This window comes from Suricata suricatta, chromosome 9 (genome assembly GCF_006229205.1).
Source record: "Suricata suricatta isolate VVHF042 chromosome 9, meerkat_22Aug2017_6uvM2_HiC, whole genome shotgun sequence".
NCBI lineage: Eukaryota > Metazoa > Chordata > Mammalia > Carnivora > Herpestidae > Suricata > Suricata suricatta.
In genome coordinates this window covers 58,409,725-58,545,931 of record NC_043708.1, presented here as the reverse complement: position 1 = coordinate 58,545,931, position 136,207 = coordinate 58,409,725, and the positions used below count along the sequence as shown (strand labels likewise).

Here is a 136,207-nt window from a genome sequence, read left to right as displayed (position 1 = left end):
TAGATGCTGGCGAGGCTTTGGAGAGACGGGCACCCTCCTACACTGTTGGTGGGAATGTAAACTGGTACAGCTGCTCTGGAAAACAGTGTGGAGGCTCCTCAAAAAACTATCAATGGAACTCCCCTATGACCCAGCAATAGCACTGCTGGGGATCTACCCAAGGGATACAGAAGTGCTGATGCATAGGAGCACATGTACCCCAATGTTCATAGCAGCACTGTCAACAATAGCCAAAACATGGAAAAAGCCTAAATGCCCATCACCTGATGAGTGGATCAAGAAGATGTGGTATATATACACAATGGAGTACTACATGGCAATGAGAAAGAATGAAATATGGCTATTTGTAGGAAAGTGGATGGACCTTGAGGGTGTCATGCTAAGCGAAATAAGTCAGACAGAGGACAGATACCCTATGTTTGCACTCATAGGTCTAGCAATTCTATTTCTAAGCCTCTACTTTAGGAAATAATTAGAGATTTGGACAAAGATTAATTTATAAGGATGTTGATTGTAGTGTTTTTTGTACTAATGAACTTAAGGAATATGAGAAGCAATCTAAACTATAGGAGAGAAGTTCATGACATAGTTAAGTGAAAAATAAAGGCTATGGGGTATATAGGAACATTGTGCTTTCCACTTATTTTGCCATAGATCTAAAGCTGCTCTAAAAAATAAGGTCTATTTTTGGGGTGCCTGGGTGGCCCAGCCGGTTAAGCATACAACTTTGGCTCAGGTCATGATCTCCCGGTTCATGGGTTCAAGCCCCACAGTGGGCTCTGTGCTAACATCTCAGAGCCTAGAGCCTGCTTCAGATTCTGTGTCTCCCTCTCTCTCTGCCCCTTCCTCCCCCATACTCACAAAACAAACATCAAATAAAATTTTTAAAAATAAAAATAAAGTCTATTTTTTAAAAACTGTATGACCTCTAAATAAACATTACAAAGCAGCCATAATAGAAAGTTTTGTCTAATCCCTATTTATAAAACCAAAAAGCTATATACCAAAATATTAATAGTAGTTTTCTCTTCCAGTATTATAAGTGATGCTAATTTTCTTCTTTTTGCATTTCTATGTTCTCCAAATTTCCAAGTGATAAACATTTAGTAATTATTAAAGTAAAAGAGGGGCACCTGGGTGGCTCAGTCGGTTAAGCCTCCGACTTCGGCTCAGGTCAGATCTCACGTTCGTGGGTTCGAGCCCCGCGTCAGGCTCTGTGCTGACAGCTAGCTCAGAGCCTGGAGCCTGCTTCCAGTTCTGTGTCTCCTTCTCTCTCTGACCCTCCCCCTCTCATGCTCTGTCTCTCCTGTATCAAAAATTAATAAAACATTAAAAAAATAAAGTAAAAGAAGGAAATTAAATAAGCAGTATTGTTTAAAAAATAATTAGAGTGGGGTAAGTTTGGAGAAACTAAAGTCCTGAGTAGCTCAGAATAGTCCAAGACTGTAGGAACCAGACAGAGAAAACTCAAGACTGGGTGAGCCCAGCCCCTGAACATAGTGAAGTTTTTTGAGGAAAAAACGACCTTCAGAACAGGTTATCATGGCCAGAGGAAATCCTCAGAATGTCAGACTACTTTAAAGACCTGGACTCCTCTCATGCCTTTTGTGGTACCATGACCCCATACAACCCTGTCTGGTCCTGACCTTTCAGAAGGTCCTGTAGTCTCTTGAAAGAGAGAAGGCAGATGAGGGCTAGGGGCCCAGAAACAGGAGAGGCTTCTCAAGGGCTTAAGAAGAGCTTAAGCGCTTGTACTGGGCTTAAAGGAGAGACTCCAGTTTCCCTTTACTATGCTCCACACAGTTCCCCTTGAGAAAGAAAGGCAGGCATCCCTGAGAGAAGCCCTATTGAGGAATAAAGATTTTATCTTTGATGCTGAAGTCTCACTACCAATATGGAAATGTCTCAAGTTATGTTGTTAAGGAAGAAAAGCAAGGGTCAGAACAACATACAGTATGCTCCATTTTGGTTAAGAAATGGAGGGAAAAATAAAAATAAAAATACATTTGCTTGCATTTCCATAACATAACTTTGAAAGGATATACATGAAACTCAGAAAATAATTTACTAAGAGGGAGATGGGAAACAGGGCTGACAGAGATGGAGCTATGTGCAGACCTTCTCAGTGAATATATTTTTATATCATTTTGATTTTTTGAACAGTATGACTATATTGGCTATTCAAAATAGGTAAAATCTGGCCAGAGAGAAAAGGAGAAATAAGACGACTGTCTCTTTGAGGAGATGGGGGACAGGAGACAGGAGGACTTATGGGTAGGTCAGGGTCAGTCTTTTTCATTACAAGGTAGAGGAATTATCAGACAGCTTTTTTTGATGATGGGATGTGTCCACTTAGAATCTGGAGATCAACCTCAAGTTTGGATGAGAACCTGTTTGGTACCTTACCAGGTTCTGACCCTTGCTTCCATCCAGGTTTTTGGGCCCAAGGCTACTCCTTCACTAGTGGGACACAAAAGGCATATAGTACTTGGAATCAGGCTACTGACCTGCAGCTCTGAGGTGCTTAGAACCTGGGGTCTATCAAGAGGCCTGGGTGGCTCAGTTAGTTAGGCGTTGACGTCGGCTCAGGTCATGATCTTGCAGTTCATGAGTTTGAGCCCTGCATTGAGCTCTCTGCTGTCAGCACAGAGCCTGCTTCAGATCCTTTATCCCCCATTCTCTCTCTGCCCCTCTTCCACTTGCTCAAGCATGTTCTCGCTCTCTCTCTCTCTGAAGTAAATAAACATTGAAGGAAGGAAGGAGGGAAGGAAAGAAGGAGGGAGAAAAGGAAGAAAGGAAGGAAAGAGGGAGGGAGGGAAGGAAGGAAGGAAAGAAGGAAGGAAGGAAGGAAGGAAGGAAGGAAGGAAGGAAGGAAGGAAGGAAGGAAGGAAGGAATCTGGGGTCTATACAGCAGAGTATGTATTGCTGGGCCCAGAATACAGGCCAGTTCTAGATTAAGTGGCCATGACCTGTAACTTCCTCTGCTAGTTCAGCAGCCCATGGAGGAACCACTACTGCAAATGTGCCTTATGTGGTAATGTGTCTATAGGCACGAAGGATTAGAAAATGTGACGCTATGGCTATAACTATATGTGTTATGTTAATATACACGCAATTCTTGGCTATCCACATATAGAATTGTCAAGCTGGCAAGGACAGGGTCAGTCATAGAGGGTTGGGACTGGGTACAGAAAATTTGAATACCTATATATAAAGAATAAAAAAGTGAGTGTTTAGAGAAAGAAGGAGAGAATGAGAAGGATTAGCTTCATGCCAAAAACCATAGAAAAGGTTCTGCCTCTTTCACTAACCTGAATATGGAAAGGTCAGATCAGAGACCGTGAGATTTTAGGGATCAGAAGGACATTAGAAATATGTGAGTGGAACTGCTTCAGTTTATAAACCAGGAAACTGTATATAAAACATCTGTGTGGTAGGTGGAGGAAGGTGCATATATGCACACAGACATAACACATATGTGTTACCTGCTCACACAAAGGTACACCTTGGAATGTTTCCTACTTCTCAGGCAACTTAATTTACAATCAGTTTCCTTTAAATTGCTATCACTATCTCATTCTCATTGCTAAAATGAGTCATGAACATCAGGCTTCTCTGTCCATTTATTATTTTGAAGCAACCGCCAAAAACTGTTGAAATGGTTTCATTTACCTACAAAATTTGCCAAAAAAAATCCAATGATGACTGAAACCAGTAATGACTATTTTCTATGTTCTTTTCCCTGAGTAATTGACCATTAATTATAATATCAATAGGCAGTGGGTAAGGAAAGCAGACCCATGTTAGGGCTACATTTCATTTGTAACTGTTTTGTATATATCATAAATCTCCAATATTGGGCTATTGTCACCCATGATGAATTATTGTAAGCATGTCAGCACATGGTGGAAGTCAAGTACATTCAAATACTACTCAGTCAGAATTGAATTTGGCATGATAGTCTCATAAAAGGGGGCTCAATTGAGAGTTTCCACTTGCCTGCTCTAAACTTGTCACTTGTAGGTGCTAAAGAGCTTGTTGTGTTGGTTTAATTAGTCAACAAATCGGTCCTTACTTGATTGCGTGGTCGTATCACATATGTTAACACTTCAGTGTTTGATGGAGATATTAACAAGTGACAAGAGTCTCTTGGTCTGTGGACTTTAAAGAAGAGAAGCTCTTCTATATTATTTCATTTGGCCCTGCCAATATTTATTAGATCATGCAGCCTGCAGGCTGCCAGTTAAAGAAAGACAACACAAACATTTTTCAGGGTTATGCTCATCTGTATCCCAAAGAAGGGTCACTGAACAATCGATGGGAGAAGAGCATAAGTAAGATAAGTGTTTTCTTCTACTGCTTACAAATTCATTATTTGATACAGTTTGCTGCAGACCTCCTTTGAGCTTTTTTCACTTAAAGGTAATTTATGACAAGAACAGAGAGGTTCTTGAAAATGCTATAGCAACTGAAGCTGAATGATACCACACTGGTGCAAGACGCCGAGTCACCAGAGGCTGGCAAAGAGGAAGTTTGCATTTGTATGAAGAACTGTATTAGTTAACATTCATCTGTAGTGGATAAAATTCTCATATTAATAGTTGATAGGAGATTCAAGGGGAAAAAACTCAATAACCAAAATGATTATTCCCAGGAGCAGGGGTAGGGAAACAAAAGTTGGTACCCTGAAAGTTGCAAAAGATCCGTCTATTCATTTTTTCTATAGCAGAACAAACAAAGGGCTGTGCTTACTTTGAAGGACGGGCTTCATTTGTTCTGTCACCATTTCGTTATGGCCTTTATCTGTGCATTAGCAAGAATCCGGTCTCCATGCCATGGTCGGGAATGATGCAAAGCACATGAACCAGAACCATAAGATAGTTCATTTTGGTCAGATGTTACTTTGCAAAAAAACATTTAAATGACCAGTACCAATTCAAAAATTGCCAGCAGTGACTTAACCAGTGAATACAGCAGGATAAAATTATGAGTAAAGGGTTTTCTATTAAGACTCTCCAGTGGGAACTTTTAAAATCCAATTTATTTCCATCTTAGGAAACAGCCTGAAAACTCAAACGTTTCTTGTCTCTTTGCCTCACAAAGGATAAAATTTGCCATTCTTCTTCTCAGAAGAGCTCCCATTGATTTATTCAGTATTTAATTATGTCGCAGCCGCCATGTTGTTGTCCAGAGACCAACCCTTCACTCCTCCTTAACTACCACCAGATGAACCCCCAGGCCTGTTGGCTGATAATTGTCTTGGAGCTATGGCAGAGCACCAGGAGGTAGTGCATATCAATAGTTGAGACTATAGTGTCTCTATGTTCTTTGCACACATTTGGAGAGCATAAATATCCATGGGTTAAGGAAGGCTTTATTTAAGTAATAATAAATAAAACTCTTCAAGTAGTTAGAAAGCATCTTCCTTCCCAAGGCCACTCCATTTTTAGCCCAGCCCTGGGACTATAGCAGCTGCAGTGCCCAAGGTAAAGCCTTTGCACATTAGGGTGAGCATAGAGAGGGCTGGTAGGAGGAATGTGCTCTTTCTTGCCTACTTTCACCTCAGCTTTTGCTTAGTCTATGCACCAAACTAAGCACCTTTGGAAGGTGATGAAACTTCTTAACTACCGCATCCCGTCTCCCACCATCATGCACGCTTTTCATTGGAGTTACAAATCAACTCCCAGAACCAGCCAATCAGGTTTTGCTGAAGCAGGCTTTCAGTGAATGCTCCTTGAGCAATTGATTGATTGGCTATGGTAAATTATGAGTGTTAGTCTAGCCAACAGAAACAAAACATAATTTGAGTGAGTTACTATTGAAAAGTCAAAGGGAGCAAGATGGGGTGTCCTGTGTGGTAGCACAGATTTATGTTAAGAATGTGACAGCTGGCAGGGTGATTTTCTTTGGAGGAGAAGGAGATGGGAAATGGGTTGGTTGGTCTGCAAAAGATACCAGTATCCTCCCTGCAAGAATTTTCCTGCACTGAGCTCTAAAGAAAAAAGAAGAAAGGCAAGGGATGCAGAGAATGAAAAGCCATTTGATGTGAGGTGAAGAGGGAGGATTAGGGGGAGGGGAGGAGGAGTAAAAGCTGTTAAAAGGGAAGCCAAGTAAGGAAGAAGGGAAGCAGGAACATGTGTGACTTAATTTAAGGCTCAATCTCCCAGAGCTTCCAAGTTTTTGCTATTACCACAATGCTATTAAAGAGCATCCTTATGCATGGGGCTTTGTGTACTTTTGAAAAATATTGGGAGAAAGGGAAATATAAGGACCTTCCTTGCTACTTTTTGTAATTCTGTAATGTTGGAATTTCATACAATTAAAATGGATTGATTTTATAGTAAGGAAAAAATAATTAAGCAACATTAAATTAAGAAACAGCTGTGGGAGCTGTGACTGTTTACAAGTAGAAATATTGGCCTCTGAGGTTTAGCAATTTAATACAGAATTGTGACTGTTAACATTTTTTCAGTTCATTTAGGAATATTTACTTCAGCTTCCAGAAATGCTTTGATCTCTTTAAACATATCTACTTTCAAAAACGTTTGCAATCTTCTCCACCAGTTCTAAGAGATTGTTGCTTGCGGCCTCAAACAAGGACAAAACATTTCCCCCAAACTGGCTAGAAAAACCTTATTTCAGTAGTTTTTCCAGTCTGTCCACAGGATGGGACACTGTTCTTCAAAGTGAAATGGGCTCACAGTGGATCTGTGTAGCCTGGGGCCAGGGAGGGGAGAGGGCACCGCACCAACTGCAAAGGGTACATGGGAACTTGTTGGGGTGATAGAAATGTATCTTGATTGAGGTAGTGGTTACATGACTATATACATTTGTCAAAATTCATCAATATACACTTAAAATGGGTGAATTTTATTGTATGTAAGTCTTACCTCAATAAAGCTATTTTTTCAATAGCTTTACAAATAAACTAGTACTTTTGGGGAGATCATTTACATCACCATTCTAAATTTTATAACAATCAGGAGGATTCTCTTTACAAAAGTCCTAAAAATACTACTACTAAGTGATGTGTCAGATTGAAAAGCTACAAAGACTTCATATACTTAAATGCCATTTCTATCTATTTGAAGCTAGCATAAAAAGAAGAAAACAAATACATTTTTAATTGCAAATTTTTATTCTATAATTCCTATAGTTCTTTTCTGTTTTAATTTCCCTTGGAAGAGTGGTGTCTTCATTCTGGTATGGATATTTTGATTAAGACAAATATCCACATATTCATTAAAAGTTTCTCTCATATAAAGGAATTCAATTTTTTTTTGTTGTTGATTGGTGCTAGACTCACAGACAGACAGAAATAAGCTGCCATTCTTCCATTTGATAGCCAGACGCTGCCAGTTGTAGCCAGGGCAGTCATGCTGTTAAATTAGGTCTAATGAAGGAGTAATTGCTTTAGATATAGTGAACCATTTCAAAGAAAACAAGGATTCTAATTGATTTGCAATTTGTTTGGCACATTGCATTGTCTGCAGCTATTGATTAGTCTTCTGGATTTCACACTGCATGTGTTTCCCTTTATTAAGGGAATAACAGGTTACTGATTACTTTCTTTCTGGGTTTAATGTAGCGGTTAATGTCTACTTTGTTCTTGTGTCATGTCACAGGCGAGGAAGGAATAATAGGCAAGTGGGTGGCCCTTTGCTAAGCAACTTCCCTGCTGTTCTGAGCTGTGTGCTCTGAGACAGGCTGAAAAGCAGATCAAGAGAAAGGGTTAGAATAGCAGGACTCACAAGTTATGGCCTGAGTCAGGCTAGACCCAGCTCGAAACTTGGCTTTCCCTCCCAGTCAAAGCATAGCATGGGACAAAGCAGCTGGTGGTAGATTTGTTCTTGTATCATTCGATTATTTGTAGACAGGATATGAATCTATGCCCATTGTTTTGTTTAATAGGTATGCATACTTAATGAGTGCAGAAAAAGAATATTTGAGGTTGAGGCCTTTTGGTTCATTTAACCTTTGGGAAGTGACATTTTGTTGGCACCTGGCAAGCACTTGTTGCTGAGGTGTCGATATGATCATCAAAATGGCTCTTATGTTTATACCAACTGCAGGGGAGGGAGAAAAAGTTCTCAGGGTTGTAGTCATTTCATTGCCCTCAAAGCACAGCAGGAATTATTAGCTTACCCTGGTGTGCCCCTTTGTTTTCCTAGGGCTTTGCTCCTCCAGCAGATACTCATTTAAGGCGAATCCACTGCTTTCTGAAATGTGTTTTGCAATGGTGCACAGAACAGGCACTCACTTAGCGGATCTAATCCTTTCACGGCTCAGCTTGTTAATGTAGCCAACTGCTGAAAATGGGAAATGGATTCTTTAATGAGACAGGTCTCTCCGTGGCTTTATTCTCCCAGTCCACCCCCCAGGCATTCATCCAGGCCCCCCTTCCCTTCAAGCCAGGATCAGGCACCCCCACTTCCCACCCAGCAAGCGACCCATTTTCCAGCACACAGTCCCCCCATCTCTAGGCCCCTGGCCTCCCCACCACCTTCCCAAAGCCCTTGGAAGCTCACAAATAACAAAGGGGTGTGGGGAGTAAAAGGTTCCCCTTTCTCTGCATCTGTTTCCTCCTTCCTAAGCCAGAGCTCATCTTTTCCTGAGCTCCCAATATCACCAATGAGGTTATAAAGAGGAGTTAACATTCAGAATTGCAGTTGCCCAGGGATTGCATCTAAACTTCTCAAATAAACACAATTCTGCTATCCTGCCCAGGACATTTTGTGTAATTAATATTTTTCCTTAATACAGGTTTTGTGCTTACTGGACTTTACAAGGACCCTGACTGCAACGGTTTGAAATAGAGCCAAGCAGTTAGAGTAAACCTGAGCCCTGGTTTTAATTTGTCGTTTTACCATTTTCGCTCCTGTGAGTCTTCCTGAAGCCTACATATTCCTCCTCCAGAAATTTCACCGCTCCCCTTTCCCTCCCTCACCAAATTTTAAGCAGGTAAAATTCAGGCTAAAAGGAATATAAAAGGCAACTTTGATGTCATAATGGAGTAGTCTGCGTTTGAAGTATGTATTTACCAGAGTAAAATGGGGATAGTTCTGCCTGTTTTGCTTCAGACTCAGATGATTTGGAGAAGTAAGTTATATATACATGAGTTCAGGTCTTCTTTTAATCTGAGTTTTTAACTTTTTCTCGTGCATGCCATGGAATCCTTTGGCAATCTGATGAAGGTGTGGACCTCTTCTGAAAATGATTTTTTAAATTTACAAAATAAGATACCCAGAATTACAAAGAAAGCCAATTACGCTGAAATAAAGTTATCAAAATAGTAAAAAAAATTATATATAGCATTCCTTTATTATTATATATTGTTAACAATTAATTACTTTAAATAATAAGATATACAGCTAGGTCTAGCAACTCCTGTAATTTTGAAATAATAGTGAGAATTAAATTTTGCATTTCAATAATAACTTTAATATGTTACTTTTTAAAATCTGTCATTTCTCTTGATGACACAATCACAAGTACTGATAGTTACTGTTTTTTGTTGCTTGAACCTATAATTAAAAGAGATTATAAAGACAAAGATATATGTTTTTTCCATCCAAATTCATGGGCTTCCTAAATTTTATCCACAAATCCATAGGACCCCTGCCATCAACAGTAATCACCTCTCCCAGTGTTCAGTCAGGTGCCAGCAGCCTATCGTTACAGTTCTAGAAAAGGGAAAGAGAGAAGAAATGAGCACTGGCAATGCCCAATGATTGGTGCCTCGATCTGAATCTGCTACCATATGAGTATACTGAATTTCATGGGGCGCAAGTGTCCTCCATGCCTTCCTAGGCTTTTGCTCCTCCCAGTGTCCTGCATCTATGAAATTTAGGTGTTTTGAGGTCAAGGCCATACACCATGGACACACAGAGAGAGGAGAATGTGGCAAAAGCAAAGTAGAACAAGCACATGAATTGTGCACTTTTTCATTATAGGAGTCTAATTACAAGATCTACAAATTCACAAGACATACAATTAATAAATGAAGTCTTTCAGGGAATTGGTAAGACGTGAAAATCACAAAGATATTATCATGGAGAACTCAGCTCACATTTAGTTAACTAAGGTTGCCAGAGTTAGCAAATAAATATATAAATATTTCATGGGACATACTTAGACTAAAAATTATTTCGTGTTTATCTGAAATTCAGGTTTATCTGGCTATTCTGTATTGTATCTGAAAATCCTAAATTAACATTGTATAAAGGCAAGTAAATCTAAGTGTAGGTTATTTATTAAGTGATATGTGAGAACTTTTGTTTTACTGGTCAATTTGAACTAAACTAATCTCCGAAGTGGCAAGTTTTCGGTGATTTGTTTTAAAATCAAAAAGAGGTGGCCCAACCAGGCTCTCCGTAGCTCAGGGGTTAGAGCACTGGTCTCATAAAATCAAAAAGGATTTTCAGGATCAAGGCGGAGTGAGTAAAGAGATGAGAAGGAGTTAGGAGGTGAGAAGGAAGGAGATGTGTCAGAAAGCAGGAGGGGGAGGGGTGCCTGGGTGGCTCAATCAGTTCAGAGTCTGATTCTTGATTTTGGCTTAGGTCATGAGCTCTGTGCTGACAGTGCACAGCCTGCTTGGGATTCTCTGTCTGCCTCTCTCTGCCCCTCCCCTGCTCTCACGCTCTCTCTCTCTCTCTTTCTCTCTCTCAAAAGAAAAAAAAAAAGACGGCCGGAGGGAGGGCAGCTAAAGACAAGCTAGAGAATCCAGGGCAGGTCAGCATCTGGTGGGACCTCCTAAGTGATGTCTTTCTCTCTCTGGACCGGCACGCTGCCTTGGCTCTTTTGAAATGGAAAAATCCAGTATTGCTTAGGTTTCTGCTAAATCCTCACAAGACATAAAGGAACCAAGGGTCAGGGAAGTTAAGCAACTTCATATAAACACCAAAGACCATGCTTGCCACCATACCTCCCTACCTCTCTAGGAATTAACACCCCAGGATTTTATTCTCCCTGCTCCTTCCATTGTCCCCTCTCCTGTTTACTGAAGGGGATGGAAGCTGTCGGGGCTGGTGGGTTTGTGTTCTGTGTCAAAAAAATGAAAGCTCCACTCTCCAGAGGCCTTTCCATTGTCCAAGGGAGAGCAATTAAATTAATCAGCTGGAAAGCTCACTTCCTAAGAAGGAAAAGGCAAACTCAGTCTAGTTCCTTTTTTCTTTTTAATTTTTTTTAATGTTTATTTTTGAGAGAGAGAGACAGAGCATGAGCAGGGGAGGGGGAGAGAGAGAGGGAGACATAGAATCCGAAGCAGGCTCCAGGCTCTGAGCTGTCAGCACAGAGCCTGATGCGGGGCTCAAACTCATGAACCGTGAGATCATGATCTGAGCTGAAGTCGGACGCTTAACCGACTAAGCCACCCAGGTGCCCCAGTCTAGTTCCTTATTAACAGCCACAACAACAGCAACGGCAGCAACATCAACAATAACAAAGCAAAGCCCCAACATGATAGCAGAGCCCAGCCTCTCCTTTATTCCTGGGTCCTGGAAATTTAGATCTGGAGTACCAAAATTGAGGAGGGCAGGTTCAGATCTCAAGAGCTGCCTGTGGATTTGTGTGCTCTGAAATGGCTCGTCCCTCCCATGGTGATGCTACATCCCAGAACTGCCTAGGGTGCCACGTTCTAGAGGTGGGCTCCAAGACAAAGAACCCTTGGGGTGCCTGGGCGGCTCAGTTGGTTGAGCGACCAACTTTGGCTCAGGTCATGATCTCATGGTTTGCAGGTTCGGGCCCTGCGTCAGGCTCTGTGCTGACAGTGCAGAGCCTGGAGCTTGCTTCAGATTCTATGTCTCCCTCTCTCTCTGCCCCTCCCCCGTTCATGCTCTGTCTCTTTCTGTCTCTCAATAATAAATAAATGTAAAAAAAAAAAAAAAGACGAAGAGCCCTTATAGCAAGGGCAAGTGTTAGTCTATTAATTCTTTTTATGCATCAGGGAACAAGTGCAAAAGGAACCACAAGCAAACTTTAGACCTTCTCTTTGGAAGTCTAAACTTGCTGTAAATCACCTCAAGATGGCGATGCTTAGGTCAGCTCCACCAGGGCCCTGCCGTCCTCTCCACGAGGCATACCTGTGTTTAAAGCTGCTCTGAGGAAAAGCTTCCCTGAATGAAGTCTCAACCAGCAGACCCCCCGCTTAACCCAGGATCCCACCATCCCACGTCCCGTGTGGATATTCAGATATTTCCTCACTTCCTAGAGGCATTTTCTCTTGCTTTACCACAAGTGGTATCAATAGGTTATTTATATTTTGAACTCTTATTGAAAAGAGGATTATACCAGGACATTTAATTTTAGTTAAGAAAATATAGAAATTACTCCTGTGTATGAAAAGCAGTGCTTTAAAATGAAAGAAAATAGTTCACTTCTCACTGTCACAGCAGTAGCACTGCTAAGTACTTCTAAATTGCCCCACTTTGCTATTGTCTGAGGTCCTTCATAAGCATTCTGCATTTTAAGCTTTATCTATTTCTCATCATTAAAAAGCTCATTAGTTAGTCAGCGTACTGGTACTTTCTTTACAGTTCATAAATTCAGATTATAACCTTGTGTCCTATAAATGGTGCCACTCATTAAATCATCCAAAACACTAGTGTGCAGACATTTAATGGTTAGATTTAAAATTAGATTTCTACATTTAGAAGTGTCATTAAAATACCCTGACAGCCTAAAGTTTTTAAAGGGAGACAGGAAACTAGTAGGATTTTATGTGTGAGCTACTGCAAAGCCAAGGTTAGGTAGCCTGGAATCAGCACTGCTTACATAGTACCTGAAAGAGGACATACAGAATTAGTGCATCCAAGCTTAAATTCTTGCTGCCAAGTTCTTTTTTTCCTGATCTAATAGAAGGAGTATTTCCTATATCCACAGTAGTCAAATTCTGTAGTGATCTTCCTTCTTAAATGGCTTTATTGTGAAGCTAGTGTCTTTTCATTTGAACCCAGGATTCTTGAGCATGATTCGGACAATCCGTATACTAGGAAAAGCCCATCAGTCACAGACTGACAACCCATGGGTCAGATAGAAACCCAGTGAACTTACTGACCTTGATCCTACACCCAGGTTAACCTAAAGATGCAAGAAATCTTCCTAAGAATATGGCACATTGTTGGATGTCTCATTCTTATAGTAGTTTATTGGGAGGAAGAAAAGAAGGAAGCAAAGAGCACATTGGAAAAGTGGAATCCAGACAGGACATTGTTCTGTCATCCTGGCTTAAACCAAGGAGCAAATGCAACTTTACCAATCTAACTTCTAAATGGAAGCAGAGTAAACTAAGCTCCAATAAAAAGTGAGATTGACACTAGATGAAAAAGAATCAAGAAAGCAAGCATTTTCTGAGGGTCCCTGGAATACACACACACACACACACACACACACACACACACACACCCCTCTTCCTCTTCTTTTATTTGATATTTTGCCCTCCACTGGATACCATTGATTTCAATGGACTCAAGTACATTTATACTGTCATCCTTACCTAAAATGACCTACATGACTTCCAGTGCCACTCTGTGTCTTCTAATATGAGCTATCTCCTGGCATTCCCCAACAAAATGCTCTAGACTGGGTATAAAGTTTCTTAGGCTGGAGAACTTCAGGAATTATGCTTTCTGCCCTGTGCTGCATTTGACAAGTAGGCAGATTAAGTAATTTGGGTATGATTAAACTTGACTGTTTATTGCCCTTCTTACAAAAACTATCTAGAATGAGGAGAGTCATCCCTTCCCTGGCTACTTAGCTGCCTTTCCTTCCATTTCCTTTATAATGACTTTTGACAGTCTGCCTTTCCTCAGCCACCCCTCAGCACAAAGTAGCATTCAGTTTAATAATTTTTATTCGTTGAAGCCTGTCTTTTGGAATCATCCATGATGCTTAAGACCTGGGTTTGCATGGTCCCTTGCGCCATAAGGAGCATATATGATTTACTGTTTACTAACAGTTGGCCTCTTTCTCTTCCCTATGATCCCCTCCCACTGCTCACTTTACCACCTTCCATGACCATACCGCCTCCAACTTCCTTACTTAACTCCTATCCCATATTGTGAACGTGTTGCCCAAAGAGACCAACTTCAGGATACAGTCAGGCATTCTAGGTTTTTTTCTCCACTCCACCAGGCCTGCCTCTGAGAAACCAAACTATTTTCTAACACACTGTGTCTTGGCTTCTGTAAATGAAAAAAAATAATGACTCGAATACTGAATACTGGTGAGAAGCCAGCAGTAAAGAAATAGTGCCAGGCCATGGATAATGACAGCTATATGCATGCTCTAAGCCAATTAGTTGTTTTATGTAAGCCACGGTGACTCGTACGGGAAATAAGGGAAGTCCTCTGGTGAAATGTCTCCTTTTTGGATCACATTTTTCCTTAAATGTACTTCCCATAGTTATTGCCTGCATTCTGATGGTCTTGCCTTGCCACCAGAGAGGTTTAGTGTTTCCCAAACTTCATCACCACATATTGGCCAGCCTTTTGAATTGAGGCCAACACCTTGAGATCTTAGCAAAGCATTAAGTTTCTGCTCCATGTTTCCCAAAAGTTTTCTTGGTCTACTGTTTTTCAAGAGCCTTAGGTTGAGTAGATGACTCACTTTATGCAACAGATATGCTGTGGGGGGTGGACAGTACATTTTTGGTGGATAGAATTCTGTTTTAAATACATAAAGGAGCTCACTACATCAACAACCTATTTGATGAATTATTTTTGTAAAGCAGAAAATCTAACACATTTCTTTTTTGTTCTAATGTTTATTTATTTTTGAGAGAGAGAACATGAGCAGGGGAGGGTTAGAGAGAAAGGGAGACACAGGATCCAAAGCAGGCTCCAGGCTCTGAGCTGTCAGCACAGAGCCCAATGCGGGGCTCTAACCCACAAGCTGTGACATCATGACCTGAGCCGAAGTCAGACACTTAACTGAGCCACCCAGGCACCCAAAAATCCAACACATTTCTATTTAGGAGAGTAGATTTTCTTATGACTAGTGACAAAGACCTCAATACCCAGTCTCTTCTTACTGCTTGGCAAGGGGCCTCTGAGACTCTGTGAGATCCACCTCAATTAAACTCAGTGTGATTGGTTCTCTGAATGTTTGATTTCTGACTGCCTAAATATTCTGTGCAGACTTTGTTCATCAATTTTCCTTCCACTTAAACAAACAGACTGTATTGGTGTACACGCTGCCACCAGCCTGGCCCCAAGCTCTGCCATAGCTTGCTTCCCCGACTTTTCCTGCTAAGTTAGCCAGGCCCTCCTCAGCCTGTCACAGCCTGTCCCACAGCCTGATTCCCTGGGGGTATCAAAGTGTCTGCTGAAGTCCTTCTGAGCCCTGAAATTGAGCTCACACCGATGTGCATAGAAGATGTCAGTACTTCTCCGGAATCCAGCACTTTGCCTTCCCTATCCCTTCATTTTAGAAGTTGGAACTGGGCTGCAGCTGGCGTATTTCTTCCTGTGATTCAGAGTTTCTGTGGCTGGCAGTCCTTGTCACTTGTTCACACAGTCAGCAGCATATAGTATCCCAGCACTGTAAAAAAGCACATGGCGATAGTGGTTAGCCCAGCTAAGCCTGCAACACTCTCATTAAGAGGCTCTCCAGACAGAAACCTGGGAGGAACAGGACAACGAATGGCCTGCATTGGCACTGCATTGAGGAGGAGTTAAGAACTTTGGCAAAGGAGGGCCATAAGGAGTTCCTGTCTGTGGAAGCCATGGAAGTCTGTTAACCCCTGACCCCACCCTGCCACTCCTAAATAATGCAATTCCTTGACTTTAAATATGCAATGATTCATTCACAACTGTAGAAAAAGACAAATTTACCATATGTATATTTTTCATTGGTTTGTCTGATAGGCAAAATAATGGTCCTCCAAAGACATCCACATCCTAATTCCTGGAACCTATAAATACATGAGCTTACAGAGATGGTGCCGATGTCATTAAATTAGGACCTTAAGATAGAGAACTTAGTCTGGATTATCCAGGCGAGGCCCAGTGTATCACACCAGTCCTTACAAATGGAGCATCGTTCCCAGCTATGATCCGAGAGAGATGTGAACTACAGGTGACTGCGGGCAGAGATGCGGTCTTGTTGGTTTTGAAGGGGCCACAAGCACAGGGGTGTGGGCCACCTGGAGAAGCTGGAAAAGGCAAGGACACAGAGCCTCCAGAAAAGAATGCGGCTCTGATGTGTCCTGGATTTGAGCCCAATGAGACCCATTTTGGATTTCTGACCCCCAGAACCGTAAGATAACAAATGGGTGTTGTTTATGCCGCCATGTTTCTGGTGACTTGTTGGCCACCATAGGAAACTAATACAGTTTGGAATCACAGTTTACTGATATTTTGCTAAAACTTATCTTAATGAATGCTTCAAGAGCCTTCATCACATCTCCCTCTCCCAGAGATTTTCTGGAAACAAGTTATTCCTTTACCTTTTAATTTGTTTTTTTCTTTCACATGTAGGCTGAGGTTTATTCAGGCTTATGCCACTGAAAGGCTCTAGCAATATTATCTCAGCATATAGCCCCAGACAAGAACACTCCTCACAGGATGCTACATTTTCTCCCGCGGTAAGGCAGGCAGGGTGGAGGGCGGTGTGCGGGGGCGGCGAATGCATTAACCAAAGACACGCACCAGGGAAGAAGGATGAAAAGAAGATGTTTTGACCAGCTTGACTGTGGCACTTCATCCCTGGAGTTGTTCCCTTGAGTCTAAATTGCCGCTGACTGGGCAGTTTTCCTTCTAAAAGCTTGAGGATGACCGAGTGGGCTGCCCTGGGGAAGAAGACAATAGCTGTGCAAGATTCTGAGATTTCACCCCCACCACTGCACTCCCCAAGAACGAAAAGTTGAGAAAACAACCAAATGTGTGCCTCAGAAAAATGCCTAGTCAGGCTGTTGTTTCACCCCTGCCTGTTGAACATTTGGGTCGCCCGATGCAAGTGTTAAAGCTGTGTTCAAACCAGAAAAAATAAAAATAATAAGCTGTCAGAATAATTACTAAGAACATGCAAGGATTATACAAAGTAAACTGCAGCCTGCAAAAAAGAGAATTGCATGTTAGCTAATTGTTAATTTTAGCAATCGCAGCGGCTAATTACCACGGCACACATTGACTATTAGCTTGATGCCCCGGCACCTGCTTTCTCCAATGAACAGATTTCTTCATCGCTAGCACAGGAGCAAAATGTGTAATTATTGGCCATCATTGGGGCGATTTTTCAGTGATTCTTTTGTGCGATGTGAATAAAGCATAATGACATATTTTATTAGAGGGCAAATAGCTGTTTGTTAATGGAAATGATTTGAAATCCAAAAAACTAGAAGCTAGGAGCATGTTTTCGGTATCAGCGTGAATTCAAATGTATTTTCTTTTAACTCTTTATAAAAGGAGCATAGAAATCAAATCTAAACTGAGTATAATATATTTAATGATATGTACAAACACAGCATTGATTAATTACCTCAAATGCTTTCAGTGATACACCATTTATTTTGTTTCAGTCATGTATTAAATTTTAGTATTTCATATTTAAATTCTTATTTCTTGGTCCGAGAGTCTTGGTGAAGCTGGCCTGCGTCACACCTCATTTCCTGGAGAACTCTCTTTTTATTGGTATACGTGGCACTCGCAAAGAGTGCTCTGAAAATCTAGGCTTCGGTGCTGTGAGAGCTGGTCACACCAGTGTCTCCCTGATGAGCGTGAAGTAGGTTATCAACACCCAACTGTCAGCCACCGGGTGGATTGTACGTTGTAAATGAGTTGCTCTGAAGACAAGCCTGGAACTCTTTTAGACTTGGAAATGACATTCTTTTTCCTTTCATGACACAATTAATAGATCTACTACAGGAGCCTATCAGAGAATAAAAGCAATGTCTGTCTTCATCTAAGACATATGAATGATCATATATGGATAGAGGTGTGTGTGTGTGTGTGTGTGTGTGTGTGTGTGTGTGAGTGTGTGTATCTACTGGAAAACAGTACTTCCATTGGTAATGATGCAACACAGGAATTAGAATCTTTTCTTTCAACTTTGACTTTGAAACAATTCTCAAACTGTCTCTGCCTCCATTTTCTCCCCCTCCCCCACCACTATCTTTGTATTTTTATAATGGGATAATAGTTCTAAATGTGGTGCTGTGGAGCCTGAGTCTAAAGTTCCCTGGAACTCTCAAATGAAAGAAAACACTTTGAGAACGGATCAGTGAAGAACTCATATTAATATGATCAACATATCTCTGTTGTTTTGATTAAGCTCAGAGGAAAAAAAAGCTGGTTTGAAGAGAGTGTTTAATTGTGTTTAATTCCACCATGTCTTTACACCTTATTTGTATTTCTAACTCCAAACACTCTGTGCTAAATTCTTCCTAAACCATAACATGAGAAAATGTGCCTCTTGTTCTCAACAGGCAAGATTAAAGGGCTGCGCTTGAGCTGTGTGTTTGCTGAGCTTTCGTCACTCCATTCCACTCGTAGCTTCAGTTATGAAAGTCGTGTATTTTCAAAGGTCATTGGAAGGCAACACACCTCTGTTTTCTGAGTGTGGAGAGCTTGCTCCTAATCACCGAGCTTATTGTTTTATTACCACTGTTTACAAACAGAGAGAAACTCCCTTGAATGGGCACTTCCTTTCTTACCACAGGCTTCCCCACTATTTTAAGATGTAGATAAGTTCAGTATTCAGGTTCACTGTTTGACCCATTAAACTGGTATTGAGGTATAATTTGTGTGTTTTCCCAGTACCGTGGCACATAGAATGGGGTTCATTTCCACACGTTTGAATAAATTTATCCAGTTCAGTGAACCTGTTGTGAAGCTCAGCAAAACTCAGTAGGTGGCTCTAAAGTCCTGTAATTAGCCCATTACAGAAAATCTGTACTTTGGATTTTTGCACATTGGTTAATAAGCATAACATGCTTCATATATAAATAACATTACATTAAATGATGCAATATAAAGGAATTAAAGGCCAATGGAGTTAAACAAAATACTTGAAAGAGACCTCAAATTAGCATGTTTAATTCCAACTCACTGCACAGGAAAAGCCTCTTGCTCTTACTGTACCAATCCCACACAAGCCTAGGATAACTTGCACCGTGCACAAGGTGCTGGGCCCACTATTGCCATATCCTACCTGTCTTACGTCAACCCTGTGAAGCTGGGGGTAGATTTACCTTTACCTCATTGCCTTTCATATCTGATCATAGACAAGGAGATGAGTTGAAGGGGTAGAAGAAGAAAAAAACTTCCCAGCTGTGACTTCCTGGGATGGTATTTGCATGAGCACTTCCTCCTTGATTCACAGGGGGAGAGTGGGTCTGGCTCTTCCTTCCTCTGCTTTTCTCAATCATGTCTGACAATCACTTCAGAATTAAATACTGTGTGAATGTCACATATACAAGAACTTACTTTTAGAGTTTTAATCCCTTTATAGGAACATTTACCAAGAAACAACTCTATAATACTGCCTCACTCTGGCCTACTTGAAAAAGTTTTTTCACCTTTCTATGGAATAAAGTTATATTTCCATTTAAATGGCCCCCAAATATAGGGTAACAGTAAAGTAAACCTGTCCCTGTGAATTTAAGAACAAGTACCACACATAGATGAAGTCCCATTAGAGTTGTATAACCAATAATAGAAAATTGGTGAACTACAGCTCATCTAGCATGTAAGCTTCATGAAGCCAGGAGCCCTGATGGCCTTGTTTCCCTTTGAATTCCCCTCACCCAGCGCAGTTCATTCATTCATCAACTGCTTATTGATTACTTTCCGCAAGCCAGGCACTGCAACAGGTTTTGAAGATACAGGAGTAAATAAAAGAAACCCAAAAGAAACTGGCCAATTGGGCAAAAATCAACCATCATCCCCCTTCTCCTCTCCCCCTCCCCCTTCAGCCCTCAGTTTGTTTTCAGTATTCAAGAGTCTCTCATGATTTGCCTACCTCTCTCTCCCTTACTCTTTTTCCCCCCTTCTCCTCCCCATGGTCCTCTGTTAAGTTTCTTCTGTTAGACCTAAGCGTGAAAACATATGGTATCTGTCCTTCTCTGCGTGACTTATCTCGCTTAGCATGACACCCTCAAGTTCCATCCACATTGCTACAAATGGCCATATTTCATTCTTTCTCATTGACAAGTAGTATTCCATTGTATATATAAACCACATCTTCTTGATCCATTCATCCATTGATGGATATTTAGGCTCTGTCCATGATTGGGCTATTATTGAAAAGTGCTGCTATGAACATTGGGGTACATGTGCCCCTATGCATTAGCACTTCTGTATCCCTTGGGTAGATCCCCAGCAGTGCTATTGCTGGGCCATAGGGGAGTTCTATTGTTAATTTTTTGGGGAACCTCCACACTGTTTTCCAGAGTGGCTATATCAGTTTACGTTCCCACCAACAGTGTAGGAGGGTACCCATTTCTCCACATCCTCACTAGCGTCTATAGTCTCTTTATTTGTTCATTTTCACCACTCTGACCAGCATGAAGTGGTATCTCAGTGTGGCTTTGATTTGTGTTTCCCTGATGATGAGTGATGCTGAGCATCATTTCATGTGTCTGTTGGCCATCTGGATGTCCTCTTTGGAGAAGTGTCTATTCAGGTCTTCTGCCCATTTCTTCACTGGATTATTCGTTTTTCGGGTATGGGGTTATGACCTGAGCCAAAATCAAGAGTCAGATGCTCATCCAACTCAGCCACCCAGATGCCCCAAATTATTAATTTGTAAGATTTACCAAATGCATGTTTCTTTTAACTATATAATTTACAGCAATTTGTTCATATGGTCTTAGTTGATCAGTTTTTTTTGCTTGTTATAGCAGCATATTGAGGCATTTTATTTTAGGGTGTTTTTTTTGTTTTTGTTTTTGTTTTTACGTTTGAGAGAGAGTATGTGCTCACATGCAAACAGGGGAGGGGGCAGAGAGAGGGAGAGAAAGAATCCTAGGCAGGCTCCACTGGCAGCAAGAAGCCCATCACAGGGCTTGTCACAGGGCTTGAATTCATGAACCATGAGATCATGATCTGAGCTAATATCAAGAATTGGATGCTTAACCACCTGAGCCACCCAGGCTCCCCTTGAGGCATTTTAATTTGCCAAAAACCAAAGGTGGTTTACTCTTCTTATAGACACATTTTATATCCATAAAATATTCCATATTCTACCCCCAATTTTAGAAATATTCAGTCTTTTATAGATTTCTTTTTTCAAGTCATTTACAGTTCTGCCAACTATTGAGCATTCATAGGATTGTTTTTGCCTGTTTTCTAAAAGAAATATTGGCCTTGATATTCGATTCTGTTGCTTCATTATTTCTTAGTTCATTTCTTATTTTAGCTATCTTTTAGCATCTCTAGCATATTTAGTCAATCTTTTAAATCTTTTTTTGCAAATTTTAGTTTTGTGGTCATATATAAATCAAATTTGAAATTTTATCATTTATTTAATTATGCCAGTCCCTTCTGAGTCTTCTCACTTCCTTTATGCATCTTTGAACATGTTTGCCCTTTCATTTCAAATTTCTTGCCTGCATACAACCTGGCAAAAAAGATCTCAGTTCCTCCTTGCTTGAAAATAAAAATTGAGCATTTCACCTTCACTTCAGTAATTTCTGAAATTTTATAATTTTTTCAAGTTATAAACATAAAATTCTTATTATAGTTTCTTGGTGGCATGGTAGACTTAAATCTTTTTTTTAATGTTGTATTTATTTTTGAGACAGAGCATGAGTGGGGGAGGGGCAGAGAGACAGAGAGATAACAGAATCTGAAGCAAGCTTGAGGCTCTGAGCTGTCAGCACAGAGCCTGATGCAGGGCTTGAACCCACGAATGTGAGAGCATGACCTGAGCTGAAGTTGGAGGCTTAACCACCCAGGTGCCCCATAGTGGACTTAATTCTTGTTTCTAGCAATTAAATTTTAAATTTTCAGCATTACACATGGGATGAGATTGTTTGGATTGATGTAGAGGTTTTCCTCATCTTTCTTAATGTCAGTAGGATTTCTCTGTAACCATTATTCCATTATTTTATCAACGCCTCCAATAGCTTATCAGCCTTGATTTTATATGACTAGTAATTAATGTCTAAAATCTCGACATGTCATGTTGATTTAGTTCCTCTGAATCCTTCTTTAGCAATTTAATATTTAAAGGAATGAATATTAGAATCTAATAAATAAGAACAAATTTACTAATCTTAAGTAAAGTTTTGGTTACTGATTATTAAATACTCTTTCTGAATATTAAATATATACTCTAAAAGGCTAAGTTGTACTATGACCTTAACTGTTAACAATCAAACATTCCTTAAAATACTATTTTGAGGACAAAATTAAAGCTTCACAGAAATCATTAAACATTCTATCTAAATCAATTTGCTGCATAATTTATAAACAGAAAAATAATCCATTCTGCTAACTGGTACATTGCTAAATGTGGCGAAGTGTCATTCAGAAAACTAGATTTCAGGAAAATATTTTTATGAGTGACTCCGTGCTAAAACAAAAACAAAAAAACATCAAGCACGGTCCCTGCTTTCATGGAGCTCATAAGGGAGGGAAGCAAGCATTAATCCAGGAACTCCATTTTGTAGGTTAATGGTGCTGTGAGGGCATATCTGGGGGAACTGACCTCTTTAGGGAGGCTAGGTGTTGAAGAATAAAGTTAACTAAGCAAAGTCAGGGGTAGTGGCCTTCCAGAAAGCGAGAAAAGCAGGTGCATGACCCAGGGCCTAGTGCACACACATGAAGCATCTACAACTGTTGAATGAGTGATATTCTGTTGTAAGAGACTTCAGATTCTCTGTCAAGCTCTCCCTCAAAAGATGGCCCTCCTTAAGGGTGCCTGGGTGGCTCAGTCAGTTAAGCGTCCAGCTTCGGGTCAGGTCATGATCTCACGGTTCGTGGGTTTGAGCCCCGTGTCAGTCTCTGTGCCTACAGCTCAGAGCCTGGAGCCTGTTTCGGAATCTATGTCTCCCTCTCTTTCTGACCCTCCCCTGCTCACACTGTCTCTCTTTGTCTCTCAAAAATAAATAAAAAACATTAAAAAAAAAAGATAGCCCTCCTTTAAGCTAAGGGGTCCTTCTGCCTGCCTCCTTCAGAGTGTGACTGGAAGGCCTGCTCAGCTAAGACCCACAGGGAGCACATTGGTGCCTCCTCCCCCCACACAGAGAAGTCTTCTCAGCCCCTCATCCCACCCTCAGTCCTGTTTCAAACTTTTCCTAGAAGCAGGTGTCATGGGAGTACAGGAACCTTTTTGGCAGCAGCTGCAGACATTGTCGACCACCACCAGCTCTCCAAAGACGAGCATTCCCAGATGAGCTTCATCCTAGATAACCCTGTAGAACATCAGCTCTACGATCACTTGCCTCACACCAGACTTGTTTTCTCAAAATTTACTTCACTCATCAGGAACTTGAGAATCTCTCTTGGTGTCATCCAAAGTGTGGAGTCCAGGAGCTCACCCCAAACCTACATGATCAGACTTTTAGGAGAAGGAATCTGGGTATATCTGGGCATATGCATTTTATTTATTTGTTTGTTTAAAAACAATTTATTTATTTACTTACTTATACTTATAAGTAGTCTCTATATCCAATGTAGGGCTTGAACTCATGACCTCAGATCAAGAGTCGCATGCTCTTCCAACTGAGCCCACCAGGTGCCCCTGGGTGTATGCATTTTAAGAACTCTCCCTACCCCCCATTATTTTACACTCTAAAACTTGAGATCTGCTAGTACAAATATTGAGTAAATAAAGTTGAAGAGAATATTGTGACGGAGTTATCAGATGGGTTTTGCCTGTTTCTTTGAGTAAATTGTTTAATCTTACTCTCTCCCTTACTTTGGAAAATTTATGTCAGGGTGAGGGGCATCACTGTTCTGTCTGTCCTAACACCAGGCAGAAGACTTCTCCAGACGCTGGGTTGTGGAATCCACTTATCAGCATGGATTCACCTTGCACACAATGAAGTTGGGTATTCTGGGCTTCAGGTCCAGAGCCACAACTCCCAGGCGGGCTATGGGACCCTGTCTTTCATCCCTCAGTCCACCTCCAGGATAGAAGCCCATTTGGTTGCTTAGTTGTGTGATAGCGCCCTCCCTCAGAAGTGAAGAGAAATGTTTGTAATTTCACTCAGCCTCTTTTGCTTCCCATAACACAACCCACGTTACATAAGATTAGGGAGAAATATGATCTAAGGCAATTATTTTTGGTTAAAAATTGTGTTTTTTGTGAACACCCTGGACATCATTACCCATAGTTCCTGGAGTTTGGTTTACTCTTGGTAAGCAGTTCCCATAAAGGTGGATGAACACCATTTTCAGTTAAATAATTCCATGAGAAGTTCAGTAAAGAGGGAGATGAAGGAAACTGTGAGGCTGGATTCGTGTAGGAATAGGAATAAGAGCTCAGGTTATGGGGACCCCTGGGTAGCTCAGTCAGTTAAGCTTCTGACTTTGGCTCAGGTCATGATCTCACAGCTTGTCACTTCAAGCCCTGCTGGTGTCAAGCTCTGTGCTGACACTCAGAGCCTGGAGCCTGCTTGAATTCTGTGTCTCCTTCTCTCTGCCCCTTGCTCGCTCTCTCTCTCTCTCTCTCTCCCTCTCTCTCTCTCAAAAGTAAATAAATATTTAAAAATTAAAAAAAAAAGAGCTCAGGCTACGGATCTAAACAGATCTGGGTCCTGATTTTGCTCTTTCTCAGAATGGTAATGTCATATGGGAAAGCCGTCTGACCACCCAGCTCAGTTCCCTCCCAGGGATATGGCAGCAATAATAGTTTTTTCCTCATGTTATATTTGAGAATCAAATAAGACAATATTTGCAAAAGTGTCAGTATAGCTCCTGGCAGAGAACCCTCAAAAAATGTTAGTGACTTTTTACTGTGTTGGATTTTTAAAAATTATTTTTAATATACTGACTTTTTCTGCCAGATAACCAGAATGGCAAATAAACATGCCTGAAAGGAGCTATGGTCCATTAGAATTTATTTGCCTTTAACTAGACATGGGACAAAGTAAGAAATCCCATGGGGCACCCCATATTGTACATCAACATTTTTGCCATGGGCAGAAAGGTGCTCTAAGAACCTGAGCATTTCACTAGGCACAACAATGAAGAACAAGAAATATACAATGTATATGCCTTGAAGTTTTTAGACCCCGAACAATGTGAAAAATCAGGCTCAATAGAGCATAAGCATCAGAAAAGAACTGGGGGAAAACAGTTTAAATTTATATTGTAGTTACTCAATATAAAGGAATTTTTTTTTATGTTTAAAATGTTGAAGGAAGGAAAAGCCAATTATAGGAAATTGCTCTGAAATAAGTTCAAAGCCTTAGGACCCAAATCTCCTCTGATATGTCCACAGCCTTCATTCTTAATCTGTAACAAAAGCTTATTCTGGTACCTTTCCAGGAGTCTGAGCCCATGGAAGTACCCAGAATGCCACAAATAAGATGATCATCACTGTGCCCTCAGGATAAGGAGGCAGCAAGCCCCATCCAATGAGGGCATTATGCAGATTTTCTTTTTACATCTCAAAGATTCAGAGCCCTTGGTCCATTTAAAAAGTACTTTGGTCACACTAAAGTACTCAATACAGGAGAAATTGATTTCCATCAATGACACCATCTCTCAATAATCCAAGGTTAAAACAGAGTAAGCTGTATTTTCTAAGTATGTGAATGAGCTCTCACTTTGGTGTATATGCATGTGGATGTGATATTTCTTTTGATACCACATCTCAATCTGTCACCTCTTAGGTATGTTGAGAAGAAACAAATAGCTAAAGTGTAGTGGAGATACATACTCAACTATTCATTCATTTAACGGGCTTTTCCTGAACACTTACTATGTGCCAGACTCTAGTTAGGCCCTGGGGATACACAGATAAATAGGATCTTGGCCCCTGCTCTTATGTTGTACACAGTCTAGTAATGGAGGCAGAAGTGTTTTCTGATCATGACAGCATAGTGAGATATGTATTAACAAAAGTAGCCTGATTCCTCAGAACATTCTCAGTTATAGGCACAGTGCCAGAACTTTCTCAGACAGCTAAAAATAAGAAGGATCCATCATCATCATCATGATCAGCAAGGTCCCGGGCCATTATGCAGTTGAGTATAAAAGAGCATCGAATTCTAAGGGGCACAAGTCACTTTATAGACATTATTGGTGTTTATTAGATAATTTTAAATAGAAAGGAAATGGATGATTTTTTCCAAAAACTACAAAGGGCATTTATTTGCCTCTTGGCAGTTCTGCCCAAATGTCCTATCCATTAGGCACTTAATCATTTTTCCTTAAAACAATTGTGTGAGGAAGGCATTATTGTTTCCTATTTACAGATGGGAAAACTGAGGTTTAGAAAGATTACACAGCTTGTTTAAATTCACAAAGTCCCATACAAGTAATATTCCTGATTGAGAACTGTTTAAATACTAATTCATATTCTAAATTGCTTTGCCCAGCAGCCCTGGGGGTAGCAAAAGATCCCAGCCAAGATGTGAACTAGTTTGTCTTTGATTCAGACAAAGCAAAGGCACTGGAAATTGTCTATCTAGAAACTTATAAGAAAAACAAAAAGCTCAACGCTGTGTTCTAGAAAAGAGGTCATTCCTGGAATGTTTACATTTCCTTGGTTATTTGTTTAACTCTTTGCCATCTATAATCATGGATCACTAACCAGAATCTTGCTCATAAAATCTATTCACTCAAGAGGTATTTATTGAATGTATACAACATGTATGACATTAGAATTGGTTCAGACATTGATCCTAATTCCGGGAAGCCTACAGTCAAGCAGAGATGATGAAATGTATTTAAATAACCGCAAGGTAGAAAGGTGAATTGCTCTCATTGTTCAGAAGCAGGAGGGATTCCTTCGAAATAGGACAGCAGAGAAAACTTCATGGAGGTGAGAACATTTGACCTAGACCTTGAAAGGTCTAGGAGGAGAAGGAATTGGACAACCAGAAGTGGGAGTGAGGAGAAGATCCCAAAAGAAGTGGCTCATCCCAGGTGAAGGCAGAATATAGGAGAGCAAGAACAGATATGAGAAATGGGCAGTCATCCAGTGTGAGCCCTCTGCATGGGCATTTCCCAAGGCAACTCTAGGAGGTTTCTTGGGACTTGCCTGGCGGAACAGGAAAAGAAAGTTTCTTTCTTGGTGTAGACACTCAAAACAGGAAGGAGCCCCTCCATAGGTACTCTATTCTATGTTTGGAAGAGAAAGGTTGTACCTTGTTAAATGTTCAAGGTGAAAATATTGTTATTAGATGTTATGACAGTGATATAATAAAACTTGCAATGATGCTGAGACTAACAGTTCAATGCACAAAAGATTTTCACTATTTGTGTCATCTTTTTTTTGCTTTTTTTCAATGAAGACTCCTATTTACCTCTCAGAATGTGGTGAAGACTCATTAGATGACCATAATGACATGAAATATCTTATGAAAAGAATTATCCAGCATCTGACTCTTGATTTCGGCTCAGGTCATGATCTCACAGTTTGTGAGTTTGAGCCCCAGATCAGACTCTGTGCTGACAGTGTGGAACCTGCTTGGGATTCTCTCTCTCTCTCTCTTTCTCTCTCCATCTTTCTGTCTCTGTCTCTGTCTCTGTCTCTGTCTCTGTCTCTCTCTTTCTCTCAAACTAAATAAACTTTTAAAAAAAGAAAAGAATTATTCAGGTGATCACCGTGACCAGGACAATATTATTTAATAACAGCGATATAAAAGCACAGTTGACATTGCTCTGTTTTAACATACCAATGTCTTTACTCATACAGTTATATATGGCATTTGCATATGTCCCACAAAGATATGGATTAAATATTACCCCCAGTCCACCACATTCTTCTTCTTTGGAAGTTTTCAGGAGGAACATTTCAAGAAAGGAATAATTAGAAAAATGTTATAACACATTCTTTCATTTCATATATATGTATAATTTTTTTTTAATTTTTTAATGTTTTTATTTATTTTTGAGAGAGAAAGAGAGATAGCGTGAGCAGGGGAGGGGCAGAGAGAGGGGGAGACACAGAATCCAAAGACAGGCTTCATGCTCTGAACTGTCAGCACCGACAGAGCCTGATGTGCTGCTCAAACCCACAAACCAGGAAATCATGACCTGAGTCGAAGCCAGATGCTCAGCTAACTGAGCCACCCAGGCGCCCCAGTGCTTTTAAAAATTAAATTTATCCTTGTTCATCAGCTACCTGGGTTTACTATAAATCATTTTCAAATGTGAGAACTATGATTATGGCTTACTCCTTGTCCCACTGGAAAAAAATCATGAGGAGTTAAAATGGGACAGAAATCATGTCTAGTTCTCTTTGATCAGTGGCTGTGTATTGTTTACAGATCTTGAACATAACCATCAGATAAAGACAGTAATATAATGACCCAGCCCCCTCCCTGGGCCTCATTGTGAGGAGTATAACTTGTCTGTAGAGTAATGGACTGGTAGCTACTTGCTATGTGAGATCATTTTACCCAGATTAGAGTAACTAACTAATTGGGGCTACTTCCAATTTTGTAGTATCATTGGCTGGATTTAATACATAAGATATGTCATTTGATGATGGGTTGCCTTCATTGTAGCATTGGCAAAAGAATTTTTGGCATCACTCAATAGTAGAATATTAGTTTGAGTAAAAACTTGTATGTGCTTAGGCCTTAGGTGACATAAAAATTAGGGTAGACTGTCCTTTCATTTACCTAAGAAATAATTCAAAACCATAATTTTAAAGACAAAAACTTCTTGAATTAGAAAAATTGCAAACAAAAGAATACAACAAAATTCTCGAAATTTAACATATATAGAATATGTGTGATTGAAATAGGTAAGCAAAGTGTGTGGAGAACTGAAATAAGAAGAAAAGACTTCAAAATGTGGAAGGAGAACGTGTAAGAAACTGGCTAAAGTAATTGCATGTGGATGATAGTCATGACTTACACTTTACATGACTGTATGTTTGATTTTTAAAACTAAAAATAACTTTCAAGACATTAGTTAGGTGTTCTTGGTATTTTGCAGCATTTACATACATATATACATCATTCACTCTGTGCTTGCCTCAAAACAGTTTTTGGAAACTGTTGGATTACAAATGATTAGTGAATAAATCAATACACAAAACTCTATGAGAAAGCAGTTGGGGTGCAGTTGGCTGAGGGGGACTGAAACAAAGAATTTCATTGCTCTTTTACTCATCCCTCTTTTATATTCTGCATTCTAAACCTCATAGACTCTCTGTGCAGATTTCATAATTTCAGTTTTACCCAACTCATCCACCTTATAATTATGAATATATGGACATAATTAACTGAATCACTTTGAGAGAGGAAAAAAATACCCTACTTAAGGCTAATTAGATGAATCATGAATGCCTGGAAGAATGCATTTCAATAAGGTGGAAAACTTTGGATAAAAATTTAATGAAGTTTCCAATTGCATTTGACTACAGAGAATATTGATAAATGTTCACTCCATGCAGATTATTAAATTGTATTGATTTGGAATTCCGAAGTGTAAATACCGCCATTGCCTCCAGGGGAGACCCGATTGCACTTACATGTCACATTCATAAAAAACATAGTGCACTAATTGGGAGTCTCCCGCCATCTGCACACTTGCTTCCAGGCGCACAGAAAATGATCAATGGGAAAGCAGGGTCAATCCAGGCAGACTGCGAGTGAAATTAAAATAATAAAATGTCTAAACATTTAACTGCAAATAGGAAATCTTTATACCCACCCACACCCTATTCTGTAGCATAAAGCTAAGGCACAATTATTCATATACCTCAAGTAATTTGCAGGCTCCATACAAAATCTCATTTAAAATAAGAAATTGCTATTTCTGCACATTTATTCTACCAAATGCCAGCTAATTGCTGCAATGGCCATTATAAAGAATAATTTTCGCTTAGTGAAAAAAAAGGAATGAAGAGAACATTTTCTGGTTTTGTTCCACTGCGAAGGCTCTATTCAGTGAATACTGAATGCACAGCGTTTCACTGCTACATTTATTATGCTGAGAGGTCAAGTATTACACAGCATCTTGTATTACGCTTTGCATGCTAAGTATTTCACTTCACAAATTGACCCTCCGGTGTACTTGCTACATAATGCTTTAAAAACCCAGCTAAAACGCAGGACAATTAGCAATACTTTTACTCCCAGTTAACAATGGGAACACCAATGTAGGTGATTGCATTTACAGTGTAGCTTTCTTCACAAAACATTTTTGACACATTAAGGTACTTCGGAATTGTGCAGTACCAGTCCTCTCTTGTGAATGGCTTTCCAGCATTTGCAGAGAGAAACAGTTACTGTATGTTAGAGCTTAATTGAAAAGAATTCAACCACGGCCTATGAAGCACCAATTAGGGTGATATTATATCATAAAAAGCTGTAATATCCATTTTCAGACTTGCGCATCAGCCAATACAAAGTAGGACACAATTAAAAAGATATACAGTTTAAACTCTTGAAACTGTTAAATTTAATTAGGAGTTCAGTATGAGGGGGAACAAAAGTGTGTTTGTGTGGGATGGGGCCGGGGGTGGCAGAGAGAAGGAAGTTCGCTGCGGGACCAGAGACCCGCAGGCACTAGCAGCCCAGGAGGACCACGTATATAGTATATCGGTCCTTTCCATTCAAACCATCTTTAGTTGATGTAAGTGTGCCGTGTGCGCCTTGCCCCAGTGACTAGTTTGTGAGGTAGGATGAATATTCTTGCCAGTCAGGAAATGCTGCTTTCCAGTAATTCTGGCGTCCGCTGATGTCTGCGAGGGAGGGAGGGGGGCAGAACCGGCTTGCTTGGACCAGGGAAGCGGGAGGGTGGTATTGATGTTCTCTTGCTCACACAGATCAAACGCAATTAAAAGAGCGTTAACTGCATTGCTTTTCACGAGGAAAGACACAGATAATTGTGAAATAAAATGGACATGGCCAGATCAGCGTAAGTGTCTTTGCAGGCTTGGCTCTGAATGTAATATTTAAATACTGGAACCTGCATGAAATCCCACTTTGAGGTGCCAGCCGGCAGGTAATTATCAGTAAAACAACATTATCAAAGTTCTCGTGTGTAGCATGTTTGACTGACTGGAGTGCTTCTCCTTACAAATCCCGCTAATATCCATTTCAATCTGCTTTAATATGTTCACGAGTTGGGGCTTATTTTGAATTCCACTGGGTAAATGAGGACAGCACACTTTGAATTTGCATACTATACACATTCCTTTCATTTGTGGAGGGTTTCCAGAGTATTTTTTTTAAAGGAAACTGCTAATATCCAAAAATCCAGAAAAACCTTTTTGCTGTAACTAGAATGGCAGGGTGGGGAGAGGGGTGAGGGGAAATGGGTGATGGGCACTGAGGAGGGCACTTGTTGGGAAGAGCACTGGGTGTCCTGTGTAAGCGACGAACCATAGGAATCTACCCCAAAAGCCAAGAGCACACTTTACACACTGTATGTTAGCCAATTTCACAATAAATTATATTTAAAAAAAATTTTTTTTAAGTCTGTGTTTGAGGGGAGTCTGGGTGTCTCCATCAGTTGAGCATGTGACTTTAGCTCAGGTCATGATCTTGCAGTTCCTGAGTTCCAGTCCTTTGTTGGGCTCTGTGCTGACATCTCAGAGCCTGGAGCCTGCTTCGGATTCTGTGTCTCGCTGTGTCTCTACCCCTCCCCTGCTCATGCTCTGTCTCTCTCTCTCTCTCAAAAATAAATAAGCATTAAATAAATATATCTATAAAATAAGAAGTCCATGTTTGCAAAAGTCCTCGTCGCTGCTTTGAGAACTCTCTTCTCAGTCCACAAGATTTCTTCAGGCTCTTAAAATTTCCACCTCTTTCATGTCCAACGAAAAAGCATAACTGAAGTGACATTTTATTGATGAGATAAATTTGAGTTTGAGATGGTCTAAAATTGGATATTCCATGTTCCCTTCTTTCTCAACCAACCTTTAAAAAGTGACCTTTAAAAAAATGAGCAAACAAGGGCGCCTGTGTCTCAGTTGGTTAAGCCTCAGACTTTGGCTTAGGTCAGATCTCACATTTGTGGGTTCGAGCCCCGCATCAGGCTGTGTGCTGACAGCTAGCTCAGAGCCTGGAGCCTGTTTTCGGTTCTGTATCTCCTTCTCTCTCTGCCCGCGCCCCCCCCTCCCCATGCTCTGTCTCTCTCTGTATCAAAAATAAATTTTTTTTAAAAAGTGAGCAAACAGAGGTATCTCATTAAAGATCCAAGGATGGCTCACTCTCAACCCCACTGTCCATTCCAGGTAATTCAGAAGACACAGCCATGATTTTGGAGCATTTCAATATCTTGAATTAAATTAGTACATCAATAAAATAGTTATTGATACCATGGAAATCTGTAGTAGATACATTAAATTGTACAGACTGTTTTTGTTTTATTGGTTGCTCATGTAACAAGAGGCATATTTTTACTGGGAGATTCTGTCTTTGAAAACTAGGCCAGTTAGCAGACTTCACGGTGGTAGTGATATCAAGATGCTTTCTCTTTTAATGAAAATGGAGCCCACATGATGAACATGATTAACATAAGAGGGATTTTAAAGGACATGAATGGGTAAGAGTTTAGATAATGCTGAAGCAGTTGCATAGGAATCACTGAACAATCTGGATTCTAGATTTTTCTGTGTTAGATACTCTTTCCTAAATGAATAAGATGAGGGAGGCTCAGTTAGAAGGTTTTATTGACAGTTCAGTACCTTGTATTAAGATTCTTTCTAGGTAACAAGATTTTGCAAATGTTTTCCCAAATTCTTTTTCTGACTAAAGGTATTTCTGCAATTCTCACCCTATGAAGGAACTGAGAGAATTGATTATCCCATGTGGTCTGGAACTGAGTTGCTGCAGAGGTATCAAAGATCTATTTTTATTCTTTTCTGCAGGAAAAGAAATGTCTCTTCTTCCACTAACCAGTTTTATCAAAAAGATACCAAAGGGCTTAGGCATCAGTACCTCATTTTTCCTTCCTTCCATAGTGAGTTATCTTCTTGGGACCTAGATCTCACTGTACCCTACTACTCAAGAAATAATCAAATTTTCATTCACTACAGCCATGGGGTCACACATTCATATACAACCCTGGACCTGTAGGAAATGTAAATAAGCAAAATGGACTGAATATAAGAAAACAAGTGGAGAGCATTGAGGAACTAGAAAATAGTTACTCAGCTCTAGAGATTTGGGTCATGGAGAAATATAATTCATAGTTGCAGGGTCTTCCAGTTTTTCCAAGAGAAGCCAGAAGTGTGTGTGTGTGTGTGTGTGTGTGTGTGTGTGTGTGTGTGTGTGCATTGATTTTAAAACATTGTGATCAAAGTAAAACACATCTGTGGCCCAGGTTTTTTGGTGCAGTGGGCCATCAGTTTACAATTGCTGATATAAATCATCATCTTCAAATGTGTTCTAAGTTTTCTTCCTTATGTTAACAGACTATCATTTTATCAGTGTGAGATGGTTTGCATTTTTATAGGCATTAAACTTTTAACTACAATATTTAGCAGGCAAGTCAGATATTTCTTCTTGTACATATATGTTCTTAATCACCCGAAATTAAACCATATGGCCAGAGGGGCGCCTGGGTGGCTCAGTCAGTTAAGCATTCAACTTCAGTTCAGGTTATGATCTCTCAGTTCATAGGTTCAAGCCCCACGTTGAGCTCTGTGCTGACAGTGCAGATCCTGGAGCCTGCTTTAGATTCTGTCTCTCTGGCTCTCTCTGTCCCTCCCCCACTCTCTCTCGAGAGCATGTGCTCTCTCTCGCTCGCTCGCTCTCTCTCTCCCAATTAAACATTAAAAAAAAATTTTTTTTAACATGTGGCCAGAAAGCCCTGTCTCTAGACTTGAGAGTTAACTTCATTATCTTTGCTATTTGCTAGTAATTTTAGTTATGTTGCCTAACATTTAATGATTTGTAACCTGGTTCCAGGTTGCTTTAGAAAATGTGTTTTTTTGTGTGTATTATCTGACCCAAGCTTCACAACAATCCCATCAGTTAGAATGAGCTAAGTGATAGGCGTAACAACCCCATAGCTCTGTGATTTAACATAACCAAAGTGTACTTCTCACTGATTCTACATGTCCAACATGGATCATGAGGCTGGCTCTGCTCACCGTTGTCACTTAGACTAAAAGAAGTTTCCATCTCATCAGTGCTTCTGCCATCACCAAGATAGGAAAGAAGATGAGGCACACAATTTCTGGCTCCTAAAGCTTCTGTCCAGGAGACACAGCTTTTGTTTACACTCACTGGCCTTAAGGTTTACTTAAAGGGACAAATGCCTGAAAATGTAACCCAATGGTATTTTCTTCTTTTTAAAATTTTAATACCAATACAGTTAATATACAGTGTTATATTAGTTTCGGGTGTAAAATACAGTGACTCAACAATTCCACACCTTCTTATTCCCCTTCACCTATTTCACCCATGCCCCTGCCCACCTCCCCTCTGGTAACCATCTGTTTGTTCTCTGTAGCAAAGAATCTGGTTCTTGGTTTTCCTTTCTCTCACTCTTTTTTATTTCCTTTGCTCATTTGTTTTGTTTCTTAAATTCCATATATGAGTGAAATCATATGATATTTGTCTTTCTCTGATTTATTTCACTTAGCATTATACTCTCTAGCTCCATCCATGTTGTTGCAAATGACAAGATGTAATTCTTTTTTATGACTAAGTAATATTCCATTATATATATCACATCTTCTTTATCCATTCATCTATCAGTGGACACTTGGGCTGCTTTCATAATTTGGCTATTGTAAATAATGCTGCAGTAAACATAAGGATGCATATATCTTTTTGAATTAGTGTTTTTATATTCTTTGGGTAAATCTCCAGTAGTGGAATTACTGGATCATATGGTAGTTCTGTTTTTAACTTTTTGAGGAACCTCAATAATGTTTTCTAGTGTGGCTGCACCAATTTGCTTATCCGCCAAGAGTGCAAAAGATAACCCAATTGTATATACTTTTTATTTTGGAGAGTGAGAATGTGCAGGGAGAGGTGCACAAGGGGAGAGAGAGAATCTTAATGCTGGGCTCCAATCCACAACCCTGGGATCACAACCAGAGCTGAAATCAAGAGTCAGACACTCAACCAACTAAGCCACCTAGGCACCCCAAGCCACTCATATTTTAAATAGAAGGAAAAGAAGAATAGTTAAGCATAACATGCATAATCAAATATCAGCTGATCTCATAAAGGCACTAAAACCAAATCTGATATTTGCATAAGAATAGATAAATCAGTAGAACAGGACACAGAATCCAGAAATAGATCCTGAAATATATGAGAATTTAATATATGATGAAGGTGATAGACCAATTCAGTGCAAAAGGGTGGATTATTTTTAAATGGCATAGAAAAATTAAGTTGAACCCCCTTAAAGAAATAATTTTAGATGGGTTAAAATCTTAAACATAAAAATAGAGATATCCGGGTGGCTCAGTCGGTTGAGCATTGGACTTCAGTTCAGGTCATGATCTCGCAGTTCATGGGTTTGGGCCCTGCGTCTGGCTGTACTGACAGCTCAGAGCCTGGAACTTGCTTTGGATTCTTTGTCTCCCTCTCTCTCTGCCCCTCCCCTACTCACTGTTTCTCCCTCTCAAAAATAAATAAACATTAAAAAATTTTAAAAAGAACATAAAAATAAACATGAAAATGTAAGAATATACATGCTTGGGGACATTTTTCATAGCTAAGACAGTAAACCTAGAAACTGTAAGAGAGAAGATACACACTTTTAGGTATATCAAACTATGTATTTCAAGTGATAACAAAAATAGGTAAATGAGAAATTTAGAAAAATTTTGACACAAATGAAAAATATAAGAAAATTCTTCCAACATACAACCCAAAATAAAAAGAAAATCACCAACTTGCACAGGGACAAAACCAGATGACCTACAAATTTATTAAAATATTTAAATCACTAGTAGTTAGGGAAATGGAAAACAAAGTAACAGGTTTAAGCCCATTAGTTCGGCAAAAATAAAGGAGAGTAATTACAGCCATTTTGATATGGATGCAAGGACAAATGACGCTGTCACTCCTAGTGGAAAGGAGAATCGTTAGAATGTTTTTTGGTGCCTGGGTGCCTGGGTAGCTCAGTCAGTTAAGGGTCCAACTTCGGCTCAGGTCATGATCTCCGTGGTCTGTGAGTTCAAGCGCCGCATAGGGCTCTGTGCTGACAGCTCAGAGCCTGGAGCCTGCTTCAGATTCTGTGTCTCCTCTCTCTCTCTCTCTCTGCCCCTCACCCCCTCCCGCTCTCTCTATAGCTCTCAAACATGAATAAATGTTAAAAAAATATTTTTTGCAAAACAACTTGGCAGCATTTATTAAAATAAATAGTCACACCCTTTGGCTTAAAGTTCTCACTTCTAGAAAGCTATCCTATCCAAGTAAGAGCCGCAGATACAAGGACAAATGACCCAGGGAGTTAATCCCAGCATTGCTCAGTACAGCAGAAAACTGAAAACAAAAGAACCCGTGGTATATCTACCCCACAGAAGTAGTAGAAAATAAAGTGGAACTATGTCAGTTGACTTGGAGACATTCTCCTGAGACATTTCCTACCAAGAAAGACAAATGTAGGCAAAGGGTATATAATATGATCCCAAAAGGGTATTTAATATGATTTCTAAAAAATGACCCCCAAAACCCATGTCTGGGAATACATATACCTTTTACGTACATGCATACATATGCTTACATAGGATTATATAAGTATGGATAAAACATGTGCAAAGATACAAACTAGTTTGATAACATGGATTGTGGGTGACAGGAAAACAGAAGAGGAGGGAGGAGGTTTACAAAAGGAAAAAGAAAAAATTAGTTTGTACCCCAAAACCCCAACATGTGTGCTATAATCCCATTTATTTATTAATGCAAAGATTTATATATAGTGTATATGTGCATATAGTTGCTGAATATAATAAAATATATAAAAACAAACAAAACATTTCAAACTAATTGCACCTGACTATGATTTAGGCTTTAGATTGAGGAAAGTCAATCACTTGTCCCATCGAACATTAGAAAGGATTTCAGGGGCTCCTGGGTGGCTCAGTTAGTTAAGCATCCAGCTTTGGCTCAGGTCATGATCTTGCAGTTCGTGGGTTCGAGCCCCGCATCCGGCTCTGTGCTGACAGGTAGCTCAGAGCCTGGAGCCTGTCTTTGGATTCTGTGTCTACCTCTCTTTCTGACCCTCCCCTGCTCACACTGTCTCTCTCTCTCTCTCAAAAATAAATTTAAAAAGACATTAAAAATTAAAAAAAAGAAAGAAGGAAAGAAAGAAAAAGAAAGAAAGAAAGAAAGAAAAGGACTTCAGCTGTTACCACCTGGTGGCGGGTGCTTCCCAGACTAGGCAGGCAAAGCTTCTCAGTGTTCCTGAAAGGACGTCTTTTGGCTGTGTATTTGTTGCATCTCCATCATATATGGATTTTCCACCAGCCATCCTATCCTTACTCTTCAGGTTCTTTCAAAAATAAATAACTTTACACTCTTGGCTGTCTGTATGGGCTGCTATCCATATCCCAATTGCCTCAGCTTCCAAAGAGGAGAATAGATTCATTATGGTGGCTGTTAGCTAATAATTTTAATAATGGTGGTTTAACTTGGATTTCTTCCTAATTGATAGGTCTGATAAACCTATTAGGCAAAAGTTTGTAATGGAGGGGTGCCTAACTGGCTCAGTGGAGCATCCGACTCTTGATCTTGGGGTTATGGGTTTGAGTCCCACATTGGGTATGGAGATTACTTAAAACCTTTAGGGGTGCCTGGCTGGCTCAGTCTGTTAAGCGTCCAACTTTGGCTCAGATCATGATCTCGTAGTCTGTGGGGGTCAAGCCCCGCATAGGCGGGGTCTATGGTGACATCTTAGAGCCAGTCTGCTTCGGGTTCTGTCTCTCTCCCTCTCCGCCCCTCCCCTGCCCATGCTCTGTCTCTGTCTTTCAAAAATAAATGTTAAAAAAAATTTTAATACAAAAATAATAAAATCTTTAACTGATATTACACTGAAATTAACTGTTGTTAACTAACTAAAATTTAAATTAAAACTTGAAGCAAAACTAAACAAAAACTTTTTTTTTTAAGTTTGTAATGGAAATTGGTGTCGACTTTGATGGACTGTTGAACTTGGTTGAACTTGTTTGCAGACTGTTGAACTTGGTTGCAGCCTGGACGTTTTAATAATTAGTAGTCTTCTGGGGTGCCTGGGTGGCTCAGTCGGTTAAGCATCCGGCTTCAGCTCAGGTCATGATCTCGTGGTTCGTGGGTTCGAGCCTCGCATTGGGCTCTGTGCTAACAGCTAGCTCAGAGCCTGGAGCCTACTTCAGATTCTGTGTCTCCCTCTCTCTCTGACCCTCCCCTGCTCACACTGTCTCTGTCTCTCAAAAATAAATAAAAAACATAAAAAAAATAATTAGTAGTCTTTCTATAGCTACTAAGTATTTCTTTTCTTTAATCATGGACTTTGTTACCTCTGCAAATCATTGTCAAGCCTCTAGTCAGCCACTAAATGCAGAGAGATCTTCATCAAAGAAGAAAACAATTTTCAAAAATTTGAAGCTTACATTCTAAGTGCAGATATGCAGGTTGCCCAACAATTCAAAGTAATGGAGAAGCCAGGAAAGGAGCTCATGGATTTTGGATTTCCATCACTTAGCCTAAACTTTCTCAGTCAAGCTGCTGAGACAGAGAACAAGGGACTGAGTCTAGTGCCAGCTCTGCGGTGCTCAGCTCACTCTCTACAGTCTAGTGTTGTCATGTATTCTCCAACACATGATCTCAGAGAACCCTGCTCTGTTTTGTTTCTTTTTCAAAAGTTTATTTTGAGAGAGAGAAAGAGAGGAAGAACACGAACCGGGGAGGGAAGAGAGAGAATACCAAGCAGGTTCCGTGTTGTCAGCGGGAATCCCAATGTGGGGCTCAATCCCACAAACCGTGAGATCATGACCTGCGTGAAAATCGAGTTGGATGCCTAACTCTTGAGCCACCCAGTGGCCCCTATTTTTGTTTCTTATTAGTAGATGATTCTGTACAATATTCTCCAAAATAATTTTATATGAATCCAAATCATCATTACTCATCATATTCTTCTTTTACTTAAACCACCATAATTTAATTCTACCCATGTGATTTTTTCCAACAAAACAATTTTTGAAAATATGAAAATTCTATAAGCATTGCCTCCTTGTGGCAAAAATATAAAATTTATTTTAAAAATGTAAAATGTTGACCCTTACAATCACAAGTCTACATTTTGCTCATGTTTATTATGAAGATATAGAGGTGAATTAAAAGAAGATATCATTTAACATTATCAAATGAAACCGAGTGTACCCAAATGGAGAGGAAGTCAATGCGGTTACTTAATATAAAGCAAAAGCTCTGTCTCCTGAAGAGCAGACATGCAGTTATTGATCTAGAATTGGCACAATGACAAACTGCTCTGCAAATCTTCCTCTTCCCAATTAAGGTGTCTCTCTTGAACTGATTGAAAGCCATTCGATAAGTATACTTTTTTCAAGATGGTGTGCTCAGTTGGGGGTCTTTTTATTAAACTGAAATTCCATCATTAGCTTTGACTAGCACCAGCTGCTTTATAAATTCTGTGTTGATGTAGACCTCCACCAGTGTTCCAAATATTGCAGGTGAATCTCTGACTCCAAAATCCTCAATCATGCAGTATGAATAATTAACATCTGATAAATGCAGAATGAAAAGAGCTCTCATTAGAAAATGCAGTAGTAGGGTCATAATCCCATCTTTGCTTCTCAAAACACTGCACCAAATAGGACTTTTGCTGCTGCTGCTGCTGCTGCTGCTGCTGTTGTTGTTGTTGTTGTTTCATTGATTTTTTTTTAAGTTTACATCCATGTTAGTTAGCATATAGTGCAACAGTGATTTTAGGAGTAGAACCCTAAATGCTCCTTACCTATTTAGCCCATCCCCCTCCCACAAACCCTTCAGTAACCCTCCGTTTGTGCTCCATATTTTTTTAATAGTTTATTTTCAAATTGGTTTCCATAATACACCCAGTGCTTCTCCCCCACAAGTGCCCCCCACCATGACCATCACCCCTTCCCTCCCTCCCCCTCCCCCTTCAGTCCATGGTTCATTTTCAGTATTCAGTAAGTGCTCCATATTTAAGAGTCTCTTATGTTTTTGTCCCCCTCCCTTCCCTTATGTTCATCTGTTTTGTGTCTTAAAGTCATCATATGAGTGAAGCCATATGATATTTGTCTTTCTCTGATGAATTTCACTTAGCATGATGCCCTCTAGGTCTATCCAGGTCATTTTGTTTTTTTTTTTTTAAGCATTTCTAAATATCCCCACTTCCTAATGTTTCCCCATATCTGAGCAGAAATGGGAAAGTTAGGACCCAAGATGAAATGTCTTTTTCCTGCAGTAACATCTAGCACCTTCTAATGGATGTTTACCTGACTGTTGTAACTCCAGATCAATGTCTATGGATCCAGGGCTTATATCAGCCATAATTATTCTCTCTTCTAAATGGTTACAGTCTATCATGCCTTGAACAGAAAAGAGAAACTTTTCTATTCATGAATCAAATAGTATTTCTGTGAGATATATGGTAAAAATGTAGCACAAAAAAGTTCCTTGTAATGTTACATTTATAAAAACATTTATTTTGTGTACTAGGTGTGCCTAGTAGGGCTTTTCATAAAGCATGAAAAGGAGATAAGTTTTAAACCATGATAAACTTGAATATGTGAAATAATGAAATATATTAAAAATGAAACATGGTATGATAGTTCAGTGGTTGAGAGCAGAATATTCTGCAGTTCAATTCCTGAGCCTCACTCAGTTTCTTCATCTGTAAAATGGGGAAAATATTAGTGTCAGGCTCATGAGGTTACTTCTGGTACTAAGTGAGAGAAGGCCTATAAGGTATTTAGCATAGCACAGTGTATTCATTTTCTATAGCTGCACAACAAATTACCACATACTTAGTAGCTAAAAACAATAGCCATTTATCATCTCACAGTTTCTGCAGGTGAGAGCATAGCTTAGATGGTCCTTCTACTTACAGTCTCACGAGACTGCAGTCAAGGTGTCATTTGGACTGTGTTCCCATCTGGAGGTTCAACTGGGGAAGAAACTCCTTCCAAACTCACTCACATTCTTGGCAGAATTCATTTCCTGGCAGCTCTCAGATCAGGGATCCCAGTTTCTTCCTGGCTGTTATCTGGAGGCCATCCACAGTTCCTCACCAAGTGGGTTTCCCCAGCATGGCTGCTTATCTCTTATCTCCGCATTGAGTCTTCCAGAAAGACAGTCTTTATTATGTAACATAATCACAGGGGGATATTACATCACCTTTACTGTATTCTATTGGCTAGAAGCAAGTCATATGTCCTGCCCACATGCATGGGTGAATACCAGAAAGCAGGGCCCACTGAGGGCTACATATGAATCTGTATGCCACAGATAACTAAGTGAGTGAATAAACGTGTGAAGAAATGAAGAAATGAGTGAGTGAATGAGTGAATGTGGATACCAACCTGGGTATAAATGGAATAAGCCATCGCCTCTCAGACATCAGCAAACATAAGAAATCGTTCTAAATCCAGGGTAAACAGGTGAACAGTGGACTCTCTAGGTAACTATTAAAGTCTGTTGAAGTCATAGGAAAAAACTAAAATAAATACAGAGAAGGAGGCAAACCATAAGGGACTCTTAAATACAGAGAACAAACTGAGGGTTGATGAGGGTAGGGGGTGGTTTATATGGGTGATGGGCATTAAGGAGGGCACTTTTTGGGATGAGCAGTGGGTGTCATATATAAGAGCTGAATCACTGGGTTCTACTCCTAAAGCCAAGACTACACTGGATGTTAACTAACTTGAGAATTTTTTAAAAATAAAATTAAGTTTAAAAATTTAATTAAACATAAAAAATAAAGTCATACATAACACAAGTGTTCAACTTTGTGAAAATAATATATTGAAGAGTTCAGGCCTGGACTTCCAGGCCCAGAGAATGTCAGTGTAGGATCTCAAGGATGGTGGGGAATGGAACCCTCAGGGAAAAAGTAAGGGTTTTAGTCCCATAATTAACTTTAAGGTGATAATCTTCTTATCATTGAAGCAAGAAAAGAAATGAGAAGTGAAATAAAATGGTCAAATGTAGTTACAAGAAATTTTAAACTTCTAAACAATAAAATAACACTAAAAACAAAAGAAGAGTATTCACCACAAATGGAAAATAGTTATCATCTTAAAACATATGAAAATTTATTCAAACATATTTATGAACATGAGTAAATAGAGGATATAATTATGTGATTCAGGCACAGGAAATGTCATTAGTAAAGTACATTTGAAAAAAGTGTAAATCTCATATGGATGGGGCAGTAGCCTTCCAAGCAAAAATTTTTAAAGTACTGATCTATCATTTTTGTTTTACTAGGTGATCACTCAGACATGAGAGAGTAAACAGTAAAATAAGTTGCATTTGTATTATTCACCAAACTGTTGCCACAACTTGTAACTGACCCTCAGTAGATGGGTATTTGATGATAATTAACCCTCAGTCAGTGATAAGAGAGTTCATATGGATGACTGCAGTAGACAGATCATCAAAAACCTTATTTCAGATCTAGATTCATATTAGCATGAAACCAATTTAGGGGAGAGGGAGCTATTTAAATTTCTTTCTAATTTACTTCTACTACCCTCATAGCTGAAACACAGTAAAACAGATACAGATCAGATTCCAGAAGAGCAAGAATATTAGTCGAAAGGACTAGATACTCCACAGGATGAGAATCTGCCCAAGAATGAAGTCAGTGCCTTTATTTTAATGAATATTCTTAAGACAGTACCTTGACTTCTGATGGCCTCCTCCTTTGTTGCTGGCTCACAAGTGTAGCAGGGCAAACACCATTCCTGGACTTGGCACAGAAGCAGTGAGGCAGGTGGGTTTTCTGCTTTTTCCTCTCCTGTAGGCCTGGTCTGGGTACACAGGGGGTATTAGTTTTGATGCCAGTGATAATGTGCTAATTCGTGTGTCCACATGCGTCATCGGATCTTTTCAGGAATAAGTTATAGCATATCCCTTGTGGCCACGAATGGAAGGGCCAACAATTTAAATGAATAACAGTGAGACTCACTAAATAGATGTTGTTGTGAGTAATGTTACTTTTCTTTTCAGTGGGAATGAGACAGATAAGGATAGATTTGTTTGGGACAACTGGGTGGCTCAGTCAGGTAAGCCTCCGACTTTGGCTCAGGTCATGATCTCACAGCTTGTGGGTTCAAGCCCCGCGTCGGGCTTTGTGCTGACAGTGGGAGCCTGGAGGCTGCTTCAGATTCTGTGTCTCCCTCTCTCTCTCTCTCTCTCTCCCCTTCCCTTGCTCATACTCTGTCTCTTTCTGTCTCTTAAAAATGAATAAATGTTAAAAAAAAAAGGGGGGGATAGATTTGTTCATGGAGTCTACATGGGCTCCCTTGTGGTGTCAGGGAGGCGGGTACTGGGACAGCTGCAGTGGAGGGTGGGGGGAGGCAGCCCTGCTAGATGAACACAGCCGCTGAAGATGCTGGCGACAGATGGGCAGCAGATAGTGTCCGGGAGGTCTGACAGCCACGGCCAGGGCCAGTGTCTGCAAACAGAACTCCAGGCTGACCAGCTCTGGGAGATCTGGTAAGCTCTTCAAACCAGGTGGGCTGTGGTGGGTCAAGAGAAGCAGGAGGAAGTCGCCGAACCAAGCAGGCTGCTCCCCGAAGTGTGCTGATGCAGTACACCTGCTGAATCTCAAGCGTGCATTCCTGCACCGGTCTTTCTTGGACCGTAAGCTTTTAGAATACAGTGATCAAATCCCTGTAGTTCTCCACGGATCGTGTGTAATGCTATAAGCAATTAGGTGGTTAATATTTTTAACATGAAGAAGACGATGCCCAATTTAAAGAAATTAAAACTGGAAATAATATATAATATATATTTTTGGGTGAGGTTAATGCCAGAAAGATGACCTGGGGCTCCACTTATAGACATATACCTCAAGAGTCGTCCTTGGCCATACACTGAAAGATTGGTAAAAATAATGTACATTTATATAATATTTTATTGAGGTGACATTCACATAACATACAATTAACCATCTTAAAGTGTACAATTCAGTGGCATTTTGTGCATTCACACTGTTGTGTAACCACCAAGTCGCTCTAGTTTCAGAACTTTCTCCTCACTCCGAAAGAACACCCTGTACTCCTTAAGTAATCATTCCTCATTCTCCCCTCCCCGGTTCCTTGGAAACCTCTAAACTGTTTATGTTGAAATAGAACATTTAAAGCATGTAGATAACATTTTCTTAATGATTCTCCACCTTATTGACTTGTTTGATTAATCTATTAACTATTGATCTAACTCAAGCCGGATATGTGTGCTATCCTTACAGCTCTATTATTTTTGCTTATTTAGTTGCCTGCCTCCCACCCCCAGGCATTGAGTGCTTTGCAGAGGGTGGTATTCAAGGTGTTGGTCCATCTGTGGGTCTGTGGCACCTGGTACAATGTCTGGCATACAATGTGTTTCGTATTTGTGGGATTACTTCACATTAGCAAGAAGTTAATTTGTCTAAAGACATACAGCTAGTGAATTATGAGTCACAAGGTAAGCCTACGTCTCTCACCACCCACTAGGTAGCAAATGGGGCCTGTCAGGGGGAGACCAATTTAGACAGCAATCATACTGAGGAGGTTTAACCTCTACCAGGGGCTGTCCTAAGCCCTTTTCAAGTTATTACATTGTAATCCTCCTGACAGCCATACAACGTCAACAGTACTATTAGCCCAGAAATTCTGGAGTGGGAATTGGCAATGCCTGAATCCAATCCAAGTTTTATAGGCTCTGAGGAAGCCTTTGAGTCCATGAGTAACTTAGTCAAATGCCAGGAAAGACCATCATTTTATTATTTTAGTAACAACCTGTGGGACTGGTTTTAGGGAAGAGGAAATAGGCATGATAGCTGAAATGGAGCCTGCTCTAGAGTTTGCCCTCTTACACACATGCGTGTGCACACACACATGTGCAATCTTGGATTGTGTCTTATATATGCTGTTATAATTCTTGTGGAAGATGCCATTTTTATGCTTTAATGCTCTGCTAAGCACCACTGCATTTTGCAGGTACAACCAGATCTACGCTAAACTCCCTGCTAGGTCCCACTGCTCTTCAGGGCTCCGCCATGCCTGTGCCTCTCTGGGAACCACTGCCTTCTGCATTATCCCCAGGGCATCCACCCCTCTTCTGGGCACCCCCACTGCAGTTAGGCTGGATGCCACCATCAAAACCGTAGAGCACCAGATGGGCCAGTGCTGCTCAGTGACCTGTGGCACGATAGGGGAGCATGCGTTTCCATTTTCTCTCTGCATCAGATGTTACCAAAGTAATATTGGCCAGCTCATCGAAATCTTAAGAAGTTTGGGTAAAAATAAGTCTTCTGGTTTCTATTCATACTCCTCTCTCTCTTCCAGGACCCAGAACTGAGTCCATGGCAATCTGGGCCTGGGGCCAGTGTGACTGACCCTAAGATGCTTGAGTCACTTCTCTGCTCCAACACTGTGGTTTATAACTGAGCTGTGCTCTTCCCACTTGACTCTCCTCCCCTCATTCTCTCAGGCAAGGTCAGATGATTCTGAATTCTAGAGGTGGGGGTTTTTTGGCTTAGAGCTGGGACTCTATCTCACTTAGACTCAAGACTCAGACAGAAAAACACTTTGAGACTCTGTAAGCAATGGAGCTCGGGATTTGGTGAATCCTTGATAACAAAGACTTTCAGCACTCATTTATATTCTGAGTCTCTGTGGGCAAGTATTGTCTTTTGTTCAGAAATTTTACAAGTTCTATAAAGGCAGATAAAGAAGGTATGAGAAGTGCAGTTTTAAAATCTAGTAGCTTAATTTCTATCCTGCCCTGTCATTACAGGAATAATATTCCTGGGCTTATGCTTACTATACCACTTTAAAGCCTTGGTTGAAATGCACCTGTTAAGGAATCCCTTCCTGCAGAACACCAGAAAGGGCTTCTCTGCCGGATTCAGATGAAGCAGGATAAATTCTGATCCCTCACGATACTCATTGCACACGTGGGGACATAGGGCAACCCAAACGAGTATTCCAAATTTCTGGAGGAAAGTTAGAGGTGACTGTTATATTATTTACCTTTCTGCTCATCTAAATTCTCTAATATTCTATAACACACATGTATTGATTCTACAGTAAAAGTGAAGTAAAATTAGGGGCGTCTGGGTGGCTCAGTCCATTAAACAGCCAACTTTTGATCTCAGGCGAGGTCATGATCTCACAGTTCGTGGGTTCAAGCCCCACATCCAGCTCTGTGCTAACAATGCGGAGCCTGCTTGGGATTCTCTCTTTTCCTCTCTCTCTCACTGCCCCTCCTCCACTTGCACACAGGTCTGCACATGCACTCTTTCTTTCTCTCGCTCTCTCAAATACATAAGAATTAAAAATAAATAAATAAAAGTGAAATAAAATTAAACAAGGATAAGTACTCTGCAGTCAGAGTTGACATGCAGCGCCCTCATGGCTTAATCCGCCTGCAGCCGTCAGCCTTCTCTTTGAGCGAAGGGTGGGCCTTGAGTGAAGGGAAGGAGAGGACCTCTGGTCAGATCTCTTCTTTTGCTCCCTCTGCTTTACCACTGAGGAAATGGATACACTTGGCACCTCATGAAAGCTTTCTCTGTGCACTGAACACTCCCAGCTGTTATGTTAGATAATGATAATAAGAAGTATGTCTGAGGATTTTACAAAATAAATGGGCAGGTTACTGAATGAGTGTTGACCCAAAATAAAAGTAAAAGGTTTTAAACAAATGTTTCTTAGTGTGCCTTTCTGTTGTCCATTTTTTAATGTGATCTTAAGTAAAATATTTCTACCCTAAACATCTCATTTTTTGAATCAAAATCTTGTAGTAAGCTTTCTTCCAAAAGTATAGGGAATTGGATTAACTTTGGTGGTGTTGGGTGTTTTTCCTATTTCTAACCTGTATAAGAACAATACTCATATATATAATTCTTGTGAACTGAGTAGGAAGTAAAAATTTTAGAATATGAATTAAAAAGCTCTTTAATAACTGACTTTCTCTAACGCCTCTTTACAGCTTTTAGCCACCATTTTTATCATCATTATCATCACTACTCTAAACATCTAGATTGGACTTAAGGTCTCCAAATCATTCCTACACAGAGTATCTCTCTTAATACTTGCCCTACGATCCACATTTTATTGAGGAGTAAACTGAGGTGTCTGGAAACTGAAGGACTTTCCTAGGATCTCTCAGCTAGTTCAGGCCCAGAGCCTGGCTTCAATCCCAAATCTACTAGCTATACATTTTTTATTTATTCTACGACTGCTATTCCATTTCTTTAGTTGCTGGATTTTAGTAGTGGTGGTATTTGGCGTGACTGAGGAAATTTCAGATTAAATCTATGAGTAGCTATCCTTACCACAACTCCGAGAGAATAAGCTAGGGGTACGGACTTAGTCTGAAACTTATTCCACATCTGTCCACCCTTTTAAATCTAGCATCAAATTCTAGAGACATGACTTCGAAAAATCAAAATTGGTTGGATGGGGGCTTAGGGTAGGGAATAATGTGGGTTTTATAAATTTCTCTAAAAGTTTATTATAATTGTTCCAAAGTAGCTAATGTCTCTCTCCAGTTACTAGTGTTTAAAATATTATTTGAAAATATCCAGTATGAATAAAATGGCCCATTAGGAGGAAGCAAGTCTAAACAATAAAGGGTGAGGCAGTTTCCAAAAAAAGAATCAAACTGTTAGGCTAGATTGAAATTCTGGATTTGAGGGTTTCAAACCCGTAAGGCATCTTGCCTCAGAGAATAAGCACGTAAAAGCTAGGGCATATGTCTGCCTTATGTATGTTATATGCAATATTTGGGACATATTTAGACAACAAATTATTATTTACTTTTCTGGAATTAAAATTAACTGGGCATCTGTATTTTCTCTGTCAGCCCTACCTTAGAGATTAGTCCACAGGGCAACCTTGGGCCAGGTACAGAGAATGTTTGCTTGGGAACGTTCCTGATAATCCAGGAGCCAGACCTGGGATGATAGAAGCAAGTCTGGATTAATTCCCAGGATGTATACATGTATCTTATTCATGTGTTTTATCATCTGCTTGGATCTTTTGTCTTTGAAAGTCTCTATAATGCTAAGTGAAATAAGTCAGGCAGAGAAGGACAGATACCATATGTTTGCACTCATAGGTCTAACAGGAGAACAGGAGAAATCTAATGGAGGACCAGGGGGAGGAGAAGAGGGAAAGAGAGTTGGGGAGAGAGAGGGACGCAAAACTTGATAGACTATTGAATACTGAAAAGGAACCCAAGGGTTGAAGGGGAAGGGGGAGGGAGGAAAAGAGGTGGTGGTGATGGAGGAGGGCACTTGTGGGGAAGAGTACTGGGTGTTGTATGGAAACCAATTTGACAATAAACTATTTTAAAAAAAGAAAGAAAATACAAGGAACATTAAAAAAAAGTCTCTATAAACTGTGCCTAAATACTATGGCATTAATCATAATGTCATATGAAGTATTTTCATATTGTATGTAATAAATGCCTATACACTTAGTATTTAAAATCAGAACTACTCACTGCAATATTTAGTTAAAATTACAAAGGGAGTGGGTGCTTGGGTGGCTCAGTCACTTGGGAATCCTACTTTGCCTTGGGTTATGATCTCTCAGTTTGTGGGTTCAAGTTTATGTCGGGCTCTGTGCTGACAACCTAGAGCCTGGAGCTGCTTTGAATTCTGTGTCACTCTCTCTCTCTCTGCCCTTCTTCCCCTCTCTCTCAAAAGAATAAATATTTTAAAAAATTTTAATTACAAAGGGAGTGCAAATGAAGCCATCGTTTTGTTAAGGTGTGTAAGTCTAATTACCCATGTTCTTACATGTGTGTTGCTGTGTCAAGACTTCCACTGACAAAAGCATTTCAATTAGCTGCTAAAGGAAATGCATTTAAAGAGTTAGAACTCATATGCATTTGGGCTAAATACATATAGTCATTATCGTCTCTCACCTGAATACCTTTTATTGGTGTGATGTCACAAGTGACTCTGATTGCTGCCAATTGCTTCCTTAACATACTCACATGTTCTAATCGAAATCTAAAGGATTCAGACCCTTTCCACAGTAGTGATTTGAAACCAGCTGAAAGAGCAAATAATATTGGAGGCGTAGGGAGGATGCAATCAAAGAAACTGGTGAATGGAAGTTGGAGAGTCACCTGCCTTCGTGCACACCCACCTCCATGTTTCTACACGTTTGTCACTGGCTTCCCAGGTAACCAGAGCTTATCATGTGGGTGTGGTCTTATGGGCAAAAATGGCTAAATGAACTGAAAAGGGAGGGGCAGTAATAGTAGCAGTAATAGTGGGGAGGAGAAGCGGGGCTAAGTAGGTTGGGGAGTAAAATCCCTCCTCAAAACCAGTGGCTTTTTCTGGCCCTGTGTGGCTTCCGTGATGATTCTGTCACTCTTCCACAAACTTCTAACACTGTCTCTTATACTCATGAAATCATCATCAACATTTTTTTCTCTTATTTATTCTCTACCTCCTTATTCCATAGCCGCATAATCTCAGTCCATGGAAATGACCAGAGAATTATCAAAATCTAATTCTATCCCACTGTCTTTCTCCAAATCACCTGAATGTGGTGTTCTGAAAAATTCAGAGCCACATCCTGGTCAAAGAATAGTAGCATTTCTGTGGCAAGGTGGCCAATCTCTCTTATTTGTAACTCAGCATAAGGTTGTTATTTAAAGCTTAAAGAAGAAAATTTTCACATTGCTCAGTTTTATGACTGAAGCAGATCCACTGGAGGTATGGGCAAATCATGTACTTCCTTCAAAGCTATCATGAGAAACCAGAAGGGGCCACTCTAAACAGCCTTATCTGCAGGAAATTTAAAGGATGAAATCTACTTCTAAAACTGTTCCTGTGTCAGAGATGTTCTGTCTTTAAGATATCCCATCTCTGAAAATTTTGTAAAGAACAGTATGCTTCTTCCTCGCTCTGCTCCAAATCATTTTCGTGAGAGAGTGGGTCTAAGAATGTGGTAAGAAAAATCCAGTAGTCTCTAAAATGGCTTCTTTCTCCTGTTCAGAGCCTCCTTGTCTGGTGCCCTGTAGTGTTCTTTATCCCATGCTCAGCATCTGCAGAGACCTCAGAGAATTCAAAGTCTGAGAGGGGGAATTTTATTTTATAATTTAACTTTATTTAATGTAATTTCAAATAATACATTCACATAGTTCAAAACTTAAAATGATATAAAAACCTATACATTGAGAATCTGTTTTATCTTCTTTTCCCACCCACCCAATAATCTCTGATGCCCATCCCTATCCCACAGATTAGCACTTGCATTGCTTTCTTTTATTTTTAAGTTTATTTATTTATTTTGAGAGAGAGAGAGAGAGAGAGAGAGAGAGAGCGAGCGAGCGAGCGAGCAGGGGAGAGGCAGAGAGAGAAGGAGGAGAGGATCCCGGGAAGGCTCCATGCTCAGCACTGAGTCTGATGCAGGGCTTGATTTTACAACTACAAGATCACACCCTGAGCTGATATCAAGGGTGGACTCTTAACTGATGCACCACCCAGGCCCCCCACATTGGTTTCTTAAAGGGCCTTCCACTGTTTTTATGCATATACAAATGAACATTAATACATATCCTTACTTTTCTATATATTTCTTGTATGGGAGGCAACATACATAGTCTGCAGCTTGCTTTTTTCATATAAAAATATATCCTGGGGGCGCCTGGGTGGCTCCATAGGCTAAGGATCAGACTTCAGCTCAGGTCACAAGCTGGAGCCCCAAATTGGTCTCTGTGCTCACTGCATGGAGCCTGCTTGGGATTCTCTCTCTCCTCTCTCTCTCTGCTTCTCCCCTGCTCATGCTATTCTCTTTCTTTCTCTCAAAATAAATAAATAAATGAACTTTAATATGTGTGTATACACACACCTATATATGTATCTCCTGAAGACTACTCCATATGAATACACAGACAGCACTGTTTAAACCGTATAGTGTCCTGGATGGACACTCAGGATGTTTTTTTAACTCTTAGCATCACGAGCAATGCTGCAGCAAACAACTCTGGCTTATGTGTCCCTTTGTATATGTACAAGTATATCTGCAAGATACATTTCCAAAAGCTCTGAGCTGACAGCTTGAGGCCTGGAGCCAGCTTCAGATTCTGTGTCTCCCTCTCTCTCTGCCCCTCCCCAGTTCATGCTCTCTCTGTCTCTCTCAAAAATGAATAAACATTTAAAAAAATACCTCTGTCTTAACATTTATCAGAGTGGCCTGTATTTTAGTTTGTGCTATCCTCTCATTATTCTATGAGCTTCTAGAAGGCAGAACCGTGTCTCATTCATCTTTGCATCCACAGCCCCTACCATAGTACCTAGCATGTTAATGTTGAATACAAAATAAACTTCCTAGTGTAACTATAACCTTGAGAACATTAAAGTAACCCCTCAATTTAAAAGGCTGAGATCTAGGGTATAGATCAAGAGGCACTCTAAGTTTCTATTTAAGGATGAAAATGGGACTTATAAAATGCCAGGCCAAATGAAAATCTTGAATAAGGAGTAGAGGTTTCAAGGATGAGGATGTCTCTTCAGATCCAGGAACTAGGACAATGTCATGTGTGTTTTCTGGGTTATTCACACACAGGGAAGCTTAACGGTAAAATAGAGAGGGAGCCTGGTGGAGTCTTGCCTGGTGATGATCAGCCAGGAATGTCAGAGAACAGTCCTTCCCTAGCAGCCCAGCCCAAGACAGGGTGTAAAGGTGAACACACACCTGGATTTGAATCTGAGCGGAGAAGGAGATGGTACTTGTGTGTGTGAGTGTGTCTGTGTAACATGGTTCTAATTCACCTTCTTCCCCACTTTTATGATAGTCTGTGTGAATGGCTCTTGATTCTGCTCTGCAGCCCCCACACTTGTCAGAAGGCTGGCAGCGAAGAGACTTGGTGAAACTCAGACTCTTCCTAAGCTGATGGCAGCCATACTTCCCAGCTCCTTCCCTCCCCGCCCCGTGCTGCCCCTGCCCAGCCATCACCGCTATCCCAGCTCACAAGTCATAGGCGTGCTCTCCCTGCACTAGGGCATCACTAACCACCCCAGCTGCCACTCAACTGTGTTTAATCATGTTTGAAAGGAAGGAATGGCAGGCAGATATGTAACACACAGAATTCAGGTAAGCTGTTTTCAGAATCCCTGCCTCTCAAAAACTTTCAGTGAAAGGTGAATTGGCGCAACCTTTTTTTGGTTGTATCAATGAGGTGGCAATAGCATTCAAAACTTGTGAATGTTTTTAAATAGCAATTTCACTTCAGGCAGTCAATTCTATGAATACACTTACAAAAATGCACAAAAATATGCATATGTTTGCTGAAGTATTCTTTGAAAAAACAGAAAGATGAAAAATAACTTAAGTGTCCATGAATATGGGAATGGTTATGTTCATAATAGCATATTATTTGATATCCTGTGCAGCTGCTAGAAGAATGGAATAGATTCCTATGTAGGGAATGGAAGGACAGCCAAAATACACTGCTAACTGAATAAAAGCAAGTTCAGAATATTAGATATATTATATGATTTTATTTGTGACTTAAAATAAAATGTGCTTGCATATGAATTTTAAAAGTCTATTAATCTGGGTGCCTGGCTGGTTCAGTTGGTAAAGCATTCGATTCTTGATCTCAGGGTTGTGAGTTCAAGCCCCATGTTGGGTGTAGAGATTACTTTAAGAAAGGAAAAGAAAAATGTTAAAAGTCTATTAAAATATATGAAAAACTTGGGGTGCCTGGGTGGATCAGTCAGTTAAGCTTCTGACTTCTGAATTCAGCTCAGGTCATGATCTCACAGTTCGTGGGTTCAAGCACAGCATTGGTGGTACAGAGCCTGCTTGGAATTCTCTCTCTCTCTCTTCCCCCCACCCCTCTAAATAAATGGATGGACTTTAAAAAAATATATATGAGAAATTATTATTAATGATTACTACTGGAAAATGGGATTATGGGAGGCTAGGGTGCAAGAAAGGAACTTTTTAAAATTTCATATGCTGTTTATATTAATTTTATAATTAAAACATCCAGTTGTATCCAGTCTATTAATTCTTAGGTTCCTATGGTATATAGATTACACAAGGTTTAGTGATCATTTTTGACTCAGAATAGCCATTACTTTAAAAACCCTCCAGCCCTTCTTCGACCTGCCTGTGGAGGTGGCAGCCATTTCCTACTCCTCATCATGGCTGCGTTCAGATTTCCTGTGAAGCCCAAGATCATTAAAAAGAGGACCAGTTAAGTCAAAATTAAGTGCAACTGGTAGAAACTCAGAGGCATTGACAAAAGGGTGCTCAGAAGATTCACAGACCAGATCTTGATGTCCACCATTGGTTATGGGAACAACAAAAAAACAAAGCACATGCTGCCTACTGGCTTCCAGAAGTTTCTAGTCCATCACATCAAGGAGCCTGAAGTGCTACTGATGTGCAACAAATATTACTGTGCAGAGATTGCTCACAATGTCTCCTCCGAGAACTGCAAAGCCATTATGGAAAGAGGAGCTGAGCTGGCCATCAGAGTAATTGATACCAATGCCAGGCTGCACAGTGAAGAAAATAAATAGACAACTTATGTTCATGTTGTATTTGTGTTAATAAAACCATAAAACTATAAAAGAAAAGAAAAAAGGAAAGAAAAATCTTCTAAAGAGTTCTTTGTGGCTGAGTAAAGAGCTATGATTGACCTTAATTGAGGTTCACAGAACCAACTTCAGCTTTGTGGACAAAAACTCAACACATTTCGAAAACTAGCTATAATTTTATGGGATTAGAAAAATCAATGTGTTTAGCCTTCAGACTGCTGATAAGATTGCCAATAATTTTTTTAAGTTTATTTATTTTTGAGAAAAAGAGAGATAGAGCATGAATGGCGGAGGGGCAGAGAAAGAGAGAGACACAGAATCCAAAGCAGGCTCCAGGCTCTGAGTTGTCAGCACAGAGCCTGATGCAGAGCTCGAACCCATGAACTGTGACACCATGACCTGAGCCGAAGTCAGATGTTCCACCGACTGAGCCACCCAAGTGCCCTGAAATGGTCAATAATTTTAATATCACTCTTAACTGCCCACAAGCTTCCACTTGACACTTATCTGCACACATCTTTTAAGGAAAGCATTTTAGTTTGTATCTTGTGTTTCCAGCAAGATTTCTTAGGCATTAGACCTAAAAATCACGAAAAACTTTGTGTCATATTTTAAAAGGTCAGGGAGAAGTGAAGAAGATACCCCTGTATTGTGTACGTGTCCTGTTGCTAAAGAAGAGACTGCTTAGGGCCGACCTACACAAATAGCAGATTATCATACTAGGTCTTCAAATCCTGATCACTGGAGCCATTCAGTCAGTCTCTGTGCCTGATCCTGAAGAAACAGCCTGAGACAAGAAGCAAGAAGATGAAAAAACATAAAGCCAAAAAAAAAAAAAAAGGTAAATACAATTGTCAGTCGATTCAAATAATCTTGAACCTACCAAAATTTCCGGACCACCTACCTTTTCCATGACTTCCTATTGTTTAAGATGATGATGTCCTAGGTTACTAATCTAACAAGGTTTTCCAGGGCCAAAAAGTTTTAGCTATTTGCCTTTTTCTCTGCAATGTAGGAAACAAAGTTATGGAATGCCTTATATGATTCCTCTTCACTCTGGAATAGTATTTTGTGTTTGCAAATGTAGAGAAAACTACATTTTATTCTTAGTAAGATAGTAGGTCTATACTAGAAGCTAATAGACAAGCACATGGATAATTCATCTTTCTGTGGCTATAACCAGGTCTAGTTTAGGGAAATAATCCAAACCTGAAATTCATAAACAATCTTAAGGGATCTTCAGGACCAAAGCATACTTTTGAGGTTAGCCCCCAAACCTTTGAGAATTTCCATTTTACAATTAAATGCTGAGGCACAATAACCATTAAATAGATCAGCAGATGAGTTAGAAATAACAGGAATTAAGAAAAAAAGTAGTCATGTAGCAATGATTATACCTTTGCTTGCCTAATTCACTTATTACCAAGCAATTCATCTTCAGTGATAAGAATGCAACTTTCTAAGTTTGCTTTCACAAAGTGAATAGGTTCTAAACATGTTCAGTAGTTTAATTTCAAATATATGTATTGGTGGAATTAGGGGGTTTTAAGGCACTAGCCTCTGATATTTAGATCCAGGTATCCAGAAATAAGTTATCTTGATAACTAACTTGAATTCCAAATGCACATTGGCCTCCATTATAGAAATAATATGGGTGAAAGTATATTTTTTTAACCCAACTCTCCAGATAACTTGGACATAAATATCCAACAGAAGTGTACAGGGTTGGGATACCTCTTCAGATTCATTTTGGTGTAGAATATTTTCTCCTTTGAACCAGTAATCAATTTTATTATGTGCAGTTTCTACAATACAAGTATATTTGCCCCAATGTCTTAGCATCATAGTACCCTCTCATCAGAATATTGGTTAGCTTCCCTAGTGTGAATCACTTATCCAGTTGCTCGCCTGATTTATTCACATGTTTTTGAGATTTGTGAAATGTGGCGGATAAACAGGTTTATGCTGTGTGCAGCTTGGAGGACGGCCAGTGTCTGTCTGCCTATACAGTATATTTACTCTCCTTCCTCAAATCTCCCTCCCATACAAAGAAGCTGTACTTTAAGGCTCAAATCAGTGTAGAATGCATCTAGTAATGTCACTGCAGAAAACAGCAGGTGCTCATCCACTCATTTGCAGTGATTCTTGCAGTAAAGAAAGTGAATCAATGATTCACCCAATGGACAAAGAAATGTCACAGCGAATATTTGGAAAAGTCAAATGCGGGAAAGGACCATTCTCATCTAAAGGTGTGCCCTGATTTTAGAATGGAACGCCTCCCCCCCCATGAGAAAAATCAGGAATTTTGTTGAAATGCTCTGATTGTACCTGCAGTAAGCAGTGGCATGTTCTCTCTCTCCCTGCTTCTTCTCTTTTATTGCTTTTGTGTTGTACTTCTAAAATAAATATCAATAAATCATTGCAGTTAGATACTCTAATATAGACAGAAATGTACTTGACTCCCTACAGTCATTACAATTGGAGGGGACTCTGATTAGGATGCTTTACTTAATTAAGTGATATCGTCTAAAGAGAGTTCTTCCCTCCATTTTCTGTTTAACAGTCTTATAAAACACCAACAGAGGAAATTCATTCTGTTGTTTGCTTTCCTTATTGTAAATGGTTTATTCTCATTCATAGTTTACAGAAGATGTTGTGTTAACGAAATGGCTAATAAGCCAAAGACTGTGGTTCAGCTGCGTACAGAGCCTTGTTCACATCAGCCCAGGCTGTACCCGCCTTGAGAACAGTTTCTCCCTCAGTCCCAGAAATATATATATATTTTAAATTTTTACAAGATCTATAACATAAAATTAAGATAATTCAAAAGAAATTTTATTTTTCTGAGAAATCGTGCTTCATCTGGTTTATGTATGGTTCAGCAGAGACCTGAAATATCTGTTTCTTTGAAAAAACAGGAAAAATGGGCAAAGAATAAGCAATCCTTATGCATAGGATGTTATTTGTGAGGCACTTTAATTTTACTGAAAGAAGTCATTAAATTAGGATTGCCAATACAAATATGATTATATATGTTTTCTAAATAAAATGTTATTATGTTGCAACTGAACTCATCCATTTATTGTTTGTTTACCCAATGCTCAAACGCATGTTTTATTCATAGATGTCTGGGAGAAAAAATTTTTTTGCTTGATAATCACACCAAGCATATTTAACAAAAGCAATTCTCCTTTTATTAGTGAACAAGTTTAAGCAGAATGATTTCATTTTTTTTCCATTTAGTTAATTCAGACTTGCAGAATCCCCAGTATACGGCTTTTGTTTCTCCCCTTGCTGCCTTTTATGTCTTTAATATATGCATGCCTATCCACTGATGGGAAAATATCATTTCCTGCAACTCTTCCTTTTCCTTTCTTGAATATTCTCTCAGTTGATTTCTGGTTTGGGTTAGTTTTCACTAGTTAGTTCTGTTGAATCACATAGAAGACAGAGTGAAGCCAAGCAAATAGTTCACTATCCTCTTGAAGATTTTAAACTCTCTTTCATTACAGGGAATTTGAATTCTAAACATATTTACTCATTCTAATAAAAATAATTAATGTTTGTATTTTAAAAGGAATCAAAAATTGATAGAAAGTAGTAAAAAAAAGTGAAGATATATTAATGTTTATGAAATTGTTGTCATTACTAAATAAAGCATTTTAACAAAATGCTTGCAACTTTAGCAAAATAACAATGACGTTATTAAATGTAACAACTTTATTCATTTATTAAAAGGAAATATAAATGTAAACACTCTCTTAAATGAATTCAGCCAGTTTACAATAGATTTTTTTTTTTTACTTTAACACAGTATGCAGCTAAAAGCATTTAATGATCTGGAAATTTTAAGTACATTTAAGTCACAAAATATAAAAATGAATATTAATGAATCACATGCAAGGGACTTTCAATTAATTGCTAAACCGTTAAAAGAATACTTTATAACATTGCTAAGAGCCTGAATTATTTTGATTCCTGACCTATATGGTTTGGTCATTTTTCAAGCAAAAGAATAATCATAATAATAACAATCCATCATTGCTAAATGAGTTAATTAACATTGTATGACTATAAGGTTTTTGTTTTTGTTTTTGTTTTTCACTGCATAACACTAGTCCTGCACAAAGCCACTAGCTGGAAACATTCTGAAGTTACATAAGTTTTCTTAACTCCCAAGTTAAATTGGCTCTATCACAGAAAAAGACTAAAACAATGTACCCCCTGGACGTACTACCCAAAGTGAATTCCAGAAGGTGCTCAGAATTGTTTTTGTTAAAGATACTTTTTATTAAAGACTAGCCTTATATTAGTTCTAAAGTTCCTTAAACATTAGTTATTTTCTTGTTTTGTAATCTAGATAATGTTTACAACCAAAAGCTTAGTTAGCCTGCTTTCTACTAAGCAAACTTCTTCATCGATTTTCTTTAAGCTATTCATTTAAAAAGGTGCCTTTGTCCTGAAACTAAGCATATGACTTTCGGTATCGTAGGAATATTTTTAAAGAACTGAATAAACAGCATGTAAATTCTGTTAGGGACTTTATTCTCTTTTCCTACATTTGTTCATTTCTTTAAAAATAAAGTAATTTTTAACAAATAATGTGGATTTTTTCATAAGGCTTTCAGATGAATGAGAATTGTGTCTAATGAAGTACCACTGAAGTAAGAGTAGCTGCTAAATCATTATCTAGCAGAAGAATGTGAGTACTATTTTGTCCAAATCAATTATTTTTATCAAATGACTTTTCTGTCCAAATTGTTTACTTTAAGATATAATGATGTTAGAGATAAGCAGGTATTTTAATATGCATTTTTAGAGCATTATTATTCCAATTCCTATAAACCAAACTAAATGCAACAGAGTCAGTTTTAGGCTGTTACTTACTGAAACTGCTTTTCATTGGAGCAGTGAACGTTTGTAGCTAATGCTCCAATCTTGACAAGCAAAAATATCAGAGTTAAAAATTTTAAGCACAAATAGTACTGTGCGTTTAATAGGCTCTTTAGTCAGAAGAAAAATATTTACGTCCTAACATAGCCTTTTTCTGTACTTGTAAGATGTGTATTCTAAAGTATTTATCATCAAAGCTATTTGTCTCTGTAAAGCAGCAGAAAGAGTAAATTTCCTAAAGAGAACCCAGCTAAGAGACACCCTCCTGCAATGAAGTAGATCAAATGTATACAAAGAAGAGTACAAAGAAATAGTTTGGTGCCAAAGAGAAGATAGTTCTTTGAAACTATTTTTTTAATTCTACAGAAATATGTAATGAGTGCTCAAGAAAGAATATGCTTAGCAAAAAGCTTTTGGGGGGAGCAGGAAGAGAAAAAAACATCTGTGTGATGTGAGAGGAGAAAACATACAGACCAAAACAAAATAAATAAACAAAAACAGTCCAAACAAACTAAATTTATTTTCTTCTAAAATATGTTTTCTTAAGAGTAAATTCCTCTGTCAGTGAGTTGTGCTTTATAAATACAGGAGAACGAATCAGAGACTCTTTTTGGAAGACAATCCTCTTACCAATAGCACCAGTTTCACAGCTATTTTTGCCTCTAAAAAGAGTACCTCCTGGACCTTCACAAATTAGCTTTTTTAAGGGAGAAAAAGTTGTAAACTATTGTCAAAATGTTTATAGCTCTGACTCATGTTAAACATTTTTTAACAAACCATTTTACGAATGTGTTTCGAAGCACCTCAGTGGCCCAGAGCGAGGTCTACCTTTAATGTGAGAAGACAATGTAACAAAGACTCTCTCTCTCTCTCTCTCTCTCTCTCTCTCTCTCTCTCTCTCTCTCTCTCTCTCTCTCTCTCACACACACACACACACACACACACACACACACACACACACACACACCAAAATGGGAAGAAAAAAAAAAGGATGCGGTGGCCAGGAAGAAAAGAAAAACAAATGTTACTTATAATGAACGGACTCTGAGCTTCACAAAAATATGACAAAAGCAATATTTTTGCCCTAGTAAAATAATTTCTGATGTAGAATAAATGAAACTAAAATAGAACTTCTGAGTAGAATCAAGCATTGAACAAATTGTAGAAAAATAATAGTGTTAAATATTGTACATTCTTTCAAGACTTCTATGATACAGTTGTTAATGTAGTTAACTTAGTTCAATATTCTGTTGATACGAAAATAGCTATAATGTAGTACTTTGTTATTTGTAATATAATAATTAATCATTCATAATATATGGCTCAATGGTCCAAGAAAAGCCCAGTTATCTTTTACAAGTACAATAACCACACATAAATTATACAACAACTCAAATTCATGCCCTAAATTTTGTTTTTAAAAATTGGCATTTTTCTCATATTCAAATGCATATAAAATTAAAAAAAAAATGTTACTAAAATTAACACAAATCGAACAACCTTTGGGGATATTCAAGATCTTATTTTCCTAACAATAACTAAGTAAAAATAATTATTAGTAAGAGCAATTGAAATACATCATATATTTTAATGACTCAAATATTTATTTCTACTCCTTGTTGCATGAAGACTGTGGGAAATTTTTATCATAGCGATCAGATGGTGCGCTGATGTGAGAAGTGTTGCAGAGCATCCTGTTGATTGCTTCTAATTAACTGCAATGCTCTGTGTTCTCAGTTGTAGCCAGCCCACACCACACAATGCCTTTTATTTTGCTCTGAATGGATTTTTAGTTAGAAACAGCTGATCTCAATATCCACAGCATTTTGGCTTTTTTTTTTTTTTATCTCTTAACATTTTCCTGGAATATTTTCTTTCAATTTTCAAAGATAAATTTGAAAACATTTCTAAAGCATAAAGTATAATCAGTTAAATTAACAGCACTTGTGGTCTTTCACATGTATTTTGCATGTTCTATAGTATGTGATTACATTCTCAAACCACATTTCAATTCCTCTTTAAAAGTTATACATCTGAGTGATGGTTTAAGAAGGAAAATCTGAAAAGCCATTTAGAGCATGTGGCTACTTTTTAATTTTTTAAATTTTTGTTAGCAGACTACTAGGTAGAACAGAGCTGAAACACAGGACAACAAGCAAGGGATGGAAAGGATTTCAGAATTAAAAGTATTAAATAAAATTCTTTGCACTCACCTTTCTCTGATGATTTAAGCTCAAGCAGCCCTGACAGAGAGAAGTCATGAATTTTCATCAACTTCACACATGTCATACATTTAAAAACATTTTGATTTGCCCTGGGACCCCTGCATGTCTCCGAAGCACAGTAACAGTGCTGTGCTGTTTTGTAGGTACAAACCCTATGAACTCCCAGAGCTCTAGAAGATATATTACCAATGTAAACAGCCTCTTAAGTGAAGGGGAAAAAAAAAGAAAAAGAGCATTAAATAACAGGAAGTTTCCAAGGAAATGCAGAATTTAAAACAGTATTACTAGAAGCAGTGCACTTCCTATAATTTTAAGTGCCACAACATTATCCATACACTGGCTTTCTGAAAACATATAATTCTCTGACCGAAGAAACAATCATTTTGGAAAGGAACATTTATAACTTAAAAATTAGGTAAGTTATTAATTTGGCCTAATAGATGTTGAAAGTGATTAAACCATCCTCTTTTTGTGCATAGGGGAATAAAATGTGACTCGTGGGAGTAGAAACACCTAGTTTCAAAACGGCTACCAACGTTCTGATACTTCCAGGAGGAAGGCTAAATACATTAAGTATAGTGCAATAAAAACAGAATTTTTCCCTAAATAGCATGTCCTGGGATTATCCTCCAAATACTTCTGTCCCTCTTAAAATTGTGAGAAAGCATAAAGACAAGTTAAGAAATAAACATTAGGAGAGATTAATAGGTGCAACATTATAAATCATTTAACGATAAAAATAAAGTGGCATATCAAATAATTTAACACCATGCCCCTCAACTTTACAACTGAGGACAATGAAGCCCAAAGAGGTAAAATGACTTCCCCAAGGTCTTACAAAGACTAAGATAAAAAGTTCAACTAGAGGCAAGTCTCTTGACTTGTGGTTGGTGCTCTTTCTAAAGCACTACACAGCCTTTCAGTGCAATAACAGAAATGTCAGCTCAGGTGGATGTCAATCATACAGTAAAGGAAAACAATGAGCAGTGCACAAGGGCATACAAAATTAATTTGTGATATTTGCTCAGCAGGAGCAGTCATTTTCCTTAAAAAGATGGCTCTTTGGAAAATATCTTTATGCCTTCCTTTTTTGCCAGGGTTTGAGGATACGTACCTATTTAATAAAAGGTAGTTGTCTTTAGCACTCTTACACCAAGAGGGCAGGTAAAAACAACCACCATATAGTCTCCTTGTCACTAATTTGTCCCCACTTTTAATCCATTCTCCTATCTGCTGACTGCATTTCTAAAATGCACATCTGATTATATTGGAATTTTTTCGGTGGCTCTCCATCTGCTGCAAGATAAACCTACACTTCCTAGTCTGGCATTCAAGGGTCTTCAAAATGGTTAGCCCAGAGCACCCCTTCAGCTTTCCTCCCAACACTCTGCTCACACTTTCTACTCCAGCAATACAATCTAGGTATGAGTCCCTGAACAGGACATGCTTTTCACTGCCTCTGGGCCTTTGCACATCCCTTTTCCTCCACCTGGAATACCTGATAAAACTTTGATAAAGGGGACTTCAGGATTGAATTCAAGTGTTACCTTTTCTCCTTCTGCCAGATAGGGACCTTTCTTCCCTCTGGATCCCACTGCGTGTTGCGCAGACTTAGAATTACTACTCCACTCACTGCACTGAACTGCAGTTGTCTATGTTCATGCTTGTTTCTTCAAACACAGTGTCTCTGGGGTTAGAGACGTGTCTTTTTCTGCATGCATAGAACTTTGCCTGATGTAAGTGAATCTTTACTAACTGAATAAGTAAATCAATAAATAGGCCATATATTTTTCTTATCACAAAATATTTATGTCCTAGGGCGATACCACCGAGTTCTTCTGTATAATGTCTAACCTGGATATGCATTGACAACAGGATATTTGTATCAACCTCATTTTTGGTTTCTATCAAAGAAGTATAATTTTATAAATACTCTTTCACTATAGTAAGTTGAATTTGGCATGAACTTGGTGACAAAATACCAAGTCCTAGCTACATGTGAATAAAACAGAATTTGGGGGAAAATAGTAGGCCATCATTGCTCCAGACACTAGTAAAGAACACTTCCTTGGAGGGATCCATTTCTTGTTAGGAACACAAGTTGAAGGATTACCTGTAACCCACTAAGAGTGTAAATATATATTTAAACTGCATATAAACAGGAAATGATATCTGTATCTTCATGCCAAGTGAATGCCTTAAAAGAGGATGTTTAGTCTTAAATGGAATTTAGGTTTCAGATTTAACTTATTTTGGGTTCTGTCTTCCTAATCTTGCTGAGCAAATGCTACTGAGATGCAAATACCTCGTAGGGAGCCTACTCAGCTGAAGCCAGGGACATCCTTGCTATATAAGCACTCATTTCCACTTGAAATAATACCCTCATACTCATTAATGAAAGGTTTCACATTCAAAATGGAAAAGAATCTGCCAGTATAGTCTTTTCTTAACATGTCTGTAATTTTGAGCCAGGCCCCAAATTAATGAAGAGAGATTCTAGGAGTTGTTTGGGCCAACATAAGGCATAGGGCATCCCAACTCTTGAAGCTACTTCCAATCTTTTGATTCCCCCTGCCTCTACTCCATTGGTTCCATTGTGCCCCAAAACTATAGTCCCTAATCAAATGTGAGAGGTGCTCAGTAAGGGATAGAAGTTGGGAACACAGCAATAGTAGCCATTGCTCTTGCATAATAGATTCCTCTTGGCCATTCCACATCCCAATTCCCTATGTGGCATTATCATTAACAATCAACACTAGTTCTTAAATTCTTTTCTAGTAGATAAGACCATACTGGCCAGTTCCCACTCCCACTCCCAAAAGAATGATAGGATTTGTAACCTTCTGTTCCCCTCACCACTTCAAAAGATGGCTACCCTTTAGAATTTTAAAGGTCTTGAAAGATAGGTATGCCATAGAAAGTTTAAATCTGGAATGTAAAAAAGAGATTAACTAGAAGGACTTTCCAAGTCACTAATTTTTAGGGTTCATTTTGTGTTACATTTAAGCTTTGGGGGGTTTTGTTTGTTTTAAACCTTATAGTATTACCTCAAACAGTTTTCACTTCAGTAGGCAGGGAAATGTAAGAGCGTCCTCTCTTCCTAACTAGCATAGAACAGGACTACGTTTCTGTCATTTTAAGTCAAACCCATTTGGAATTTTAACACTTTTTTGTTCACATAAAAAAAGAAAAATGTTAAGAACTTCTCTAGCTTTATATTTTTCACATCAGAAAAGATTACAGTGTAAATAATGAAAGTGTTTCATGAATTTATTTGCTCAGCAAGCTTACTGAACACTATCATGTATGTGCAAGGCACTCTACAAGACACTGACCCACAGATACGCAAAGGAAAAAAAAAAAGAATATTGTGGTTTTCTTTTTAACTTTATTTAATGTTTTTTTTTGAGAGAGAGAGACAGAGCGTGAACAGTGAGAAAGAGAAAGAGACACAGAATCTGAAGCAGGCTCCAGGCTCTGAGCTGTCAGCACAGAGCCCAGTGCGGGGCTCAAACTCACGAACCACGAGATCATGACCTGAGCCAAATGACCTGAGCTGAAGTCAGATGCTTAACCGACCGAGCCACCCAGGCGCCCCAAGAATATGGTTGTTTACAGCTCTAAATTTAAGAATATGAAATGGTGACCACTATCAAATCACATAGGCTTGGCATTTCCTTTTGTCCACTTGTTATCTGTTCTTTTAAAAGAAAAACTTCTCTGGCAGGAAGTATTAGTCAAGATGGAAAACGCTGATCAGCATAAATTCCAACTGTATAACTTAATAAGCAAGAAAAAATATATCTGTCTTCAAATTGGATGCGGCCATTTGAAAGTTCTTCACAAACTTGTGAAAGGACATAGGCTTTGGTTTTCTTGAGGTTCTGAAATGAATCCATTACATCAAAATGGCTCTTAGTAGCAAAAGCAAATAATTATTTGCATTATAAGCTAATAAAATGGAGGGTTAGGCAGATTTGTACAAGATCCCTTTTTATTCACTTTTATAGATATTCTCTCCCATTCCTGTTTAAATGAACTTGGAAGATTGTTCATCACTCAGTATTGTTTAAATTATAAGGCACATATCTGCCACGTGGTTTTTAAATATTTTTCCCCCTTGGTAATGTCGATAAGTAATGTCCATCTCCATTCTTTAAGAATACGTTAATGTAATGATAGTATAATTTTGAGAGAAAAGTTAAATAATTTTTTAATATCTCACATCTAGAAACGTGACGTATTAGAAAATATAATATTCTTCAAAAAATACACTTTGCTAGCCTTTCTGAACACTCCTAATTCAGTGAATAGTACCTTTCTGTTCATAAAGTGCAACAAGGCCTCTCCCACAAGCAAATCCCCTGGAGGAAACCTCACTGATGAAGTCAGTCTACTTGCGTTTCATGGCACCTCCGAGTAAAAGTTATGACTTTATCCTCAATCATGATAGTTCATTCTAGATCGCGAAGCTACTTCCAATTCAGGAATATAAGAAAAGAGCCTATTCTGCCAACAAAGGGGATGCCCTTGTTTCACTCTTATGATTCTTTTATGTTAGACTCCTAGATTTTATATCCTCAAGGAAAAAAATGTAATATTAGAGAGAGAGATTGCTTTTACAATGACCCTATATGCCAAATACCTGCTTGTTTCAATTAGAGATGGGGAAAAACTATTTTTACATAATATTAGATTTATATAATTTCTCTGAAAGTTGAGTGTCTCTTATTAACAATAATTTCTCTATTAAAACAAATGTGAAAAGGCAGACATTTGTTCTATTGACAAAAAGGGATAATCTTTCAAATTTTATGAAAAGCTCTTGAATTTTCCCCCTCCTACTGATAAGGAACACTTTTCCTGATTTTTGCTCCTGTTAGTAATGAGTATCCTATTTCTATGTATGGCCGTTTTCAAAATTGGGACTATCAAGTAATGCACTTACAACTTACTTTTCAAGGAAACTGCTTTAGAGCTCTGTATCATTCCCCTCCCTACCTTTCCCACTAGTGAATCCCCCCAGAGGTTTTATTACAGATATGAAGTGGAGAATTTAGAAACAGGGCTGATTGGTGGACCCTCCCGCTGCCACTAAAGTTTTCCTGATACCTTCTAGATGCTACTGTAGGATTACATGACTGATTCGCTCCTCTCCTTGTGTGCTGGCAGCTAAATGGGAATACTGGCAAGCTGCCAGAAGGGTAGGTAGCCAACCTGCTTGCCCTTGATTGTGCCTGCCAGCTTTTTAATAACAGAAGTAGGGTCAAGTAAGTGAAATCACGAACTGAGGAGAGTATTCTGAGAATGCAAAGGCAGTTAATGTCCTTCCAAGCCTCAGATGACTGGCAACCCTTGGCAGAGTAATCTATGATTTGTGGCACCTGACCCTTCCACTGTGACTGTTATCTGTGTATTCACTAGAAACATATTTACAGAATCTCTCCATTAGCAAAGATGCCTTGTGTGTGATTACCCAATTGTCATGGTCACACTAGGGTTTTGATACAGTTCCTATTCATAAATGAAAAACTGCACTAAACTGCACATAGGGTTGATTTAAAGCAGGGATCTTCAATCAATAGATTAAGACTTCTTCTGGTAGACCTCAAAGAGATTATCACAGTCTTGCTCCCCTTTCTTCTCTTCTCCAAGACAACATTCCGCCTCCCCCCAGTCCTCAGCAAGACAGAATCTCCTTTATCCCCTTAAACCCTTACGAATTCTCAATAAAGTTAAAAATTAGCTATTAGGATTATCCCCCCAAAATGAGCCTATTTAAAATAAGATTCCACCCCAGAAAATATTGGAAGAGAGCACCACTTGCTTAAACCAAGTACTGCTCACATTTATATAGAACCTAGGTGTCAGCACAGTATGTTGCCCTCACCTAAAATGTTTTAGTTGCAAAGGCAGAGAGAGGTTGTAAGCTGGCTTTCCTTCATTCTTAAGGAATCAAATATAAAGAACATTATTTTTTTTTCTCTCTGATACGAGTGACAATGAGAACACTTACTACTAAAAAGTTTATTGGGAAGTTTTAAAAGTGGCATCTTCCTTTCCCCCTCAAATAAATGGCATTGAGGTCCTGCAGTGCCAGAATATTTCTCTAGTTTACATCCTATGTTGGCTCTCACCTTAGAATTAACCGAGAGAGGAGAAGCAGTATTTCAGGGAACCAAATCAGACTCACTAGGACCAAATAAGTGGTCATGAATCAAAATGGACAAACGATAACCAAGAGTCATTGCATCATGTGTCTCCCCAGTGAGAAAATAAAGTAACAAAGTCGCAACAGATAAATAAATGAAGGCGATAAACTCACCACAGATCAAGCAACACTACTAAAGTGACCTGACTTGACAGTAACCGCAGGTGACCCTTAGGAATTGCATCGGGGTTAAATGCCCTGAGAATTGACGAGATCCCGACGACCTGGGCCACTGACCCTCCGCAGCTGGTAAGACGGCGGCGCACAGAGGCCCGCGCTCTAGGCAGCTAGGGCCTGGCGAGGGGAAGCTGGAGGCCGGCCCGTGGCGCCCAGGGCCCGTCGGACCGCCGGAGCCGGGTCTCTCGAGGCGCAACTGCGGCCGGTCCGGGGGCAGAAGACCCCGCAGCGGTGAGGCCCCCTCCCCCAGCCTGCTGGGGCTGACTGTGTGCACTGCAGGCCGCAGCGCCGAAGCTAAGCCCACGTGGGGGCCACAGTGAATCCTAAGAGCAGCTCCGGGACGGAGGCCGCGGTCCAGCTGACCAAGTCTCGGCAGTCGCCCTGGGCGGGGCGGGCGCTAGGCGCCTTAGAAGAGAAAAAGCCGCAGAAGTCAGACGCTGGACCGGAGCCCACGCACGCCGCGTGGCCACCGAGTGTGGGAAACGTCCTCGCGGGAGCGGGACGTAGGCGCGCAGTACCGGAGCTTGGGCGCCCCTCGCAGCTGGGAGTCATCTCGACGCATTTCTTCCCAGGCGACCTGAATTCAATCCCTAAGAAGATAGATGCTCCAGACATTAGCGAGTAACAAGGAAAGGAGGGGGGAAAAGACAGAGAGCGTTATTTAAATGGGGGAGGGGCGGGAGGGAGGAGTAGGAGGAAATTTTACAGGAAAGAAATCCCCATTTACCGCCAAAACCGTTTCTGAGAAGTCCTGAGGTTTTGCGCCTGGAGAGAGTTCACTTTAAAGGCTGGAAAAAAAATATTCCTCTGCTTTTAATTGAAGTAAACAAAGTGCAACAAATCCTAACTCAAATATGATTGCAGTGAGATTAGGGTCTAATTGCTTAGGGTTCAGGTGGAATCTGCGGGCTAAATCCTACAGGGCCAATCTGAATTTCACAATCATTCTGTCAAAAGGAGAGCGATGAGAGCCCACACGCTTCCTAACAAGTCATTTTTAACAGTTACAAGCTTCGCACAAAGACCACACAGGGCGCCTAAGAGATGCAAATCTAATCCCTGGTCATTCTACAGGCCTTCAACAAAGATGTGCTAAACCCTAATAGAAAAGAAATCAGTTCTCTGTCACCAGCCCCTACTAAAATCTATTAGAGAATGGACAGAGCCTCATCTACAGCAGTTGCTGCAAAGGTTAAGGACAAGTACAAATAAGAGGGACCCAGTTTTGTTTTCCGTGTGAAATATCGGGAGAAGCTAACCCCCAAATGAGTGACGGGATTCGATCCGTGGCTTCGCATTCATTTGAACGCTAGAAAAAAGTAAACACGCACATTAAGACTTTTGAAGACACCGTTTCTGAATTTAGGAGAGATGAAACAAATTCCTCCAAAGTTGAAATCTTTGCCTCCGAAACTGCCGAAGAATATAAAGGGGAAAGAGAGGCTAACACGCGGGTCCAAGAAGGAAGATCCGGGCTCTGGACCCTGCGGGGTTGACTTCGCACGGCAGCACCTAGTCCTTGCTGAGAAAAGCCCCGTTAGCGGAGCCACCTCCCGGCGGGGACTTGGGCTGCTCGAGGCCTCTTGCCGCTGGGGCGGGGCGGAGCGGCGGGCGCCGACCGCAGGAAGTCTGGACCGCCGCCCTCCCTCCCCGACGAGCCTGCTTTCGCTCCCAGTCACTCTCCCGGACCTCACCCTCGGGCACCTGGGGTCGTGGAGAGGCGGCCTGTGCTTTACATATTGAGAGGCTTCTCAAACGTGCCCTTCTGCAGTCACCACCCAAATGAAGTCCAAATCAACACCTGTGTCATGCTGGGGTGTTAGATGGGTTAATATGTTGCAGCTAAAATATATCACAGTGCGTCTGAGACTCTCAAGAAAGTAAGGGCCCCGGGGCTTCAGGTCCCTTGGAGAACCCCCAAGCTGGCTGGGCCAGGGGAAGGGGGCGGTGGAGGGAAATGACCGGTTGTGTGTGGGGTTTAGGGGCTGGGGGGCGGGGGAGGAGAGTCTCTTCTTCCCGAAGAGCCAGAGGCCCGGCGACAGGACAAGTCCAGTCTCCTCCCTCGCTGCAGTCGCGGGACCCAGAGCTGGGAACGCCCCGCCGAGCCTGACCCGCCCGGGGAGCGGGCGCGGGGGGGCGGGACGGGGGAGGCGATTCCGGCTCCGCGGAGGGATCTCCAGGGCAGACGCGACCCCTTCCGCTGCGCGCCCTCAGGAGGATGGGGCCCGACTGGGTAGCGGGAAACAGGGCGCCTTCTCAGGACCCGCCTTCGTCATGGGAAGCTGCACAGCGCCCTAAGATGAGAGCTGGAGGGCGGGCTCGGCTTTGAGTCCCAGCGGAATCGCTCTGCCATTTTCCCAGGCAGCTGGGGCTCCCTCCACGTGGTACCCCCTTCGAGGCCGAGCTGACCGGGACAAAAGAGGGCGCTGTCCAACAGCCACGGTCGGAAAAGACCTAGAATCTCCCCTTTCTCTTAAGTCTCCTCTCCAACTGCAGGAAGGAGGGGTGGGGCAATTGTTCGAAAGAAAGGATTTTTGTCTATTTTCCCCGGAAGTTTCCAGAAGGCAGTATTTCTTCTCCCAGGCGCTTCGCCCTCTGTCCCCAGGCTCCCCTGAATTTTTTCCTCTCCAAAGTTTAGAGCCCACACGGCCAGGCTGGAGTTTGGGAGGCGAACAACAGTTTCTGGCCCCTCAGCTCCCTAGCTCTTTCATTTGCTCCAGTAAAAAGTCTATTCTTAATGTCTAGCAGGAGGAAAGGAAGAAGTTGCTAGATTTGCCCCTCAGTTAAGAGATAGATGACCATATACACATCTGCTTCCTCCTCCTCCCTTTCTATGCCTGTCCAGGCCAGGCGATGCATTAGGTCTGGCCTGTATTCCTTACTTCGCATCTATTGACATTAATTGAATTTCTCTGCACTGCTGCTTCTCTTTGCTCCTGTCACTTTTCTCTCTAGTCCTCTAATAGGCTGACCTTGGTGGCTCACTGGTCCTTTTAGCAACACCCCACCACCACCACCACCGCTACCACCACGGGCCTCCCATATGGGCTTTACTGGCTTTCACTCTAGAGGGGTTAGCGCATCCACTTTGTTTTTCTTTTAGTGCCGACATTAGGAAAATGATACCGAATTGCCTTGGAAGTATGACTGCCGCTGTGAGGCTGGAATTGGACAAGCAAGAAAATAAAATGTAGGTATTGAAATGAAGAAATGGAAAATGAGCGATGAGTGGGATGACGTAACAAATGAAATGTAGATGATAGAGTCACATCAGGCTATAAATACAAGAATATGATGCTCCCGCAGGTGATCTTTGGGTCCTAATGAAGGTGTCCCACATCTGCCTTGGGAGATAGGGAGATGGCTCCTTGAGGAAGGCAGACAGATTTCTTCTCCTTGATTGCTCCTGAAGATGTGGACCAGCAATCCCCAGCCTGTGTATTTTTGGTCCTTGGGGAGATTCTGGAAAGTGGGAAGGAGTCACCACACAACAACCACCACTCATAGAAATGGCCACAGTCACCATATCTCTATGGAGCTGTCAGGGGCCTGGGAACTTCCTGCCTTGGGAACCTGCTCTAGCTCTCTGCTGCTCTGGGACACATCCTTGTGCACCGTCTCTGCCTACCAAGCCAAGACTAAGCTGGGTCCTGTCCTCACTTGGGTGAGCTAGCTCCCCTTGACCCTGGCAGGTTGGGTCCTCCGGGTCCCAGTCTCACCCTTACCTCCTGTCAGTTGTAGGGGTTCTGTGTTCCGGTTTGCAGAAACAGGGAGCCTGAAGGCTCCCTGTTGTGGGAGGTCTGACCTTCCCACCTCCACTCAGGTTGCTTTAATGCCTCAGGACCACTCACTCTGCTTAACCACAGAATGAATTCTAGAGAGGAAAAAAAAATCTAGTGAATTTACATCGGGTGTGTGCATGTGTGTGAAGGATGTCTTTAGACCTTTGTGGTCTCTGTAACTTGACATCTGTTAAAGAGAACACCGGGGTTTTTAGGAAGAGTTTTGTAGAAGATTGAGCAAGCCTGCGAAGCTGTGTAGATCCTCCCCACCCCACCCCCCGCCCCCCATCTATTGGTTCTCCTGAGATCTTCCCGGAGGTGAAAATGCTTTGCGCGGGTGTTTAAAAACGCAACGCCTAAGAGGCACTAACTTGAGGAGGTTAATAAATTATTCCCTTTTGAAATAAAAATGGAATCGGCATTAGGCACATACTATTATTAGACTGGGTTTCTGCCTGCCAGAAAGTTCGTTAGATATTCGTATCTAGGCAGAGGCGGAATCTTTCTTTTCCGTAGGAAAACTCGACAGGAAAACAGCAGCAGTTCGCTGGCTTTGTTTGATTTTGTTTATCCAAATAAAGATTGCGTTTTCAGATCGTTTTTTAAAAAATCCCTTCAGGTTAGGGTTTGGATCATCACCGTGACCCAGTGAACTAATTATCTGTATATTCTGGGGTCAAACTTAACAGGAAATTTCTACTTATCCGCACATCAGACTTAATTAGTGTCGTCTCCAGAACGGATGGGGAGCCTGTGGGCAGACAGTTCAGAGCCGAACCTGGGGGGGGGGGCGGCGGGGGCGTCGCGAGCTGAAAACCTGCTGGAGAGTCACCTGCTAGCCTTGCTGGGGGGTGGGGGGTGGGAATGGGGGATGCGCGAAGCTGGGTGGGAGGAGAACGTGCGGCCGCGGGCTGCACCGGAGGGAAGACGAGGGTGGGGGGGTGAGGCCTGGGACTGGGGCTAGGGGGGCAGGTCGTAGCTGGGTGGGGAGTGCAGGGGCCGCGGGCAAGAGTGGGGAGGTCGCCGATAGCTGTTCACTTGGTTCTAGAAACCGAAACTTTCTACGACGGAAGACCATAAAACAGCCAGAGATTTTAAGTGCTCACACTTGCAGCTGAGTCGCCTGACAGCAAATTTGAAACCGCAGGGCCGCTAGGGGCCCTTAGGTCTTCGGCAGTACAACTGGGAGGCTGTGGAGCCACTCGTAGGGCTGCGATCATAGCTTTGCGCCCCGGCCCCGCAGACATCCTGCTGGTCCCCAGAACACGCCGGCAGGTCGTCACGACTCCAACGCGCGAAATGTTAGCCCCGAGCAACCTCTTCTGGCGGCCCTTCCTTTAAAAACAAGTTTGAAATTTACATCAAATCTTTTGCCCGTGTACTCTTCACTAAATAACTACTAACCAGTACCGAGAGGAAGCACAAACATGGTTTCTCTATCACCTTTCTTGCTGTTTCCTCCCGCCCCCCTCCCCAACCATGGAGTCTCAGTTTTCTAAGCAACTAACTTCTATATACAACAGGAATATTCAGTTTCAAATATACCGGGACTAAAGCCTGATGCATATGGTCTGAGGCTAGAAGAAAATATTTAGTGCTTGCCTGTAGATTCTGTCACCCATCATCTGCTCGGAAAGCGCTCTGTATCTTTCAGCGTGTCCGGCTCTTATGATTGCAAATGGCCCTGTTTTCAAATGGAAATAAGACTTGCAAACTGATTATGTGTATTGAATCGGAATCACTCCCTAGATCCTCTTGTTGAAAATGTATTGAAAAAAAAAAAAAGGACGATGGCTGCAGACCTCTGGAACCGGCCTTCCCTCTTCTCAGGGGGGGTCAATCTATTTTGCAACTTTTTGCCATTTGAGCTTGTTTCAGCTAGGTAATTACGTTCCCACTGTGTTACACCCCATGCCAAGAGGTGGGACACACATTTCCTTTCAGGGGCTCCCTTGCCCTCTCCACCAGCATTACTCCCTAAAAATCATAAACACTACACACTCATCCATCTGCCACAAAAACACCAGCACAACTCCACACACTTTCACCAGGCAGTTGTTCCTCTCTTCTCCCTTCCCCACCTTTCCAGTCCCCTCTCCTTCTCTCTCTTCTTTTCTGTGCTGAACCACATACACACAACGCTCCAGCTTCCACAGAGCTGAAGTATTTAGGTCTGTTGAGAATTTTCAGTAACCCGCTTAGGGTTGGTATAGCATTATAGTTGTTAGAAAACAGTTGATACCGGAAAGTTAATGTCGACTATTAGGGATGCTTGAAGCTCGATGCTACCATAGATCTCAAAGATGTTCTCTTTAACCCATCCAGCGCTAGATTACGGCTATGGGTTGACTTTTTGTGGACTGTTTCCAAAGATTCTCCCATTGGATGTCAGCACGAAGCCAATGTGAAGTGCACATAGATAACTGAACTCTCCCTGCTATGTCAATTGTAGATAATGATATGCTGCAGTACTTCCAAAGTTTACTACAGCAGGCCTCAGCCTCAGCAGTCCTTCCAGGAAATGGTAATCAACATTTCAGTTAATAGCGCAGCTTAGTGAGTAGTAATGAACCGGCTACAACTTGTGTCTTCCCTGGCTAGGGGCGGGGATGTATGCTCTGTGCACGCCTTTGGTGAAAGAGTTGCAATTCTTTCTGAAGCACACTCAGAAGGGGAGGAGGAAGCCGTCACTGCCCAGCTCCGCACCCACCCACCCATTAGTCCCCACCCAGAAAACAGTGCCTTGCAGACCTCAAGGCACCGTCGAGTGGCCAGGCGGGGAGAATGGTTTAATCCTCTTAGGCTTCAGAGTCTCCTCTGAAAAAGCCCGTCGCTCCAAATCTGTTTAGAAACCCAGTGTTCTGGGGGCACCCGCGGGGATCCTAACCATGCCGGATTTGCTGTATACATCGGCATAGTCAGATTCGTTAAACCATTGACCTATTCTCCTAGGTTAAAACAGAGCGCCAGCCGGCTCAGAGGAAACAACTCCCAGTCCTCTTCGTGTCATTACGGTAATTCCCAGGTTTACATCTGCGCGCGCGCACTCAGTCCTATGTGTGCCGAGGAGATCCGGTAAATCGGCGGCGCGCGAACCAAATAAATCCTTGTTTTCCTAGAGCTTTGGACACCTTCGAGCAGCAGTATTGAGAGGGAAAATGCTAGGCAAGGTGGAGGCCCTACCATCCTAGATGATTTTCCACAGAATGGCTTCAGGGCAGTAGTGACTGGGGAAGGGTATCCAAGCACACTTTTCATTGCCTAACATCTTTGATTTTGTAGAAATGACATTATCAACTATTACTGAAAATCCTAGAGATGCAATGTTTGACCCTCTACCAACAGCCTGGTGGTTACTGACAATTATTGACAATTTCATCTATCAATCAAAGATAGGATTCCTGGAAATGTAGGAAATGGAGGGACAGAGGAGAAAAAGTTTGTCTTGTACCTTGTTGTCAGACTACACTCAGACCTGCCCTCTTATTTCCACTACTCTGTGAAGACCAGAATAGGAGGAGAGTTTGCTGCAAATAAGGGGGAATAAACATTTATATTTGGTTTTGTTAGCTAGCCAATAGTGTTCACACTAATAATATCTGTTAGTGGATAATGTAGATGTGACAAATGGTAATTTTTGTTATAGATTGCTTCAAGAAGTCTCATCTACCACTGTGTGTCTCAGACAACAAGTTCATTTTCTTTAAGAACAAATTTTAATATTTTCCCCAAACATAATTAGTTCTCCAGGATTTTGCATGAAAATAAATTAATATTCCAATTTAAAGTGGATATAACTGAAGAAAGTTTATCCTTGTATAATTTTTAAGGGATACTCGGTTTCATGTGAATCTTAATTGAGGCAATGAATGCATTCAACTTTTTGCATCTAACAGGTTCTGTAAGATCCCCTACTAAGAGAATCGTACATTAAGTTTTTTTTCTATTTGAATATCTTCTAAAATAGATATATGAGACAAATACATATGTATATACTTCTATAATGCATACAAAGACAGGTGTCTGTATCCAACCATTTATACCTACACACAGAGTTCACAGAATCAGATGTGAATATTAAGTTGGAGGAGAGTCCTCTTTAACAAGACCTATTGCTTGCAATTAAAAAAAACTTTTTTGCATTTCAAGCAGAGCAATAACAATAATCGATTTATATTGCAGTGTCCTACAAGTGACTAAAAAATAAATAGAACAGGAAAATGGATTTAAATTCCATCCTTTCCAAAACTTTATTTACAACTCATCATAATAAAGATAATAAATGTTTAGGAAGCAGAGATCAAATGGGAAACATCAAATAAGAAGCCTGAGACCTTGACTAGATGCCCTCCAAGTAGGGTATTAGGTCACTATCAGAGAGAAACGCAGCCTGCCACTTCAGCTGTGGCTTCCGATGAGGCAGAAACTGTGCTGTCAAGTTGCTAAGCCTGCTTCTCCTCTGCTCCTTTGAGAACCATCAAGTTGAGAATCACAACTACATGGGAAGAGGGAGCATGCAGACCCTGGGTCTCCCTTTCCATAAAACACATTCTTTCCGCTACTCTTATCCATACCCAATGCTTCCAGCCACTTGGGTGGACAAACTCACCACAGAGGGCAATTAGGAATAGGACACTCCTTCCAGAAGCTCCTGACCAAAGCAGCACAAGAAAATTTTCTGTGCTCCTAGTGGAGGAGGGATCCCAAATCAAGCCCCCCACAAAGGGTGGCCTGGAGTTGAAAAGGACACAATTGCACAATCACAAACACACCCGTTGGGAAGTCAGAGAGGGTCAGAGGAAGGTGATGTCCAGCATCTCTTAATAGGAACCTGGCAGAGCAAGGAAAACATTCAGCCTCATTCCTCCCAGTACTCACGTCTGTCACTTTCCTTCCATTCTAAAAGACACATTTCGAACAAACAAGCCAGCAAACCATGCCTAAGAGCCATATCATCTCAGATTCACATTTCCCAACAGGCTTTCTAGTTCTCCACAAATAATATCCTCGCGCACTCTGCTCCCCGCTCTAATAATTGGGGGAGGGGGGTGAGCGATGTCTAGAGAGACTGGAGACATTCGATCAGAATTCAAGGCAGCTTCTCACAACTCTCTTGTTTATAGAAAATGAATGTCTGCCTGGCTTGCTTTTAGTTCTGGAAAGGGGTCAGTCTTTATCAGTACGGTTCACACAGATCCTGGATTTTTTTTTCCCTTATCTTAAATTGACCCGCTTTTAAGATAAAGACATAATAGAGAAAGCATTGACCTTACCTGGTCCCTAATGAGTTGGAAGTCAGAAAACCCCGCTCTCGTTTCCTCTTATCTCGAGTCGCCTGGGAAGAGACTCGCGCTACCTTTTGTGCACTCGCGCCTGCAGATAGCCCCTCACCGACGCGCACACGCCGGGAAGCGCGCTCGGAAAGCGTGCGGCCTCAGTCTGAGAATTCCTCCCTGGCGTCTCAAAACCCGAGACCTCGAAGCCAGCCCCAGGCCTAACCCTGCCCCAGGAGGATTTAAAATCCTCGGAAGGCTCCCGAGCAAGGCTTCTCTTGTGTAAGGCCAAGTCCTAAACAGTGGGACGAAGACCTTCCTCCTGCGAGGCCCTTGGAGTGGAGGGCGCGGGGCCTCCTCCGCCCCCAGGAGTAAGTGCCCCGAGCGTTTCTCGCGCGGTCGGCTGGGCCTGGGTGTGATTTCACTCGAGGGCCCCAAGCTACCTCCCTCAGGGCCAGCCCCTATCCCAGAGCCGCAGCCCGGCTGCTGAGCATTCCCTGCCCCCACCCGCCTCCCGGCCTTGACGACTCCAGCTGTACCCACAAGTGTCTCTGTTGGGGGCGGCGGCAGCCGAGTCTCCCTTCTCCCCTGCTCAGAGCATCTCTGGCCCACTCTTCTCGCCTTTCCAGATCCCAGTCCAGTCCCCAGCCTGGCTGACTGAGAGGGCTGCATTCCTCCCTCTCCGACCGACAGTTCCAGGTTCCCAGGCTGGGGCGGTGGTGGTGTGCCGCTTTGGGATGCTAAACATCAAACAAGCCAAGCCAGGGGTTTCAGGCCCCGAAGCCACTAGAGCCGCTCTCCAGGGCTCTCGAGAAAGTCCCCGTGTTTACTTGGCGGCGTGGAGGTGGGGGAGAGGAGGCATGGGGGCCGCTGTCTGCAAAATCTCCCCCACTGACCGAAGCCATCAGGGCTTGGGGAAGGGTGGGGTGCATAGGCGGGGGCGCTCAGCTTCTATGGGATCTTAGAGAGAACTGCGCTGCTCCCCCCCTCCCCCCCCAACCGTGAGGTAGCTTCCGGCTTCTCCAGCACTTCAGGGCCAGGGACATCCCCAGAGGGCTGATTTCTCTAGGCTAGAACCTGGGCCAGAGAAGCTGGAGACTGAGGGGAGGTCTACTTCAGGAATAGGTGACGATAGGCATCGCAGAGGCTCATCGAGATATGGGCCTGGGAATGTCCCCAGGCTGGGGAGTTTCGCTGCGCCCAGCGCGCACGTATTTCCCTATCAAAAACCTTCAGCTTGCGTGCCACGACTGCTTCCAGAAGTTACTACAATCTACTGGCCATAGCGGGAGCTGGTGGACCCCGTGTGATGGATGGAGAAAAGCAGCCAAGCCCCTATTTGTCTCGGCCCCATTCGCAGACCCGGCTCAAATCACCCTGCTCCCCACCACCCCACCCCGAACAAGTAAACAGACTTCAAACGAAGCCGGCCTAGAAGGCAGGGAGAAGATGTATTTGATAAAACTCCATCCAGTGCAAGGGTGATAAGGCCGAGGGTACCACAACCCACTAAAACTGTGACTCTCAGGCCCCCGCTCCCGGCTAGGAGTTGGGGGAGCAGCCGCCCTTGCCAGTGTCCTGCACCTCGAGCACCGCCTGCCCCCCCCACCCCAGGCTTGTGCTGGGCCTGGGGCACGTTGAGCGGAAGCTCCCATCCCCCAAGCAATTGGGACCTTAGAGTAAACATCTCCGAGCAAAGTCTCAGCCCCAGGCTGTGATTTGACCACTTATGCACCCTGTCTGGGGCCACTGGTGCTCTTCCCAACACAGGTGTTCAAACTTTACCAATTTTTGCTTGTTTTCCAAAAGGTGAAGGCCTCCTGAGATTTTCCCCAACCAGCACACTCTGTAGACCCAACCTTCTTCGGATTCTCTGAGTCTCTTCTGGATATTGGAAACCATTTCTCAGCAGCCCCACCCAGGGGAGGAAGCTCACCCTGGCCTTCCAGTCCTAAGGCATTTGGGGAGAGGAGCCCCCAGGCAGTTAACAAAGAATATTGCTGGTCTGGAGCAAGGCCTTGGTCTATGCAATTTCCCTCACAACTGGGATATGGGGAAAGTCTGGTGAAAAAGAGAGACGGCGACAGAATGAGATGAAAAAAAGAAGAGAGGGAAGAAAAGGAAGAAAAAGATAAAACTCTAGGCACGAAATGAGTGTATGCCAAGTATGAATCCCCACAAACAGTTTCAGGTGAAGAGGGGCCCACCCGGCCACTTTTGCTGGGTAGGTTTATTAAGGGTGACACCGAAAGCAGCAATAGCCCATCTAGGATCTATGATTTCTCTGTCCACAACCATTCCTGCCTCCTTTCCTCCCCAGGGCAATCTAAAAGTTCCCCAACAACCACACCAAAGAGACCAGGAAATTGGAAGTAGGAAAAAAGACCAAAGATGATTATTTTGCTGGGGTGGTGGTGGTGATGGGGGTGGGCAGCAAGAAGTAGAGAGTTGGGAACAGGAAAAAGATTGCTTACTACAAAGATATTTAGGAGCCAAGAGATGGAAACCGGTGGAACAAAGAGGGAAGGCCCAGCTTCCAAAGTCCTGCTTTCGTGTAGCCCAGTCAGAAACCTCCGAAGACCAGAAAGACCCTAAGAGGCTGGGGATCCGTGTCTAACCATGCATGGGAATAGCTGTTTTAGAACAGAATGGAGACCCAGATAAACTTTCCCTCTTTTGAAAATAGCCTCCCACCGAATTCCGATTCCAACCAGGCTCTCTACAGCAGATTAGAAACAAGGATTGGTGTTGAAATCTACAGGGACCATCCGTTCAGTAAAAATGATTCCTCATTCAGGATTCTTTAAAATGTATGTAATTTAAACATTTTAAAGTTTTAAACGTTGCCTTAGCTGTATAAGACCACAGTAGACACTTGGAGGTTTCAAAAAAACAGAAGCCTGGTGCTGAAAATGAATCCTTTGGTCTCTTTCTCTTCCTTTCTCCCATCCCCTCCTGATAGAAGTATTTAGCTTTTTTTCCTTTCAATTGCCAAGTCCCAGGACTCCTCAAGGTTTGGTTCTGCTCAATCCGGAGACAGAACAAAACTCCATTTCCCTGGGGGACAAGGACTCTGGGCTCAGCTCTTTAGCTGGTTTAGGATCCTTTCAGCCCCCAAACAATTCCAACCCCATTAGGCCAATGATGAGCCAACCCCACCACCACCAAAAAATGCCTTTTAAAGTCAAATCAAAACCAAACAAAAGGTGGACTTTTAATCAGAAAAAGAATCCTTTTAATTTGTATAATTTATTAGAAGCTTCTTAGGAACTATATTTAAGCCAAATATCTACATAAGTTACAACAGAAAAAGACTGACGCTGCAAATACCAAACTGCCAAATAATATACACAGATTTGTCAATGCCCATAAAAAATATGATGGGCTGGGGCTGGGGATTGGTTTTGTTTTTGTTTTTTACAACAAAATGTACAGATTACTAAAAACTAGGTGTGTAGTCCAACTTTTGACAGCGTTTTACAGCTACAAGTTCACATCAAACATTAAACAATTTTAGCCAGGGCTTTTCCCCGGGGCTGAGTCTGGGCGGCCAGAGGGCGCTGGGAGGGGGCATTTCCTTTGTGTCAGTGACAAGTGGGTCCTGTGGAAGAGTCTTTCCTCTCCCCAGCCCCCATCTCCCCTTCATAAGAAATCCGGGTATTTACTAGTGAGTCTGCCTTGCTGGTATAGCGTACCCAGAGTGAAGTTTGCGATCTTCAGAGTCCAGAGCCATGTCATTGTAGAGCCCTCTCCAAAGTGCACCCTGCCTGAGCAAGTGAAACCATTTCAGTCACCTAAAAGACACCCCCAAAGCTGTTCTTGTTATGTCCTTCTCTTTTTAAAGACTTCTTAAAGAATTGGATTCACTTGGATGTTTTTCTTTTCTTATCTTTTCCTTTTTAATCCCACAAATTTTAGAAAGAAAAAAAAAGGCATCCAGCAGTTTGGCTTTTGTGTTTTTTTCCCTCGGTCTAAACGGGGCAGATTCTTAAGAAAAGTCGAAGCGCAGGGAGCGGTGGGTAGTTGGTGATGTGTGGCCGGCAGTTGGTGATGTGTGGCCGGCAGGAGGGGAAGCGATGAGGCAGCGCGCTGGGCCCGGCCTGGCCCTGTGTCCTCTCACCAGGTCCGACCATATAGCAAGGTGGAGCAAGACATGGTGCCATAGTCCGAGCCCGAGGAGTTCAGGTGGGACAGGCTGGAGACCTGGCCCTGAAGCGCCGCGGGGCTGGCGGCGTGGTGCGCCAGGTCCGGAGACTGGCCGGCGCTGCCCGGCTGGTGGCCCGGGTGTGCACCTAGACCAGGGCCACCGCTGCCCACTGAGATAGCCGCCGCTGCCGCTTGAGCAGCCTGAGCCTGCTGCTGCGCCTGCTGTTGCGCGTGGCCTTGAAGGCTGCCGGCGCCAGGCGCGGGGGCGCCTGCCTGGCAGGGCTTGCCGTCTTTCACCAGGACCGGCACTGCCACGCGGCGCGGCGACTGCTGCTGCGCTTGCTGCTGCTGTGGGCACCCGGCGCCCCCGCCGCCGCCGCCGCTGTCCTGCTGCAGTTGCTGCTGCGCCGCCTTGTCCTTGGCTTGGCGCTTCATCTTGTAGCGGTGGTTCTGGAACCAGATCTTGACCTGCGTGGGTGTCAGGTGGATCATGCTCGCCAGGTGCTCTCGCTCGGGCGCCGACAGATACTTCTGTTGCTTGAAGCGTCGCTCCAGCTCGTACACCTGAGCCTGGGAGAAGAGCACCCGGCGCTTCCGGCGTGGTGCGCTTGGCAGCGGGGCCATGTTCTTGCTCACGTCCCCCAGCGAGCCCAGGCCGCCCATGCCGCTCATGTTCATGCCGCTCGCCGGGCTCATGAAGCGGGAGACTGTAGGCGACAAACGCATAGCGTCGGCGGGGGCCGGGCCGGGCCAGGCCACCTCTGCCTTCCGCGGCCTTGGCCAGCTCTGCCCACCCCGACGGCTCCCTCCTCGCCTAAGCTGCCTCCGCCCAAAGAGGCCTAGGTGTCAAGGATGGCTAGCGCCTGCCCCAGGCCTTGCCGTCGAGGCATTTACTGGAAAGCTCCCCGCCTCAACCCCGGTTGCCTCCCTCAGTCTCAGTGCTCCAGCCCAAAAGCAAAGTGGAGAAAGACCGCTTCTGCTCCTTTCGTGGCCATCCCCCGGCCCAAGTCGTGGGGTTATCGGGGCACAGGCGGCGAACTGGGCCCACACCAAAAGCTGGGGTCCCACGGCAGACCCCAACTTTGGGAGCGTAGGAGAGTGCAGTCTTCACTTTCCAAAGCTAGAGCCCCAGACGCTTTGCCTCTTGGCCGCTCTCTCCTGTCAGCCCCAATGAGGGCACTTGCTCGGCCCATTTACAGCCCCCTCTGGAGCCGCGCGCGCCCTTCCACCTGCCTAGACTGGAGAGCCAGCCGGGCCGGACGCCTGAGCGTGTCGCAGTAGGACAGCTTCTGGCCCGGCCAGGACGCGCCTCTCTACTCCCTGCTCGCCCCCAGCTCCCTTAGGGTTTTTTTTATTGTTGCTGCTGCTGAGGTGGGGGCGCTCCCTCGGCACTCTGAGGTCTCCTGCGCGGAGCAGAGCTCCTAGTCGGCCGCATCTGGGACATGCCGAATACTAGCACCTGCCCGCAGGACCTCAGCGTTACCAAGTGTCTCTTCTGGGACACCTCAATCCAGCAGGGGGAAGAATCCCCAGCTCCCGCACCCTACTCCCTGGTGCGGCTGCCGGGCCGCCCACCCTGACGCCCAGTGCGCAGCTGGCAGGAGCCGCGCCTTCTGGGCTGCTCTCCCCGCGCCCCCCATACTTAGCCCGCGGCCCGGCGGTGGGGCGGCCTCACTTACTGGCGGGGAAGCGCGGGTCTGGGTTGGCGCCGTACCATCCGGGGCCCGAGGCGCTGTTCCGCATGGTGTCCTGGTACGGCGGCAGCTCACTCATGTTGCCCAGGTTGCCGTTGCAGTAGCCCCCCACGGCGGAGTGCGAGAGCTGGGGCACCCCTGCCGCCGTCATGTGGTAGGCGGCGGTGACGGCGCCGTGGTGCCCCACGGCGTGCTGCTGCATGGCTGCGGCCGGCGGAGCCGCCTGGCCCTGCCTGTAAGCCGCCAGCGGAGCCCCGAGGCCGCCGCCCTCCATGCCCACTTTCTTGTAGCTTTCCTCCAGGGGACTCAAGATGTCAGACACTGAGAACGGAGTCGTGTGCTTTGGACTCATCGACATGATTCGGCGGCGGCTGGAGGAGGAAGGAAGAGGAGGAAAAAAAAAGGGAGAGGGGGAAGGCGAAGCCTCGCTGCTTTTTTTTTTCTCCCTTTGCCAAATATTCTGGTGTTACCTTAACGCCGATCTTGTTGGATGTACACGTAACCGAGTGGACCGAGTCCGCCTTAATTGGCTTGAGTAGAGGCTCGGGGGCTGCCTCGCGTTTGTTTTAGCCCGGCGCCAGGTTTTAGGCAGCCACCAGAGGCGGGGCGTAAGCGCTAAAGCAACAAGACAATAGAAGCCTACATCTTGCCCGAGATAATTAGCTTACATGCTGATGACAAGGTAAACACCTTTAAGTTTCACTTGTCAGGATTTTTAGGTCTCAAAGAGGGAGAGAGAGAGAGAGAGAGAGAGAGAGAGAGAGAGGCAGAGACACGACCCAAAGCATTTCTTTCCTCCTCCCCCGGACACCCCCACTCCATTTTTTGTGGGGTGCGGGCGGTGCGCGGGGGGGGGGAGACAGGGGAGGGAAAGGAGGAGGGAACCGAGAGAGGGGAGGGCTAGAGGTGGGGTGAGGAGTAGCCGAGGAGGAGGGATGGCGGGGAGGAAGAAAGGTGAATGCTGCTTTGCAACCAACTTTCGGAGTTACAAAGTGAACCACTTTCCAATATAGTCGGGATTCCCAGGCGGGGACAAGTCTTTAGAGGGAGGGGGCCAAGGGACAGGGTAGGGGTTTCACCTGAGCCTGCTGGGGCTGCTCCTCCCTCCCGCCGCGGCCTCCCAGCCCCGCGCCTTCCCACTGCTTCCGGACCACATCGGGCTTCGCGGCGCCGAGCCCCAGTCGCCAACCAAACGAGCTCGCAAGTCTGGGGACGAACCCTGGGGCCGCACTGTTGTTCTGCGTTTCTGTCCGTCTGTCTGCCTCTTCTGCCGCCGTCAGAGGGACACCTCTGCTCCCCGCCCCCTTTCCCCCTACCCGAGAGAGAATCCCAGCGGGCGGAGGGGACGCTGAGCAGGGGATCGGCTGCCTCGGAGAGGCTGTCCCAGATCCCCGCGTTCCCCTCCCCCAGCTCAGGGTCTTCTCAGCGGTCCAGGGCCCCCTGCATCACGTCCCCCCACCCTACCCGCGGCTCCCTTTCCCCACCCCCATTCCTGGCCAAGGCAAGCACACTACTGGCCGCCAGAGCTGGGAAGCTGGGGGGCACTAACCCGAAGGGCCATTGCTGAAGTTGCCCCACCTCGAACAAACCTGGTGTCCCCGACCCTCGCCCATCGCCCGGACACGCGGGGTTCTGGGGCTGGAGCTGACTTTCCGAGGACATCACAACCCCAGCACCCGAGCCCAGGGCCACGCGGTTTTCCCCTCTGATGCTTCAGGGAGGGCGCGGGCAGGGAGCGTCGTGAGTACCCGCCCGCCTGTTGCCGGGCGGAACTGAGCCTGAACCCCGGCGGGACCAGCTGGCCGGGAGGGGGCGAATCCCGAGGCGCGAGCAGCCCAGCAGGCGGGAGGCTGGGCTGAGGCTCGCCTCCGCCCGGAGCTCAGCCATGCAAAAGTGCACTTGCTTCCCCGGGAATAACCAAATATCTTTGTTTAAAGTGGCGGCGTAAATGGCCAGTCGCTTTGTGGCCACGCTGGATATTAGTAGATGAGGATCATTCTGCTTCAATTGGGCGCCTCTCATCCAGCGAGCAAGAAACTGCTTAGGAGGAAGTGGGTTTCCTGTCTGCGCGTTCCCAGGCTTCAAGTGTGAGCCCCGCGCCTTGAGGGTCCTTGGGAGCCTGGAGAGGGGGAGCTGTGGGCTTTCGCTCCCCAGCCGGGCCAGAGGCACCGGCCTTTTTGCTCCGGCCAGGCCCCGGCCTCCAGCCTACTGGACTTCAGTGTCGAGCCCTGCGTGGTAGAGATCCCGAGACCCACTGCGACTTTCCCCCCTTAAATTCTAAACGTTTCGCCGTTGTTTCGGTTTGGTTTTTCTTTGGCTCTTTTAGCTTCCTCTCTGGCTAGAGGCTGGGAGGGTGGAAAGCTCCTTGTCCAGGCTGGGGCCTCCAGCACACTGAGAGGATTCTCGAATTTGGTTTTTTGTTTTCACATTTTCTTTCTCCTCCTTGTAGAGAAGGAGCTCCCAATGATGAACAGGCACTTTTGAACGATTTAATTCAGCAGGTTAGGCGCCTTTTCCATTAACAGCAATTGTAGTAAGGAAACTTTTGTTTATTGGCTTTTTAGCATTCTAGTTCTCTCCCTGAGAAGTGTTCTGTGCTCCCTCAATATAAAGCCAACTTCTATACTAACATTCAGTTTCCTCACCGACTACGTTGCCTGTGAAGGGTGAGAAAGCCCAGGGCACCCCCTTCCTCCCAAATGGGCCCATGTTTTTGCCCAGCTCCCCTGGTGGCTTTGCGGCAGGCAACCCCGAATTTGGGCGCCGAGATGAGCTTGTCGGTTGTACTTCGAAAGACAAGCGCCAAGCCGGTTGCTTGCACTTCTTCCAAGGGTCTTCTCTGGGGTGGGGGGATGGAAGGGGGCGCTCTCAGGAGGGCTCAGACTCCATCAACTGCGCCTTTATCTCTGTGATGTCTAAGCCCAGGGAGGAAGGATGGAAGACGACGCTGGGCTCAAATGAACCGTCGAGGAGAGCAGACAAAACTGAATACAGATCTTGTCTGCAGGCGGCCCAGAATCCCCCACTTTGTTTTGACTGGGGTCTTATTGCCACAGCGGGGTGGGTTTCCCAGTCACCAGTCTTCTTTCTCCCTTTCCCTCTCCTTTATTTCACATTACTGATAAGTATAAGAAACACCAAGTATAGAATGGTGTACGTCTCTCCCAGTCTCAATGCCGGTTAGAAATGGAGGTAATTCTTCACAAGGTTTCTCTATGATTCAAATAAGATCGGGCACATAAAAGCTCTTTGAAAGCTTTAGAAAAAATTTAATTTCATTGCCAAAGCTCTAGATTTATATATTGTCGTTAGCACCACCCCACCCCCACCCCCTGCCCTGCCTTTAGGCCTTGAATCTGAGTGAAGGGGAGAGTTGGGTGCATCTTCCGCAGTCCCTGAGCCTGGGCCTCCGTCCCTCGGCAGCTGTGCAGTCCGGCAGCAGGCACCGGCGCACGTGGCTAGCAACTACTGCCGCCCACCCTCAGGCTGGCAGACTGGACCTCGACCCCGCCACGCAGCAGGCGTTGTGTCTGCATTGAGCTGGAGCTGGGACGGGGGTTGGGATGTAACGAGCGGCGGCTCACCGAGGCTGCTGCTCCGCGCTCCTCCCCTCTCCTCCTCCCAGGCAACCAAGACTATGCCGCACCTCCCCTGGCAGGTGCTCACACAAGCACTAACTCTGGACTAGAACTCGCCGGGCCTTTGCACTACCTTGCATCACCCGAACCCTTCCCCCGCACGTCTTCTACCTTTGCCCCTTACACACACACACACACACACACACACACACACACACACACACTGCCCTACACTCTCCGCTAGTTGTGCTGCACTGCCAAGAATAAGCCTGAAGGACTAAGACGTCTAGCGGAGGGAAATGGCAGGTATCTCTATCTCTGAGCTTGCGGGACCAGAGGCCTGGAGAGTCCGTCCCTGGGCCCCAATACCTCTTCCTAACCCAGCAGTGTCCTTTCTTTTAGCTACCTCCCAGACAGATCTCAAATAGGGTAACCCAGATTAAACCAGTAATTTCTTAATGGCTGCAGGGAATACTTGGGAACCCTGAGTCCTCCTATAGGTCCACCCCCCCACTTCAGTAACTCTCACGGGCAGAGTGGGCGCAGTGGGGCCCATTTTGGACTCTCAAGGAGCTTTCCCTGGTGTGGCCACACACGCTCACCTCAACTCCCGCCACACTGCTTTGCTCTCTGCAGCTTGACATGGAATCTAAGGAGCCCAGGAGGCTCAGGCTCAGGCCCAGGCAGGACCAGGGACGCGTGGAACTACCATCAACCTTTGCTCACCATCCTTATGGCCAGAGGGAAACGCCTTTCTGTCCCTCAAGAGTCACTTCTTGAGAATTTAGGACAGAGGGCTGTGTGACTTGGAGTCTGTAGCTTGGACCACAAGAGAAATGAAAAGTCCTCCCCAATCCTCAGTGCCACATTTTCCTTTTTTTTTTTTAAATGTTTTATTTATTATTGAGACAGAGAGAAACAGAGCATGAGCGGGGGAGGGTCAGAGAGAGAGAGGGAGACACAGAATCCGAAGCAGGCTCCAGGTGCTAAGCTAGCTGTCAGCACAGAGCTCGATGCGGGGCTCAAACCCATGAACCTGAGATCATGACCTGAGCCAAAGTCGGCAGCTTAACCCACTGAGCCACCTACGTGCCCCAACATTTTTCTAATTCTCTTCCTGGCCCTTCACACCTCTCTTAGGACAGTGAGTGGCCATGGTCCCTTCTGGTGTTATCTTGCTTCAAATTTTGTCACAATTCCTGATTTATTCAACAAATATTTATTGAGTACAGGCTCTGTGGTAGGCCTAAAAATTCAGCTTTAAACAAACTAGACGTGTTTACACCACAGAGCTTATAAACTAACAGTAAGTCACCCAAATAATATGTACATAGTTATTTTGTGACAATGTTACTCTGGGAGCCAACCAAGATAAAGAAGGTTTCAATGAAGATGTGAAGGGGGGGGGGGTAGGGCGGGAATGGGAAGTTCTTCCCCATATCTGATCTTAAAGTGCTCAGGAGTCATAGGTGGAGCATTTGAGTACAAGTCAGAAGTGCTGGGACTCCAGTCCTAGCTCTGCCACCTTTCAGCTCTGTGGACTCCCACCACACCCTGGAGCCACTCCCCTCACAGCCTGAGTAACCTAAGGTGTTGTCTACTGGCCTCCTCCATTTACATACGATCCTGTTTTATTTATCCTTGAATTTTACAGTGTCTCAAGAAATGTTGAATTAAGGAAACAAAGCCTCTTAGCACCTAATTCTTAAATGGCAAAAAAAAAAAAAAAAAGGCATAATCTCCCCCTGTGTACCTCCCAGGTTGTACTAGGGGTCCAAGTATTTAAGGATGAGATCCTGTGCGTTACTTTGTAAAGCATAAGAATCGCTAGCAAATGAAAGGGGTTATACCTTATGATTCTGTATCTTGAATTTATAGAAACTATGAATCCAGTCTTCTAACTCTGCATGAAGCTCTTTGGGCCCTCTGTTCCTATGCCCAGACGCCCCGTGGGCCAGCAGTCTCAGCCAGGAGCAGGCTCCCGAGCCTGACTCAGCTGGGTTCTCAGTGCCTTGGAGGCAACGGACACCCAGGAAGAGAAAGCAGGAACGCAGCCAGGCGCGGTGGGGGGGGGGTCGTTGCTCCCCAATCCTGAGATCCAAGGAACGGAGAATCCGCCCCCTCTGGAGGGCGTCTTTCTCTCCCTGAAGGATCTCACTGGAACTCCTTGAGCCTTTTTCCCAGGCACCAAATGTGAGCCTCTGGGAGATCTATGCGTAAAGGGTTGGGGGGTCTCCCGAGGAGGCTTTTGCAGACGCTGTTCGCTGGTCGAGGAACAGATTCAGAGCTAAGGCGCGCTCCCTCTACTGCTCCCTGTCTGTACTTGGGCGTCCAGCGTCTTTGAGGGCGCACCTTCCTTTTGCGGACACTCTCCTGAAGCCGTGGCTTCTGCACAGGCCCTAGGGGTGGGGATGGGAGGCTATGCTAGGATGTCTGAGAGCAGCTCCAGTGTCACCCTCTCCCTGAACTGGTTCTGTCTCGTGTTGGAGCGGGAGTCCGCCCAGAAAGGAGAGTCCATCCTCCGGCCTTTGGTGTCAAAGAACCTTTTCCTCTGTCAGGTCCAGACTTCAAGAGGTTCATACCTGTAGTCTCAGAACTTGCCTATTTTCATGTCAAACGGTTCAAGCCTAATTCAACTTGTCTCAAGTTATGTACAGTCAGAGCCCCCATAGTTAAGGCGCCCCCTGGCGGGAAGAGATCTTCGGTAGCAGCGACTCTGGGGACTGGGTTAAAAAGTTGAGAGAAGGAAATTCAGCGCTACCAGCATCCTTTGAAATGCGGAGAAACCGAGATCGTGGTGGGAAGGGGGGAGGAGGGGCCGACCCGCAGCTGCTGGGAGACCCAGTGAGGCCAATGCGGGGCGCCCTGGAAGAGAGAAGCATAAAAGTAGAGTCAGAGTCCTATAGCGAATTGGCTTGTTTCCTCCCAGTTTTTCGTTCCTGTTTAAATTAAGAGCCTGTAATTGGGCGACAGCGTGGACGGTGGTGATTTCGCCATAGTCTGGACAGTTAGGAAGCCCCCATCCTAAGGAAGGGGACACCCTAGGAGGCGCGTGCAGTTTGGAAGAAAGTTTTGGAGCGACTGCTGAAGCCGAAGAAATGACAGATTCAAGAAGGATCCTCGCGGCGGCGCGACTGTTTCGCCCTAGGACCTTTACAGCTGCATTCAACTTTAGATAGCTGAAACCTGCAGCTCGTCCTCTCTTCCGTGTGAGCCCCAGGGCCTGTAGTAGTGCTTTCCTCGGAGTCGACAAAACGCGCTGGCGTTTATTTCTTCCGTTCCTTTCCCCTATCTCCCACCTTTCTCAACCCACAACACTGGATCCAGGCAAAGTTTCAAGTAGCCGCATTAACATCCCCGCCAGGCGCTCTCCGGGAGATTTCAGCTGTTTCGGGTTTTCTGGGAGGTGACCTAGGTTGGCTTCTCCGTCGCTCGCCTCCCAGGACTCTGGGTCGGCCTCGGACTGTAGCGGACCAATGCGATCAGCAGCGCCCTCTTCCAGCCACCGGGAGAACTGCATCCTCCGGGCCGTCCTGGGGAAGAAAGCTTTGTTCCCAGGTCCGCCAGGCAAGACTGGCAGCGTTCAGAGACAGGTAGTGGTTCATCTCCACGAATTTGCCCATCTAACTGTTCATCATATTATAGAGTCTACCGTACACCTGGCTGCTAATCGGTCTACCCAAAACCACCGCAATATAGGTGTTATGATGGATTCTTGGGATCCAGGAAAAGCTCATGTGTAGGGCCATGGAAACTGCTGTGCTATCTAAAGCTTTCTTTTAATTATGCTTTCCCTCGATGTCCAGTTATAATTTCCTATCCGTATCTGACGGCATTTCGATACGTATTTGGTGGCCCGTGTAGAAGCTTGCACTTTCTGCATGTCTGAGGTCTGCAGAAAGCAATGACCCCACTGGCTCGACACAGGGGGCCCTCCTTGCTATTGCAGCAGTAGGTGGACAGCACTTAGAAAATATACTGGATCGAGAATACTTTAGAAACTAGTTACACTCCAGCCCTCCGATCTCTGGCACAAACTCACCTAGCCAGGCTTTCTTCCCAGATATTCCCCTGCTTGTACCTTTGCTAAGACTGGATCCTCTCCACCCCAACTCCTCATGTGCTTACATTACTCAGCTTTTGTTTTTTCACTTAGTCAGAATATCATTTCCACCTCCATAACTAAGTCATGCCCTTCTTTTAAAAAAGCCCAATCATCTCTTCCAAAAATGAAAGGTCTGGCACATAGTAGGAGCTCAATATGTTTGCAGAACAAAGAGATGGATCTATATTGCCCTTGTCTCTTACATTAATAAGATAATTCACTCTAATGGAATGATTTCCTAGTTTCATATGTTTGTGTTCTCCTTTCAGCTAGACTGTTGGGCCCTTGAGTTCGAGGGTTATGCCAAACACTTAGACATGTCCCGAGAAATGAGCTCAGTGCACTGCAGCACTTGATACTGTTAATCATCTTTTTTCAAAATTCTTTCATTGGCTTCAAAGTCACCACCCCGTTATGGTTCTCCTCGGTTTCTGGCTATTATTTTCTCCATTGTTGGGCTTCTTTCCTCCCCTGTATGCCTATCTCCATGGCTTCAACTACCATCTACTGTTGATGGTTTCCAAGTATGTACTTCCAGACAACCACTCCCCAGAGTTTCAGACATAGAGTTCCAATTGCTTATCTTCTCATATGAATGTCTGCCAAACTTAATATATCCCAATCTGAACTCAAAGTACTGCCACAACTGGCTTCTTGTTTTGTGTTCTTGATCTAGGTGAATCGCATGAACATGTCCCCTCCCCATAATTCCACTCTCCACCCCATTGGCTCTTGTATTAGTCTGCTTAGGCTGCCATAACAAATTATCATAGACTGGGTAGCTTAAACAACAGAAATTTATTTTTTCCCAGTTCTGGAAGCTGGGAAGTCCAAGATCAAACTTGTGCAGTTTAGTTTCAGGTGAACTCTTCCTGGCTTGTGTACAGCACCTTTTAACTGAAGAGAAGATCTCTCTCTCTCTGTCTCTCTCTCCCTGTTCCTATAAGGCCACAGTCCTATTGGATTAGAGCCTCACCCTCGTTTAACATATTTAACATTAATTATCTCCTAAATGCTTTATTTCCAGGTAGAGTTATATTGATGGTTAGGGCTTCAACTTCTGAATTTGGGGGACAGATTCAGTCCAAACCAGCTTCTAGGCCATATACATGAACATTATCCTTTTCTTCTTCCTCATCCAATTACTCATAAAGTCATATCAATTCCACATCTTAGATGCCTCCCAAACCCAGCCCTACTTCTTCAGAACCAGTTCTTCTCTCTTTACACTTCCATCAAGGCCATTCATCATCGATTGCCTATCATGTAATTCTTGTTTCTACCTTTAGGCTCTCTCCACTCTAGCCTATGGTTCTTGTCCACAGGACAGAATCCAACATATTTCTCCAAAGTAATTTCTCCCTGCCTGACTACCTACCTCTTCTCCCCCTTATCTCCAGCTACCTAGACTTTTGATGAAGGAGCTCACTGAGAGGACACGACTACTGGCTGACCTGTGAACTGAACCAAGGCAGTCAGGGGCTCCTCACCCCCTCCCCTGTCCTTTGAATGAGCATTCTGCTTGCCTTCTCTGCCCCCAGAAGCTGCCCCAAGGACACTGCCTTGAGATAGTGGTGTTGAGACCATTTTGATGGTATACGGAACACAGACCCAGTAAGGCCTCTATGTAGACTTTTAAGATTCAGCAGGTTGGTGGGGAAATCTACTCCTCTTGCAGCTCCCAGAAGCACCTCCTCCTAAGTTCACTTGCTCATTAAAACTACCAGCTATCAATCTGAAGGGGTCTGCCTTTTTCTGCAGTCTTTCCCTACCCTCTCTTACCCTCCAGGTTAAGTTGTTGCAACCAAATACTTCCCGCATTTCATTTTATACAGTTGAGGTACACCTGACGTACAATAAACTGCACATATTTACACTAGAAAGTTTGATTACGCTTTGATGTACATATGTACCTGGGAAACCATGACCACAATCAAGGTAATAAACATATCTAGCCTCACAAAAGTTTCTGCTGACCCTTAGTAAGTGCTCTCCTGCTCCCTCTCTGTACCCCTCCTAGGCACTGAGCAATAACTGACTTGCTTTCAGACACTACAGATTAGCATCATTTTCTAGAATTTTATACAAACTATTTTGCACTTTATTTTGTCTGGCTCTTCACACCTAATTAATTACCTAGTGTAATTATTTTGAGATTCATTAATGTTGCTACATGTATTCAAAGGGTTGTTTGTTTGTTTGCTGAGTAATATTCAATTGTATGAATATTGTGTTTTCCATTCAACTGTAGATGCACATTTGGTTTATTTCCAGTTCGGGGCTATTACAAATAAAGATGCTATAAAACATTTATGTCAAGTCTTTATGCAGACATATCCTTTGATTTGTCTTGGGTAAATACGTAGGAGTAGAATAGCCTCCATGTGTGTCAAAGTGTTCATCATTTGTCATTAAGGATGATGATAATCATAAGCTTTATGTAGATGCTCTTTATCAGTTTGAGAGAGTTGCCTTCTATTTCTATGTGCTGAGAGTTTACATCAGAAATGGATATTAGATTTTGTACAGCACTTTTCCTGCATTTTCTAAGATGACCTTGTCATTTTTTATTTTTACTCTATTAATAAGGTGAGTTACATTAACTGATTTTTGAAGGTTAAACCAATCTTGCCATTCTAGGATAGATTCCATGTGGTCATCATTTTTAGCCATTTTTAATATTACTATTTTTGATTGGCTGATGGTTTCTTTTTTTTTAATGAGTTTTTGAAATGTTTCTTTTTGAGACAGAGAGATACAGAGTGCAAGTAGGAGAGGGGCAGAGAGAGAGGGAGACACAGAATCTGAAACAGGCTCCAGACTCTGAGCTGTCAGCATAGAACCTGATGCAGGGCTCGAACCCATGAACTGCAAGATCATGACCTGAGCCAAAGTCGGCCACTTAACCAACTGAGTCACCTACATACCCCCAAAATAATATTTTTAAAAGACGGTAATAAAATCTTATAGTACTAATGGTTTTAATATTTTTCTTTTCTTTTGTGAACATTTAAGAAACTTTGTCTTTTAGCTTTTTAAAACGTTTTTTACATACCAGACAAATGATGACTTAAGTGATAAAGTAATGGTTGATATGCAAATTAATAAAGTTTAAAACTTGTTTCAGTCAACATTAAAGGTTTATTTGTAAACTCATTGCGTTTTTCTTAAAGGAAGATTGTATTAGAGACCTATAAAAGCTTAATTAGCCTGATGGTTTTGTGATAAACATTAATTTGAATATCTTCCTACTATGATGGAATTTTATTAATTTCTAAACAATTTATTTTTATTTATTTAATTTTGCTAATTAACTTTTTTAAAGTTTTTTCTTTTATAGTTTATTGTCAAGTTGGTCTCCTATAACCCAGTGCTCATCCCCACAAGTGCCCTCCTCCATGTCCCTCACCCCTCTTCTCCTCTCCTCCATCAACCCTCAGCTTGTTCTCAGCATTCAAGAGCCTCTTATGATTTGCCTCCCTCCCTCTCCCCACCTATTTTTTCCCCTTCACCTCCCCCATGGTCCTCTGTTAACTTTCTCCTGTTACACTTATGAGTGAAAATATATGGTATCTGTCCTTCTCTGCCTGACTTATTTCACTCAGCATGACACCCTTGAGGTCCATCCATGTTGCTACAAATGGCCAGATTTCATTCTTTCTCATTGCCATGTAGTATTCCATTGTATAGATAAACCACATCTTCTTGATCCATTTATCCATTGATGGACATTTAGGCTCTTTCCATGATTTGGCTATTGTTGAAAGTGCTGCTATGAACATTGGGGTACATGTGTCCCTATGCATCAGCACTTCTGTATCCCTTGGGTAGATCCCCAGCAGTGCTATTGCTGGGTCATAGGGGAGTTCTATTGTTAATTTTTTGAAGAACCTCCACACTGTTTTCCAGAGCAGCTGTACCAGTTGACATTCCCACCAACATTGTAGGAGGGTGCCCGTTTCTCCACATCCTCGCCAGCATCTATAGTCTCTTGATTTGTTCATTTTAGCCACTCTGACCAGCATGAGATGGTATCTCAGTGTGGTTTTGATTTGTATTTCCCTGATGATGAGTGATGCTGAGCATCGTTTCACGTGTCTGTTTGCCATCTATATGTCCTCTTTGAGAAGTGTTTATTCATGACTTCTGCCCATTTCTTCACTAGATTATTCGTTTTTTGGGTGCGGAGTTTGGTGAGTTCCTTATAGATTTTGTATATTAGCCCTTTATCTGATATGCCATTTGCAACTATCTTTTCCCATTCTGTTGGTTGCCTATTAGTTTTCTTGATTATTTCTTTTGCAGTGCAGAAGGTTTTTATCTTGATGAGGTCCTAATAGTTCATTTTTGCTCTTGATTCCCTTGCCTTTGGGGATGTGTCAAGTAGGAAATTGCTGCGGTTGAGGTCAAGGAGGCTGTTTCCTGCTTTTTGATGGTTTCTTGTCTCACATTGAGTTTATTTTTTGTGTGTGGTGTAAGAAAGTGGTTTAGTTTCATTCTTCTGCATGTTGCTGTCCAGTTCTCTCAGCACTACCTGTTAAAGAGGCTGTCTTTTTTCCATCGGATACTCTTTCCTGCTTTGTCAAAGATTAATTGGCCATATACATTCGTGGGTCCAGTTCTGGGTTCTCTATTCTATTCCATTGGTCTGTCTATTTTTGTGCCATACCATACTATCTTGATAATGACAGCTTTGTAGTAGAGGCTAAAGTCTGGGATTGTGATGCCTCCTGTTTTGGTTTTCTTCTTCATTGTTACTTTGGCTATTCAGGGTCTTTTGTGGTTCCATACAAATATTAGGATAGTTTGTTCTAGCTTTGAGAAGAATGCTGGTGCAATTTTGATTGGGATTGCATTCAGTGTGTAGATTTTCTGGGTAATAATGACATCTTAACAATGTTTATTCTTCTGATCCATGAGAATGGTTTTCCATTTCTTTGTGTCTTCTTCAATTTACTTCATAAGTTTTCTATAGTTTTCATCATACTGATCTTTTGTATCTTTGGTTAGGTTTATTCCTAGGAATTTTATGGTTTTTTGTGCATTTGTGAATGGGATCAGTTTCTTGATTTCTCCTTCTGTTGCTTCATTATTGGTGTATAAAATGCAACCAATTTCTGTACTTTGATTTTGTACCCTGCGACTTTGATAAATTCATGTATCAGTTCTAGAAGGCTTCTGGTGGAGTCTGTCAGGTTTTCCATGTAGAGTATCATGTCATCTATGAAAAGTGAAAGTTTGACTTCATCTTTGCTAATTCTGATGCCTTTTATTTCCTTTTGTTTTCTGATTGCTGATGCTAGGACATCCAGCACTGTGTTAAACAACAGTTATAAGAGTGGACACCCCTGTTGTGTTGATGATCTCAGGGGGAAAGCTCTCAGTTTTTCTTTATTGAGGATGATATTAGCTGTGGGCTTTTCATAAATGGCTTTTATGATGTTTAGAGTAAGTTCCTTCCATCCCAACTTTCTCGAGGGTCTTTATTAAGAAAAGATGATGTATTTTGTCAAATGCTTTTTCTGCATCTATCGACAGGATCATATGGTTTTTATCTTTTCTTTTGTTGATGTGATGTATCACATTGATTGATTTGTGAATATTGAACCAATCCTGTAACCCCGGAATGAATATCACTTGATCATGGTGGATAATTCTTCTTATATGCTATTGAATTTGATTTGCTAGTATCTTGTTAAGTATTTTTGCATCTGTATTCATCAAGGATATTGGGCTGTAGTTCTCTTTTTTGGTTAGGTCTCTGTCTGGTTTGGGAATCCAAGTGATGCTGGCTTAGTAGAATGAGTCTGGAAGTTTTCCTTCTATTTCTATTTTTTGGAATAGCTTGGGAAGAATGGGAATTAACTCTGCTTTAAATGTCTGGTAGAATTCCCCAGGGAAGCCATCTGGCTCAGAGATCTTATTTGTTGGGAGATTTTTGATAACTGATTCAATTTCTTCACTAGTTATGGGTCTGTTCAGATTTTCTATCTCTTCCTGTTTGAATTTTGGTAGTGCATGTGTGTGTAGGAATTTGTCCATTTCTTCTAGGTTGTCCAGATTGTTGGCATATAATTTTTTTTGTAGGATTCCCCCGATAATTGATTTTATTTCTCAGGGATTGGTTGTAATAGCTCCATTTTCATTTGTGATTTTGTCTATTTGGGTGCTCTCTCTTTTCTTTTTGAGTAGCCTGGCTAGAGGTTTATCAATTTTGTTTATATTTACAAAAAAAAACCCACAACTCTTGGTTTCATTGATTTGTTCTACTGTTTTTTCAGATTCTATATTGTTTATTTGTGCCCTGATCTTTATTATTTCTCTTCTTCTGCTGGGTTTGGGGTGCTCTTTCTGCTCTCCTTCTAGTTTCTTTAGGTGTGCTGTTAGATTTTGTATTTGTGCTTTTTCTAGTTTCTTGAAATAGGCCTGGATTGCAATATACTCTCCTCTTAGGACAGCCTTTGCTGTGTCCCAGAGAGTTTGGATTGTAGTATTTTCATTTTCATTTGTTTCCATATATTTTTTAATTTCCTCTCTAATTGCCTGATTGGCCCAATTGTTCTTTAGTAGGATGTTCGTTAACCTCCATGTTTTTGGAGATTTTCCAGACTTTTTCCTGTGACTGATTTCAAGTTTCATAGTGTTGTGATATGAAAATGTGTAAGGTATAATCTCAATTCTTTTATATTTTTTTGAGGGCTGCTTTATGACTCAGTGTGTGGTCTATCTTGGAGAATGTACCATGCGCACTTGAGAAGAAAGTGAATTCCATAGCCTTAGGATGTAGAGTTCTAAATATATTGATCAAATCCACATGTTCCAATGTGTCTTTCAGGCCCATTGTTTCTTTATTGATTTTTCTGTCTAGTTGATCTGTCCATCGCCATAAGTGGAGTATTAAAGTGCACTGCTATTAGCACATTCTTATCAATAAAATTGTTTCTGTTTGTGATTGTTTTATGTATTTGGGTGCTTCTGAATTCAGTGAGTAGATGTTTATAATTGTTAGCTCTTCCTGATTGATAGACCCTGTAATTATTATATAATGCCCTTCTTCATCTCTTGTTATTGCCTTTATTTTAAAGTCTAGTTTGTCTGATATAATTATGACTACTCCAGCTTTCTTTTGACTTCCAGTAGCATGATAGATATTTCTCCATCCCCTTACTTTCAATCTGAAGGTGTCTTCAGGTCTAAAATGAGTCTCTTGTAGATAGCAAATAGATGGATTTCTTTTTTTATCCATTCTGCTACCCCAAGTCTTTCTTAAAAATATTTTTTAATGTTTATGTACTTTTGAGAGAGAGAGAGAGTGTGTGAGTGGAGGAGGGACAGAAAGAGAGAAGAAGATGCAGAATCTGAGGCAGGCTCCAGGCTCTGAGCTGTCAGCACAGAGCCCAACATGAGGCTCAAACCCAAGAACTGTGAAATCATGACCTGAGCTGAAGTCAGATGCCTAACTGACTCAGCCACCCCAGCGCTTCTCCCCCCCCCAAGTCTTTTGATTGGAGCCTTTAGTACATTTACATTCAGTGTTATTATTGAAAAATATGGGTTTATAGTCATTGTGTTGTTTGTAAGGTTCATGTTTATAGTGGTGTCTCTGGTACCTTTGTTCCTTGCAACATTTCCCTCATAGAGTCCCTCTCAGGATTTCTTGTAAGGCTGGTTTGGTGGTGATGAATTCTTTCAATTTTTGTTTGTGTGGGAAAACCTTTATCTCTCCTTCTATTCTGAATGACAGGGTTGCTGGATAAGGATTCTTGGTTGCATATTTTTTCTGTTCATCACATTGAAGATTTCCTGCCTTTCTGGCCTGCCAGATTTCAGTAGATAGGTCTGTAACTACTCTGATAGATTACCTTTTGTATGTTAGGGCCCTTTTATCCCTAATTGCTTTCAAAATTCTTTCTTTATCCTTATATTTTGCCAGTTTTACTATGATATGTTGTGCTGAAGGTCTATTCAAGTTATGTCTGAGGCGAGTTTTCTGTGCTTCTTGGATTTCAATGTCTGTTTCCTTCCCCTGATTGGGGACGTCCTTGGCTATAATTTGTTCAAGTACCCCTTCAGCATCTTGGTCTCTTTCTTCTTCTTCAGGAATTTCTATGATACGGATATTGTTCCATTTGATTGTATCACTCAGTTCTCAAATTCTCCTTTCGTGCTTCTGGATCAAGTTCTCTCTCTTTTTCTCGGCTTCCTCTTTTTCTATTACTGTGTCTTGTAATTCACCTACTCTCCTCTCTGCCTCTTCAATCTGTGCAGTGGCTGCTTCCATCTTACTATGCACCTCATTTATAGCATTTTTTAATTCATCACAACTATTTTTAAGGTCCATAGTCTTTGTATTAATAGCTTTCCTGATGTCTTCCATGCTTTTTTCAAGTCCAGTGATTAATTTTATGACAATTGTTCTAAATGCTTGCTCAGTTATGTTGCTTATATCTGTTTTGAGCAATTCTGTACCTGTGACTTCCTTCTGGAATTTCTTTAAGGAGAGTTCTTCTGTTTCGTCATTTTGGCCAGCTTTCTATGTCTTGGCAGTTTTAAAAGCTTGTTATGCTCTCTGGACCTGTGACTATTGCTATATTAAAGGAGGCTCAGTGACTGTCCAGAGCCTGTCTTTTCAGGAAGTGTTCTTTTAAGGGTGTCCTTTGGTTTCTATTGTTGTGGCTTTGGTTATTTTATTTCCCTATTCAGTGATATTTGGGACTCTCCATCATGTGTACTTTTGCTTATTTCTTGAGGTAGGCCTGAAAAGGAAAACAAATTCACAGGGAACAACGCACACAAATGCACAGACAAATCAAACAACCAAGCAAACCAAAAGGGAAAAGAAAAGGAAAAGTGGGGGGGGGGACTAAAACAACAAAAGACAAGGGACAGTCTAAAAGCAGAAATCCCAGCTACAGATAAAGAGCAGGGCGGAGGCAGTGCTGATGGAAGAGCATATACAAAGAGAGAAGTGATAGGGGTGGGGAAGAAGTGAAATTGAATATTGACCAGGGAGAGAAACTAAAAATCTTAATTCAGAGAGAGAAAGAGGAGAAAAAGGTGGGAGGTGAGGAGAAAAAAAACCAAATATGTTACCCAAGGAAACTATATCGTCTGATTATTCCAGAGAGAGAGAGAGAAAGGAAGGTAACCACGGAGATGTAGAATATACATCAAGAAAATAGATTAAAATGACTGTTTAAGCAAACTTATAACCAGAGTGCCCAGTCCAGCGGGGGGGGGGGGGCGGGCAGAGGGGGGAAGTTGGGGGGAATATATCTGAATAGCAAGAATTGATCTAGAGTAATCACAGCAATATATCAATGCTAGTCTTGCCTTGAGATCCTTTAAGAAAAGGCAGCTCGGCGCCTGGGTGGCTCAGTCGGTTAAGCCTCCGACTTTGGCTCAGGTCAGATCTCACGTTCATGGGTTCGAGCCCCATGTCAGGCTCTGTGCTGATAGCCAGCTCAGAGCCTGGAGCCTGCTTCCGGTTCTGTCTCCTTCTGTCTGTCCCTCCCCCTCTCATGCGCTGTCTCTCTCTGTATTAAAAAAAAAAACAAAACAAAACAAAACAACAACAACAAAAAAAAAACATTAAGGAAAAAAAAGGCAGCTCTCCAGCACTGATGGACGGGGTTTGGCATAGGCTGATCTTGCCTCCTCTGCCGGTTGGAGGGCCGCTTCCTGAGGCCCCGCCTTGGTGGTTATAAGGCGAAAAATGGCGGCGCACCAGTTTCTTCTCGAACCAAGCATTGCACTTTGCTCTCCTGGATCCAATCTCCCTGTGTGGAGGATGCAGCCAAGGTGAGCAGAGTTCTATTTCCCGAGCCCCGCCTCGTTTCCAGATCCTAGTCCATGCACTCCAGTGATACTGCCCAAAATGTACTCCCACTGGCCCGTGGCTTCCCAGCCAGGGACCAAGCAGGGGGAGTAGAGGGGCAGTTTCTCCTGGTGCCTCCAGGATTGGGGTGCTCAGGCCAAGGAAAGCACCATAGCCAGAGAGAAAGGATCTCTCTCCAGACGCCCTGTGGTTATAGACGGTTTGATAGATTCCCTCTCCATCCTGGGCTGAGGTTTTTCTCTTCTCCAGAGACTTTTCTCTGACCGGTTTCAGCCTCTGTTTTTCTTCCCCTCATCTCTCCTCGTTCCTCTGCTCTGCATGGGTTCTCTGTGGCTCTCCCCATAGGGGGCTTCCTCCCCTCGTGCCTCCAGACCGACCTGTTTTTATCTTCCCAGGTTTGCAGTCATGCAGCTATGAGGGTGTCTTCTCAGTGAAATCTGTCTCTTCCTCCCAAACTCCTCCGGTTAAGAGTCTTACAGTTTCAGCCCTTTGAAAAATGCAAGCAGGCAAAGGGTACCGAGCTCCCCACTTCTCTGCCATTTTTCCTCTCATCCTAAAGTTTTTTTTATTTTAAGAGAGAGAAAGAGCACGTCTAGGTGCATGAATGAGTGGGAAAGGGGCAGAGAGAGAGGGAGAGAATCCTAAGTAGGCTCCACATTGTTAGCATAGAGCCTCACTTGCATCTGGAACTCATGAACAGTGAGATCATGACCTGAGCCAAAATTAGGAGGTGGACGGTTACCTGATTGAGCCACTGAGGTTCCCCTAGACAATTTATTTTTAGACAGTTTCAAACACAGTGTTATATTTTTGTTTTGAAGATTTTTATATCAGATTACTATACAACTCAGTGAGAACATTCCTTATTTAACTAAAAATATAGGTCATAAGTCACTATTCTTAGGCTACAAAAACATAAAACCCAGCAAATATTATTTAAAACCAAAAAGGTATTGTAGGGGTGCCTGGGTGGCTCAGTTGGTTAAGTGTCTGACTTAGCCTCAGGTCATGATCTCGCCGTCCATTAGTTCAAGACCCACATCGGGCTCTGTGCTGACAACTCAGAGCCTGGAGCCTGCTTTGGATCCTGTGTCTCCCTCTCTCTGCCCCTCCCCTCGCTTGCTCTCTCTCTCTCTCTCTCAAAATAATACATAAAAATTTAAAAAATTTGTTTTAATCAAAATGGTATTGTAGCAGTCAGTACAGATTTTGTAGTGGTAACAACAAAACAAAATCTCAACAGCTTAAAACAACATGTCCGTTGCCATTCAGCAGGATGTTCTGCTCACTGTGACCACTGGGAAATCCAGGCCGTGGGGCAGGCATGGTCTCTAACACAGTCCATCTCCATGCCAGAGGACAATTAAACAATAGGCCTCAAAGTGCCACATTTCATTTCTGCCCACAATTCATAGGCCAGAACTAAACACATGGCCTTAATGAACCATGAAGGGGCCAGGATGGACATTCCTAACACACTCCAGGAGTGTGAAAATATTTGATGAATGGCCTTAATGACTGCAACACTCTTTGCTGTAGGCTTTGGGATAGAACTTTAATTAAACATAGTTCTTTTCATTTCATTCAAGACCAGCTCTACTCCATCAGGGACAGGGGAATTAGACCACCACAGTGGAGACTAGACTGGTATAAGGCCAAGGCCATTGCCTGGAAGATTGTAGTGAAAAGTAACTTAGACTTGTACATGGCAGACAAAACAATCGGTCTTATCAACACAAACCTGATCATCCATTTTGGCTCCTACTTTTCTCCTGGAATAACTGGGATACAATTTCAATTTATAGGGAATGAGCTTTTAAGACTCTGGTCTGGATATTGATTCACCAGATTGATTAACCAGAGACCTGGTTTCTCTAGGGTAAGCAGATGCTGAAAGCTTACACAATGATTGCATAAGACAAAGCAGTTAGATTTTCCTGGTGATGCCACCATTTTATTTTGTTGCCCTTATCCTTCAACTTCCTTAGTTTTTTGTTTTGTTTTGTTTTGTTTTGTTTTGTCCTCTGCTTCTGCCCTCCTGACCTCCCCATCCTGCCTCCCCAGGCTCCAAAACTTTCTCCCTCCCCCAGATATACCAGCCCAAACTCTTCATCCATGAGGCCAGGGGAACATGGGCTCCAGTGGATGAGGGTGGTTTGTAGAGATGGCATCCCGATCGCTTACCCGCAGCGGGGCAGGCAGTCAGAGCCAGTGAAAGACTCTAGGTCCACTATTTGCCCAGGTAGCACTTTTGTACAAGTTAGAAAAAGGTGCTCCCTCCTTCCTCCAGAATAGATGCAATTTCATATTCTAGGTATAGAAAATTTTTGTGACTCTGCAGGTTAATGAGAGTGTGAGCCAACTGTCGTGCTCAAATAAGGTGAGAGTCAGTTAAGCATAGCGGCGCCTGATTTCACTCTCAGTGGTTGGATGAATCACTTTGAGCAGTTTCCTTATGTGTAAAATGGAATTATAAGCTATTGTGAAGATAAAATGAGATGCGTGTAAAACTTCTTATTCTCAGCTCCTCAGGCACCACAGTGGGAATTCAATGTTCTCCTTCCCTTCCTTTTGCAGAGGAAAAGCCCGTTAGCAGCAGCAGCTGGGGCCCACTGTCTTCAGAAGTGTGGGAGGGAGGTGACAGGGTCTCCTCTTTCAGGGTCATTCTTGTGGAAACCATAACAGTCTCGTCTTCCTCCAAATTCTCTCCTGCTATTCTTTTGAGGTCAGCTCTTCTCACCCTTAGCCCCTGGCAACCACAGATCTGTTTTCTGGCCCTACGATTTTACCTTTTCCAGAACTTCATATAAATCGAATCACATAATATATAGCCTTCTGAGTGTGGCTTCTTTTGCTTAGCATGATGTGTTTGAGATTTATCAATTTTGTTACATGTACCAGTAATTCATTCCTTTTTACTGCTGAGGAGTATTCCATTGTATGGATGCACCACAGCTTGTGTCTTCATTCATTCACCAGTTCAAGAACATATGGAGTGTTTCCAGGTGTGTGTGTGTGAAAGGCCTGGCCGACGCCATAACAGGCTTTAGATTCCCCCAGAAACAGTAGGCCGGAGTCTTGTTTTCTCCAAGAAGGGTCAGAGGGTGAGACTTTTACCTAAAAAGGAAACTACCTCCCCTACACCCAATCAGGGGAAACTAGAAGAGATGTATAACATTCCTGAGGTTGGAGGGCTTAGAGGCGGGATCTTAGATAGTGGCTCAGTGTTAACTAGCCAGTGGCTCGCTGCCCACCTAAACCCCACGTAGGGGCCCTCAACTCACCCCACAATTGGATATTTCAAAAGTATTCCAGGTGTTATGATTGGGTCCCGCCAATTGTAATGGACACCTTAAAGATTCTATATGGTTGAGACTGTTGCTGGGGCTAACGTATAGCCGTGATTGTTTTGCTGTGTCTGTGTCACCAACCCTTGCACCTTCCCCTCTCCAAAACCCATAAAAACCCTACCCCGCTATTGTTCGGGGCTCTCAGCACGGGTCCACTGGGTTGATGAAGTCTGAGGGTCTGAGCTTAAGCCCAAATAAAAGCCCTTTGCCTTTGCATACATGTCTTTGGTTCCCTGGTGGTCTCGGGATTTTGGGATTCTGTAATCTGGGCTCAACATGTATGTGTGTGTGTTGTGTATGTACAATTAGGAACAAAGCTCCCAGTAGCATGTAAATACAGATTTCTGTGTTTAATCACACAATCAGTAATCAATCATTAGTGTTTGATATCTTTTATTACATCTTTATTTTTTTACTTCACATTAAATCATAAGCATTTCACAGTGTTATGCCATGATCATAAAGTGATGATTTTAATATTCTGTAAAGTAGATGAACCTGTGTTTATTTGACCCTTCCTTTCTGGATATTATTTTACCATTGCCCTCAATTTTTTACTATTATAAATAATATTATAATAATCACATCCATATTTATAGACTTTTTGTTGGTTGTTTTTTTTCTTTTAGAGAGAGAGAGTGTGAGCAGGGGGAAGGGCAAAAGGAGAGAAAGAGAGAATCTCCAGCAGGCTCCACACTCAGCACAGAGCCCAATGCGGGGCTCCATCTCACAACCCGGAGATCATGACCTGAGCCGAAATCAAGAGTCTGATGCTCAACTGACTGAGCCACCCAGGTGCCCCAGTTATATATTTTTAATAATCATTTTCTTTTTTTTTTAAATGTTTTTTATTTATTTTTGAGAGACAGATAGAGACAGCATGAGCAGGGGAGGATCAGAGAGAGAGGGAGATACAGAATCCGAAGCAGGCTCCAGGCTCTGAGCTAGCTGTCAGCACAGAGCCTGATTCGGGGCTCAAACCCACGACTGTGAGATCGTGACCTGAGCTGAAGCCGGAAGCTTAACCGACTAAGCCACCCAGGCGCCCCTTAATAATTATTTTCTTAGCATAGATTATTAAAAGTGGGATTAAAAGGTTAAAAATATTTGACTATTTTGATGGCTCTTAATGCATATTTATAGATTGCTTTCTAAAACACTGTGTCAGTTTGTGTTTGCTCCCAACAAAGCATGTTTCATCATTCCTTGGTAATTGCTTGATATTATCACTTAAAACTCTGATAAGTAATTAAAATGGCACTTCTAAATTTTAATTTGTGTTTCATGGATTAATACTGAGGTTGGATGTTGTGATAGGCAGCCTATGAAATGGTCCCTAATGATCTCCGCCATGTATGATCCCCTCCTTGTTAAATATTGCCTGGCTAACTGACTCACTTTAAAAAAATTTTTTTAAGTTTATTTATTTTTGAGAGAGAGAGATGAGCACAAGAGGGGAGGGGCAGAGAGAGAGGGAGACACCGAATCTGAAGCAGGCACGAGGCTCTAAGCTGTCAGCACAGAGCCTGACGGGGGGCTCGAACCATCAGAACATGACCTGACCTGAAGTCAGATGCTCAACCGACTGAGCCACCCAGGCTCACTTTTCTTAAAAAAATATTTTTTAATGTTTTATTTCTTTTTGAGAGAGAGAGAGAGAGAGACAGCGTGAGCAGGGGAGGGTCAGAGAGAGAGGGAGACACAGAATCTGAAGACAGGCTCCAGGCTCAGAGCTGTTAGCACAGAGCCTGATGGGGCTCAAACCCACAAACCGCGAGATCATGACCTGAGCCAAAGCCGGATGCTCAACCAACTGAGCCACCCAGGCGCCCCTCACTTTTAATAAAGAAAACATGTCAGATATGATGTGGCAGATACTGGCCTACAGAATAGATTTCTTTTTCCATTTTGGGGAAATCAGAATCAGCCTTTTAGTAACAAAAAATCGTAAGTTAATTATCCCACTGAATTTTCTTATATGAAACTATGAAGTTTCAAAAAGTTTAATTGCAGAAACTGCCTACTTTTAGTAAACTGCTCCCTTGACAAGTTGGAGAATTATTTGCCTGTTAGCTAAGTAAAACTTCAGAACAGACTGAATAACCCGTAATTCAGATTATTGGGAACCTGGTTTGGGCCGTAGAGGATGAATACAGTGTATTCCAGAAGACTATAATGTTTGGTTTACTTTCAAGGATAGGCAAGAACAGTAACTTAGACTTGGTTCAAGTTTGCCTTTACTTCCATTTATTAAAGCAATTAACAAGCAGAGTGAAATTTATACCCATGATAGAGATGCAGGTAGAACATGGCTTCCCAGTGTCCCCTTCACATCACACGAGAAGTTCAACACCTTCCTGTTAGCCTGCTGAGAGTAAAGCCCTTTAAACTTCCAGTCACACCAGCATACTGTTCCACCACACAGGGAGGTCATTCTGCTACATCGTCCCCGCCTACAAGTTCTTTCTAGGACAACACTGGCAAAAATCCCTTACCAATCCCCGCCTACTCTCCATCAAGTCCATTGGGCACGTCAGGCTCTGGGCTACCTCATCTCCCTGTCCCTCCCTGTCCCTCCTTACTCATTTCCTCCAACTGACAGAGAACAGCTTAAAGGGATCACAAATCAGGTGGTTTTTTCTGGACTCTTGGGATATTTGTACCTATATGAAAGTGCTTTTCAACCAAAAAATATTCAGCAAGCATGCAGTGTTTTTGTTTTGATACATACGTATTTTGATTTGTCCTACTTCTTGCTACTGATTTGAATAATCTCTTCTTTGTAACTCAGTCCTTCTTAAGGACTGGGAATATCCTACTAGATTTTAATAAACGTTATAGGTACTTCTTAAAGAACATTTGGATAACAAATTGAAAGCAGGCTATGCACATTACTTATTTTGAACTTAAAATTTTGAATTTCTTGTTATTGCAGTTGTTTCCTGTGTAATCCAACCCAATGGCACATATTCTAATATGTCCTAGATTTAGCAGAATTAAATGGTACTGAGTTTATTTTTGCAGCTATAATCTCTACTAGTTGGAGTGAATGAGTCTTTCCTCAAGTCATATGCCTAAGTTCAGAAGCTCATCTCATTCACTGATCTCTTTGTTTTTTGTAGCATTATTTAAATTTAACAAATTGCTGCATGTGATTTATTTTGAATTTAATTACAGAGCCAAAATGCCACATATAATTATGGATGTAAGTAGCAGTCAATTCTTCATTCTGACGGCTTGAGAAAGGCTATAAAGTGTAGCATAGTCTTTCTACATAATCTCCTATGAGCCTTCGCTCCCTGCCATTGAATCAGTGCTGACAAATAAAGTATCAGAATAGCAACTAATAAGAGGTCATGCTTTTGTGTGGAGCCCTCCCCGGCGCCCCCTCCTCATTCATGTTGATGCTAATGGGATGCCATTTAACACAGCTCAGGAAATTTCATAAAATCAGCCTGCTTGGGAAGAACCTTTGATCAAAGATGGACAAATCACAGCACTCCGGGGGGTGGTTTAAAATAAGTAGTAATATGACATACTTCCCTTTGTTCTGAATTAAAGCTCTAATGTATATTTTTATTCCCTGGGGGAGGAGACTCAGCAATCTGGACCAAAACAGGCAAATGTAAAGAAAACAACTACTTCATTGATGATAACTCTAGTTTTAATTCTATACCATACATCTCATGGGTTTTAAAATGGAAAACTTTGGGTGCCCCCTACTCTCTGGGATTTAGGCTGGGGTTCTTCACTGAATGAGAGGTCTAATTACACATACGTTAGTTTACTAGCTGTGTGGCCTTGGGCAAGTTATTTAACTTCTCTGAAATACTATTTGCATTTTAGAGATAACAATTGCCCATAAGATTGATTGTTGTGTTCATTAGCTGAATGTGTGTAAATCACTCAGCAAGCATAGTACTTGGTGCATATCAATCGCCAATAATGGCAGTTGTTAGTGTTAACTTACATTTAGCTTCTCCCTATTGCTTTTTTCCACTTCAGGTCCTGCAACCAGACAAGTAATATATGCTTTTATGTAGTCAAGATTTTTTAAAATATACTTTTTAATGTTTATTTACTTTTTGAGAGAGAGACAGAGTGCGAGTGGGGAAAGGGCAGAGAGAGAGGGAGACAGACTCTGAAGCAAACTCTAGACTCTGAGCTGTCAGCAGAGAGCCCAAAGCAGGGCTTGAACCCACAAACCAAGAGATCACGACCTGAGCCAAGGTCAGGCGCTTAAGTAACTGAGCCACCCCCAGGCACCCCTGTAGCCAAAGTTTTGATATTGGCAGCAACTTTGTCCCAGTGCTGTTAACTCCAGGGGCTCTGGTGCTGTCGCGTTCGAGCTACTATAACAAACATACCATATACTGGGTGGCTTAAACAACAAACATTTCTCACAGTTCTGGAGGCTGGGGAGTCCAAGATCAAGGTGCCCGCAGATCCAGTGCCTGGTGAGATCGGCTTCCTGGTTTGAGGTTGGCCATCCCCTCAGTGTGTCCTAACGTGGCAGAGAACAGAGAGAGAAGCAAACTTTCTTGGGGCTTTTATAAATGTACCAATCCCAATCGTGAGAGCTCCACCCTCATGACCTTATCACCTTGCAAAGGCTCCACCTCCTAACACCATCACGTTAGGTATTAGGCTTCAACATATGAATGGGGGGGAGCGGGGTGTCACAAACATAGCAGCAGCCCTATTTGGGGCCACCTCTTCTTAACGCTTGCCTGGATGTTTTCATAAGATAAGTGAACTTTCACAAAAGCTTAAATAAACCTTTCAGAATTTATTAGGCAAGTTTTCCAACTTACGGAAACGAGGGAAGAAGTCATAAAACAATCATAATTTCATACTTTAGTAATTGTCTCTACTCAGATTTTCATGTATTTAGTGCATTTTTAAAAAGAAAACTTGCGATGTTCTTAAATGAGTTTTAGAAGCTACTTTAGAAGGAATAAAAATAGAAAGTGGTTAAAAGGAAGAGAGGTTAAGAAGAGAAGCTGGAATTAGATTTTTATGTCCAACAGAGGCTCATATCCATTGATTTTATTTTTAAACACTTTATTGAGATATAATTTCCACACCATAAAAATTTCCATTGTGAATATACAATTCAATGGTTTTAGTCTATTTTCAGAGTTGTGCGGCTGTCCAATTTTAGAACATTTCCATAAGCTTGTGAAGAAACCTCACATCTATTAGCAGTCACTCCCCTTTCCTTCCCCCAACCCTAATCAATCACTAATCTACTTTCAGTCTCTACAGATTTGCCCGTTCTGGGCATTTCCTATGAATTGAATCATACGACATGTGGTCTTTTGTGTTTGACATCTTTCACTTAGTATCATGGTTTTGAGATTTGTCCATGTTGGATCATGTATCAGTTCTTTATTCCTACTACTGGATTTTTTTTAAGTTTATTATTTATTTTAAGAGAGACAAAGAGCACCAGTAGGGGAGGAGCAGAGAGAGAGAGGGCGAGAGAGAAACCTAAGCAGTCTCCCTGCTCAGTGCAGAGCCCAACATGGGGCTCAACCTCACCAACGGTGAAATCATGACCTGAGCTGAAATCAAGAACTGGCCGCCTAACCAACTTAGCCACCCAGGTGCCCTTCACTGGCTTTAAAGAACATTTTATAGTTTATTTTAATTTTCAGTCTGATTTTAAGTCTATGCTGAGAAATATAAGACATGAGATATAGTAACTTATAAAAGAGTAACGTATAAAATCTGCACAAACTGGTGTACTTTAATTAAGCCCTAGGACTTAAATAAAAAGAGGAAAAATTTCAACCAGACAGCAGAATTGATGATTAAAAGATATTTAGGGTTGCTTGGTTAATAGCTGAGAAAAAAAATATCCTGGATAGAGGAATTAGGAAAGGTAGAAGAAAGTGGCGATTTCCTTGGACAGTCAGAACAGAGCTTAGGGTAATGAAAGCCTCTTTTTGGGTGCTAGATAGTGAAATGTCAGCACTGAAAGTTTCCATGGACTCTTGGAAGAAATACGAGGAATCAATAACTAATATAAGATGTAGTCACAATCTACTCAAGGAAGCAAGGTGGGCACCATTTGTCAAGGGGACAATCTCATTTCCCATTTTTAAAAATAGACTTTACTTTTTAGAGCAGTGTTAGGTACACAGCAAAACTAAAAGGAAGGTACAGAGATTTCCTATATCCCCTGCCCCTCTGCATGCACAGTCTCCCCCATTATCAATATCCCCCACCTGAGGGGCACATTTGCTACATGTGATCAACCTACATTGACACAACCTTGTCACCAGAGTCCATAGTTTACATCAGAGTTCACTCTTCATGTTGTACATTCTATGGGTTTGGACAAATGTAGCATGACATTTATCTACCATTATAGTATCATACAGAAAAGGGTCACTGCCTGAAAGTCCTTTGTGCTCTGCCTATATTCATTTGTCTCTTCCCACTAACTTCTGGTAACTGCTGATCTTTTTATTTATTTATTTAGTTATTTATTTATTTTAAGTATACTCTACCCCAAGGTGAGTCTCGAACTCATGACCCTGAGATCAAGAGTCCTAAGCTCTACTGCCAGCCAGGAGCACCCCACTGATCTTTTTATTATCTCTGTAGTTTTGCCTTTTCTAGAAATTCATATAGTTGAAATTGTACAGTTTGTAGCCTTTTCAGATTGCTTCTTTATTTCACTAACATATATTTAAGTTTCCTCCATGACTTTTCATGGTTATTCATTTGTTTTTAGTGCTGAATAATATTCCATTTTCTGGATGTACCACAGTATATTTATCCATTCAGCTACTGAATGACATCTTGATTGTTTCCATGTTTTGGCAATTGTGAATAAAGCTGCTGTAGACATCCACGTGCAGGTTTTTGAGTGGCATGAGTTTTCAACTCCTTTGGGTAAACACCGAGGAGGTTGATTGCTGGATCATATGGTGAGAGTGTTTAGTTTTATAGTTAATACCTTTAGTGGTACTGAATTCCTGCTTTTTGAACAAAGTGTCTGGCATTTTCATTTTGCACTGTGCCCTGGAAATTATGCATTGGCTCTGCCAGGAACCCATTTAAGGGGCAAGGACCTGAGCTGGTGTGACTAGGAGCTACATCTGGTCTGGGAAGGAACAAAAGAGCCAACTAAGGGTCAGCCTTGGAGGTCGTGGTATCTAACTGTTGGATGTGAGGGGCAAAACTTGTGGGAGGAAAACTGATGTGTGGACATGGACATACAGGAGAATTCAAGAATATGTAGGTATCTTGCCACGTTTTGATGGTTCTAAATGTTCAATGCTGGATTTGATCTAAAAAGGAATGATGAGGGGCACCTGGGTGGCTCAGTTGGTTGCGTGTCCTACTCCAGGTATTGGCTCAAGTCATGATCTGATGGTCGTGAAATTTAGCTGAGCACGAAGGCTGCTCTCTCCCCCTCTCTCTTTCCTTCCTCTGCTTGTGTGTGGAGGTGTGTTCTCTCTCTAAACAAATAAACAAGCTAAAAAAAAAAAAGAATGATGAGCTGCCACTATGATTTTCAACTCCTTCCAGTCTTTTCTGCTTTAACAGCAGTAGTTACCTTTATTATTCTAACTCAATAATCCTGAGGGCCCAAGTGGCCAACCAATAACTCTCTGAGAGGCTTACAACGATGGCCCACAGGCCAACTTCGGCTGCCTGATTTTGTAAACAGACTTTTGTTGGAACAGAGTTATACCCATTAGTCTATTTGTTGTCTATGTGCAACAGCATAGGTGAACAGTAGACAGAGAGACCAGACAGCTTACAAAGCTGAAAATATTTACTACTGGTCTTTTACAGGAAAAATTGTTTGTGCTGTTTAAAAAGATAGGCCAACATACATCCAGTTTCAGAAGAAAAATATTGTGAAATAAGCACCATATCACAGTTTTGGCCATTTACTACTGTCATTCATTGATGGAAATAAAGCATACTTTTCTCACTGTTCTGTTCTCAAGGCAAGTTAAAAGTATAAAACATTGCACAGGAATATTCAACCCCAAATATAACTTTTAAGCTTAAGAGTCGTCCTATGGTATAAAGTCTTAAACTGCTTGAGCAAATTAGGTACAAAACACCTTGTTGTGAATCTCCATTTTTCTTTCTAGTTCTTTAAAATTATAAACCTAAGATTTGGGACTTGAAGTTATTTTAACATTTATTTACTTTTGAAGGAGAGAGAGATATATTGTGAGCGTGGGAGGGGCAGAGAGGGAGACACAGAATCTGAAGCAGGCTCCAGACTCCAAGCTGTCGACACAGAGGCACAGAGCTCGACATGGGGCTTGAACTCATGGACCGCGAGATCATGACCCGAGCCAAAGCTGGACACTTAACAGACTGAGCCACCCAGGTGCCCTAGAGCTGGGACTTCAAACTTCAGTGCACTCTGAGGAATATTATCTCATTTTGAGTTTCTAAGGCAGTACAAAATTAGCTTCAAAACTCTTTGAGTTACACAGGGATAAATCATTCACATGTTACAGATGAGGTAACTGAACATCAGAGTTAAGCGTATATTTCAAGTTCAGCATTAGTAAGGGGCAAGGTTTTTTTTTAATGTTTATTTTTTCATTTTGAGAGAAAGCATGAGAGAGAAAGAGAGAGAGAGAGAGAGGGAGAGAAAATCTTAAGTAGTCTTCATGCTACTCCGTGTCTACACGGAGCCTGATGTGGGGCTCCATCTCACAAAGCTTGAGATCATGACCTGAACCAAAATCGAGTTGGATGCTTAACCGAATGAGCCACCCAGGTGCCCCAGTAAGTGACAAGTTTGATCTTAATCCTAATATTGTTGCCTGGTTCAGTGGTATTTCTAATTGTCTGTTAACATCTATTTTGTTTTACTGTTAATCATTGCATGTACTGTTATTAGTTCCTAAGAATCTTTTATTTGCCAGGTGGTTTATCTACAATGAAATATTTGATTCTCACACAATTCTTTGAGATGGTTGGTATTATACATATTTTATAGAGGGAGAAACTGGAATCAGCAAGGCTAGGTAACTTACGCAAGATCATACAACTAGTAAATCTAACTCCAAAGTGCAAACTTTTTCTACTCCACCAGTGCTTGGCTTCAGCACAGAGCTAGATTAAACTCTGATGATTCAGGGAGCCTGGGTGGCTCAGTTGGTTAAGCATTGGACTTTGGCTCAGGTCATGATCTCACGGTTCATGAGTTCCAGTCTTGTGCTGGGCTCTGTTATGACAGCTCAGAGCCTGGAGCCTGCTTCAGATTCTGTGTCTCCCTCTCTCTCTCTGCCCCTCCCCTGTTTGTGCTCTTTCTCTCTCTCTCTCAAAAATAAATAAAAACATTAAAAAAATTTTATGATTCAAAGGGGAAAGAATTTGCTTAAAATCTATGATACTGTAGAAAAAATTTTCATCTGTTTAAGAATCAAACTTCTCATTATAACTTTTTTACTTACACAAATACTAACTAAATATAGATGACCAAAAATTAAGTAAATAAAAACAATAAAGGAAATGATTTAAAAAATATTTTTTATGTCTTTGAGAGGGACAGAGAGCAAGTGGGGAAGGGGCAGAGAGAGAGGGAGACACAGAATCTCAAGCAGGCTCCAGGCTCTAAGCTGTCAGCACAGAGCCCGACTGTCAGGGCTCAAACCCATGGACTGTGAGATCATGACCTGAGCCGAAGTCAGAAGCCTAACCGACTGAGCCACCCTGGGGCCTGGGAAATTATCTTTTTTTTAATTCAAGATTTGAGGTTTGGCATAGATTGATCTATCACTCATCTAGGTAATTAGTTAACTGGCTTCTAGCAGTGTGGTAGCTAACATGCACAGGGACAGGAAAAGTAATGAACTGATTCATTGAACTTGGTTATTAATAACTATTATTTATTTGTTTCTTATCTTTACTTGTCTCCTATTCCTGTTAGGATGGCAATTTCATGAATATACTTTACTAATTTTCTCTACAGGGAGTATCACAGAGTACTGTCTATAATTAAAAGTATTAGAAATTCTTCAAGCTGATAATGATTCTTTGCATTAGAGTCCTGATCAAAGTTATGGCTCGATAGTTTCAACCTTTTTTTGCCCCTCTCTCCTGCTCTTGTGCACTCTCTCTCTAAATTAAAAAAAATGTTTAAAGTGAAACACTGAAATTGGGGATTCCCAGTGACTTATTGAGAATTAAATAAATAACTCTAGGCAGATTTAAAAAATTTTGTGGGGTACGTGATGGAGATCTAACCACAATTTCTTCTATGTGGGAGATGATTTTTGCCAAGACCATTTATTAAACTACTCTTTTCTTAGTGAACTGAAATGACACACATCATATGAGCTTGGATCTAAGGCTAAACTTTCTCTTTTAAAACATTTTTTAATGATTATTTATTTTTGAGGGGTGGGGGAACAGAGAAGGAGACAGAATCTGAAGCAGGCTCCATGCTGTCAGTGCAAAGCCCGACGTGGGGTCTGAACTCACTAACCGTGAGATCATGACATGAGCCGACATCTGAGCTCAACAGACTGAGCCACCAACGTGCCCCTAGTGCTGAACTTTGTAATGGGTTCTCTGACTCTCCTAGTTATGTGTCATTATCATATTGTTTTGATCACAACACCTTTATAGAAGATTTTATGTCAGGAACACATTTTACCTTCTTTAAAAATCTTCCATGGCAATTCTGATGTGTTATTATTCTACATGAATATATGTGTGTGTGTGTATACAGACACATACATATTTTTTTTGGCTCTAAGAAAATTCTATTGTCATCTTCCCATCCAGGACATAGTATGCCTTTACACTGATTCATGTCTTGTTTATGTACTTTAATAAAACATGATTTTTCTCTATAGGTTCTTTCTTGTTCAAGTCATACCTGAGTATGTTTGAACTCACTTTCCAATTCACTGACATTATCTGAATGCAACTCTTCCAAGCCGTATATTAAATCTGTGCTGCCCAACATAATAGCCACCAGCCACATGTGGCTATCTAAATTTAAGTTAGTTAAGATTAAATAAGATTTAGAATTCAGTTCCAGTTTTAGTTATTACTATGTTTTCTTTGAATATTTATATCTAGCTACTTTCTCAATTTAATTATTCTTATTAATTCTTATTATTTATAATAGAGTGTCATTGATTTTCCAGGTATATCATCAAACTATCTGCAGGTATTTAGGAAGGTATTTGGACAACTTTGAGGTGGGGGGGAGAACTGCTTATATAACTTAGAAAGCTCAAAAGCCATTAGTGATGGGCCTGGCTACACAGGATTTTAAGATTTCTACATACTGGTAATAGCAGCTAGCTACACTGAGCATTGTTTTTAAGAAGCGTACACGTTGAAAATGCTCAGGATCTGCTGGGTTAAAGTTGGTTCTATTACTTTTGGCAGCCATAAAGGTCAGCTAGCAGTCTTTGTCTTTGGCACTTTGGGAGTTTTCAGTCAAGAAAGCAGGAGTCAGGGCACCTGGGTGGCTCAGTCGGTTAAGTGTCCGGCTTCAGCTCAGGTCATGATCTCAGGGTTTGTGGGTTCGAGCCCCGCATTGGGCTCTGTGCTGCTGGCTAGCTCAGAGCCTGGAGCCTGCTTCAGATTCTGTGTCTCCCTCTCTCTCTGACCCTCCCCTGCTTGCACTGCCCCTCTCTCTGTCTCTCAAAAATAAATAAAAAAACATTAAAAAAAAAAAAAGAAAGCAGGAGTCTTGGTATTGAAGCCAAGCAAAGATGGAATGTGAGAAGTAAGAACAGTCAGAGAAAGGAGAGGGAGCCCTCAATTCCCTGGATAGGGAACATAATAAAGTCTATGGTTTGGGTAATTATGGATTTTGATGGCTAAAGAGGAAAACAAATAGTATAGAAGGCAGTAGGATCAGAAATTAACCAAATATATCAGTGAGCTCCTATTTAAGGAGTACAATTTAAGAGAGATAAAAATAAAAGATAAAATATCCCCTTTTTAACTTGATATAATCACCCTAGTTTACCTTAGCTTTGTGGTGGCAACTATGTGTGGTTGTGTGTCAGCAAGGGAGTAGAAAGGGCATTGACATTTCTTCTTCAGTCAAAGGATTGAATAGCTATTATCTCGAATTTAGTGCAGACGTTGGACAAGCTATATCATGTCTTAATTGATGTAATACAATTTGCTAGTACCATCCATCCTGATGAATGCTTTTTGGCCTGCCTGGGGACCTAGGACATTTCATTATCATGCTAGACAATCAAAACACAGTGTTTTAAAACAGTTTTCACTGTCCTGGTAAGTGTCGGGTCAATAAACTAGTAACAGAAATTTGGTATGACTACAGTGAACAGCAATCGATTTAATAATTGGCCCCTGGTTTCCTCATTATTCCATCCTGTAATACCTAGAGAATTTGGTACCTAGCATCAAAATATGTGAACAGTCCTGAAATGTCTGCATTTTAGGGGGAAGAAAATCACCCACATTACTTTGTGTTGGTGTCCTTGCAGATACAGTCCCCTCCACCAGGGGTCTCTAGCTCACTGACATTACCTGAATCTGACTCTTCCCTAGGATACACTAATCTGTGCTAATATGATACAGTACCACACAATGCAATAGCCACTAGCCACATGTGGCTATCTAAATTTAAATTAGTTAAGAGATATAAAATTTAAAATTCAGTTCCTCAGTTACACTAACCAAATTTTAAGTGCTCAATAGCCACATGACTAGTGGTTCCCGCAGTGGACAGTTCTGATATCTAACATACCAGAAAACTCTAGTGGACAGTGCTTGACCAAGTACTGCACGTATAAACCATCAGTACAGAAATATAGAAGGGCAAAAAAGGCAGCACCTCTCCTGATGGTCCCAAATAAGTCTTGAGCAGCATGTTTGAATCCTCCTTTGTCTGGGTGGTGTTCTGCGTGGGTGATGAAAACATTCTTTGTAATCACATTCAACTAACTCTCCCCTCAAGGCCAGTATATGGTATCATTTTAAAAATTCTTAGATATCATTTAATTTTTTCTCTTATTGAGGAAATCAGGGCTGGAAAATTGTAAGAAATAGATGTGGTTTAAAAAAAAATCAAGGGGTGCCTGGGTGGCTCCATTGGTTAAATGTCTGACTTTCGGTTTCAGCCCAGATCCTGGGCTCACAGTATGTGGGTTTGAGCCCTGCCTGGGGCTCTGTGCTGCCAGTGCTGTGCATAGCCTGCTTAGGATTCTCTCTCTTCCCTCTCTCGCTGCCCCTCCCCCACTCACACTCTCTCTTTCTCTCAAAATAAATAAACTCGAAGGCCTGAAGTTTAATCCCAAGTTCTGCCCCTAACAAGCGGAATGACCTAGAGAGAGTTGATGGACTTCTCTGGGCCTGCACTTGCTCCTGGATAAAAGGAGGGGGGTGACCAGATAGATAGATGTTCCTAAGATCTAAGATACTGGAAGTGAAGCAGAACTATAATGTGCACTCCTGATAAGTAAAGTGAATCTCGGACCCATGTTCCAGGAGGCCCAGAAGGTGTGAGTAAATTCTGCCTTGTGTCACAGATAAGCTTTAAAGTTACAGAATGGTTTTGGTAAATAGAATTAACCACTTGTTTAGACTAGATTAGAACATAATTGCTATTTTTAGTGTGAATATTTATTTTTAATATAAATATTATTTTCCATTTTAAGATGAGATTGTGACCTTAAGAGATAATCCTAATGCCATTCTTTGTTGCTAATGTGCCACAACTAATACAACACTTAAGTGAGAATATTTCAAAATAACACTGTGGCTTTATTCTAGGGATCTCGACTATAGCCTTAATCTAATTTTGTGGTCATTAAAAACAAAAACAAAACCTCCCTAGGTGGCTCCCTGAATCATTCCTCTCTGTGAGATGCCATTCCTTGAAATGGATGTCACTCCTTTAAGAGACGCACAGCTATATTCTCTGTTGTACACACACACACACAATTTTGAATAAGTGGTTTTAAATATATTTTACTTTTTAAGTTTATTTTATTTGAGAGAGAGAAGGAGAGAGAAAGTGTACACATGCAAGTGGGAAAGGGGTAGAGAGAGAGGAAGAGAGAGAGAATCCCAAGCAGGCTCTGAGCTGCCAGTACAGAGCCTGACATGGGGCTCGATCCCATGAACTATGAGATCATGACCTCAGCTGAACTCAAGAGTTAGATGCTCCACCGACTGAGCCACCCAGGCAACCCCCCCCCATTTTTAAAATTTTATTTTAAAGAAAAAGATGAGCTTCTTTTCAGGTTTAATGTTCCCACTTCTCTCAAAATCCAGATGAAAATAGTGTTTGTACCTGGGATTTCTCTCTCAGTAGCAACTCATCCTTCCATGAGCGGGCCAGGTCCGTGCCCGCTTAGCTGTAGTTCATTGTTTATCAAGTCTATAACCCACAGTAGACTGACTATGGGGAGTACGAATGACGAGATGAGATTAAGAAGGGAAAATTATGGGCAGAGGAAGCAAATGATTAAGATGGAAATGGTGGCCCGGAGCCTCAGTTGTTTCACCCCAGGTGCTTTGTTGACAAAAAAACCAACTTTTCTATCAGACTCCACCTGAATTCTTTCAACTACAATGATGCAAAGAAAATGCACGCTAATTATGAGCAGGAACATTATCTATTAATATGTTAATGAACCAGGTTTGCTAATGGTAAAAGACTTGAATTTTAATAAAATTTTAAGAGCTTCTTGATTACGTGTTTGTTAGTCGATATGATCATTTAAAATTATCTCTAGGTGGCTTTACATGGAATAAAACCTACATTAGAACTGTATTCTAAACAGGCCTTAATGAAGCAGGTGAGGATACCATCTGTGACATAAACACTGTCAGCCAGAAATTCACTTCAAAAGAAATGTAAACTAGTTAACAGGAAACATGTTATCATATCTGCCAGTAACAGCTTTCAATGTAGGTAATTTATTTATGCATTTACTTGCTAATTTTTTCAAACATATTTGCTTGTGAAAATAATGTTCGATTGAATTAATGGATACTGCCTTTTAATATTGGGGGGATTTTTTTCATTAAGAAAAAACCAAAATGCTCTAGTGTCCTGTTTGACAACATAGATAAAAACGGTTTTATCTACCTAACCCCACGTATTGTTTGAGAAAAAGACGGAGTTGCCCAAAATCCCAAAGTGAAATCAGAATTAGCATAGACGCTTCACTGGTAAGTTCCTATGAATAGGAGAAATTGTGTTACCTGTTCTCCAAGATGATTTTGGCATCAAAGTAACTGCTAATCCCTCTCTGACTGTCTAGAAGGTGCGTGAAGGCACTTAGCTTCAGGCTTCATTTTGCATTTTAGAATCTGCACAAGTCCTGATTAGTGTTTGAACCTGGATTATAACCCAGGTCTAGTGAAGAGAGGGCAGATGCTGAGGAGGCTGAATGGAGCCCAGGTGTAGAACAGGGTGAGGTGGCCTTGGAACCTCTGAGACATGCGCAGTGGGCTTTGTTGTATCACGGGGTGAGGTGGGGGGAGGAGATGGGACATGGGGTCTGGGTGCTGTGGGCCCTGTGTCCCCTCCACTACATATGAGGCAGTGATAAAGGTATTCATGAGGAAAAGTGAGAGTTAATCCTGGAAACCAAGGAAGGGTGACTAAGAACCTGGTCTCAGATATGTGAAGTGCCCATATGTTTACTGGGCCACTAAGGAAAGAAAGTGGAGCAGGTAGGGGATGGTGAGGGGGAACAGGGATGGCTCACCCTCGCCTTGTCACTCAGAGCTTTGAAGGGAGGCTGTGAGGAGAGGTTAAGACAGGAAATCGCTTTAGAAGAAGCAGCCCCATCTGAGAAAGCAGAGGTGCTTCTTCCTGAGAATTCCTTCAGTCAAGGGGAGGATGATTCACCAGTTTCTCTTTATTTATATCATGGCATCAATAAAACATACTTCAGTGGTAGTTATTAATAATTGCTAATGCTGTCTTTCATTCTTTAGTGTTTCTAATGAGTTTTTTTAAGGTTTTTTTTTTTTTTTAAGGTTGTTAAGAAACAATTCAGGAAGGTAATTGGCCATTTAAATAGATGGCTTCTAAGTGGGCCCTACGTGAGTTTCTTTGAGGCCATGCTGCCCTCTAGGGGTTGAAGCCCACCGCGGACGGGAGGATTTCGGAGGGCGGGAGTCTTGCCTGAGCGGATGAAGTGCTTTCCTGGACGAGTTTGACTTCTCATAAAAATGATTCAGACTTTTTGCATGTCAGCTCTAGAAAAAAATTCTTTCATAGAAAGTATCACCTATTCTAAACGCCCTAAATAAAGCAGCATCAGACTCACATATATTCCTGAGGGTTTTGCTTTCTTTCTTTTTCTTTAAGAGTTAGTCTTTCAAGGGGTGCCTGAATGGCTCAGCCGGTTAAGTGTCGGACTTCAGCTTAGGTCATGATCCTACGGGTTCATGGGATCGTGCCCCGCATAGGGCTGTGCTGAATGTTTGCTCAGAGCCTGGAGCTGCTTCAGATTCTGGGTCTCCTCTGTCTGCCCCTCCCTGCTCATGCTCTATCTCTCAAAAATAAATAAATATGTAAAAAAAAAGATTTAGTATTTCAAGATTTAGTATTGTATTTTTAAGATTTAGTATTTGGTTGGGTGTTGGTGGGGGCACAGAGAAAATGTATAGGCATTTTTGAAACCATAATTTTGCCCCAATTCCTAATTATTCAGTGCAAATTCTCCTACCCTTTATTGGTGGTGACTTTCTGTGGACCCTTCCACATACAGCCACATTTAACTCTCAGTGTTACAGAGCTGTTAAAGGCCCGAAGCCAGTGAACAGCAGAACTTCTATTTGAACCCAAGTTTCCTCATTCCAACATCAGTGCATCTTCCTTTCTGCCTTTAGAAAACACAACTGGCTATCACTTTGCTTTTCAACAACTTGTTAACTCTTTTCTTTTTGCACAATCCTCGTGGCTTTCGGGGTTTTTTTTTTGTTTTGTTTTTTGTTTTTAATAAACGACAGGACTTACCAATAGACAAATATATGAAACCATACAATTTGTCATTTGGGGACACATTTATCCAAAACCTCAGTTTTGCCTAGAAAGAAAACCAATTATGAACATTAGTATTGTGGTATAGACGAAGGGCTAGAAAGAGAAATTCAGGTCCTAAAGATGTAGGGAGTGGCCAGAAAAATGTAGGATAACCATTGAAAATAAAACTGCAGGTACAGGGTAGACTATAAGAAAATATGGCATAAGATAGTTAAATAGTACAGTTGCAACAATCTGCAGCTGAAGTGCTTCATACATCAGAGAGTTGTGGAACCTTCTAGGTGAAACCTGTGCCCCCTCCTGGGAGGGTGCTCCCAACTGAGACACTTCCCTTTTTCCCCCTGTCTCCCCACCCCCCCCACTCTAAACAATACCAGCAACAAAAAGGTCAGCAAAGGCTGTAAAACTCTTCTTGTTGCTGTAGATGCTGTAGACGGTGGAGAGTTTGTGGGATGGAAAGCCTCAGCACAGTGAAGGGAAGTGTCAGAGTCAGAAGCAGCTGCAGCTGGCACTTTATGCACAGTGTACCCTGCACACACACACACACACACACACACACACACTAGCATCACAGCATCTTAGATGTGAAAGGACATTACCAATTGCTTTTCTAAGCCAACTATCTAAAATGCACAAATCCTCATCTGAGCTTCCCTAGGCTAATGCTCTCAATTTTAGCAATTCCTTGCTTAAATTACATTCACTTAAATTTGCCTTTATCTTGAAATCCATTAGTCCTCGCTCTGGTTGGTGCTGGTGGATTTAACAGCAAACATTTACGGTAAAATATATCTTTCCTAAAGCCTGACTCACATACATAATAACAAAGAAAAACCCTCGGCCCTTCCCATTCCCCATTTCCCACCATCTATTACTGACATATTGTACAGAGTATCCACATACCAGCATGGTTGCTTTTACGATATTGGTGTTGATGTTATCAGTGATTTTTCACTCTTTCCTCACAGTTTCTGAAAGCATCTCTTAAAGTGGAAAAAACAATACTGACAAATTGCTAAACAAGAGCAATCCAATCGTGTAGGGTCCCTTTCTTTTGCAAAAGGAACCGCTAGAGGAAGAAAAAAATCTGTTATTTAATGTTTGAAGTTGCCTTGGAAAGCGGTCTGACATACCCTCTTCTCTTCTGAACCAGAGCTGCTTTTAAACAAACTAGGTATACATCAGTCTGCTAGTGTGTGTGTGTGTGTGTGTGTGTGTGTGTGTGCACGCGCACACGCGTGTGAGTTGGTAAACACAGAGAGGGTGTCTTGGGTCTTTATTCCTCACTTTCCCTTCTGCCCTAACCTAATAGTTCCTACTACAATTTCAGGCCAGTTCCTCTCATCCAGACCTCAGTCAAAACTGACTATAGCTACTCACCACCTTCATCCCCTCCTCCCCATCTGTTCTTCCTTTTTAGATGTTTGAGTAACTTCTTTTCCTATAGGAAGTTCCCCTTAGCCTTGGGAATTTCATTCTCAAATCTTTCATAAATTTAATTATCTTTTTCTGGGAAATGTGGCTTCAGAAAAATGGTGATGTAATATTCACCACCTCTATCTAATGATAAAATTGAAGAGGGATAGCCCAAACTTTATAAAGTGTTAGAATTTTTGTAGTTTCTTAACACTGGATTTCTTATAGCTCATCTTCTTTTGTTAAGTGTAGTCATCCCTGTCCTCATGTTACATCTTTTATTTTTAAAAGTTTATTTATTTATTTTGACAGAGAGAGTGCTGGAGGGTCAGAGAAAGGTGAGAGACAGAATCCCAAGCAAGCTCTGCACTGTCACCCTGGAGCCCGATGATGCTGGGCTCAAACCCATGAACCATGAGATCATGACCTGAGCCACAATCAAGAGTCGGTCACTCAACCAATTCAGCCACCCAGGCATCCCCTCATTTTAAGCCAGTATGAGATCAGAGCACTATTACTGATGAGCATATCAACTTGTTTGGGCATTAAAAACGAAAGGACCCAAAGTTAACTTACTGAGAAGAGATTTCCCAAGAAAATGCTCTATTTCCTCTTGTCTATTCCGCTGGAGGTTGGTTTGGTTCTAATTCAGGACCCAGAATGAAGGTTTATGAATTCTCGAAGCCAGGCCCAACCCCAGTCAGCCCAGTGGAAAGAGTGTGAGAAGCCTGATGTACTTCTCAAGCCAATGTCTCTGCTGAGGCCCCCTGGGGATACACAAACCCAGTCTACCCAGGCCTGGTCTTAGACCGCTGCTGCTTCATGCACTCAGACACATTGTACCTACATTTCTCAAAAGACTCATGTGCCAACCACTGTAGGTGCTGATAACACAGAGGTGAACACTTTACGTGGGTGTCTGTCCTCAAACAAGGTGGGAGAAGTAAATAGGCGATTATAGAAACATTGTTAGACTATGCTGTAGAGGCGAAGAAGGGAGTGCTGTGCAAAGATTGGGCAGGCCGCCTGAAGCTGAGCTGGACTGCGGGACAGTCAGGAGAAACCTCTCTGAGGAGGATATGGTTGAATCAAGGTCTGAAAGATCCGTTGAAGAGGGAATAAGCCTGAAGAACTAGAAAGAGTTTGATGTCTTTAAAAACAATTTTTTTAATGTTTATTATTTTTGAGAGATAGAGACAGAGCACAAGTTGTGGAGGGGCAGAGAGAAAGAGAGGGAGGGAGATACAGAATCTGAAACTGGCTCCAGGCTCCAGCTGTCAGCACAGAGCCCAACACGGGGCTCAAACTCTGGAACTGCCAGATCATGACCTAGGCCAAAGTCAGACACTCAACCCACTGAGCCACCCAGGTGCCCCAAGAGAGTCTGATGTCTTTAAAGAACTGGGGGAGGTTCAGCATATCTGACTATACTGTGCATGGAGAGGGGAGATTTGGTGAATGTAGGGCATTGAGGGGGAAGAGTGGTTCATGGCAAGAAATGAGACTAAATAGTTATATTTCATGTAGGGAAGTTTGGGCGTGATTCTATGTAGTTGGTAGCCACTAGAGGGTGTTAGGCAGATAAGCAACGTGATCAGACATATGTCATATAAACATCAGTGGAGTACAGTGTAGAGAAGAAAAGTAAAAATAGAAGGCAGAGACTGCCGGGGCACCTGGGTGGCTCAGTTGGTTAAGCAACCTACTTCGGCTCAGGTCATGATCTCCTGGTTTATGAGTTCGAGCCCCGCGTCCGGCTCTGTGCTGACAGCTGAGAGCCTGGAGCCCATTTTGAATTCTGTGTCTTCCTCTCTCTCTGCTCCTCCCTGCTCATGTTCTGTGTCTCTTTCCTTCAAAACTAAGTAAACATTAAAAAAATTTAAAAAAAGAAGGAGGAGACTGCAATAACCCAGCTGACAGAAGACAGTGGCCTATATACTGCAATGAGTCAGGTGCCCTGCCGCTGGGCCTGTGACTGAACCAGGGCCTCTAGAAATCATCACACCTTCCCTCTCTCATTCCCTTTGTGGGGTGGGTCAATTTGTTATTGTTATGTATTAGTGTTTCTTATGATATGTATTTTATGATAATTTGACATCTTGGTTCCTTGTGGACAAGGGAGGGACTGCCCTTCCCAGGTTTAGCTAATTCCTAGAGAAAGCAACTTGCCTTGCATATGCATACTTTTCATATGCGAACTGACCAATCCAGTGACTGTACTCAAAAACTCTCTCATCCATCTCTTCTATACTCCAGGAGGCAATATTCCTTTGGCTTAATTACCCCAGGGCCAGGTCTTGGACACCTACGGACCACCCCTATAGCGTAGGACCACCGAGACTATTCAAACTATCCAGCCCTATGCCGTATCCACTGTTTACCCTGCTTTACTCATTCCTTCCCACACAAACTATAGATAAAGGCTTTTGCCTGTATCTCTCCTTCTGCCTCCTCTCTGACCCTGTGCCTCCCCATGTTGCCCTGTGCCGTGTGGAGTGCCCCTCTCCTCTTCAGAACAGTGAGTAACAAACCACCCTTTCAGTGGCAATTGTCTCCTGATCTGTGGTCTTCACCATTCCTGAAAAAAATCAAATCCTGAGTATGTTTTAAAACAAGTTATATTTCACTTAGATGAGCCTCGTGCCGTCTAAGAAACTTTTGAGAAACCATGACTAGTTTTTTAGACCTAAACTGCTATACTGTTTTATTCAGTGCTCTTAACATGCCACACTACTATGTCACTTACCAATCATAGTTTTATCAGTTCTGGAGGAGGCTTAGTGGTCTTTTGTGGATCTTAAACATGGGTAGTATTAGATTTAACCATTTGGAGATCATTGACGGCCTTGATGCAAAGAGTTTCAGCAGAATGCTGGAGCAAATGCAGATTAGAATAAGTTTAAAGGAGGGTATCTCCTTTGACTAAGAAGGAATCAGTAGCAATAGGAATTACCCTTCAACTACAAAAAACTAAATGCTTGATAAAATAGATGAAACAATGGTTTCAGACATTGGACAAAAGGTAGCACAGGACTCTGGTCACTGAAAGAAGGGAAAGAAAATGAACTTGATGAGCTCCCAGCTTATTGTTTCCAGCCAGTTTTCAGGTCATATTCTAGGGAAAAGGAACGCAAAGAATCTAACACTCCTACTAAATTGAAGAGATTAGGATCAAAGTTCAGGGATATCAAGATAGCTAGGATTTTTAAGGCAATATACTGAAAAGGAGGTGCTCCACAGAGAAAAGCCCTGAAGATACCCACAGGAATTCTCTTGAGTCTTTGGCTAGTATTGATCTGCACTTAAATGAGAGAAACTCCCCAAGGCTGGGGAAAAGAGTAGCCAGAACAATTTTTGGAGATTGCATGTTGCTGGAAGGCATTCATGTCCCGACCAATCAAAATGAGGAGATTTCATAATACATTGGGAGGGGAGTCCTCAGAAGGGCTATACCTTAGTGATGGAACTAAATTAGTCCAAAATTGACCCACTCGAAGAAAGCTTAAAATCAAACCTTTTTCAAAAGGATCAAAGTTATCCCCAAGTACCTTAATTGGATGCCAGAAAAAAAAAATTCAACAGTCCTTAATGGAGTACAACACAGTACAGTAATAAGTAAAGCAAAATTCACGATTTTTCATCCAACTAAAACTTACCAGGCCTTCAGGGGCGCCAGGGTGGCTCAGTCAGTTAAGTGTCTGACTCTGGATTTCAACTCAGGTTGGAGGAATTGAGCTCTGCGCCAGGCTCTGTCTGCACTGGTAGTGTGAGCCTGCTTGTGATTCTCTCCCTCTCTTTGCCCATCCCCTGCTCTCTCTCTCTCAAAATAAATAAACTTAAAAAAATTACTAGGCCTTCAAAAAATCAATGAAATTTGATGTACAATCAGATTAAAAAACAATCAATAGAAACAGAACTAGAAATAACAGGAGATCATGGAATTCATAAATAAGGACCTTAAAACAAGTACTATAAATCTTATAAACATGATCAAGGGTGTCAAGAGAAATGTAAACTTAATTAGGAGAGATATGCAAGATATATATAAAAGACCCAAATAAAATTTCTAGAAATTAAGATATGCAAGATATATGTATTTAAAAGACCCAAATAAAATATCTAGAAATAAAAAAATACACTACTGAAAAGATAAGTGAATTTTAAGAGACTAAAAGAAAGTAAACTTGAAGCACAGTGGGAAAAAATACCCACAACCTCGATGAATTGTGAGTCTAACAAAAGTGTCTAATGTATGCATAATTGGAGTCCCAAAGGAGAGGAGACTTGGGGAAGAGAAGAGAACACAAAATATAAATGAAGAAATAACGACCAGAAAAAAATCCAAATGTCTTGAAAGTGATAAACTCATAGACATAAAAAGATCAGACAAACAGAACAAACATAAATTAGACTGCTTTAAGGTATATCATAACCAATTGTTGAAATCCAGTGATAACAGGAAAAATCTTTAAAGAAGCCCAGGGAAAAAAGACAAGAATGACAGCTGACATCACACCAGAAGACAACCGCACAATATCTTTGAAGTGCTGTAAGAGACAAAATCACATCAATCCAGAACCCTATGCCCAGTGAAAATATTTTTCACAGATAAAAGCGAAATAAAGACAATTTCGAGGCTGCTCTTGCTTCCTGACTCTACCACTTTGGTGAGCCCTGTCAACTCTGTTCCTCAGCAAGTTTTCTCACAAGACTTTCAGGATCGAGCAATTCCTGGCCAAGAAACAAAAGGAGAATCATCCCATTCCCTAATGGATTTGGATGAAAACTGGTAACAAAATTAGGTACAACTCCAAGAGGAGACCCTGGAGAATGGCGCATGACATGGCACACGTATTTCGCCTGTGTTAAAGTCACTCAGTGCCTCGCCGTATCAGGCTGAAAACATCACCGCTATCTGAACAGCTGGACACATTTTATTGGGAAAATGATGTTTCTCTTTGTTTCCATGCTTCTGTATTGGTAGATTGGTTCAGTAATAACTATATGATATCTTCTGTTTGAAAAAAAAATTTAAGCCAACAAAAGCTCGGAAAGTATATTGCCAGAAGCCCTATGCAAAAAGATATAATAAAGGATTCTTGGAAGTACACAGAGAGAAAATGCCAGAAATGGTAAGTATGTGCATAAATCCAAAAGTGTCCTCCTATTAAAAAAATTCTTTAAAACATAATTCATTATTTAAAGCAAAACTACCAACAATGTATTACAGGCATATATCAAAGCAAAGTATATGAGAATAACAGTAGAAAGGAAGAGGGGAATTTGGAAATATACCATTGTAAGGTATATGTGATATGGTATAATATTTTTCAAAAGTAAACTGTGATAAAGATGTATACTGTAATCTCTAGAATAACCATTAATTTGAAAAACCAGAACAAGTATAATTCATAAACCAATAGTGGAGATAAAATGGAAACATTAAAAAAAAAAGCCTTCATTTAATCTAAAAAAAAAAAGCAGGATAAAAGGTGTGTGGAAACATCTTGGGGATGGTGGAAATGTTCTATAACTTTGTTATATATAGTTAACTTTGTAACTATAACTGTGGTGGTTGTTTTATGACTTTACATTTTTCAAAACTCAACAAATTGGTGAATTTTTATTGACTGTAAGTGCTACCTCAATGAAGATTATAAAAGGAGAGAATGGAAGGAGAGAAATTGAAAACTGTGATACAGACAAGTATTTAAACAGTTTTGCTAAAAGGGGATACTTGTTGGCAAGGGAAGGGTCAAGGGAAAATATTTTTATTTTTAAAATGTAGAGACGACAGCATGTTTGTATGTTGATGGAAATGATGCAGTAGAGAGAAAATACATTGATAATGTAGAAGCAAGAAAGCAAAATTGCTGGAATGATATCCTTGAAGTAGATTGGAGCAGAGACCATTCTTCTAGGTTAACAGTTGGAAAGATAAAATATAAGAGCAGTTAAGGCAGTGTTGTGGTGGTAGAAATCAGTCTCTCTCTCCTTGTTACTTCAGTTTTCATGGTGAAATAGGAACCTGAGTTTAAGACCGGGGTGGGGGGTGGGAGGGAGGAGAGGTGGGACATTGATGAGAAACAAAATGGTTTGAAACAGGCAAGGAGGATAATGGGAGAATGACTGGTCCAGAGATATCTAGCATGATGGCCTGGAAACATTAAGGACTCATTTGAAGTTGGTGGCCAGACATTTATTAATTTTGTTTTGTTTTGTTTTAATTTTTTAAATTTCTAGTTAGTTAACCTATAGCGGCTTCAGGAGTAGAACCCAGTGATTCATCACTTCCATACAATACCCAGTGCTCATCTTAACAAGTGACCTCTCTAATGCCTATCGCCCATTTAGCCCATCCCCTCACCCAACACCCCTCCATCAACCCTCAGTTTGTTCTCTGTATTCAAGAGTGTCTTATGGTTTGCCTCTCTTGCTCTTTTTATATTATTTTTTCTTCCCTTCGCCTATGTTCATATGTTGTGTTTCTTAAATTCCACATGAGTGAAATCATATGATATCTTTCTCTGCCTGACTTATGTCTCTTAGCATAATACACTCTAGTTACATCCACGTTGCTGCAAATGGCAAGATTTCATTCTTTTTGATTGGCCATAAATTTAAAGTGAGACCAGTCAGTGTGGTTCTGTGTTTTTCTCCGGCCATATTGCAATGACCACAGGTTGCAGAGGAGATGGAGAGTTGGATTCTATGAGAGTTACAGGTTTTGCCTTGAGTACCATGAAGTGAGAGGCCTCAGAGGGTTGAGGATATGCTCAAATGTGTGGTGATAATGCTTGTTGAGGAACTTGAGTTGGGTAAGGAGGAAAATGAGGGCATCGAAGGACTGGGGGATAGTGAGGGGTGGGAGAGCCAATGGACTGGAATCAGAAGCCTTAAAGAGGTACCTGCCACTTCAGTCAACAATCCATACTTAGGAATTTAGCCTTAGGAAATATTGGTACAGATGCACCACACCTATAAGAATGTTCATTTCAGTATGTGACAGTGAAAATTATATTACATAATACAACTATATAAATATTTATCCCTTGAGAGTTGGTTGAATAAATCTTGGTCCTAAATTAAAAACAGGTTTTGTGTTGGTTGTGTGATTATCTGCCAGGTAATATACAAGACTATGCTGTGGATTTAGCTGGCAGTGGCCTAAGGAATTGACTTTCTGGCCACATTGTTCCACATTACTGTTGCTCGTCCTTCCATTGCTCTATTACCCATATTATCTTACAACTAGACTGCCTAGAATAATAAGGAATAAAGTAAACAGGAATTCAATTAGTCCTTGCAGCAGTTCTTATAATCTGCAGACAGTTATGGAAGAGTGGCCTCCACAGAAATCGTTCTCAAATTGAGCAGGTCAACACAGCGGCCCTTCTCAGACCTGATGATCATTGCTCACGGTGTGTTCTGGTGTCCTGTCACTTGACTGTAAACCTGGGTGTTGACCACTCCCCCAAAGGTCACCGAGAGCCTGTGGTTTGGGGGTTTTCAAAGGAATGGGAAACCACCCAGCTCCTCTTTTCTGGAGTCTATAGCAAAGAATGTATTGTATGTGTAGCATATATTTTATAGCATGCAATGTCACACTGTGATATTTCTTCTTCTGGAAATGTAAAGGAATAATAACAAATAATTGTTAAGCATGCATAATGTTTGGTCCTAAATTAGACATGTATGAAACACAAATGTGGTAGACTGCTTCACTATCCAAAAATATCCATTGTCCTTCCCTCCCTGTTGATATTAAGCATGGACATGTGACTGCTTTAGAGATGTAAATGTGAGAAGAGATATATGCCCTTTTCCATCAGAAGCTTTAACAGCCAGTGTATGATCCTGCCAGGTTCTCCTTCTCCTCTGAAATGTCCCATATGGGGATTATTCCTTTTGCCTAGGTCTCCGAATGAAAACAAAACAGTGCAGGGCTGTAGGGACATGTGGCATAAATAAGAAACAGTACTTTGTAATTCAGCTACTGAGGGGTTGTATATGTTTGTAAAACTTAGTCCAAGCTGACAGCTCTGACAAACTAAGCAAACTGACCATTACATTGGATGTATGTAAAAGCCTTAAGTGTATCTGTAGAAAGGAGTAAGGACTACATTTATTCAGTGCCAACTATCATACACTATGCATGAGCTCAATACTCATATTAACCCATATGTGATACATGGTGTTCTCTCTAGATGAAGACTGAAGGGACCAAAGCTAATAGTAATTTCACACAATTAGTGTGACAGCCAACATTCAATTGTTTCTTTTCAAATCAAAGATCAATCAATTCCCAGTCCACATTCTTCGTACTCTTTCATACTGCCTTCTGACTGAAGGAATTCTGAGTTTAGTTGCAGCTTTAGATAGTATGGACTTGGGTGAATTTTTTACTTGTATTCCAACGAGTGAGGGGAAAATTTGTAGACAAAGTAGGAGTTCTACAATTGGAACCATGTGCAGAAAGAAAAAGAGCTAGACTTATAGAGTAGGGCATTTGCTAGCAAAACACAGTCTAAAACCAAGTTCCAAGGCAGGATATGATGGCTGGATGATGCAGCACAATAGACGGCTGTGAGATGGCCTGAGGATTCCAAGCTTTAGTGTGTGAGAGTTGTGGCAAGGGCGGCAGTCTTGCTGAAGACCCCCCAGCCACAGGATGCAGGGAAGTCCCGAACAAGAGTCATGGGGTTATGGGAAAGTAGGACCTTGTTAAAGTGACCATAGATAGCTATGTTCATAGGGTTAAGGGTCAATTTAAAGAGAATTAATTTGGATTTTGGGGGTAAATATTTTGGCCTTGGTCTTTCTAACATGCAGTGATGATCTAATACCACATTTGTGCAGAACTATAGAGGCATTAACTGCTAAGAAGTTAGAGTTCTCAACTTTCTTTAGAGCCCAAATCCACACACTTATATTCCTATGCTTAGACGCGTTTCTCAGCTTCCCTTTATTGTCTACAAATTAGCTGGCCGGGGCATCACATAGTGGCAATGATGGGAGAAGATCAATTTAGAATAAATCATTCCTTTGCCTTCTAAGGCTTCACAGACACGGGTTTTGGGTAGTGAGCTCTCCGAAGCTTTTGACTGACCAGAAGCTGGTGAATTACAGCTTCCTTGGAAACCTTATTACCCTGTTTGAACTCACGCCAAGTTTGAAACAAACAACCAGTTTTTTCTGTCCAAGTCCTTTTGTCCTGCCTCATAGTCTGGTTTTTACCTTGCTAATAGCAGAAATGGCTGTGATTCCCAATGCATGACTCTTGATAGAACAATCTGAGGCTGGCAGAGAAAGAGGAACTGAAGGATAAAGGGGCATTGTTCTCTCCAAACATATATGATCTCTGTCATTTCTCTTTGTGGTTACAATCTGCAATGATACATATGAGATATTCCCCCCTGCACTTTTAATAGCTTACTTGAGTCTCCTACTCATTACACTCTTGTATTAAGAAGAAATCAAGCGGCATATGAAAATAGCTATATTTAAAAGCAGAGCTTATTTATACATTTCTGTATTTTCCATATTATCTTACAAAGAAAATATGTTAGTTTTGGAGTGGAGACCCTACATGGGTCTGACAAGTGAGGTTATAAATTAGAATTTTTCTTTCTCATTAAAAGAGCTGAACATTTCCCAAATCTGCTTCATACCCACTTACATATGTATCAAATGTATGTATAGAATATTGACATACTTAAAAATTAGAGGTTAGCAGGACAGTTGTGGAGTTAGGTTGTTCAGTTGTTAGGCATACCTACAGTATTTGAGGGCACATTCACGTTCCTCTCAATCAGTGACAAGTTACGTGAAGCAAGAGAACATTCTTGTCATGTTTCCTGGACAACAAAATTCTGGGAGCTCCATTTAATTCAGTTAGTCCCCTCTGGCCTCCACACACCCAAACTGATAAAATGATTACCTTAAGATAATGTTTCATCTACAAATATAGAAAATAAGAAAATCCTATCCTATCTCTACATTTTGGCTCAAAAATGTAGCATTCCCTGAGTCCATCAATGTGATTAGGCAGTAAAAAGAATTTCCCAGAAAAGCTGTTACTTCTTTACTCCCCAGACCAGGTTTCTTTTGTCTTTTCTTGATATGTTGTGTTTCTTGTTCTGTATTTCAATTTTATTGTAAAAACAAAACAAAACAAAACAAAACTCTCTTGTCATTGCACTAATGCTTCTCGGACAGATTCTGACCCTGACATATGATGATTCAGGTTGCCTCTATTTGAGAATTTACCTCCCAAGATGTAATGTCAATGTAAGCCAATCACTTCTTTAAGAGGGAGAGCAGGTTGCTCAACACACTAGCCTTCAAAAAAGCTGGAGGAGGAAGGTGTAACAGACATCTCAGGTGAGAGATTCAAGGGTCCATTTAATGGACTATTTCGAACTTTTGTCTCCAGTTTAATTTGCAAACAGCCTCCATTACCCTCCTAGTAAATCCCGCCAAGTATGCTATCCAGAGCCTAGGAAAGAAGGAAGGGGGGGCCAGTTGGTATTGGAAGGAGAGAAAAGGGACCATCCAATTCAGAGCTGTTAGCTAGGAAACCCATTTGAAAACCTGTTGACTCATAAAGGACCACCCAGTCAGAATGCAGAAGGAAATTAAGCATGACCAAGGTCCCCTCCAATGGTCTTCCTATAACACTACTCACAGAAGCTATATTGAAACTATAGCAGCTTTTGAAATTCCATGACCTCAATAAGTCTTAGAGATTTTTATTGGTTCATAGGGCAGGGTCTTGAAAAGAAAATGTGCTTTTACCTCTAAAATATGATGTTATTTTTCTGGTTAAACAACAAAAACTTTCCACTGGACATGGTTGGAAAAAATAAGAATCCCTGTATTTTTGACATTTGGGGGGTACTTGTGTGACTCTTTAATAGTCTAACTGATTCTTCCTGGTTAAATCACCACTCTATGGGTCAGCATTGAAGAGAATGCTGGCTGCTTCTTTGGTGAGCTTATACAGAGACTGAGTAGCATGAACAGTGGGTACAAAGGAGGAAGGTGAATGTCATATATCTTTAGTTATTAATCTGGAGTGGGGGATTGGAGGTGAGTTAACAGATGCAGAATTGGAATTCTAAAAATAATTCAGGAACCATTAAGTAAATCCTCTTCTACATCATGACTTGGAAAAATGATGAGTCAATAAAATTTCTCATGCAGATTTTGAATAGTAAACAACCCAATCACATCTATAGAAATGATCATGCCCTGGGGTAAGGAGAGTACTTATTGAGCATTTTAAAAGGTCGTTTGACTCTCCATTGTTTCTGTTTACAGATAACCTGCTTAGGCTGGTTAGGCAGAGCAGATAAACATGGTTAACAAACCATGCTAAGCCCATAATTATCTTGCCTGAACATTTTATTCCTAAATCTAAAATGCTTTAAAGTAGTAAAGTGTGTGTGTGTGTGTGAGAGAGAGTGTGTGTATGTGTGTGTGTGTTAGAGGCAAGTTAACTGTGTGGGTAGGAGACAAGAGAATAATAAACATCTAAACACCATTGTTAGAAAGGAAGGTATAGGTTAACCCAGGCTCAAACAACTTCCTTCTACCCATTAGTAGCACATTATCTAAGATTCTAAAGTGCTAAATTGGTCAGATAAGAGACTTGCTAAGATGTAAGCTCCTCTGAACAATGAGGAAAGAAAATTGAAGTGAAAATTGCAATCTCCACCCACAAGAGACTTAAGTGAGATGAAAAGTGTTTACAGTGGAAGAAAGAGAGAAAATGTGAAGAGGATGATATTTAATAATAAACACTGGAGACCCAAAAGGGAGAAAGATGACTGGGGAAAGGACTGGCCAAGCCAAAGTCATAAACCTCCACAGGGGTCTGCCTGGGGGTTGGGAGAGTTTAGAGGAGCTTATCAGAGGCAGCAGTGACTCTGCCAAACACCGAGTGGACAATTGGTGTCAAGGCGGCAGCCCCAGCAGATGTTTTTCTGGAAGAAGAATGGTGGAATGATAGTCACAGGAAAATATCGTGACCTGCAACAAGAGCTGTGTTCACTGGCAGCTGGGGGAGAATGCGAACGAGCTGCAGTGTGCGAAGCCAGCGGCCTGGCAGATGAGGCGGAGGGAGGGAGGAAGGCCAAAAGAGAGACACAGAAAGATGCTGAAGAACGTGTCTTTTAGAGAAGCATCTGTAAGGTAACCAGGATTACACACTGGGAGAAATAAAACATAAAGAATGGGAAACGGTCTGCCATGTGATGAAACTTGTGGGATCTGGAATTAGAATGCTCTCATTCAGACCCTCTTTTGTCACTCGCTAGGTGTGTGACAAAACTGAGTATTTCAAAACTAGGTGTGTGACAGGTTACTTCTAACCTCTTTGGCCTTTAGTTTCCTCATCTGTAAAGTGGGAATAGTAGTACCCTCTCATGGAGTGGTTGTGAAAACTGAGTGAGTGTATTGAGTAAAAGAGCTTAAAATATTGCCTGGTGTCTAGGAAACATCAATAAATGTTAGCAACTACTGTGATGTCATGTCATCAGCTTCTGTGCACGGCCCCGTGGTATCCATAAGACTCTTTTATGATGCGGGCACCTGCATGGCTCAGTTGGTTAAGCATCTGACTCTTGATTTTAGCTCAGGTCATGATTTCATGGGTCTTGAGTTTGAGCCAAGTCTGAGCTGAGCCTGCTTGGGATTCTGTCTCCCTTTCTTTCTCTCTGCCTCTCCCCTCCCCGCACTCTCTCTCTCTCTCAGAGATAAATAAATAAACATTTAAAAAAAGAGGCTAGTTTATGGTTGGGTGCTATGTATATTGTCACCCAACATAACAAGATGATAATTGTCCTCTTAAAGGGCAGTTTGCAGGGTGGCTAAATGTGGGTTAAACTAAGGACAATGGTAAGATTTTAGGAAGTAGACAAGTCACCTATTCCCACCCATTGGGGGTATTATATATACAATACACAAGGTTTCTGTGAGATCAACGGTGAAAGTGCCTAGAACAATGCCTGGAACACAAGAAGTTTCAACACAGAGTGTGAATCTCCCTTGTGATGTTGGTGATGGATGGACAGTAGGTTTGAAATACTCTCATCTAGGGAGAGAGGTCATTACTGTTCTCACAGCTGCTTGTAGAGAGGCCTTGGGTTTAGTTTTTGTTCTCAGTTCTTGGAAGAACTGATCTTTTTAGGCCACACAAAAAATTGACATTTACCTTTCTCAGCTTATCTCAGGTGTGAACAGAAGAAACATGACAGTTGGAGTGTCTAAAATGGGTCTCTGGTGATAGGGGTACATTTTAAACTCTCCCCTACAGCTTTTCCTCTCTAAAGGAAAGGGCTTCAAGGAAAAGGGGCAGAGGAAGTAGGTGAGAGTTTATACACAAGGGCTCCTGATGCTGATGTCAGATTTCCGTCGTCCTCCTGACCAGGACACCAGTTAGCTTGCTGGTGGGCATCCTGCTATGGCTCTAACCAACTCCCTGGGAAGCAGTTCTTTCTTATTGGTTAGACCTCTGGATGAATTCAGCTGAGGACTGAGGATGTGCTCTTCCAAAGAGCCTCCCGGGAAGAGGGTCTCTCCATAATTCAGATCCCTCAGTATGGACCTCCTATTTAATAGGCCCTTTCTACTTTGCACTTTGTCTGGAACTCCAGGAAAAGAAAAGACCAGAAAATGAACAGATGGTTATTTTACACTTTGTCTCAGAATATTCAGGTCTTTGTTACCACCATAGCAGAAAATAAAGCTACAAATCGTTTCCTCCATTCTTGGTGAAAACACCCCTTCTGGAGGAAGAGCATGGAAGAGCCAAGCACCCAGCCAGCTGACCACAGGGCAAGGCCCAGCCCAGGCCTTCTTCAGAAATCCTTTCCTCCTTTTCTTTCCCATCTGCTCTGCCAGGGCTAACTGGGAAGCCCCCGGGGTGGTTTCCAATATATGTCTTAACAATGTCCAGGCTCCCTCCCCAGCAATCATTTATTAGAAAGAGGTTTTATGATACAAATTTGATAATCTCCCATGCACACTGGCACTGTTCTAATTGAAGTTGTAAGCCCATAAAATTCAAGCCCTTTGTCTTCCTGAAGGCCACAAGGTTTAAAAAGGTTTAAAAAGATACTATTGTCCTCTCTAACACCCACGACATTGTCACCAGGGACTGATTAAACAGAGTCCTGAATCGAAACAGTGCGGATTTTGTCTAGGTCCTTTTCAGGCCTGACAATGCCCTTTTCAGTTCCCAAGACAAAAGGAGGTTTAAGGATCGAGATTCTTCGGAGATAACCGCATCCATATGGAAGGCAAGGTGGCCAGCAGCTGAGACCCAAACGCCCCACTCCCTTCCCCCTCAGTCCTCCTCTCTCACTCCCCCGCCCCCCCATCCCAGGTGATAACACTGCCTCAGCCACCCTACCTCTTCCAGGGAAAAAGAAAACCAGGGTCTCAAACCGGCCCAATGCCTACCCCTCACAGGCCTCACTGAGCCTTTGATCTGCAGCCTGAACCTGCTCTCCTCAAGTGCATCTCCTGGCAGTGGGCGCCAGGGGGACAGGGCGTCGCTTTCCCGAGAATAACCACTAGCACAGGAGGCCCTGCAGCTCCGGATACCGAGGTGAAGGGCAGTTGCAAACCCGAAGGGTGGAACACTAGCTCTCCTAGCCGGTGGGACTGCCGGTGAAGCGAGACTCACCAGCAGATCACACACCTACGTCGGCCCACCAGGGCT

The 136,207-nt window shown here is 42.0% G+C and overlaps 1 protein-coding gene and 2 long non-coding RNA genes across 8 annotated transcripts; all 3 read right to left on the bottom strand.

Moving 5' to 3' along the window:
* Window positions 1-39,081: 39,081 nt before the first annotated feature.
* On the bottom strand, window positions 39,082-76,737 carry LOC115301114. 3 transcript variants are annotated; one of them, XR_003912974.1, is made up of 5 exons: window positions 76,354-76,737; window positions 42,912-43,041; window positions 41,590-41,701; window positions 41,116-41,364; window positions 39,082-39,765 (listed from the first exon to the last, which is right to left on the bottom strand). It is a non-coding gene; the product is annotated as an uncharacterized LOC115301114 (long non-coding RNA). The 3 variants fall into 3 exon arrangements; XR_003912976.1 differs by lacking the exon at window positions 39,082-39,765 and adding an exon at window positions 40,507-40,596; XR_003912975.1 differs by lacking the exon at window positions 41,590-41,701.
* Window positions 76,738-79,560: 2,823 nt separating this feature from the next.
* NKX2-1 (NK2 homeobox 1) lies at window positions 79,561-83,949 on the bottom strand. 4 transcript variants are annotated; one of them, XM_029952866.1, is made up of 3 exons: window positions 83,772-83,949; window positions 82,179-82,564; window positions 79,561-81,206 (listed from the first exon to the last, which is right to left on the bottom strand). In XM_029952866.1, the coding sequence occupies exons 1-3, from the start codon at window positions 83,804-83,806 to the stop codon at window positions 80,470-80,472; spliced, it is 1,158 nt and encodes a 385-aa protein (XP_029808726.1). In that variant the 5' UTR covers window positions 83,807-83,949; the 3' UTR covers window positions 79,561-80,469. The 4 variants fall into 4 exon arrangements, with proteins under 4 accessions (XP_029808726.1, XP_029808727.1, XP_029808729.1 ...); XM_029952867.1 differs by having other exon boundaries at window positions 83,783-83,949; XM_029952869.1 differs by lacking the exon at window positions 83,772-83,949 and adding an exon at window positions 83,412-83,470.
* A 21,339-nt stretch (window positions 83,950-105,288) lies between these two features.
* On the bottom strand, window positions 105,289-118,510 carry LOC115302876. Its single transcript, XR_003913680.1, has 4 exons — window positions 118,269-118,510; window positions 107,469-107,568; window positions 107,035-107,072; window positions 105,289-105,429 (listed from the first exon to the last, which is right to left on the bottom strand). It is a non-coding gene; the product is annotated as an uncharacterized LOC115302876 (long non-coding RNA).
* Between the last annotated feature and the right edge of the window lie 17,697 nt (window positions 118,511-136,207).

Excerpts from the sequence above, each read along its gene's own strand:
- NKX2-1 (XM_029952866.1), bottom strand. The coding sequence starts at position 83,806 with ATGGGCGAGGGTCGGGGACACCAGGTTTGTTCGAG. Across the intron at positions 82,565-83,771 it reads GGACACCAGGTTTGTTCGAG|CCGCCGCCGAATCATGTCGA; the intron begins GTGGGGCAACTT and ends TTCCTCCTCCAG. Across the intron at positions 81,207-82,178 it reads AGACCCGCGCTTCCCCGCCA|TCTCCCGCTTCATGAGCCCG; the intron begins GTAAGTGAGGCC and ends TGTCGCCTACAG.